Source organism: Stegostoma tigrinum, chromosome 28 (assembly GCF_030684315.1).
Source record: "Stegostoma tigrinum isolate sSteTig4 chromosome 28, sSteTig4.hap1, whole genome shotgun sequence".
Classification (NCBI taxonomy): Eukaryota; Metazoa; Chordata; class Chondrichthyes; order Orectolobiformes; family Stegostomatidae; genus Stegostoma; species Stegostoma tigrinum.
In genome coordinates this window covers 45,735,598-45,879,776 of record NC_081381.1, presented here as the reverse complement: position 1 = coordinate 45,879,776, position 144,179 = coordinate 45,735,598, and the positions used below count along the sequence as shown (strand labels likewise).

The window sequence follows — 144,179 nt, the reverse complement described above, 5'->3', positions numbered from 1 at the left end:
AAGTCTGTCCCTCAGAATGGCTTTCAAATGTGTCCCTACCATGCAGGGTTGGACTAACTGACTGGCCTGTAATTTCTTGGATCATACCATGATCCCTTTCCGAATATTGTTAAAATTTTAAATGCCATTCCCATTGGTCAAAAACACTGCAGGATTCTTAAGCCATTCATGGAATAATGATGGAATGCTCACTGTTGTGTAGTGGAGTTTCCGTTCTAATGGGCAATAAGGAATAACAAGGATTCAAAAACACAGTTTCCTGGAGAAACTCAGCAGGTATAGTAGCATCTATGGGGAGAAAGCAGAGCAAATGTTTTGAGTCCAGTGACCCTTCTTCGGAACCAATGGCAGGTACGAAAAGTTGGTATAAATGCTGAAGACTGAAGGGAGGCGGTGAGGTTAAAGGACTAAGCGAACAGATGGAGAGAAAGACAGACAAAGGAATAGCAACCCAGGAAGAATGAAGTGTTGATAATGGGGACCATGAGTTGGTGAAAATGGTTTGGCTGTGTTGAGACCAGCCTGTGTGATGACAGGGCCTGGGGTGTAGGAAGTGGGTAAAGGACATAGAAGTAAGTTTTAAAGCCCTAAAATTGTTGAATTCAGTATTGAGTCCTGAAAGTCACACAGTCCCCAAATGGAAAATGAGATGCTGTTCTTCCAGCTTGTATTGAGCTGGAGCACTGCAACAGACCTGAGACAGAGATGTTGGCCAGGGAACATGGTGATACGTTGAAGTAGCAGGCAACTAAAAACTCAGGGGTCAATAAGTCAGGTCAGATGCTAACAGATTGGCATCTTGATGGTTAATGAGGAAAGCCCTTTCACTGGGAGCTTGCTGTTTCTTTCCCCCCGAATATTCCGAAAGATTATTGAAGTCTTGCTGTGCAGTGCCATAGTCACAAACTGCAGTGAGAATGACCAAAAGCATGCTTTCCCGTTGTTATCGATGCAGTTTTACAGACTTTTAGTCTTCATCTGTGACCTGCACTGGTTGATGATTGGCTGACACTTACCATTAATTAATGCTGCACACTGTTGGACAATGAATTCCAGCATGTCCTTCCCTTGCTGTGCCATGAGGTGACCTTCCTGGGCCATAACACAAATGACATGAACCATGAGCTTTTCCTACTGATTGCTGCTCCTGTCCAGGAGTATTCACAGAATTCCTACAATGTGGCAGCAGGCCATCCGCCGCATTGAAACCATACTGACCTTCCAAAGAGCATCCCACCCAGACCTATCACATCCCTGTAACCCTGCATTTCCCATGGCTAATTCAAGTAGCCTGCACATCCCTGATGTTATGGACAATTTAGCACGGCATATTATTGGACTGTGGGAGGAAACACATACAAACATGGGGAGAATGTACAAACTCCACACAGTCACCCACGGGTAGAATCAAACCCAGGTCACTGCTACAGTGAGGTAGCAGTGTGAACCACTGAGTCACTGTACCACCATTGTTTGGATGAAAGCCACAATCTGATACTACATCCTCTGTTTGTGTGAGACACAAATAACATGAGGTGCCTCAGTGCACTAAATGTTCCTACCAAGCTATTGTTCAGTGCTATCCAACTGGAGTAGAAGGAATTTGATTAAGAGTTGGCATAATTTGTGCCCAGAACACTGAAGCAGCAAAGGATCTGGTGGCCACAGAGAGATCAGTATTGGAATCCACTGAAACATACACCTTCTAGTGAATACCTTTAGGCAATAAATAATTATTTATTATTGGAATAAATAATTGTTTTTATTCTAAGATACCTCATCTCTGTCACACCTCATACAGACAGACAGTATTCAGACATACAGGCAATCTACAATGGATAATGGGCGGCACAGTGGCTCAGTGGTTAGCACTGCAGCCTCACAGCGCCAGGGTCCCGGGTTCGATTCCAGCCTCGGTTAACTGTCTGTGCGGAGTTTGCACATTCTCCCTGTGTCTGTGCGGGTTTCCTCTGGGTGCTCCGGTTTCCTCCCACAGTCCAAAGATGTGCAGGTTAGGTGGATTGGCCATGTTAAATTGCCCATAGTGTTCGGGTTGTGTGTGTTATAGGAGGATGGGTCTGGGTGGGATGCTCCAAGGGGCGGTGTGGACTTGTTGGGCCGAAGGGCCTGTTTCCACACTGTAGGGAATCTAATCTAATAATTGTATAGTTCCTTGCAGAGAGATAGGAACTTGCAATTAACCCAGGCAGTTCTTCCTCCTTGAGAATTAGGGAGAGGGTATCACCCAAAGCTTCCACAATTAGAATGATCCATTCAGAGGGACTCCTTCTTAAGCCAGACTTTGAACAATACATTATAGATCTGTGGAAGGACTCTATTGTCACTCTAGGGTCTGTAGTTTTCTCACTATCTCCTAGATATGCATGGATTCTCTTGCTGAAATATCCTAGTGCTGAGGCAAATGCAGACCTTTGAATCCCACTGAGTGCTGGAAGTATGGTCTAATAGAGATTTTACTACAAGAATTATATGCATTTTCCACTCCCATTTCTGTTGATGCCTTCACCATGTACATATGCAGAAGATATTTTCATGTGTAGTTCTCTGTTATCGACTGGACAATTTCAGTTCTGAACCTAAAGCTCAGAGTAACCAGAAGATTGATGCCAGTTTCCTGACTGTCAGTCACTGGTCCTGTTAATGTTGTTATTTTCAGAGCAATCAGGGAAAGGTTGTTCAGCTATTACTGGGCTAATTTGATCGAGTTTCTTTGACAATCATCACCACGCTCAATACTTCTCTTCACAATCTGCAGCACTATCCACATGGTGGGTGAACAGATTTCAGCATCCGATGTTTCAATGTCTTAGTTTCAGTCTTGAGAAAGGGTCCTGATCTGAAATGTCGACTTTCCTGCTTCTCTGATGCTGCCTGACCTGCTATGTTCCTCTAGATCCACACTCTAATTTCTGACTGTTGAGATTTTGTCTTTTCTCCTTTTACAATATTACTTGATTAACTTTCCTTTCTGAGGTTGCAAGAAAATACAGAAAGTTATGTATATACCCAGACCAGCATGGAAGCCAACCTCCCATCCATGGGCCCCATTTACACTTCATGTTGCCATAGAAAGCTGCCAACATCAAAAACCCCTCCCACCCTGGCAATGCTCTCTTTGAACCTCTTCCATCAGGCACAAGATATAGAAGCTTGAACACGTACAGCAACAAGCTCAACAACAGCTTCTTCCCTGCTGTTATTAGACTGTTGACCGGACACTCTAATTTCAAAATAATGCTGATCTAGCTAATGTAGATCTTGCTTTGTGAACCTCCTGAGGAGCTATAACCTTGTATGCCTGGCTTTGTCTAAGCAGTTTATGATTTGTGTGTCCTTATTTGCTATGATCTGCCTGTACCGCTTGCAAAACAAAGCTTTTCACTGTTCTTAGATACATGTGACATAAGCAGAAAAAGAAATGGTACATAAATCAAATCAAACAATAAAGCAAATCAAATCTTTTTGATAATAGCACATTGTCTTGGTTCTATTCTTCAGTGATCTCACAAAATTGGAATAATTTGCTGAATGTATTTGACCTTAAACTCAGTTATTATCTCTGTAAGGCACAACTGCACATTTTGTACAACTAGGTTATGTTTTATCTACTCCTGTGGTTTTAGTGTTGTCATGGTTTTAATTGTGAAGCTAGGTTACATAACCCCTCAATTGTGCTGTGGCCCTGGGTTAAGCACTTATCTAGGTCTTGCCAGTTATTTGTGGCATTTTAAGATTGATGATGGGAATTAAGATCTAAAATCTACATCAAATAGACATGGAAATATTCGCAGCTTTTGGTAGGCATATTGATGGAGAGTTGTTTGTCACTAATAAAGAAACCAAACACCACAGTCTTTCAAAATATGCTTGACGAAGAGTGCAGAAGTGACAATATGATACAAATGAAATCAGTGGAATTATTTCTAAAGACTGTGATGAATATACAATCTGTATTTCCTCATCCACTCTAGTCAAGTGTAAATGTGATTTGTCCTGCTGTTTAGTCGCTATGTCTAATGACTGTGGACAAATATTTGCGGAAGGAGAGACAGCAAAAGTTAATTAATGAGGTCTGTGTTCTGCATTAACAGGAGAGATTGGTATAAAAGTGACTGATGCTTTGAGAATCATAGAACAGAAAGATATGGTACACTGGGAGGACAATCAGTCCTTCACATATGTGCTGATTCTTTCAATAGTCTTCCACTCTTAACCCATGATTTACCTAGCTCTCTTTTCAAATAAAAAAAAACTTTTTGCTAAGCTCTCTCACTCACTGCATTCCAGATCTTAATGACTTACTGCTGAAATATATGCTCTCATCTTGGGTCAGTTAACTTAGTTGGACGGATTGCTGGTTTATGGAGCAGTGTGATGCCAACAATTAGGGTTCAATTCCTGCACTAGCTGATGTTATCATGAAGGACTCTCCTTGCCTGAGTTGTGGTGACCTACAGGTTAAACCACCACCACCAGCTGCCTACCTCTAATGAGAGAGTGAGACTATAGTGAGTTTGTATCTCCTCACTAGGTGGTCTCTAGTTAACTACCATCTGTCACTAGAAACAGGCTTTGACAATGCCCTTATGCTTTAAACACCTTTGGCAAGCTCCTTTTAATATTCTTTGTTTAAAGAGGACAAAATGAGTCCTCCATTCTCTCCTCATAAATGAAGTGTTTCATTACTGTTACCATTCCAGTGAATCCCTCTGCATTCTTTGATGTAAGAGGATGTCAGAGAGTGTATAGAAAGTGCCTGAAGGGGCATCAGTTGTGGAGCGTGGTTGTAACAGGATGAGGAATTTTTGAGGGCTGAGGGACTGTCAGAGGGGGAATGATATAGGATTATGTGATGGGATACTTTTGACACATCTCACATTCACATTCAAAAGGTATCTGGGAAGACAGGAGAACGGAGTTGAGATCACAATCAACTAGTGATGATTTTATTAAACAATGGAGTAGATTTGAAGAGCCAAATGGCTCACTCCAGCTCCTAATTTGCATGTTCTGACAGTCTGCTGCCCAGAATTAGTCAGCCCCAGAGCCGGGGCCTAACCAATAACTTATGAAAATTTAACAAAATGTCTTTGCTTTTGTAAAGGATGCCAAAGCCCAGGATCACATATATCTTATTAGTTTTCCAAACTTGTTCTCCCTTCTATAACACTTTGTGTTCAAACACTTGCAGGCCTCTCCATCCTTAGGTCCCCTCTATAATTAGACCATTTGGTTTATATTGGTCTCCTGACATAAGCTAACAAAGAACATCATTTGACACTTCAGTTAATCAGAAATCTGCCCGCTTGACCCACCAGCCAGTTTCTGTCCTCCTGAAACCCCACTGGAGTAGTACATCAGGTGGATTTCTGTAGCCAGGGCTTCAGTAACAACATCAATATCAAAGAGTTAAATAAACGTACACATTTGTAAACCAATCATAAGAAATTAACCAAGCTTTGTACCCCAGCATAGCTTGAGGAAATGTGTAAATTTGAAAAGAAGCTGTGAGTTGAATGAATACTGGAACATGTTGTTCTCCGTCAGACACAGAAACATTGGGTTTACTTTGTGAACATGGTAATTAAGGAAGGGGCTGAACTGATCAGAAGACACAATGTTTCTTTGAAATTAATCGACTGTAGTGATGGACAGGTTATGAGAGATTTGCAGAAATCTCGATGCCCTTCCCAATTTAGGAATCATTTAGCTTTGGACAGGACAGTGTGTGAGAGCTTCAGCAGGAAATGAGCTGGGCAGGTGAGACATTGGACAATGTAATAGAGTTGAGGTTGTCCAGGAAATGGAGATAATAGATGACCAGAAGCTCAGCACAGAATTAAATAGAGTGGTCAAGTTTTAAAGAGCTATCTGTGAATTTGCATTCATAATTTAACTGAAAGAGATCTCTGCTTATCTTATGGTGGCTGTCAGCAAGGAACATAACAGACCAGAGACATTGGATTGAGTTCCAGTTCCAGGTATGACTGTCTGACTGCCTTAATGTTCAGATCTAACTATCCAGCACAAGGTGTCATATGATGTGATCTATGGAGTATGGAAGGTGTAACAGATTAGCTGGCTAATTTTGTCATAAAACATTACAACGAAAATGCTGGAAGTAACGATTGAAACAAAATGCTCTACTTCAATAAACCACAAGGTGGCATAAGGCACTCGGAAAAAGACTTTTCAACTCAATAACTTGTTTGAGCAAAGCCCTTGTTGAAGGGTTCTAAAACATGACTTCAATGCTGCTGATTCAGCTGTGACACTGCTGCCTTCAGTCTGCCAGGGTCAAGAATAGGTCGAGGTGACACCATACTGTTGTACAATAACAGATCAAGGTTCATTGTTATGTATTATTATTGCCAAAATCATGGCAAATGTTTAAACTATGATTCCAGAAGCACACAACTTGAATATATTTGGGTAATTCTTTCTCACATTTGCCTCATCCTATTTCTGTTTCTTTTACCTTTCAATCTGTTTCCCTAGTTACATGTCAGTGGAAAACAGATGGTCTTCAATTATTCCACCAATATCCTGTCTGAGCATAAATGTTTCTATCAATTGTTTTCACCTTCCCTGCTCTGAAAAAACTCGTTGCTCTAGTTTCTTGCTGCACATCTAGAGTTCTATATTCCTGGTGCCATTCTAAATTGCATCTGCATACACCCGACACATAGGAGTCATAGAGGTGTACCGCACAGAAACAGGCCCTGCGGTCCAATTCATCCATGCTGATCAGGATTCCAAAACGGAACTAGTCCCATTTGCCTGCATTTTGCCCATGTCCCTCAAAACGTTTTCTACCTATGTACCTGTCCAGATGTCTTTCCAAATGGCTTACTCCAGCTCCTAATTTGCATGTTCTGACAGTCTGCTGCCCAGAATTAGTCAGCCCCAGAGCCGGGGCCTAACCAATAACGTTGTAACTGTGCCTGCCTCTACCAGTTCTTCTGGCAGATCATTCCATAAATACAGCACCCTTTATGTGAAAAAGTTACCCCTGAGGTCCCTTTTAAATCTTTCCCTCCTCACTTTAAACCTATGCCCTCTTGGACTCCCCTATCCTGAAAAAGACCTTGGCTACTCACCTTATCTATGCCCCTCATGATTTTACAAAACCTCTAAGGTCAGCCCTCAGCTTCCTACACTCTAGGGACCAAAACTCCAGCCTATACCAGCCTCTGCTTACAACTCAAACCTTTCAGTGTCAGTAACATCTTTGTAAATTGTTTTTGCACCCTTTCCAGTTTAATATGAACCTTCCTTTAGCAGGCTGACCAGAATTGTATGCAGTACTTCAAAAGTGGCCTCACCAATATCCAGTAGAATGCAGACATAAGACCATAAGACCATAAAACATAGAAGTGGAAGTAAGGCCATTCAGCCCATCAAGTCCACTCCACCATTTAAATCATGGCTGATGGGCATTTCAACACCACTTCCCTGCACTCTCCCCAGAGCCCTTGATTCCTTTTGAGATCAAGAATTTGTCGATCTCTGCCTTGAAGGCATCCAACGTCCCGGCCTCCACTGCACTCTGCGGCAATGAATTCCACAAGCCCACCACTCTCTGCCTGAAGAAATTTCATCTCATTTCAGTTGGAAATTTACCCCCTCTAATTTTAAGGCTGTGACCACCGTTCCTAGTCTCCCCGCCTAACAGAAACAACTTCCTAGCGTCCACCACTTCTAAACCATACATTATCTTCTAAGTTTCTATTAGATCTCCCCTCAACCTTCTAAACTCTAATGAGTACAATCCCAGGATCCTTAGCCGTTCATCATACGTTAAACCTACCATTCCAGGGATCATCCGTGTGAATCTCCGCTGGACACGCTCCAGGGCTAGTATGTCCTTCCTGAGGTGTGGGGCCCAAAATTGGACACAGTATTCTAAATGGGGCCTAACTAGAGCCTTATAAAGCCTCAGAAGCACTTTGCTGCTTTTATATTCCAACCCTCTTGAGATAAACGACAACATTACATTCGCTTTCTTAATTACGGACTCTACCTGCAAGTTAACCTTTAGAGAATCCTGGACCAACACTCCCAGATCCCTTTGCACTTCTGATTTGTGAATTTTCTCACCATTTAGAAAATAGTCCATGCCTGTATTCTTTTATCCAAAGTGCAAAACCTCACATTTACTCACATTGAATTTCATCAGCCATTTCCTGGACCACTCTCCTAAACTGTCTAAATCTTTCTGCAGCTTCCCCACCTCCTCAGTACTACCTGCCTGTCCACCTATCTTCGTATCATCGGCAAACTTCGCCAGAATGCCCCCAATCCCTTCATCCAGATCATTAATATATAAGGTGAACAGCTGTGGCCCCAACACTGAACCCTGTGGGACACCGCTCGTCACCGGTTGCCATTCCGAAAAGAGCCTTTTATCCCAACTCTCTGCCTTCTGTCAGACAGCCAATCCCCAATCCAAGCCAGACATGACATCCCAATTCCTATACTCAATATTCTGACCAATGAAGGCGTGCATACCAAATGCCTTCTTCATCACCCTGTCTACCTGTGACTCCACTTTCAAAGAACAATGCACCAGCACTTCTAAGTCTCTTTGTTCAGCAACACCTCCCAGGGTTCTACTGTTAACTGTGTAAGTCCTAGAACATTGAACATACAGCATAGAATAGTACAGCACAGTACAGGCCCTTTGGCCCATGATACTGTGTGCTGACCTGTTATCCTACTAAGGTCAATCTACCCTGCATATCCTATATTTTACTATCCTCCATGTGCCTATCCAAGAATCGCTTAAAAGTCTCTAATGTATCTGACTCCACTACCACTGCTGGCAGCGCAATCCACATGCCCACCACAGTCTGTATGAAGAACCTACTTCTGGCATCTCCCCTATACCTTCCTCCAATCACCTTAAAATTATGGCCCTGCGTAATAGTCATTTCAACCCCGGGGAAAAAGTTTCTGACTATCCACTCTATCTATGTCTCTCATCATCTTGTACATATTTATCGTCACCTCTCTTCCTTCTTTACTCCAATGAAAAAAACCTAGCTCCCTCAACCTTTCCTCATAAGACCTGCCCTCTAGTCCAGATAGTATCCTGGTAAATCTATTCTGCGCCCTCTCTAAAGCATCCACACCTTTCCTATAATGAGGTGACCAGAACTGAACACAATATTCCAATTGTGATCCAACCAGAATTTTATAGAGTTGCAGCATAACTTCATGGCTCTTAAACTCAATTCTCTGCCAATGAAAGCCAACACACCATACACCTTCTTTACAACCCTATCAACTTGGGTAGCAACTTTGGGGAATCTATGGACATGGGCCCCAAGATCCCTCTGTTCCTCCACACTGCTGAGAATCCTGCCATTGTCCTTCTATTTTGCATTCAAATTCGACCTTCCAAAATGAATCACTCCACCACACTTTTCCAGGTTGAATTCCATCTGCCACTTCTTTGCCCAGCTCTGCATTCTGTCAGTGTCCTACAACAGCCCTCCACGCTAACCACAACTTCACCAACCTTCGCGTCATCAGCAAACTTACTAACCCACCCTTCCACTTCCTCATCCAAGTCATTATAAAGATCACAAAGAGCAGAGGTCCCAGAACAGATCCCTGCGGAACACCACTGGTCACTGAGCTCCAGGTTGAATACTCTCCACATACTACCACCCTCTGTCTTCTAATGGACAGGCAGTTTTGGATCCAAACAGCCAAATTTCCCTGAATCCCATGCCTCTTTATTTTCTGAATGAGCCTACCATGTGGAACCTTATCAAATGCCTTGCTAAAATCCATATACACCAGATCCACAGCTCTACCTTCATTGATGCGTTCTGTCACATCCTCAAAGAATTCAGTAAGGCTTGTGAGGCATGATCTGCTCCTCACAAAGCCATGCTGACTATTTCTAATCAAACAGTGCTTTTCCAAATAATCATTAATACCAGCTCTCAGAAACCTCTCCCCTAATTTGCCCACCACAGAAATAAGACTGTAATTTCTTATTTGTCTGTCTGTAATTTCCAGGATTATCCCCATTCCCTTTCTTGAACACGGGAATGACATTTACACCCTCCAATCTTCTGGTACTACTCCAGTGGGCAGTGAGGATGCAAAGATCATTGCCAAAGGGGCAGCAATCTCTTCCCTCGCATCCTATCTGGCCCAGGGGACTATCTATCCTCACATTTTTCAAAATTTCTAGTACATTATCCTTCCTAACATCAACCTGATCAAGCATATCTTCCTGTTTCATGCTGTCCTCACAAACATCAAGGTCCCTCTCACAGGTGAATACGGAAACCAGTTTTCTCATACTCCCTTTTAGCTCTCCTAAGTCCATTCTTCAGTTCCTTCCTGGCTACCTTGTAGACCTCTAGAGCCCTTCTGATCCTTGCTCCCTCAACCTTAAGTAAGCTTCCTTCTTCCTCTTGACTAGGTGTTCAGCATGTCTTGTCATCCAAGGTTCCTTCACCCTACCATCATTTGCTTGCCTCAGTAGGACAAACCTACCCAGTACTCGTAGCAACTGCTTCCTAAACAACCTCCATATTTCTATTGTGCATTTCCCTGAGAACATCTGATCCCAATTGGTGCTCCATAGTTCTTGCCTAATAGCATTGTGGTTCCCCCCCCAATTAAATACTTTCCCATACCGTCTGCTCCTATCCCTCTCCACGACTATACTAAATGTCAGCGAATTGTGATCACTATCGCCGAAACGCTCTCCCACCGAGAGATCTGACACCTGACCTGGTTTGTTGCCAAGAACCAAATCCAATATGGCCTCCCCTCCAGTTGGCCAATCTACATATTGGGTAAGAAATCCTTCCTGGATACACATGACAAAATCTGCTCCATCCAAACTATTTGCACTTAGGAGATTCCAGTCTATGTTAGGGAACTTGAAGTCGTCCATGACAACAACCCTATTATTTCTGCATTTTTTCCAAAATCTGTCTCCCAATCTGTTTCTCAGTGTCTCTGTTCCACTGGAGAAAACTCCCAATAAAGGGACTGGTCCTTTCCTGTTTCTGACTTCCACCCATACTGACTCAAGGAGAAACCCTCCTCCACGACCTTCCTTTCTGCAGCTGTGATACCATCCATGATTAGCAATGCCACTCCCCCACCTCTTTTACCTCCTTCCCTATTTCTTTTGAAAAATCTGTACCCCGGAACATCCAACAACAATTCCTGCCCCTGTGTTATCCAAGTCTTTGTGATGGTCATAACATTGTAGTTCCAAGTACTGAGCCATGCTCTTAATATGTCACCTTTATTCCTGACATTCTTGCATTGAATTAGACATACCTCAACCTGTTGCGCTGACTGCCACTTTGCCCTATCAAATGTTTATCCTTCCTCATAGATTCTCTGCTTGCTCTATCCGTCTGTAAACTAGCTACCCCATCCTCTGATCTGTAACTCCGGTTCCCACCCCACTGTCAAACTAGTTTAAACCCTCCTGAAGAGCTCTAGCAAATCTCCTGCCCAGGATAATGGTGCCCGTCCAGTTCAGGTGCAACCTGTCATTGATGTACAGGTCCCACCTTCCCCAGAAGGTATCCCAATGATCCACAAACCTGAAGCCCTCCTTCCCATACCAGCTCTGTAGACACGTGTTCAGGTGCGCTCTCTCTGTTTATAGACTCACTGGCCCATGGCGCTGGTAGTAATCTTGAGATTACTACTCTACTCATCCTGGCTTTCAGCTTACATCCTATCTCCCCATAACCACTTTTTAGGTCCTCATCCCGTTTCCTGTCTATGTCATTGATACCAATGTGTACCATGACTTCTGGCTGCTCTCCCTCTCCCTTAAGAATCCTGAAGACCTTATCCGAGACATCCCTGACCCTGGCACCCAGGAGGCAACATGCCATCCAAGAGTCTCGCTCAGTACCACAGAATCTCCTGTCTGTTCACCTAAGCAGTGAATCTCCTGTCACCATCGCTTTTCTATTCTCCCCACTTCCCTTCTCAGCCTCAGTGCCAGAGACCTGGCCACTGTGGCTTTCCCCTGGTAGTTTCCCCCTCCCCAACAGTATCCCAAACAGCATACTTATTATTAGGGGAACGGCCAGAGGGGATCCCCACACTGTGTGCCTCATCCCTTTCCCCCTCCTGACAGTCACCCAGGTACCTTTTTTCTGTACCTTGGGTGTGACCACCCCCTTATAACCCCTCTCTATCACCCCCTCATCTTCCTGAATGACCCGGGGTTCATGCAGTCCAACTCCAGTTCCCTAACACGGTTTGTGAGGAGCTGGAGACGGTGCATTTCTCGCAAGTGAATTCAGAAGGGATGCTAGAAGTGACCCTTATCTCCCACATCCGACAAGAAGAGGATGCAACTGCTGTAGCTTCCATTTACCTCTACTCTAGACTGCCAAAAGAATAAAGAAAAAGAAAACACAAATATAAAAGAAATAACAAGGTACGGAGCTGGATGAACGCAGCAGGTCAAACAGCATCTTACGAGCAGGAAAGCTGACGTTTTGGGCTGAGATCCTTCATCAGAAATGGGGGAGAGGAAGAGGGTTCTGAAATAAATAGGGAGAGAGGGGTAGGCAGATCGAAGATGGATAGAGGAGAAGATAGGTGGAGAGGAGACAGACAAGTTAAAGAGGCGGTGATGGAGCCAGTAAAGGTGAGTGTAGTTGGGAAGGTGGGGAGGAGATAGGTCAGTCCCAGGAGGACTGACCGGTCAAGGGGGCAGGATGAGGTTCGTCGGTAGGAAAGGGGGGTGGGGCTTGAGGTGGGAGGAGGGGATAGGAAGAACAGGTTAGGGAGGCGGGGGCAAGCTAGGCTGGTATTGGGATGTAGTAGGGGGAGGGTAGATGTTGAAGCTTGTGAAATCCACATTGATACCGTTGGGTGGCAGGGTTCCCAAATGGAATATGAGTTGCTGTTCCTGCAACCTTCGGGTGGCATCGTTGTGGCACTGCAGGAGGCCCAGGATGGACATGTTGTCTGAAGAATGGGAGGGAGAGTTGAAATGGTTTGCGACTGGGAGGTGCAGTTGTTTATTGCGAACCGAGCGTAGGTGTTCTGCAAAGCGGTCCCCAAGTCTCCGCTTGGTTTTCACCATGTAGAGGAGGCAACAATGGGAACAGTGGATGCAGTATACCACATTAGCAGACATGCAGGTGAGCATCTGCTTGATGTGGAAAGTCTTCTTGGGGCCTGGGATGGGGGTGAGGGAGGATGTGTGGGGGCAGGTGTAGCACTTCCTGCAGTTGCAAGGAAAAGTGCCTGGTGTGGTGGGGCTGGAGGGGAGTGTGGAGCAGACAAGGGAGTCATGGTCGTATTGCAGATGTTGGAAGTGTCAGACGATGATGCGTTGGATCCAGAGATTGATGGGGTGGTGTGTGAGGACGAGGGGTATTCTTTTTTTAGTTGTTATTGCAGGGACAGGGTGTGAGGGATGAGTTGCAGGAAATGCAGGGGACACGGTCGTACCACTGCTGGGGGGAAGTTACGGTCCGTGAAAAACGAGGACATCTGAGATGTATCAGAGTGGAATGCCTCATCCTGGGAGCAGATGCGGCTGAGGTGAAGGAATTGGGAATAGGGGATGGCATCTTTACAGGAAGGTGGGTGGGAGGAGGTGTATTCTAGGTAGCTATGGGAGTTGGTGGGCTTGAAATGGATATCGGTTTCCAGATGGTTACTAAAGATGGAGACAGAGAGGTCCAGAAAAGTGAGGGAGGTGTTAGAGATAGTCCAGGTGAACTTAAGGTTGGGGTGAAAGGTGTTGGTGATGTAGAGTGGGAGCACGAGGCAGGGCCGATACAGTCATCAATGTAACGGAGGAACAGGTGGGGTTTGAACACACAAATATAAAAGTTCACTTCTCGGGTCACGCTCTCACCACTCCTATCACTCGAATCAAGTAGGCCACTGACTCACAAGGTAAGCTTTTATAAGCAAAAACCTTACCTTCTCAGCTGCCCCCTGGTTCGCGCTCTCACCACTCCGGTAAGTGCCCCAGTTTGTCTTAAAAAATGCAACATCTTGCATTTCTCTGAATTTAACTAGACCTTAAAATTAGGTCTTTTCCCAATGGGATCAAACTCATAGCAAAAATGTTAAGATTCAGCCAATGTATCAATTTCATTGAGTTTCTTTCACTCAGTCATCTCAAACTCACCTCATTGACTATCTACCACATGCACATGATGTCCCTCTTGTCTGATGCTAGCTAAATTATATTGCTCACTGCATCCGGAAGAACTCACCTCTGCCATCATATCCCAAAACCAGCATCCCCAGTGCCTGGCCATTTTTAAAAGGTTGTTTATGCACACAGACAGGTGCTGTCAGTCCAGGCATGCCTTGCCCTGCCCTTACTGTGGCTAATAAGGGAAAACTGACACATTATTTTGTCATCAGGCATGAGAAGATTTTGATAAATGAGGTGGTACAGAGCACAGGTTTCTTTCTGCCTAAGACTAATAGATCATGCCACACCATCAGACACTGCCAGTCTTGACCAAGTCTGCCTCCTGGATCATTGCAGCCTCAGGAGTGGAGGAATGTCTGGCAGTGACAGAAGGTCACTGACTTCCCCTGCTTTGGCCATTGTTTTCTCTCGGCAATCTCACACTCATTCCATTTTTGCTGCACCCATTTCTCACCAAGGCTCATGCCCTGCCACTCTCATTGTTACATGGAACACCTTCATTCACTCTCACCAACGCCAACATCCCCCTCTCTCTCAACCCTGCATGGCCTTTGCACTGCTACCTACTCATTACGTTTACCCATCTACAACACCATTAAAGCTGTGCCACCCACTTACATCTCATTCAATCGCTTCCTATCTCACTCAAACGAAAAATGGCCTACAATAGGGCAGCCCAGCATTTGACTTGTATGGTGAGGTATCTGACCACCCCAAATGACCAACAGACCATTCGGAAGCCTCTTGTCTAACATCGAAAAGTACTGTTGCCTTCCTAAGCTGGGATTCCCTGACTGAATGCTGTCTCCTTTTGAATGATTGAGTACTGCCGACAAATCTGTAAGGGTTCTGGCTTTGTGCCAAATTTGCAAAATGGGTTGGAGGTTTTGAGCCATAGGGAGAGGCTGAATAGGCTGGGGCTATTTTCATTGGAGCATCAAAGGCTGAGGTGGGGGGTAACCTTAGTTAGGTTTATAAAATCATTAGGGGCATAGATAGGGTAAATAGGCAAGGTCTTTTCCCTAGCGTGGTGGAGTCAAAAATTAAAGGGCAGAGGTTTGAGGTGAGAGGGTAAAGATTTAAAAGAGACCTAAGGGACAACTTTTTCACACAGAGGATGGTGCAAATATGGAATGAGCTGCCAGAGGAAGTGGTGGAGGCTGGTACAATTGCAACATTTAAAAGGCATCTGGTTTGGGTACATGAATAGGAAGGGTTTAGAGGGAAATGGGCCACTGAAAGGACAGGGACAGGTCCTCAGTTCACAGATTGAACCAAACTCCATCTTTGGACTGTTTGCTTACCCTCCTGGAATCTAATCTAATCTTAAATCCTGGCAAATGGGACTAGATTTATCCAGGATATCTGATCAGTATGGATGAGTTAGGCCAAAGGGTCTGTATCCATGCTGGACATGTCTGTGGCTCTATGACTCTAAAGCTAATGTCAGCTTGGTAATTCTAGCAGCGGGCAAAGCAATGAAAAGAATGCCAAGGCAGAGATACTGGGAACATGAAGAAAGGCACAAGCACTAGGAGGGCAAGCAAACAGTCCAAAGATGGAGTTTGGTCCAATCTGTGAACTGAGGACCTGCCCCTGTCCTTGCAGTGGCATATCAATGCTCGCTATCAGTTCATCCTGGCTGGCATTTTTGCATGTTCAAGTCTAAAAAGGGATGTCACTCCAAAGCTGATAAAATTACACTTGTTAGGCCAACTGGTCTCTAATTTCCTACTTTGCATTTCTCTCATTGATCCTAGATGAATCCCCAGGAAGATACTTGATTTTATTGCCACTCCAATTGTTAGCTAAAGCAGCCTTTTCACAAGGAACAAATTAATCTGTAGAGGCTCAAAGGATGATTGATAAGGATAGGGTGGTAAATGTTGTCTATATGGATTTCAGCAAGGCCTTTGACAAGATTCCTGTGGCAGGGTGATGCAGAAGATGAAGTCACATGGGTTCTTCAGTGAGCTGGCAAGATGGATACAGAACTGGCTTAGACATTGAAGACAGAGTAACAGTGGAAAGGTGTTTTTCTGACTGGAGACCTGCAATTTGTGGAGTTCTGCAGGGCCCAGTGCTCGAACCCCTGTTGTTTGTAATATAGATAAATGGTTTTGAGCAGAGTGTATGTGACCTGATTAATAAGTTTGCACATGATTAGAAGACCTGTGCTGAGTGGGGAAGATTGCCAGAGGATACAGCAGGGTATCAATGGGCTGGAGACTTGTGTGAAGAAATGGCAGGTAGAATTTAATCTGGACAAATGAGAGGTGATCTAACATCGAAGGGAAATGTACAATAAATGACAGAATCCTTAAAAGTACTAACTTACAGAGGAATCTAGGTGTCCACAAGTCTGCAGTTTTCTGAGTAGATAAGATGGTCAAGGAGGCACATGGCATGCCTACCTCCATTGGTCAGGGCATGGAGCATAAAAATTGGCAAGTCATTTTGCAGCTGTAAAGAACTTTAGTTAGGCCACATTTGGAATATTGTGTACTATCTGAGTGCCACACTCCAGAAGGACGTGGAAGCTTTGGAAAGGGTACAGAAAAAGTTTATCAAGATGTTACCTAGATTGCAGGGTATTACACAAATTTGGTTGGTTTTCACTTGAACATAGGAGGCTGGAAGTTTTTTTTACAGAGAAGGTAAGTGTCTAGAATGCGTGGTCAGAAGAACAGCAACATTTAAGAGGCACCTTGGCAAATATGGGAACAGTCAGGGAATACAGTGATACAGACAGCATAGAGGCAAAAAGTTTTTTAAGTTTAGAAAGACATCATGTGTCTGTGCAGGATTGGTGGGCCAAAGGGCCCAGTGCTACACTATTCTTTGTTCTTTGATCACAATACCCAAACAAGTAGGTCACTGGGTACTCCTGAGAACCTCTAGCCAGTACAATAAAAGCTGCAATATGTAATAGAGTCATGGGATAATTCATAAAGGGCTTGTGCATATCGAGAATTATTGACTTACTACTGAGGAGATTCTTTAGAATCTGTGTATCAGTATGTTCCTTTGTGCAACAAGAGGATGAGCCGCACAACAAACTGTTGCCGTGGCTCAAAAAATTCTGCAATCAGACATAAACTCTCCTCAGAATCCTATCAGCCCCTGACTGTCTGCCATGAAATATTCTTCCATCAGGTTTTTAGAAATGTGACACATGTGACAACTATGGAGAGCTCCAAGTTTAAATCAGGCCTTCATCAAATAATCACTGCAACTCCCAGCAACGGTTTATTTTTGAGGGTAGGAAAATACCTCTGGGAAGGATGGCCCCTGCTGTAATTGTATCAAGGTCTGCCAGGTGGACCACATATAATATGAGTTCCCTGATTGGGGATGTTAAGAAGGCTCAATCAGGGAGCCCTGGCTGACAGATATAAGCGGATCAGTTATGGGTTGTTGAACTTATTTATTTCTGATGACAGGGGTACAGATTTTAAATTCTCCTTTAGGAAAACTGCTCTTGCAGTTGAGGTCTTCCAGTGAATGCTCAGCTACAATCTACAACAGGAGGGCCTTTTGGGGAGAGATGGCACGGGCTGTTGCTCTCAAGGAGAATACTTCAGACTCTTCAGTCAAATTCAATTTTTTTTTAACTACAAAATGGGTCATATGGTCTCTAACTGAAAATGTTGCAGACTTCACATCTCCATCCATGTAATTATGCCTTGCAAATGTACATTGTTGTTGCTACAGCCAGTGTCTTTGGTTCTGCAAAGTGTTCTTTACAAAAAGCACATTATATACAGGGAGCAACAGTGGCTCAGTGATTAGCCCTGTTGCTTTACAGTGCCAGTGACCTGGTTTCAATCCCACACTGAAGTGACTGTGTGTAGTTTGCACATTTTCCCTGTGTCAGCATGGGTTGCCCCAGGTATTCTTATTTCCTCCCACAGTCTGAAGATGTGCAGGTTAGGTGAATTAGGCATTCAAGATTGCCTTGTAGTGTGCAGGCTAGGTAGATTGGGGAGGCAATGGCCTAGTGGCATTATTGTTGGACTGTTAATCCAGAGACCCAGATAAAGTTCTGGGGAAACTGAGATAACATGGTGTGAAGCTCAATGAACTCAGCAGGCCAAGCAGCATCAGAGGAGCCGGAAAGTTTGACATTTCAGGTCTCGACCCAAAACGTCAAGCTCCTCTGATGCTGCTTGGCCTGCTGTGTTCATCCAGCTTCATACCTTGTTATCTCAGATTCTCCAGCATCAGCAGTTCCTACTATCTCTGTAGAGTTCTGGAGACCCAGGTTTGAATTCCACCATGGCTGATGGTGGAATTTGAATTCAATAAAATTTGTGGATTTAAGAATCTAATGATGAACACGTACACATTGTGAATTGTCAAAAAAAAACCATCTGGCCCACTGATGTCCTTTAGGGAAGGAAACTACTATCCTTATCTGGTTTGGCCTACTTGTGATTCTAGACTCACAGCAACGTGGTTGACTCTAAACTGCCCTCTGGGCAATTAGGGTGGGCAATAAATGTTCCCTGATCAGTGATGCCCTCAACCTGTGAATGTTTAATAAAAAGTTATCTGCAGTAAATATTGGTGGGATGCTTCTTACAAGGTCAGTGTGGACTCCACAGGTCATAGATTCATTCATACAGCACCGAAACAGGCCCTTCAGTCCAACTCATTCCTGCTGCACAGAAATCCCACTCTGACCTCGTCCCAATTGCCACTATTTGGCCCATATCCCTCTGAACACTTCTTATTCATATCCCCACCCAGGTGCCTTTTAACTCTTGTAACTGTACACAACTCTACCACCTCCACTGGCAGCTCATTGCATACATGCACCACACTCTGCATGAAAAAGTTACCCTTCAGGTCCTTTTTAAATCTTTCCATTCTCACCTCACACCAATGTCCTCTAGTTTTGGACTCCTTTAGCCCAGGGAAAAGAGCCTGGCTATTCACCTTAACTGTACCTCAGACTCTGGCATTCCAAGGAAAATAGCCGCAGCCTACTGAACGTTTTGAAAGCCCTCTTTCTGCACTGTAGGTATCCTATGATATGTAATAAATCTGTCCATTTAGTGTTAAACTAATATATTGGATGACACATCTTAATAACCATCTTTTTGAACAGCCACAATCATTAATGATGGACTTGAAATATCTACAAGAATAAATGATTAATCAAAAATATTTCCTACTGCCCTTCCACATAAACCTTGATTAAATGGATGTCTACTTTCATCCTGAAGTAATGGTCCTAGAAAAAAATACAAAATCTCAGATGCTGAAAACAAATGATGCTGGGTATACTCCAGGTCAGTCTGTATCTGTGGAGAGTTTGAGTCAATGACTTGAAACATTGAGTCAGTCTCTCTTGTAAAGAAAGGCATCTGATTTATAGAGAAAGAGAGAGGGAAACAGTTTGGATTTTAACTTGTTCGCATATGGAGTTAGTTACATTTCTAAAGGGTTTTAAAAAATAACGTGGTAAGACAATCATTTTGAACTCTGTCCTAATTCAGCATGTGGCAGTCCCCTGAAGAGTTAATGTAAGTTCTTTTACACAGCAATCTTTGTTTTAATTGGTACCTTATCAACCGGCACTCTCGATAAAACCACAAAAAATTAGATGCATCAAACAGCGCAATGTCAGAGCAATTATGTGTAAATAAAGTAGAACAGTCATGTGTATATCTCCTGCATTATTTTCCATTACTTACTGTGTATTTTTACATTGATTTTAGGAAGCGTGTTGACGTGTCTGCATAGATTTTTTTTCAGGGATGTTGATGCCTCGAATCTTCACTTGATCAGAGCTTATGCAGTTATGCGTACCTCCTGATTACCCCAAGTATTTAATCAGCCAGCTCAGACCTGATCCCGCAGGTGCTGATTAATAAAATGTTTGCTGTAATTGGTCATTTTTATTCTAAATAAAGCCAGGGTCAATTTAAAGAATAGTGCAGAAAAGGCAGAATTAAAAGCGCTTTAGCTGAATGCCTGTTGCATTTACTCCAAGATAGGCAAATTGATGGCACTAATAGAAATAAAAGGGTGTGGTTTACAGTTGTTCAGTTGTTAAGCAAACAAACAACCGAATCCATAACGCGAGCTACAAATTTTTGCTAAAACCTTAAAAAGGGTGTGATTTAATTTCCATTACAGAAACATGGCTGAAGGATGAAAAAAATTGGGAACTGAATGTTAAAGTATATTCAACATCTTGAAGGGACAGACATAAAGGAAAAGATGGTGATATGAGAGTGATAATAATTATGGGATCAGTATATTATTGACAGAGGATTCTATTTAGAAGAGCAGAATAAAGATTTTGTTTGGATGGAGCTAGGAAACAACCAAGGACAACAAACATTAAATAGGAGTGGCTTAAACACCAAACAGCAGAGGTAATGAACGACATAACAAATTTGCAATGCAGATAGCATGGGAAATATAGTAATCTTGGCTACCTTCAAATTAGGTGGCATGCTGGCTCAATGGTTAGCACTGCTGTCCTGCAGCACTAAAAATCTGGGTTCAATTCCACCCTTGGGCAACTGTCTGTGTGGAGTTTGCACATTGTCTGTGTGGGTTTCAAACCACAGTCCAAAGATGTGGAGGTTAGGTAGATTGGCCATAGGAATTATAGGGATAGGATAGGGGGAGGGTTCTGGGTGGGATGCTCTTCAGAGAGCTAGCGTGAACTCACTGGGTCAAATAACCTGCTTCCACAACATAGGGATTCTGTATATACTGTTGAGGAAGAATTCCTAGAACGTGTCAAGATAGCTTTCTGGAGAATACCTTGAGGACCCAACTAGAGCACAGGCTATTTTTCATCTAATATTACGAAATGGTGGAGGGATAATTAATAATGTAGCTGTTAAAGACTATTTCAAAAATAATGACCATAGAAAATAGAACTTTCTATTAAGTTTGAATAAAGTGAGGTTCTCAAAGCTGAACAAGGCCAATTACGAAATATGCAGAAGAGGTTGATTGCAATGGATTGGCAAAATATATTAAAAGGCTTATTAAAATCTATAATAAGATTTATTAAAATATATTAAACAACAGCAAATGCCAAGGTAAAACAAGAGAGGCATGGCTAACAAAGGAAACCTGAAGATTGTATTAGATAAAAAGTTTTAAGTTGCCAATAAAGAAGTTGTAAGCCTCAGAATTGGGAACATTTTAAAAATTAAGCACAGGAGGACCAAGAAGCCAATAATGAAAGGTGGGATAGGATATTATTGTAAAATAGCTTAAAGCAGTTAAATCACCAGATATGACCTCCGATGACTGTTCATTGAATTTTGCAACTTAATTGATTAAACAAAATGCAACAATGATGGCAGGGCCAGTGACTGTCGTCATCATGGCAAGTGGTAACTGGTAGACATCTGTTGGTCTTTAGCAACGACGACTGTTGTGTTTGCAGCTTGAGGAACTTTCATCCAGAGTTAATGAGGCTGAGTCTCAAGCTTGGCTACTGTGATGCATGAGAATGACAGGATATGGTGATGATCATTTAGAACTGAGATAGGAGAAATTTCTTCACTCACAGTGTTGTGAATTCTTATGTCTCTGTCCCAGAAAGCTGAATCTAGTTAAGGCTAAGAAGGACAGATATTTTATCTCTCATTGAATCAAGAGATACAGGAAGTGGACAGGAATGTGAAATTAAAGCCCAAGATCAGCCATGGTCATACTGATTTATAGAGCAGGCTCACAGGACCTTATGGTCTAATACTGTTGTGATGGAAGGTGTAAAATTTGCATATATTATTATGAGAATTTGAATTTCAAAATAGAGCCAGATGGGGTACGGGTTACTTATGAAAAGGGTTTACTCTTAAAACACAAGATCAATGAATGTTAAGTTCCAAGAAGAACCAGGAGGCCAAAGTATTAAACAGGAGGAGATTCAATAGGTGTTCATTCTACAGGAAACAAACTAAGCGCTTGCAAATAAGAATGGCCAATGATGACAATCATGATGTCATGTGATCTAATTCAAACTGATAGTCCAACATATTTACACAAATACTCCCTTCTCCTTTTTACATCAGAGAATACAATGAAAACATTCACAATATTTACAGTCATATACACCAGTCGATGGGTAAGATGTTCCAGAGAATGTCAATTTCTGCATGACTGCCGTAGCAATACAGGCGGTGTTTGCTTTAACCTGTGGTGTTTCAAGTGTACCAGGAATATCACTTGTCATTACCTTTCCCCGAGGCAACAAAATGTTTGGAGGTTTGCATAATGCTGTGGCATTCTTCATTAAGGTACTGTCTCCCTCAGATGGCCTGGTTATTGTTCTGTCTGCAGGTATATCCAGGTCTCTTTTGGTGCAGTTATTTGTGGATCTTCAATCAAGATTGACTGGCAGATTTGTTCTATTTGTCAGGAGTTGATTCTACATATTTTCTCCACACATCTTCTCCCATCTGTACAGTGCAGGAGACTGGTCCAGTCTGTGCCACAATGATGGTTGGTATCCACTTCTCACCTGTGGTGTAATTCCTCACCAACACTACCTGAAGCTGGTAATCTGTCAAGTAGGTTATGTTCCTGGAACAAAAACAAAGTTGCTGGAAAAGCCCAGCAGGTTACGTTCCTGCATGTTTTTTTTAAAAATGGCTCCATCTTTTGGTTAGTGATCCTTGTTCACGAGTCAGCTTGAAGGAATCTTTTATTGCCGAAACAATAAAAGATTCTTTCTTCCAATATAGGATAAAACAAAAACTGCAAATATTGGTGATCTCAAACAAAGATAACTGAACCTTGTGAAAATCTGATTTGATTTACTATTGTCACATGTACCTTGATTTTTTTTTAAAAAATCATTTACAGGATGTGAGCATCGCTGGCCAGAATTTAATGCCCATTCCTAATTGCCCACAGGGCAGTTAAGAGTCAAACCAACATTGCTGTGGGTCTGGAGTCACATGCAGGTCAGACCAGGTAAGGATGTCAATTTCCGACGTTAAAGGACATGGGTGAATCAGATGGGTTTTTCCCACAATCAACAATGGATTCATCAACAACATACAACACTTAATTCCAGATTATTTTTATTGAGTTCAAATTCCACTGTCTATCATGGCAGGATTCAAACCCAAGTCCCCAGAACAGGGCCTGTGTGTCTGGGTTAACAGTCCAGCACTAATACCACTTGGTCATTGCCTCCTACAGTGAAAAGTATTATTTTGCATGCTATAGAGACAAATCACGTAAGTACATAAATAGAACAGAATGCAGAATATACTGTTACAGTTACAGAGGTGTAGAAAAAGATCAACTCTAATATACGGGAAATCCGTTCATAAGTCTGATAACAGTGGGGAGGAAGCTGTTCATAAATCTGTTGGTACATGTTTTCAAACTTCTGTATCTTCTGCCTGATGGAAGGGGTAGAAAAGAATATAATTGGGGTGAGAGGGGTCTTTGATTATGTTGGCTGCTTTCCCGACGCAGTGGCAAGTGCAGACGGAGTCAATGGAAGGAAGGGTGGTTTGTGAAATGGACTGGGCTTGTGTTCACAACTTTCTGTAATTTCTTACGGTCTTGGGCAGAACTGTTGCTATACTAAGCTGCGATGCATCAGTATAAAATGCTTTCTACTATGCATCTATAGAAATTGGTAAGAGTCATTATAGCCATGCCAAATTTCCTTAGCCTCCTGAGGAGGTAGAGACATTGGCTTGCTTTCTTTACGGTAGTTTTAATGTGGATAGATCAGGATAGATCATTAGTGATATTTACTCCTAGGACCCTGCAGCTCTTAAGCACCTCTGCCTCAGCACCACTGATACAGACGAGGGCATGTCCTCCACTCTGCTTCTGAAGTTGATGACTAACTCCCTCATTTTTCTTACATCGAGGAAGTGATTGTTGTCTTTACATCATGCCACTGATCTATCTCTTTCCTGTACTCTGTTTCATTTTTGTTTGAGATCCCAACCGTCATTGTGGAATCAGCAGCAAATTTGTAAATAGAATTAGAGCTAAATTGGCTACACAGTTATGAATGCATAAGGAGTATAGTAAGGGACTGGGTATGCAGGCTTACTGACACCGGTGTTGAGAATTCTTATGGAGGTCGTGTTGTCACTTATCCTTACTGATTGCAGTCTGTGGATCAGTAAGTTAAGGATCCAGTCGCAGAGCGGGGAGCAGATTCCTGGGGCTCGGAGTTTGGAGATGACATTGTTTGGAATTATGGTGTTGCAGTCAGACTTCAGGTTGATAAATAAGAGACTGACATATATGTCCTCCAATATTTCAATAGTTTTTTCAAAAGATGTCATCTTCATGATTGCAACTTCAATCCATTTAGTATGCACACCAACACTATGAAAAACATTTGCCTTCCAAAAGGTGTAGTCAATATGGATTCTTTGCCATTCTGACCATTCCTATGGGTGTAATGGCACTAATGGATGTAGATTCATAGAATCATAGAATCCCTACAGTGTGGAGACAGGCCCGTTGGCCCAACAAGTCCACAGAGCATCCCATCCAGACCCATTCCCCTATAAACGCACCTCATCTACACATCCCTCAACACTACAGGTATTTTAACATGGCCAATTCACCCAGCCTGCACCTCTTTCAGCTGTGGGAGGAAACCCACACAGACACAGGGAGAATGTGCAAGCTCCACACAGACAGTCGCCCGAAGGTGGAATTGAACCTGGGTCCGTGGTTTTGTGAGGCAGCAGTGCTACCTACTGAGCCACCATGCCACCCCAAAAAGCTGAATGCTTGCACAAGCTGCAAATATTCCTGCCTTCTTCTTAATTTCACAGTTGAGCCCTGACTATCAAATATAGATTCTGGCTGTCTCCTTCATTCCAGCAAGGCCAAGGAGACCTTCATGTAGTTAATCGAAAACACTTTTCCTTTGCTGTGGTGTAATGACGACCTTCATTTCCCATAGGAAACATTCTGCTTGTACAGATGGTTCTACTATTCACGTGCCATATGGCTTCAATTCTGATATTGTTCCTGTGACCGTGCCATGAAGAACCATGTCCACACTAGTGTACTTCTTTTGTCCTGCCATTGCTATGGTGTTCTCTATTAGTTCAAAGCAGGAAAGTTCTACATACACATTTATCTTCTTTACTCTCCATCTTCGGTCCGCCTCCCCCTCTCTCCCTATTTATTCCAGTTCCCTCTCCCCATCCCCCTCTCTGATGAAGGGTCTAGGCCCGAAACGTCAGCTTTTGTGCTCCTGAGATGCTGCTTGGCCTGCTGTGTTCATCCAGCCTCACATTTTATTATCTTGGAATTCTCCAGCATCTGCAGTTCCCATTATCTCTGAAGTTCTACATACGGATTGTTTGTAGTGGGCTTATTTGGCAAAGGTAATCTTGAGAGCCCAACACATTTCTCATGTAGATTGTACTATTGATACAATAAGAGTGAGCAGATACCCACTCAATACAGAACGGATCCCTGTATGAGGCCCAAATATTGTGGTCTGTTGAGAGAGATCACGCTCAAAGAACCAGACGATCAGGATCAGTGAGCTGCGAAAATTGCCTCTTTATTGTACATTCACAGCAGCACAATGTAAGGTGAAATAGAATCCCAAATTTATAGGTCAAAAGCAGCCATTTTATACAGAATGCAAGAATACATTGACATTCTATCACTTGAATGTTAAGCAGTAGATACTGTACAAAAACTGTTTTACAGGAAATCGGAGATGGTTTAACCATGTGTTATATGTTACCAGTTATTGCTGAGTGTTAATGGTCATTTTAATGAGATTAGAGTGTCTGTCTGGTTTGTCCTTGCATATTCAAAAGGTGTTCGTCTTGTTATTTTCAAGGCTAGAATTTTAACGTTAGAAAAAGGCATTTTGTGTTTTTTAAATAAAAGTCTGAGTTCCCAACAGTTTTGATTGTCTGAGATAACAGAGTGTGAAGCTGGATGAACACAGCAGGCCAAGCAGCATCTTAGGAGCACAAAAGCTGACGTTTTGGGCCTAGACCCTTCATCAGAAAGGGGGATGGGGAGAGGGTTCTGAAATAAATAGGGAGACAGGGGGAGGTGGACTGAAGATGGATAGAGGAGAAGATGGGTGGAGAGGAGTATAGGTGAGGAGGTGGGGAGGGGATAGGTCAGTCCGGGGAGGACGGACAGGTCAAGGAGGCAGGATGAGGTTAGTAGGTGGGAAAGGGAGGTGCGGCTTGAGGTGGGAGAAGGGGATAGGTGAGAGGAAGAAGAGGTTAGGGAGGCGGGGACGAGTTAGGCTGGTTTTGGGATGCAGTGGGGGGAGGGGACGAGCTGGGCTGGTTTTAGGATGCAGTGGGGGAGGGGGTATTTTGAAGCTTGTGAAGTCCACATTGATACCATTGGGCTGCAGGGTTCCCAAGCGGAATATGAGTTGCTGTTCCTGTAACCTTCGGGTGGCATCATTGTGGCACTGCAGGAGGCCCATGATGGACATGTCGTCTAAGGAATGGGAGAGGGAGTTAAAATGGTTTGCGACTGGGAAGTGCAGTTGTTCATTGCGAACCGAGCAGAGGTGTTCTGCAAAGCGGTCCCCAAGGCTCCGCTTGGTTTCCCCAATGTAGAGGTAGTCACACCGGGCACAGTGGATACAGTATACTGCATTGGCAGATGTGCAGGTGAACATCTGCTTAATATGGGAAGTCATCTTGGGGCCTGGGATGGGGGTGAGGGAGGAGGTGTGGGGGCAAGTATAGCACTTTCTGCGGTTGCAGGGCAAGGTGCGGGGTGTGGTGGGGTTAGAGGGGAGTGTGGAGCAGACAAAGGAGTCACGGAGAGAGTGGTCTCTCCGGAAGGCAGACAAGGGTGGGGATAGAAAAATGTTTTGGGTGGTGGGGTCGGATTGTAGATGGTGGAAGTGTGTAGCAGGCAACCAGCTAGAAACTGATGTCCGTTTCAAGCCCACCGACTCCCACAGCTACCTAAAATACACCTCCTCCCACCCACCACACTGCAAAAATTCCATCCCCAACTCCCAATTCCTTCGCTTCCGCTGCATCTGCTCTCAGGATGAGGCATTCCAAACCGCACATCCTAGATGGCCGCGTTTTTCAAGGACCGCAACCTTCCCCCCCCCGACAGTGGTCGAGAACGCCCTTGACTGTGTCTCCCGCATTTCCCGCAACACATCCCTCACACCCCGCCCCCACAATAACAGCCCTAAGAGAATCCCCCTCGTCCTCGCATACCACCCCACCAACCTCCGGATACAACGCCTCATCCTCCGACACTTCCGCCATCTACAATCCAGCTTCATCCAGCTTCACACTTTGTTATCTTGGATTCTCCAGCATCTGCAGTTCCCATTATCACTCATCACAGTTTTGATTGTCTGTAGTCTTTATTTACTATCACTTGTTTAGTTAGTTTCATGGTTGCATCCATCTGTGGGTTCTATTTCCTATCATTCATTCATTCATGGTCACACCTGTTTATAATAGTGCTGTCAGTTTCATTCATTCTAGGTCATGCAGGTCTGGACATGGCACCATTAGTTTTATTAGTAGGTTAAAGGTTGCTTACGTGTACTATATAGCATTTGCGAGTTTTATTAGTGGGGTAAAGTTTTATACAAATGTTGATTAAAAACTTGGGACAAGTACCTGGTTATATACATAATATAAATGAAAAATCTGCAGGGCTCTTCAATTATCAACTTTGACTGTGGAGTTACTCCAGCTGGAAGGAGAAAAAAATCAACTTGGTGGTAGCAGCTATTCAGTTGGATCTTAATGTCAAATAACACTGTTTTGGTGTGGGGGTGCAAAAAGGTTCCATCTTGTACTGTCTGTGCAGTTTTGTTGGCCGTCATGCCTGACTGCACCTTTGAATAGAATGTGGATCTTCTTTACATGGGGTTGTCTACATAGGACAAATTGAAGTGCTTATAACCTGATGGGGTAGTGAGCTACTGTCTGTGTGAGTTTGCACATTCTCCTTGTGTCTGTTTGGGCTTCCTCCGGGTGTTCCAGTTTCCTCCCACAGTCCAAAGATGTGCAGGTTAGATGGATTGGCCATGCTAAATTGCACCATAGTATCCAGGGGTATGTAATAGGGGGATTGGTCTGGGTGGGACACTCCAAGTGTCAGTGTGGACTTGTTCGGCCAAAGGGCCTGTTTCCACATTGTAGGGAATTTATGGTTGAATAATGTTCAAGAAATACCCCTCCCTCTCCATGTGGTGATGCATCATACACTATTTGCAAAAGAATCTTTGGGTCACAACTTCTGACTTTAATAAAATTTTTTTGGCTTGTGTAAAGTGTCCTTCAAATTGATCTTCCAATTTCCAATTTTTTGCCAAATTAACCGGATAGAGTCAAGTTAACTGAAAACACATACTAGGTTTCAAAAACTAGCAAGAAACTTTCACAACTAAGTAGATTCTAGCAATAGTTAAACTATGAACAGCTTATATATAATAATACCAGTAATAATTCCAAGCCTCCTCTTCACCATCTCTATACACATACACAGACAGACACGAACAAATAAAAGATGTGTCAGGAGGTGGGCTCAGGAAAAATTACAGGATCGGTTCAAGAGCACCAGTCCTCAGGATTTGCTGAAGTGTTCCTTTTGCTTCCCAAGTCCTTCAGTCCTCCGGTCTTTCACTTCAGGTTTTCTTACTTCTTCATGGGACGCCCAAAGTGACGGATTCACATATGATAAAGTTTCAGAGTATTGCTTAAAAACAACTGCTACAGCCACTGGTAGGGGAAAATAAACCGGTTTTCTTCACACTCCAAGTATTTCACTGGAGAGAGACACACTATTGCCCTTTCAGCAATCCGAAGACTTCAACCAGTGTTGTTCACCCAGATGCAAATTGGATAGTTGACGCCAAAGCCTTTATCATCCACAACTGGTCACAACTCTGCAAACCAATCAACCACCTGTTGCTGGCTAAATCTCTCAGACCTCCAGAGCTTAAGGATCTATAAACATTTGACCCAACTGCTTAACAAAGCAGCAGTAAACACCACAAACAATGAGTGTCAGTAACTTGCTATTTTAGAAATAGAGTAATTCCTTCCTCTGTCCTTTGTTGTACACCAGTCCTTTCGGGTCACAATCAAAAGTAAAGTAAAATAAAAAGATACGGTCCTTATACAGCACAAAGAATGTTTAGCACTTTGCAGCTGTGCTCCTGAACTTGACTGGAACTGAATATTTAATTCCACTTTCTATAGTATTTAAATATTCTTTTATAGATCTTCTTTTCAACGATTCATCTAGTACCAATTATATCACTGCTGCCTCAAAGGCTACTTGTTCTGACTATGTGCTTAACAATATCACGGTTCTCCTGCTAATAATCCTGAATCCGGCATTACTGTTAACAATTCATGAAAAGAATTAGTCATATCTTATGTATGGGTAAAAATCTAACCTCAGAGGAATGGCTTAATTTAATTTGGCATTCAATCCTTTCCCCTAATTCGAATCATGTCCCAGAATAAGATAACTTGGCCAGAAACACAGTTGACTGAGCAGTGTAAAATGTGTAAATTACTGCAGTCTACTAATGAAACAATAAAGATTGTTATGATGTCCAAAGAAGGACTGCGCATTCAAAGTTTTTGATAAGATTTGTACCTCAGGTTGTTGACTTGCTCGCTGAGCTGGTAAATCTGTTTGCAGACATTTCGTCACCATACTAGGTAACATCATCAGTGCACCTCCGGTGAAACGTTGGTATTCAATCCTGCTTGTTACTTATGTGTCTCAGTTTGCTGGGGTGGGTGGCATCATTTCTGGGTTCATTTCTTAGTGGTTGGTATATGCTGTTGGCTCTACATGTTTGTTAGTGGAGTTCTGGTTTGAGTGCCAGGCCTCCAGGAATTCTCATGCATGTCTTTGGTTGGTTTGTCCTAGGTTGGCTATATTGTCCCAGTCAAACTGGTGTCCCTTTTTGTCCATGTGTATTGGAATGAGTGATAGTTGGTCATGTCCCTTGATAGCTCGTTGGTGTTCGTGAATCCTGATGGCTTGTTTATATGGGACAAAAATCCCTGAGTCCCTGCTGTGTTGCAAGTAATCTCTCACTCTGAATACTAGAAGTCAGCTTGCTAGCAGCTTACCAAAATGAAACAGGACAAAATAAGGGACTCTGTCTCACCCTGAATGCTGGAATTCAATCAAAGTTGTAAAGAGTCAGAATTTCAAACAATCTGCAAAATTAAGGATTGTGAATGTAAATGTTCAACTGCCAAAGCCAACACAGCCAGTATGTTCCACTGCAATGGTCACAATATCCAACTATCTGACCTTTACAAATAATTTAGAGAATGATCTGTATATCTTTATTTTTTAAACCCTTTTAGATTTGTCTCTTATTCCTAATTTGCATCTATTTATTTTGAATTACTAATGTGTGTTGCTTTTAGTAATTGCTAAACTCACTCTTTGTGAACTCAAGAAAGGCTGGTTAAATTGTCTCCATTTAAAATGTGGGTTCAGCTGAGTTTGGGAGAAAGGTGAGGTGAGAATTATAGCCCTTGACATCAAGGTTACATTTGACCAACTGTGGCATCATGGAGCCCTAGCAAACCTGTAATTAATGGCTATCATGGGACAAACTCTCTGCTGAGTCATATCTGGCTCATAGGAAGAGAATAGAATACAATACCCTTTATTGTCAAATGTACTCCAGTACAGAAGTACCAGAGTAGAGTGAAAAGTTTTTACAATGGCTGCCTTTGATGGCGACATCTTAAGTACCAGTACCTAGGTACAATCTTGGATACAAAACAGGAGTAAAAGAAAAAGTAGTAACATTACTTACAATGTCTAAAAGTAAGGTAGAAATAAGATGGTTATAAAACAGCTAAAGCATTGACATAACAGACCGGTATAGTATTTCAAATAGCAGCAGTTCAGCACATGGTCTGATCACCCACACCAGACCCCAGTCCAAGAGCTGTCCGGCTCTGCTCAAAACCTCCAGTCCGCTCTCCACCAGCACTCAGCTGCACCAAGGTAAGTTACGCCTCGTCAGGGCTCGCTTGCCCTCATACTGCTCTGGCACTTGTTTTCCGTGGCGCTGCTCTGAGACTCGGGTTTCCCCTCACACTGCTCCAGTGCTTGTGATGGTTGGAGGTCAATCATCTCAGCTCTATGACATCTCTACAGGAGTCCTTCAGGGTTGTGTCCTAGGTTCAACTATCTTCAATTGCTTATCAATGGCCTTCCCTCCATCATATGGCCAGAACTGGGAATGTTCACCAATGATTGTATAATGTTAGCACCATTTGTAACTCCTCAGACACTGAAGCAGTTCATGTTCAAAGTGCATCAAGATCTGTACAATATGGACCAGTAGCAAGTAACATTCGCACCACACAATCGCCAGGCAATAATCATCTCCAATAGGAGGAGACAATCTAACCGCTGCCCCTTGACATTCAATAGTGTTACCATCACTGAATACCCTACAGAGGGTTACCATTGATCAGAAACACAACTGGACTTTCCACATAAACACATTGGCTCCAAGAGCAAGTAAGAGGCTAAGAATATTGCAGCAAATAATTCACCTTCTGACTCTCCAAAGCCTGTCCATCATCTACTAGGCACAAGTCAGCACTGTGATAGAATACTCCCCACTTGCTAGATGGGTGCAGCTCCAAAAACACTCAAAACGTTTGACATCATCCAAGGCAAAACAGCCAAATTGATTGCCACCATATCCACAAACATCCACTCCCTCCACCACTGATGCTAAGGAGCAGAAGTGAATAGTATCTACAAGATGCACTGCTGAAATTCACGAAGTTCCTTGGACAGCACCTTCCAAACCCACAACCACTTCCACCTAGAAGGACAGGGACTGCAGATACATGGGAACACCCACCACCTTTAATTTCCTCTCCAAGCCACTCACCATCCTGACTTGGAAATATATTAACATTCTTTCACTGTCATTGGGTCAAAATCCTGGAATTCCCTCTCGAAGGGTATTGTGGGAGAACCTACAGCATATGGGCTGCAGCGGTTCAAGAATGCAGCTCACCAACACCTCCTAAAGGGCAACTAGGAATGGGCAACAAATGTTGACCAGACAGCAATGTCATGTCCAATCAGTGAATAAATGAATGAATGAAAGGCAGCAACAAGGAAAGGGATCATTTTAAAATTAACATTGCTGCAACCAACCGAGGGGGTCAGAAGAATAACAAAAGAAATTTAGCTCCTCATCCAGAACCTTAATTATTTTGGCATACCCAAATAATTAAGGAACCATAAGAAATAGGGGAAACTCACCCGGAGTCTGAGTGTGTATTACTACAGCATACTATTTAAATGATGAGAAGTTGCAGAATCCAGAGGATTAGAAGGATCAGTGTGTACTGTTACTGTTACATGAACTACAAAAGCTTAGTTTCAGCACAGCAAGCGATTCAGAACACAAATGGAATGTTATATTTTATGCAAGGCGAATAGAATGAAATTTTACTAAAGCGATGCATGGCCTTGATGAGAGCACATCTGGAGTACAATGTACTGTTTTAGTCACATTACTTGAAAAAGAAACAATTCAGGAAAGATTCATGTGACTCTTTTTGGGCAAAGGGCTTATCTTGTGAAGAATAGTTGAATAGGATGGACCTGTATCCATTGGTGTGTCTTATTAATATATATTAAGATCCTTAAGGAGACTTGGCAGTTAGATTCTGAAAGGGTGCTTCCTTTTGTAGGAGAGATTAGAATGAGAGGACACCATTTAGGAGTAAGAGGTCTTGCTTGTAAGAAAATGAGAACTTTTTTTCTTTCCCAGTAGGTTGTCAGGATGGACTTATCCTCCCCAGAAAACAGTAGACACTGGGTCGTTGTATTTATTCAAGGCTGGATTAGATAGGTTTTTGATAGGCAAGGGTTATGGAATACCGTGGAATTGAGACCTTAAAAGATCAGACAGGCTCAAAAGTCTAAGTGGACAATGCCTGCACATAAGTCCTTATTATTCTTTGTTAAGTACTTTCCATCTAATTGCAGTACATTTCATTTCTCATTGTTGTACCACTTACAAATCTCATTAAATTCATTCTAATATTTCTGTGCTAACTTGGCTTATTATCATCAATAATAATTTTCTCTGCTTTTTGATAGCATGACTCAGGAAAACTAAGCTTCAAATAGCCAGTGATGAGAACACTGTGAAGCATGACTGTAATTCCAATTCATTTGAGCATGATGTGCCAGTGTTTCTATGGTATCTACAATATTGGTAAGGCGTTCATGCCAAAACCTTGCTTACATTGCCACTACTTCCATCTTAATGCAACCACTAGATAGGTGCAATGTTTGGGGAACATCCCAAACTACTATAAAAGAACAAATGGAAACTTGGATCATTATGTTGCTCAAGTTGTGTCTATTCATCAGCTGAATTTAATTTTCACGAAGTTGAAGTCAAACTGCTTGGATCCATAATAAGTTCTCAACAAATTCATTGGTTCTGCATACACTAATTGGATCAAAATTAATTTGGATGCCACACAAAGAGTTTTCAAAACTGAGCAGCCCTAATTTTAACTTCTCACACATCACAAAAATTCAACAAGCAAACAGTTAAAATTATAGCAGTCCATTTCTCACAGACAACATCTTTTTAACGAGAGATTTTTGTCAGCAGATTGAGCCTCATTAATATGCTATAACTCGGTTCCAATTTCAGCACCAAATTGCATATGTTGTGCTGTACCTGCTTGAAAGCAGGTGGATAATCAAGAGACACTCAGCAAGGTAGCCGTTCTCCTTTGGATTTGTAACGGACATAAGGCCTCTTTTGAAGTAGATGCTACAACTCATTCTTGGAACACAACTCCCTTCCATCCCTCAAGTCATATAGCATGGAAACAGACCCTTCAGTCCAACTAGTCCACACTGACCATGTTCCCAAACCGAACTAGTCCCACTTGCCTGCGTTTGGCCCATTTCTCTGCAAACTCTTTCTATTCATGTCCACAAGTCTTTTAAATGTTGTAGTTGCACTTGCATCCACCTCTTCATTATAGAAGTCCTATAGAGTGGAAGCGGGCCATTCAGCCCACTGAGTCTGTAACAACTCTTCAAGGAGCAATCTGACGCAGACCCACACCCCTACCTTATCCTTATAAAGCTGCATTTCCCATGGCTAATCCACCTAGCCTGCACATCCCTGGACACTATGCGCAGTGCTAACCACTGAACCACCATGCCACCCATTGTTCATTCCATACATGAACCATTCACTCTGTAAAAAAAGTTGCCCCTCATGCCCTTTCTAAATCTTTCTCCCCTAACCTTAAAAACATGCTTCCTAGTTCTAGAGTCTCCCATTCTAGGGAAAAGACTCTTATTGTTCACCTTATCCTTCCCCTTTGTGGTTTTACAAAACTCCTTTTCCTTACTACAATCCCAGGGTCACCCTCAACAAACTCACCTGTTACACAACTCGTGCTTCCAGTAACTGGCCTTCTACCAGGTTTATGAAAGAGCTAAAGGACTGAATGTAGATATGCAGTTATTATGACTTTTCTCTTGGCCTCACTTCTTCCATTATGGGTGTTGCCATTGCCCTTGGAGAACACACCACACTTGTGTCATTCAATAAAATCAGGCTTTGTCTTTCTTCTACAGTGTTGTTTCTGATCTTTGTAAGCTTCAGGAATTCAAGAAACCTACAGCGTTTCCAATACCTCTTTTTACTTTGGAATAGCAAAATTTTGTTAAAAAGAGTAGCCTCCTAAAACTCCTGTTTTAATGATACCACTGTAAAGACAAGATTTAAGAAAAGCTTTCACTAAATACTGATTAGCTATAGGAAAGGAAGTGAAATTTGTCAAGTAAACTTCTACTGTCCCTGTAGATGACAGCATATTCATTTTGACTCTGCTGTTGCCACCTTTAAACCTCAGTTTGATAAGTAGACAAAAATCTGATAAATTTTGAGTAAAGTTTGCTCATTCACAGGAGGTTGGTAGTCCTCAAAGCAAATTTGGCAATTGGTTTAAAGGATCAGGAGTAAAGAATGAAGTTTTAAAAAGAAGCAAAAATCAACAGTCAATTTAATAAAACCAATTTTGAAAAATTCATGAGAAAATCTGAATCTGATGCACTAAGTACCGGGGAGACAAAAGTAAAAACTCAACTCTGAATTACCATTATTCATTTTATTTTAGTTTAATTACTTGTGTTTTGCATTGTATCCTCTACCCTGACATCTTATGTTCCTGGGATGCCCTGGGCTAATTTTGGGTGACTGTTGCTTGTCGCAAACAGAATGTATTATTTCTTTTTTATATGCCAATGATCAGTACGCTTGTTTGTACGGGTATGCTTTTTCAGCCTTTTGAGAGTTTTAAAATAAAGGTTATTTATTCGCTTTCTCTGAAAATACCAATGTTTCATACCTGTCTCACCTACACTGTCATACAGATACACAAATATTAGGTACCGATTAAGTTAACATATGGTTACAGCTTGTAAGCGTCTCCCTCTATTTCATGTCTGGCCTATAGTTTCTTGGATGAAGCTGAGGTTTTAAAATTAAAATGGAAGTCTGTAAAGTGAAGGATTCTTGAGATTTCTTGTTTTCAGAAAATTCAGAAAGCTGAGTCTCAAGTAAAGTTGATGTTGGTACATGTAGCAGATGGAGGGACTGGGAAGAGCCTGTTAGGAGATCACACTTAAAATATATTGCTGCTTATGACCCTGACAGCTTGATGACTTGCAATTAGTTTGATGGCTCCTTGTGGCAAACTTCTGACTTCAAGCAGTTTCCAGCTGATTTAACAACAGGCAACTAAAAATGGTTACCGCACCACGTGGTCTTCTACAAATTTAAAACGTGTGATAATCCCTACAAGGACCATGAGGAAACAATAATTAATTTCCCTTTGCAGTACAGTACAGGATCAAGGGTCTGTAAGGTTGTATTGCTTGCCTGGTGCCCTGGTTCAGAATATCTCATCTGGGATTCAGAGGAACTTGGACTGGGAGGGAAAAGATCCAGTTGCCATAGTCCACATCGGTAACTACAATATTGGTAGAAAGAGGAAAGAGATTTTGCTGAGGGAATATGAGCAGTTAATTTAAAAATAAGCACCAAAAAGATAATAATCTCTGGATTACTATCTGAGCCACAAGCAAATTGGCACAGAGTGAACAAGATTAAAGGGGTAAGCACATTGGTTCAAGATTGGTGTGGCAAAAACTGATTCAAAGTTCCACCCACCACCGACGTTGCTCCGCCCACCACTTTCACAGCCGCATTTCAAGACAAAACTGTAATAGAGCACTGCCGAGTCTTCACCATCCCCCCAGACCTTCCCCTTACTGAGGACCAACGTTCAGTCCTCAGTAAGGGTCTCACCTTTGTCCCCTTTCACGCACACATTGATGAATATAATTCTCGTCTGAATACTAAGCAGTTTTTCCACCGCCTCCACGCTTATTTCTTTAATCATGAAACTAACCCTCCCTCTACTGAACCCCTCTCCCGCCTCCAATACACCCACTCCTCCTGGACACCACCCCAAGGCCTCCTGCCCTCCCTCGACCTCTTCATCTCTAACTGTCGTCGAGGCATCGAACGCCTCAATCTCTCCACTCCTCTCACCCACTCCAAGCTCTCCCCCGCAGAACTTGCAGCCCTCCACTCCAATCCCGACTCATCATTAAACCCTCAGACAAGGGAGGTGCGGTTATAGCATGGCACACTGACCTCTACATTACTGAGGCCAGACACCAACTCTCCAACACCTCATCCTACCGTCCCCTGGATCATGACCCAACCCCCGAGCACCAAACCATTATCTCCCAAACCATCCACAACTTCATCACCTCAGGTGGCCTCCCACCCACCCCCCTAACCTCATCGATCCCCAACCCCGCACCGCCCACTTCTATCTCCTTCCCAAAATCCACAAACTTGACTGCCCTGGTTGACCCTTTGTCTCTACCTGCTCCTGCCCCACCGAACTCATCTCGACCTATCTGGATTCAATTTTCTCCCCCTTGGTCCAGGAACTCCCTAACCACGTCCATGACACCATCCACACTCTCCACCTGCTCCAGAACTTCCAATTCGCCGGTCCGCAACACCTCTTTATCACTCTGGACATCCAGTCCCTATACACCTGCATTCCCCATATCAATGGCCTAAAAGCCCTCCACATCTTCCTGTCCCACAGACCCGACCAGTCCCCCTCCATTGACCCCCACATCTGCTTGTCCAAACTTGTACTCACCCTCAACAACTTCTCCTTTATTTCCTCCCATTTCCTACAGACAAAGGGGGTGGCCATGGGGACCCGCATGGGCCCAAGCTATGCCTGCCTCTTTGTGGGGGACGTGGAATAATCCCTTTTCCAAAGCTACACTGGCCCTATCCCCATCTCTTCCTTCGTTACATTGATGACTATGTCAGCACTGCCTCGTGTTCCCACGAGGAGCTCGAACTGTTCAGCCACTTCACTAACACCTTCCACTCCAACTTTAAGTTTACCTGGACCATCTCTGGCACCTCTCTCTCCTTCCTGGACCTCTCTGTCTCCATCTCTGGCATCCACCTGGAAACCGATATCCATTTTAAGACTACTGACTCCCACAACTACCTAGAATATTCCTCCTCTCTCCCACCGTCCTGTAAAAATGCCATTCCCTATTCAAAATTCCTTCGCCTCCACTGCATCTGCTCCCGAGATGAGGCATTCCACTCTTGAACATCCCAGATGTCCCTTTTTTTTCAAAAACCACAACTTCTCCTCCAGTGATCAAAAATGCCCTTGACCGTGCCTGCTGCATTTCCCGCAACTCATCCCTCACGCCCGCATCCACAATAATAACCAAAACAGAAACCCCCTCGTCCTCACGTACCACCCACCAGCCTCCAAATCTAACGCAAATTCCTCCGACATTTCTGCCATCTGCAATCCAACCCCACCACCAAAGACATTTTTCCCTCCCTACCCTTATGTGCCTTCCAGAGGAAGCACTCTTTCCGTGACTCCCTTGACGCTCCACTCACCTCCAGCCCCACCACCCTTGGCACTTTTCCCTGCAACTGAAGCAAGTGCCCTGCCCTTATACCTCCCCTTCACCCCCATCCCAGGCCCTAGGAAGACTTTTTACATCAAACAGATGTTCACCTGCACATCTGTCAATGTGATATACTGTATCCGCTCTTTGCGTTGTGGCCTCCTCTACGTTGGGAAAACCAAACGGAGGCTTGGGGGCCGTTCTGCGGAACACCTACGCTCTGTTCACAACAAAACAACTACACCTCCCAGTTGTGAACCATTTCAATTCCGGCCCCTCCACTCCTCGGACGCCATGTCCATCCTGGGCCCCCTGCATTGCCACAATGACGCCACCCTAAAGATGCAGGAACAGCATCTCATATTTCGCTTGGGAACCCTGCAGCCCAAGGGTATCAATGTGGACTTCACAAGCTTCAAAAACGCCCCTTCCCTGAGCACATGCCAAAACCAGCCCAGCTAGTCCCCGTCTCCCTAACCATTCCCCCAACCTCAAGTCCCACCCCCAAACCCTACCCACTAACCTCATCCCGCCCCCCCGACCTGTCCGTCCTCCATGGACTGACCTATTCCCCCCCCAACTCCCCAACTTCATTCACGTTCACTGGCTTTTACCCCTGCTCTTTGAACTGTCTGTCTCCTCTCACCCTATCTTCTCCTTTACCCATCTTCTATCCACCTCCCCCGTCTCCCTATTTATTTCAGAATCCCCTTCCCCTCCCCAATTTCTGAAGAAGAGTCCCAGCCCGAAACATCAAGCTTTCCTGCTCGGCCTGCTATATTTATCCAGCCTCACTCTGTGTTGTCTCAAATTCAAGGGACATTGCCACCAATACAGAGGAAGGAGAGAACTGTTCTGATGGGACAGGCTCCACCTGAATCATGCTGAGACCAGATTCCTGGACAATCGCTTAACAAGGTTTGTGGATAGGGCTTTAAACTAAACTATTGGGGGTAAGGTCGGGCGGGTTCAACTGCATCAAAAATTATGGAGAATGTTAAAGGTGGGGGGTGGTCACCAGAGGTTATTATTTTTCAGCGCAAGTAAAAGGTTGGACAGTATGGAAAAGGTCAGGAATCTAACTTCAGGAACAGCAGATATGGGACAATGATGAGAAGGCAGCAGTACAGAAAGTAAATGAGCTTAATAACACAGACTGATTTTGGTATGTGCAATGTGGGTATCACACAGACATGGCTGCAAGGGCATCAGGGCTATGAACTAAGTATCTAAGAGTTCCTACCAAAACACCAGGCAGATGGGCAGAGGGATGGAGTTGTCTTTTAATAAGAAATGAAATTGACAGCAACATGTGATATAGACTCGGAAGGTGTCAAATCTGTGTGTGTAGAGTTGATAAATTGCAAAGGAATTGGGAGTTATGACACACCTCCTTGCAGTAGTCAGGATGTTTGGCAGAATAAAAATCTGGAGACAGAAAAGGCAAGTAAGAAAGAAACAACTACAATAATTATGGGGGGGCTACAACATCCAACTGGACTGGGAAAATCAGGTTGATATTGCATCCCAAGAAAAGGAATTTGTGGAATGTCTGCAGGATGTTTTTCGGAGCAGCTTCTAGTGTAGTCCACTAGGGAACAGGCAATTTTAGGTTTGGTGATGTGTAATGAGGCAGATGTGATTGGGGAGCTTAAGGAGAAGGAAGCCCTCAGAGGCAGTGACTATAAAATGATAAAATTCACCATGCAGTTTCAGAGGGAGAAGCTGACATTAAATTGAGTAAAAGTTAACCATGAAGACATAAAGGAGGAGTTGGCCAGAACTGATTGGAAAGGCAGCTGAGCAGAGAAGATGTTGGACAGCAATGGCAGGAGTTTCTTGGGATAATTCCTGAGGTACAGCAGAAATTGATCCTAAGGAACAAACATACTAAGAGAAGGACAAGACAACCATGACAAAACAAGGAAGTTCGGGACAGAAAAAAGGAAGAAAGAATATTAGTGGGAAGCCAGAGGATTGGGATGCCTTTAAAAGCCAGCAGAGCGTAACTAAAATGCAGCAATGCAGGAGAAGATGAAATATGAGGTTCAGCTAGCTGATATAACAGAAGATTGTATGAGTTTTTTTAGGATATATAAAATACAAGCTAGAGGCAAGAGTGGACATTGGACCACTGGAAGATGAGGCTGGAGAAGTACCAATGAGGAACAAACAAACGGCGGAGGAACAGAATAGGTACTTTACATCAGTCTTCATGGTGGCAGAAACCAGCAGTACTCCAGAACTTCAAGACAGTCAGGGCAGAGATGATATGAAGGCCATCACTAAGAAAAGGGTACTGAGAAGCTGAAAGATTTGAAGATGGATAAATCATTTCAAGAGGGTGGGAATACTAGAGCACAGATGTACTACTGAGGCTGCATAAGTCTGTGGTCAGATCGCATTTGGAATACTCTGAGCAGTTTTGGGCCCCGTATCTAAGGAAGGATGTGCTGGCATTGGAGACAGTCCAAAGAAGATGAACAACAATGATCCCAGGATGAAGGGCTTGTAATTTGAGGAATGGTCGAGACTCTGGGTCTAATCTCAATGGAGTTTAGAAGGATAAGAGGAAGCTCACTGAAACTCACAGAATACTGACAGGCCTGGATAGAGTAGATGCAGAGAAGATTCTTCCACTAGTAGGAGGGTCTAGGACCCAACGGCACAGCTTCAGAGTGAAGGGATGATCCTTCAGAACTGAGATGAGGAATTTCTTCAACCAGAGGGTGGTTAATCTGTGGAACAGAAGGCTATGGAGGTCAAGTCATTAAGTGTATTTAAGACAGGAATCTGTGTGACCCGAAATGTTCATCCACACTAAGCCTGTTTCCCTGTACTTAGCCCATATCCTTCTAAATCTTTCCTATCCATGCATTTGTCCAAATGCCTTTTAAATGTTGTTAATGTACTCGCCTCAACCATTTCCGCTGGCAGCTCATTCTGTATGCGTACTCTCTGTGCGTAAAAAAGCTGCCACTCAGGTTCCCATGTATTCTTTCCTGTCTTCCCTTAAACTGATGCCCTCTAGTCCTCAATTGCCGAACTCTGGGAAAAAGACAGAGTGCATTCACCCTATCCATGCCTCTCATGATTTTATACACTTCTTTAAGATCTTCCCTCTGTCTCCTACGCTCTAAAGAAAAAAGTCTTAGTTTGTCCAAATTCTCCCTGTAACTCAGGCCCTTGAGTTCTGGCAACATCCTTGTAAATTTCGTCTGCACTCCTTCCAGTTTAGTAACATCCTTCCTGTAGCAAAGTGACCAAAATTGAACACAATACTCTAAGTGCAGCCTCACCAACGTCATATACAACTGCATGATAATTTCCCAATTTCTATACTCAATACCCTGACTAATAAAGGCCAGTGTACCAAAAGTCTTCTTCGCAGCCCTGTCTACCTGTGACTCCAATTTCAGAGAACTGTGCACCTGAACTCCAAGGTTTCTCTCTTCTACTACAATCCTCAAGGCCCTACCATTCACCATGAAACTCCCACCTGGATTTGACTTCCCAAAATGCAACCCCTCACACTTATCTATTTTAAACTCCTTTTGCCATTTCGTGGCTTACTTCCCCAGCTGATCAAGATTCTGCTGCAATTTCTGATAACCTTCCTCACTGTCCACAATACCTCCTACTCGAGTGTCATACACAAGCTTATTAATGATGCCTTGCACATTTTCATCTAAATCATTCATATAGATAACAAACAGCAATGAGCCCAGCACCAAATCTTGAGACACACCACTAGTCACAGGTGTCCAGTCAGATAAACATCCTTCTAGTATTACCCTTCGCTTCCTACTATCAAGCCAACTGTCTAAGCAATTTGCCAGCTCTCCCTGGATTCAAAGTGATCTAATCTTCAAGAGCAGCCTACCCCGTGGAGCCTGATCAAAATATCTGCTGTTTCTTTCCAGTCAGGCTTCCTGAGTTTTTACATTGGCAATGACAGCAAGCTTTGGGTTTGCCTTTCAACGAAACCAGTAAGAATATGACGTTTTGGGATGCTACTGCAGCAAAAAAAAATCTGCCTGATTCTCTAAAATCAGTACTTGAAATCTATTTGAAGTCATTGGAAAATATCCCAAAATGTTCCAAGAAGGCCTTGGGAAGATAAAATGCAGCAGGGCCAAGAACTTTGCAGACCAAGAGACCTGACAAACACTTCAAGGCACGGCCAGTCCTCTATGCCCTATGTGCCAAAGTAGAAACCGAATTAGAACATGCAGAGCAATTTGGCATCATGCACCCAATGCAATTTGCTGAACAAGTCATTCTAGTAGTCCCAGTTGTTAAACCAATCAACTCAATCTGGGGATTATGAGTTGACAGTCAACGGAGTTTCCCGCTTAGACTGATACCTAATGACATGCACCGAAGACTTATATGAAAAGCTGGCTGGGGGAGATCACACATTTCATATATTCAATATGAGTCATACCAACCTGCAACTGGAGCCTGAAGGGGTCATCCAGGAAGTATGTTAATGTAAAAACTAATAAAGGGCTGTATCAGTACTTTCACTTGCCCTTTCGGGTATCTTTGACTTGTGCCATCTTTCAAAGGGTAATGCAGAATATCCGCCAAGAGGTGCCCAGATTGGCAGTTTATTGCGATGATCTCAGGAGCTACAAAAGGAACATACAGCACATTTACAGGAGGTCTTATGGTGCTTTTCTTAGGCTGGCATCTGGCTTAAAAAGGAAAATTGTGTGTTCCAGGTAAACAAGGTAACGTACCTCAGATGCAGTCAAGAATGAATTATAGCCTGTCAATGAGAAGATGAAAGCCATAACGAGGGGCTCAGATCCCAGGTCTCAAAATTTACTGGGGGGAGATATAGTCCATGTAACAAACTTTGGTGACAGCTCTCCAGGAATCCTGGGTGCTATCTTTACAAATAAATCTGGACAGTTATCAAACATGGTCAAAACTGGGGAGAAGGTCACAAAAAAAGATGACCACCACAGGTGGGAAGCCTCCAGACAGGCAACTGTTTCAGTGGAACACGAGCAAGGCTAAGCCCCATGCAGTGACTCTATAACACTTATCATGGAAGAGATAGAGTCACAGAGTCATTCAGCATGGAAACAGGCCCTTCGGTCTAACTAGTGCAGGCCAACCATTTTCCCAAACTAAACTAGCCCCATCTGCCTGCTTTTGGTCCGTATCTCTTCAAATCTTTCCTATTCACATACTTACCCAAATGTTCATTTAGACATTGTAATTGGACCTGTATCCGTCACTTCCTCTAGAAGTTCATTTCACACACTAACTACTCTGTGTAAAATATTAACTCTGCTTTTTCCCCATAGATGCTGCCAGACCTGTTGAGATTTTCCAGCAATTTCTGTTTTAGTTTTGGATCTTCAGCATCCGCAGTTCTTTGTTTTAAATAAAAGGTGTGTGCATGTTGATTCCAATATTCTATACTATTGTTTAACACCTTGATTATATATGACAGTCAGTGTCTTTGTTTTTAAACGGCCCATCCAATAGATAATATATTTTTGGATTCCTTCTGTTCCCTCTTGTATCAGGGAGCAGCTTCAATCACTAAACAAGTCAGGTGACACTTACCACTCATCTTTTTTCACCCCTTGTCGCAGTTTTTTTTAAATATACAATTATTTTGAAATTCAGAGCTGCATATTTCAGTTTTAGACATGACATGATCATAGGTAGACTTTTCCTACTTGCTGAATAATCTTCTATGTCTAGGTTATCAACAATTTCGAACAGATTTGAGGTTATGGTGAGAGGAGGGAGATACAAAAGTGTCCAGAGGGGCACGTTTTTCACACAGAGGCTGGTGAGTGTCTGGGATGGGCTGTCAGAGGCAGCTGTGGAAGCGAGTACAATTTTGTAATTTAAGAAACGTCTAGACAGGTGCATGGATGGAATAGGTATGGACGGATATGGACCACATGCAGACAAACGGGACTGGTTTTACTGTGAAAACTGGGCAGCGGGGGCAAGTTGGGCTGAAGGGCCTGTTTCCATGCTGTAGACTCTCTGATTCTATCACCCTAAGTACCATTTTACTGAATTAACAAGTTTGTTTATGATAAACTTTTAGTCCGCTTGCTGATTCTGTGGTTTCAATAATGCTGCCTCTTATTCTTTTTATTCATTCATAGAATGTGTGTGTCAATGGCTGGGACAGCATTTATTCCCTATGCCTACTTGCCTTTCAGAAGGTGGTGGTGAGCTGGCTTCTTGAACTGATGCAGTCCACATGCTGTCCCACAATACCATTCGGATGAAAATTTAGAGAATTGTGACCCAGCAACACTGAAAGTATGGTGATATAGTAAGGTTAGTGATTGGCTTAAAGGGGAACTTACAGTTGGTGGTGTTCCCATGTATCAGCTGCCCTTTCCCTTCGAGATAGAAGTGTTTGTGGACTTGGAAGGTGCTGCTTAAAGAGGCCTTGGTGAATTTTCGCAGTGTATCTTGTGGATGGCACACATCGCTGCGACTAAGTATCGCTGTTGGAGGTAATGGATATGATGCCAATCAAGCAGTCTGCTTTGTCCTTAATGGTGTTAAGTTTTTTGAGTGGTGCTACAGTTACGCGCATCCAGGCAAGTGGAGAGTACTCCATCAAGTACTGGCTTGTACCTTGTGGAACGGCTTTGGGGAGTCAGGAAATGAGTTACTCATTGCAATACCCCTAGCCTTTGACCTGCTGTTATAGCCACTATCTTTATATGTCAAGTCCAGTTAGGTTTCTGACCAATGTTAAGCCCCAACGATGCTGATACTGGTCAAAGAACCATAGAGTCAAACAGCACCGAAGTGGACTCTTTGGAGCCAACAGTCCATGCCAAACATTATCTCAAACTAAACTAATCCTACCTGCCGTTCCTGGCTCATATACCTCCAAACCTACCTTATTCATGTATCTATCTAAATGTCTTTTAAATGTTGTAACTGTACCCAGATCCACCACTTCTTCAGAAAATTCATTCCTCACTCAAACAATTTTACCTCTTATTTTTTTTAAAATCTCTCTCACCTTAAAAATGTGCCCGCAAGTCTTGAAAGCCCCCATCCCAGGGAAAGAACATCTACCATTAACTCTATCTATAACTCATTATTTTATAAACTTCTATCAGGTCACCTCTCGAACTCTTATGCTCCAGTAATTCAAACTTGCCGTATCCGGCAAGATCCTCTTCTGAATCTTCTCCAGCTTCATAATATCCTTCCTATAACTGGGCAATCAGAACTGGACACAGTATTCCAGAAAAGGCATCACCAATGTCTGTACAACCCCAATATGACTTACCAGCTCCTACACTCAAAGGATTGAGTCTTGAAGGCAAGCATGTCACATGTCTTTTCAACCAGCTTGTCTATATGTGACACAGACTTCAAATAATTATGAACCTGCATCTCTAGGTCCCCTAAAATTCAATACCTCACATTTATCCAGATTGAACTCCACTTGTCATTTTTGAGCACATTGACCTCTATGATCAAGAACCCTTTGCATTCTTAGTAAACCTTCTTCACTGTCTACTCTGCCACCAATTTTGGTGTCATCTACAAACTAACTAATCATGCTTTCTATATTCTCATCCAAATTATTTATATAAATAAAAAACAAAAGAGGATCCAGAACTGATCCCTGTGGAACACCGTTGGTCACTGTCCTCCGTTCTGAAAAGCAATGCTCCACTACTACGCTGTACCTACTGCCATTACCCAAGGAGGCATTCAATTTGCAAGCTCACTCCAAATCCCACATGATCTAACTTTACTAATTAGTTAGTTACCTAAATGCTGAACTTTAAATAAAGAATGTCTATTGCTCTTCCATGATCAATTAACACAAGGAACTACCACTTCAGATTTATAATCAAGTGACCATAAAAACTAAACTTTGGTGGGATCTTGTGGTGCAATGGAAGTGTCCCTACCATCAAGCCAGAAGGCTCAAGTTCAAATTCAACTTGTTACAATGGTGTAGGATAACATTTCCGAGCATTTCGGATCAACCACAATCCTACTGAGCAGCATAGAATAGGGAGGTGGCAGTCTAGTTAGTATCACTAATCTGTTAATTTGGAAACCCAGTTCTTTTGTGCTCCTGAGATGCTGCTGGCCCTGCTGTGTTCATCCAGCCTCACATTTTATTATCTTGGATTCTCCAGCATCTGCAGTTCCCATTCTCACAAATACTCCAGGGACCTGGGATCAAAACGCCATGACAGGTGGTGAAACATAAGTTCAATAAAAACCTGGATTTAAGGGTCTAATAATAATCATGAAGTGATTGTCAGGAAAAACCTACCTGGTTCACTAATGTCCTTTGGAAGAAAACTGCCATCTTTATTTGGTCTAGCCTATATGAGACTCCAGACCCACAGAATTGCAACTGCCCTCTGGGTAATTACGCATGGACAATAAATGCTGGCCTAGCTAATAATGGCTACAGCCCATGAATGAATTAAAACGAGTGGGGTTCAATGGGCTGAACAGCCTACTGGATTCTCCAGCATCTGCAGTTCCCATTATCACTACTTCTGTTCCTATTTCTCATGGTCTTCCACGTTGATCAGAAAATGTAAAACTAATGCTACAAAATAGTTGTATTGGTTGGAAGTTGTTTCTCACCAGGATAACCTTTAAAATTATTTTGAACTGACCAAAAGGAAGAAAATGAAATGCCACAATGTTTTACTTCCTGAAAAATATCTCAACAATAACTATTTGTATTTATAATGCACTTTAAATTTAGCAAAACTTCTCAAGATGCTGTTACAGTAGCATTAAAGCATGAATAATTGCTACATTTCTAAAAAGAATGTTGCTTACATCTTCATCAGGTAATGGTGCAAACTTGTAGTAGCTATTGGAAATTGGTTGATAGGGGACACTGAATAGTAATAGAGTTAATAAAACAAAGAATTGCAGGTGCTGGAGATCTGAAATGAAAACAGAAATTGCAAGAGAAACTCCTACACCTTCACAGATGCTGCCAGGCCTGGTGGCATAGCGTTAGTTTTTCAAGTTATGGAGCATGACAAGCAATAACTCCTTACTCAAGAGCAACTAAGGATAAGTAACAAATTCTGGTCTTGCAGAATCCTTCATATCTGAACAACAACCACTCAGAAAACACGGCTGTGAAGAAAACACACTGGTGGGATTGAGCTAATGAAATGGCTTTGATAAGTGGTTCAGTTCAATCATTGTGCCTTCACTGTGCCGGGTTATATAGGTTTATCCTTTTTCTTAAGTTTCTTGTGGTAGTAAATGAAGTTTGGCCCTTCAAAAAGGGGATAACTATGAAATGGAAGCAGAACTCTTAAATGGTCTCTCCTTCAAAGTGAAAATCAACCAACTTTATTCAGAAATCCACAATCTTTTGAGTAAAGCACTGCAGGAGAACTGGCAAATTGACAGCACAAGGTGTGTATCCACAAAATTACTAATTCTATGCAGCTGGTTATTTTTCAATTGCATGGGAGTGAGACTTGAGGTGGGTGGTGTGGGTCAGTGGTGTAATAACTTCAGAAAACACTATACTCAATATTCCTGAAGCTTTGTAGTTATAATAGTGTAGAAAGGCTAGGATTTTTTAAGGGTTAGCAGTGAAGATGTAAATTCGCCCTAATCGCGATTATTTTTGAAGATGATTGCAAATGTAGGGAAGATGTTTCAATCCTCTCTTTGCTGAATGTTGGGTGGTCTGATACCCAAATGATATGGTTCTGACGTCCAGGAGCTAAACAAACATTGGCCAACAAAAGAGCGGAGGTACCGATGCACCTTATAAACGTAGGATAATGTTTCGGTTCTTGGTTACGAATCTAAAATTAAATATATTTTTAAACCCGAAAACGCACAATCAATGATTTCCAAATCTTGAAGGGGACTCAGTTACTAGCTGCACGAGAGTTGAAGTGCCTCGACACAAAGCAGGTCGGCATATGGCTTATTAATTTGACCTATAGCGTGGGAGATCATTTTGCCCATCAAATCCACGCGAACCCAATGAAGAAGGAGCCAATTTGTCTCGATTCTGCCACACACTATCCCTGTGGCCCTGCAACTTCCTTCAAGTGTCCATCCAATTTGCCTTCGAAATCACTCGTGGTTCCGGCCTCCTACACCCTCAAAAGCCAAAAATCTCCTTCCACCTCCCTACCCATTTCCAATTAGGCTTTCCCCTCTCCCTTTGGGGTGCAGCCCTTCGACAAACAAAACACGTTGCACCGTTAACGAAAAGAAAAATCAGAACTAGAAAGAGGAATGACAGTCAAAGGCGTCGAAACGCTTACCTGCTGCCCTGTGCTTGGCGCCGGCGCACACCTGCTGCGCGTGCGGGCCACGCCCCCTCCCCCCGCGCCGAAGCCGGTGGCGACCCAACCGTTTTTATTGCGCTGCTGCCGGAACGACATCCAGTGCGGCGGGTGGAGGGCAGAGGGACGGGAGTGGTACGCTGTTGAGCTCGTCTTCAGATAACGGCGCCATCTGTGCATCATACAATCCTTAACTCGCCCTGTCATTTCTGAGGTAAGTCATCCAACTCACGCCTTCGTTCTCGCAAGCAATGCGAACGTTCCATTGTGCGCTGATTTTTTTTCGGAATGGTGACATTCGTGCTCTGCTGCTAAGATTGAACGGGTGTCATCCGCACAAAAATGAATGATTTCAGACTCGCCAAATTGACAGAAGCGCGTTTGAGGGTTGAATCGTGAGAAAATCGTCGTCTGTCGCCTTCGTTTTGTTTTGCTGGGGACTCTCTGATCTCCTCCACGTTTAGACCGGGTCGTCTCCGTATGTCCCCAGCCGGTCGTGTTTTTGTTTTGTGTGGGGGTTTAGAGTGGAAATTAATTCATCCATCCCCTTCCCAGGCTGGGCTCCCGTCTAAAAAGCCTTTAGTGTGCCGGCAGTTCTTTTTGGTCACTGCCTGGCAAGTCTTTGTAATTCGATCAGGCTGGTGTGTGGATGTACTTGATGCAGGGGAACCCCATGACCCGTTATATTCACCTGCAACTCTCTATCGGTTTCTTATGGTAGAACAGGTTTCACCCTGATGGTCTGAATGAACCTGGGAGAGAGCTAGTCAAGGTCAAAGTCCTAATCTTCAGAATGACGCCTTCCCTTGGGATAATTTAAAATATCGTCCCACTCCTTTGTCTTCTGTGTTGTATTTGAATGCATGTTTTTTTTAGCCATCAAATGACTCTCGGATCAATCACAGCTTACACTCAAAGTTCAACAATTTGAGGCTATTTCTCACTGCTGTGCGTGTCTGTATAAGATACTGTACATATGGTGTAGCCCTCTCTCCCTGAATTTGCCTCTTTTACTAAAAAGATTTAGCTCCACTCCTGTCAGAAAAGGAAAGTTTTATCATCGTGACTTTCATAAAGACATTTTTTTTTTCGTTTTTGATTGTGAACTGAAAAGGGAAAAGGGACTTTTGGGAAACCATGGGTTATGGAGGGATTGCAGCACTTTCTAAAAAAAAGCCAGCTGCCATAATTATTGTAAGTGCTGTTTGCACTGTTATCTGTTCAAGCAATGGGGATGGTTTGGTTGCTGAGGGACCAGAACCGGGGAGTATGTACCAAATGAGATTCGGCAGGCAACAAATGACTAATTGGTCAGTGAAATGATGATCAGATCTGGGTGATAACTGTTTGCCTGCCAACATCCATGTGATAATCTATAAAAGGGATTATTTCTGCAAACTCTGCATGGGGACTATTGAACAGTTTATTTTCCTCCACTTATATCTCCAATATTTTCTTGTCTGTCTGCATTGGTATGTGGGGGAACTTTATAAGAAGGTCAGAGTTTTAAGTAGTAGAGTTATATCACATTTCATAATTGTTCATCTGTAGCTTGAATCATTTATTTTAATGAATAGTAAACCTTGTTGAGTTCAGAAACCTGATCCATACTGCTGATCAACCTGGGTCTGAAAAGACAGTTGGGTAAATTGCAGACTTTTGGATACATTTATAAAATATTTAATTTTTACAATGATTCCAGGAATAGCAGAACTTGATTTCCAGTAGTTACCCTAGTGAGGTGTAACAATACTGTTTGTTTGAAAAGTTATTGCTCTGAAGCGGTTAATGTTACATTTGCTCCACCTATTCTACTGATGTCACATGCATTCTAGAGGTGTTCATCTTGGACCTTTGGAAGGAGCAGAACCTTAAGGTCCTGATTAGGTTTCACTGTATTTACTGCTATAAACCTTGCAATAAACCCTGTTATCCAAAAAAACAGTGCTTCTTCTGTAGAAACTCTATCGTGGTATTCCTCAATCTTTTTAAAAATCTTTTTCTATCTAGCGATTTAAAGAGGATTGGTGGCAGTGGATTACCTGAAACAACTCTGCCCAGTACTGCACAGTGGCAGCGGTGGCACATACTACAGAGTATCAGGGATGGTCGTAAAGATAGCTTGTTTCATAATTTATCTTGTTTCAAACCATATTAATGAAAAAAATAGAATTCTGATTTCTAGGCAATTTATCACAATAATTGAAGGACACTTTCTCAGTTTATTTTGCTTTTTGATTTAAATTATACTTAGTTGTCTTCTCATTGGGATTGAGAATCTTTTATTTCCAAATACATTTAGCTTATAGTTTAAAGAACTTTAAATGACAGTGGCTGTTAGCCCAACATGTCCTCTTTGGCTGCCAAAATGAATGTATGAATCCCACTGGATTTCATCTGCTCCCCAATCCTTTGCTCTACCATTGCTTCAAACACTTTTTATAAGGTTCTGCCTTAAACAAATCAATGGTACCTGCCTGAAAATACATATCATTTATACCATGTTCCATTAAAACCTGTGTAAGGAGCTTCTCTTCTGTTTGTCTGAATGACAGTTTTAAATGTTTTGTCATTACTGTCTTCCAACCAGACAGTGTACCCTTCTGTTAACTATCAATTTTCAGTAATTTAACAAAAAACCTCTTAGTACTTTCTTGTTCTGTTAAGTTCATCAGTTCTCACAGATTTGCCAATTTTAAGTATTTTCTGCTTAGGTGTTATTACACACCCTGAAGCAAATGGGACTTTAACCCAGGCCTGTTCCTGTTCTAATCCCTGACAGTTGAGTCCCATTGCTTAAGTCTCCTCGTCTATGGTCAGTGGCCCGTCATGTCACAGCGGTCGTGTTCCTACCCTTGCCCTGAGACACCTGGGTTCAAGTTCCACGTGCTTATCAATAAAATGGTCACTCAAGCACTCTGCTTCTGCTGCCTTTTGAGGATAGTAGTTCTAAAGATACGTTAACTCCAATGAGGGGAAAATATCCCTATTTTGCCTTAAATAGGTGATTCCCTTATCGCCTGTCATGTCTCAATTGTCTGCTGGCTCGAGTCGTATCTTTAGGCATCCAATTGTGCCTGGCCAACCCCTGAGTAGATTCTACCTTTCAAAAAAAAACTTCTTTCAGACCTTGCCTTTAATGTAGTTTTACAGCTGCCAGCCTGGTGGGCCTTGATCAACGTCACAGGCCTTCAGCTTTTACCTCATTGGCAAAATGTTCTTAATCTTTACATTCCCATTAACAGTAGTCTTTTTCACATTCATTTTTTGTACCTAGGTATTTGTTACTTTTATTGTGATCCTTTTTCAGTTGTGGCTACAGGTGACAGAGATATGCAGTTATTCCATCTTGTGCACATTAATACAGGAAATGAAACAGAAATAATCACTTATTAGCTTTTCTAGTCAGGATTGTAAATTCCCATGCTGGTTGCTTGGATCTTAATCTTGACCTGAGATCCCTCATTTACAGATGAAACCTGTTTGTTTACGGTATACTGTTGACCTCTAATACAAGCAAACAGTGCATGATTTATTATCTGTAACAAAAACCAAGCATTTTATGTGCAAGTATCTATAAGTAGTATCTATAAGATGCTGTTCTTTATTTTTGATGTAATTTCTAATAGTGCCATGGAACAATGCATACCGATCTATTCATGAACATTGGTTTCAGATTCCAGCAGTGATGCTCTTTGACAGACCTCATGGTAGCTTTGGATTGTGTCCAGGACAAGTGAGACTAACTATCCAATGCATTAAGGCAGCATTTTTTTTACTCATGGGACGAGGGCATCTCTGACCACAATAGCAAAGAGCCTTGTAAAACTAAGATCAGAAAATTCTCCTCTGACTGCAGTCCTACCTGACACAAATGAACATGGTTCAGTGACCCATTATTGCAGTCTGAAGCCATTGCTGTAAGTGTTCTTCAAGCAGAGTCATCTATCCAAAGCTTTTCTTCAACTGCTTCCTCCATGTTCTTCTATTGTGATCGGCCTGGAATGGGGCTGCTCACTGAATTTAATATTCCAATCTATTCATGCATTTACTAACCAGTGAAGTACCCATAATGGTCTACAAAAGAATTTGGATGTCATGCTCAATTAATTAAAGAACTTCGTGTAAACTAAAATAATTTAATTTTTAAGTAATGCAAAGATATCCCAAGGCAATTAAAATGAGCCAGAGGAAAATTATTTTTGAGCTGAATAGCGTGTAGGAGTGGTGACCAAATGCTTGGCAGAAAAAGGTGGATATTAATGTGAGCTTGAGGGAGGCGGAAGATTTGAAGGAGGGAAATGCAAGTGGTGAAGTTAGGCTGGCTGAAAACACAGCTTTAATGACTCATCAAAGGTGAACACTTCTGTATATAAGACACTTGAATCATAGAAATAGAAAAAAAGGAAAGGAAGTTGCAGATTTTAGATTGGGTAATAAATAGTAATATTTAAGAAGCCTGATGGTATAGTGGATGGATGGGAGCAGATGATATCCATGATTGCAGCTTTCACTGGAGGCTGACGCCCTCCTTGGGGTGGACTGAATATTCCTGCTGTACCTGGAAAATACTCTTGCTTGTAAAATAGCAACTTCCACTCATTTCCCATTGTCAAATTTCGTGAATATCAATGCCCTATCTTGTAAAATGTATTCAGAGTATAGTTATAAACTGTATTTGTGCAACTTCAATTTTAAAAAATCTACCACAATAATACTGAATAGTAACTGATTTCCGGAATGTTCGTTGCTTGCCCCAGTAATCTAATCAAAGTCAAAAATGTTTAGTTAAGCACCTGCCTCTGAGTTGGTTTTCATCCGTACTTGTGTTGGGAGTGTGACAGCATTTATTTGCAATCCCCAATTGCCTTTGAAATGAGTGGCTGGATAGGCCACATAAAAATCATTACTGTGCGTCTGAAGTTATATGCAGCACAAACTACAATAGGACAGCAGATTTTATCCTCAAAATAAATTTAGTAAACTAGATGAGATTTTATAACAATCTAACGGTTTCATCTTATCCCAGAATAATTAATTACACTTGAAATTTCTTCATCTATCCTGGCATGATTTGAACTTCTATTAGTGAATTAATATTAATGTTACCACTGTGTTGTCATCTGCTGTGTAGATTTTATAACACAAATTTTTAAGACTCAAAAGGAATGGGAACAGAAGCTACCTTCTGGTGCTATATAATCAAAATGCAACTTCTGCCCAGTTGATTATGTAGCCAATGCTAAGTGACCTTACTGGAGTCCATTTTGCCCATTGTAACTGGACTAGCCTTCTGCAAGAATTACCGCTGTCTCTTCCTGCTCTTTCTGTATTGATCGATGACACTTTTAAAAAATATTTATTACATCCTTCTCATTCCACTCCTCTTCCAGATCATAACACATTTTAAGGAGACATGATTGAGCAAGAACATAAGAATTAGGAGCAGGAGTAGGCCATCTAGCCCCTTGAGCCTGTCCCGCAACTTAATAAGATCATGGCTGATCTTTTTGAGACTCAGCTCCACTTACCCGCCTGCTCACCATAACCCCAAGGACATGATTAATTTGTAGATTGATGGAAGGAAATCTGATATTTTACTTTTTTCTGCAGATAAGCCCCTCAGAAACTGTGTTATTTTAATGTTTGGTTGTTTTGATAAGTTAAAGATGACTAGGAATTGGTTACAATTTAGTAAATGATCAAGGCCTGAATTATTGCTTGCTGAAGGATAAAGGCAATTTTGACTGTCATTCACTAAAATATCATAAAAACAGAATGTTCTGTACTCAAGCATGCTTATTAACTTGGAATGGTCATGAAGTCTCTTGATGGATACTATTTAAACTTCTTTGAAAGTCAAACAAGTCTGCTGACCTTTTGCTTTTAATGTGCCAGTATTGAAGCATTATTGCAAATAGATTTAAAAACCCATTTACCTAGCAATAAATATGTGATAGTAATCCCAAAGAGTAGATCTTTCCATTACTCTTTTTCAAGTCAAGAAAAGAAAATAAATGTTGAAAAGTGGTTTGTGGCACAATCTGTTCATGGACTACCAAGTTTGCCGCATCCACTACTAATGCATTAGATTTTGCCAAACAATTTTATTACTTTGGTGATAGTGTGTAAACTTGATATAAGCAAGTGCCATTAGTCTTGAGTGGCACGAAAGTTTTCACAAAAACGTGAACTGAGGCAGATCTAGAAATTTAAAGCTTAGATGATCTAGATCATTTAAAGAATTTTTGCTGTGAAGGAAGACTTTGGGTCCTTTCTGAGTAATCTCCAATGAGCGAAAGAAGCTTTCTCTTTTGTGGTCATAAAAGAAATCAAAATTAGCATTAACATGGAATATTTTGAGACTTCAGGGCATCCCAAAGCTCTTTACAGCCAGTAAAGTATTGTTGTAATATAGAAAATGCAGATGATTTTTTGCATGTTGCAATCTCTCGAACAACAGTGTGAATTGAATGGTGGCACTTGGTGGGTAAGAGTTTTAATCTTTTTTTTACAAATATAATTTTGTTTTGAATTAGAATTAGTTAACATTAAACTGAAATCTGTAGTTTGAATTTTTAAGTCCCCAGCCTTAAATAGGGCTTTTACATGGTGTCTGCTAGAAGAAACATTGAATGCTCTTAAATAAAAAATAACAGCTGTAACTGAGTCACATAACCAGCAGCATGCACAACTAGCCAACTTTGCACCTGAGTATGATTTGGATTTAGGTGATTAAGGGACTTATAGGTAGAAGGGAAAGAGGTGTCCTTTTACTTTTTCTTTTCTAATTAGTTTAGGATTTTTGTTCATTTCTTCAAGAAAAGAGGCTAGTTACTTGGTGAGTGTCTGTTATGTGATTTAAGGTTTACCCGTAATGGTTATCAACTCGTGGTAATTTTAGTAAAATGCATACTTGCTTTAGCTACAAAATTTTTCAGTTTTATATAAAAAATACTAATTAGAACAAATTAGGGATGGCAGGACAGATATGTGTCAGTTGCAGAATGTGGGAACTCCTGAGCTCTAATTTGGTCCAGGACAAAGAGTCTACGCTTAAGTGTTGACGTTCAAGCAATTTTGGCTCAGAATTTGACCTGGAGGTTGTACTACAAATGCTGATGCACTAGGTAGGTGAAAGGTTACTGAGATTCTTTGTGCCAGGAAGCAGTTGGCACTCCTTAGGATGGGGTCTTTTCATATGACCCGTGTCCAGGGATAGGTGAGTGTGACTGCATGTGAAGGAAGGGAAATCAGATGGCAGGAGCAATTTGCAATTGTCCTCCAGGTTCTTTAAATTTGTTTGGAAATATTGAGGCCTTCAGATTTCATCTTCTTTTTATCTGGTTTGAGGAGGAATTTTCAGAGCATTCCTAGCTGCCTTTTCCTCACCAAAACAAAAACAGTGAATGCTGGATAAACTCAGCAGGTCTGACAGCATCTGTGGAGTGAAAGTAGAGTTAATATTTCAAGTCCAGTGACCCTTCTCCAGAATTTCAGTTTTTGTTTCTGATTTTCAGCATCCACAGTTCTTTGAGCTTTTTTGGCCTTTCCTTACACAGGCTATTCACGTTGCTTTCACTCTCCCACCTTTTATCCTTTTCTGGTTTATGGGAGTGACATAACAAAAGGTTTCATTTTATGGATCAGCTCATAATTATTAGCCATATATGCTGCCTGTCCGGCTGCAGCCCTTTGGCCTTCTACATGAATTCTAATTACAAAATGTAATTTTATGGGTTTCTGAGATCCCTACCCCTCCAAAACCCAGTGAATATAGATTTAACTGATGCAGTCTCTGTTTATACATTAATCTTGCCATCCGAGGAATCAGTCTGGTAAACCTTTGTTGTACTTACTACATAGCCAGGACATCCAGCCTCTCATAAGGAGACACAACTGCACACAGTATTCCAGGTGTGGTCTCGCCAAAGCCCCGTACAATTACAGCAAGTCATCTCTGCTCTTGTCACAGCTCAGCAGGTCTGGCAGCATCTGAAAGTAAAAACGGAGTTGACATTTCTGGTCCAATAACCCTTCCTCAAATTCTGAGGAAGAATCACCGGACCTGAAACATTAACTCTGTTTTTTCCTTCACAGAGGTTGTGTTAGACAAGAATGAAGAATTAACAAGCAGTGCCCCTCGGTTTTCATAGCCAATTCTTGCCTCATACCATCATAGTTTCCTTTTTTTAAATTCAGAGTCTCGGAATCAACTACATCACTCTCAGAATTCTTTGTGAAGATCATTGTATTACAGCCACTCTTCCCCAAGGAGCCTTGCACAACTAGATTGCCAAATATTCTGTCCTTAATGCACAATACCCAGTCTAGGGTGACCTACCTGTTCTCTATTTTGGTTCCTGAATGTATTGATGCAGCAAACCATGTTGTACATACTCTAGGAATTCCTCCTCTAAGGAATTATCACTGATTTGATTTGTCCAAATCTATATGAAGATTGAAATTGCTCTAAATTACAGCTGTTTCTTTATTGATTTATTGCTCTATTGCTTTATCTAAATTCCTGTTACAGTGCTTTCTTCAACATTGCTTCTACATTTTGAGTTCTGTATACAACCTCCATTTTTTTTTACCCCTTGGTATCTCTAAGGTCTGCCCATAAGATTCCATTTCTCCAGAGTGAATATCCTTCCTCATGACTACATTGAGGTCCTCTTTAACTAGCAATATTACCTCGTATCCTTTTCCCCTTTTTTTGGTCTGCCCTGAAAACTGAATACCCGTGGATATTTAGTTCCTGTCCCTGGACCCTCTTCAGCCACTTCTCTGTAATCTCAGCTCTCATAACCACTTGTATCTACTTGTAAACTGATTCATTGATGTTATTCTAGATGCTCCTCATGTTAAGGCCCAAAGTGTTAAGGCTTAAATTTTTAATATTCTTCATCCTGTTCACATTATTTTGCACTGTGGATCTGTTTGATATTTGCCCTTGAATTCTTTACCAATAATTCTTATTACCTTACCTGTGTTTTGTTTTATTTTTCCCATGTTTCCCTGACTACTATCTCAAATAGATTTCATTTGACTGCCATTTTAGTTTAAACCCCCCAACCACACTAGCAACACTAGCAAATACTCCCTTTTGAACACCAGTTCCAGGTGTTAGCCAGGTACAACCATCCATCTTGTCACTGTTAACACCTCCCCCAGATCCAGTCCCAATATCCCAGGAATCTGAAACTCTTGTTCCCCTCTCGCCATCTCTGCAATCAAGATCTGACATTTCCTACTATTTTTACTCTGACGTGGACAATCTTTAGATCACTCTCTTTGAGAACCTACTCTTTAACTTACTTCCTAAGTCGCTACATTTGGCTTTTAGAATGTCATTTTTTTTATCTCTGTCATTGTCATTGGTACCAGTGTGTACCATAACCAGTGGATGTTCATTCTCTCCCACTCCAAAATCTCCTGTAGCCACTTTAAGACATCCTTGATACTAGCCCCAGCAAGCATTATACCAGGTTACCAAAATGTCTGTCTGTTCCGCTGATGATTAAATCTTCTAATACTATAACTTTCCTACCCTTATTTCTCCTCTCCAATGCAGCAGAGCAAACCATGGTGTAGCAAATTTGCTTGTTGCTACTTTCCACGATAACCATTCCTCCCAACAGTGTCTGAAGCTAAAATTATATATTAGATTCCCTGCAGTGTGGAAACAGACCCTTTGGTCCAACAAGTCCACACTGCCCCTTGAAGCATCCCACCCAGACCCATCCCCTTATAACCCACACACCCCTGAACACTATGGGCAATTTAGCATAGCTGATCCACCTAGCCCGCACATCTTTGGACTGTGGGAGGAAACCAGAGCAAACCCACGCAAACATGGGGAGAATGTGCAAACTCTGCACAGACAGTTGCTCATGGCTTGACTTGAACCTCGGTCCCTGGTGCTGTGAGGCTGCAGTGCTAACCACTGAACCACTGTGCCGCCCTATTTTGTATTACCATTTAATTGCATTAAATGACTGCCAGACTATTTCTTTATTTTTAAACATTCCCCTGCTTATCTATGGAACTAATTTGTCTGAACCTAGAATAATCTTTTATTTACTGTTGTAATCAATCAGAACTTCTTACGCGATGTGTAAACCTCATGTTCTCCCTGTCAACCTACATTGCATAAACAGCGCCCAGTTTTTGTTAAGCCATTTAATTTGTTTTGCTGCTTTTTCAAACATAATGAAGAATGCCTCTACACTCTTTTTAAAGTTTTGGTTGGGCATTTAAGCACCTCCTTCAATGAATTTTGAGTTGGTTGTGCATTTTGCAGATCGGGACTTTACTCTGCATCTGAGGTTTTTCAAACTCCAGCCTCTTAAGGCTGCAATCTTTTACTCCCCTGAAACTCTGCTACAGCCTTTTCAGCCCCATTTCCCTTTCCAAAACCAAAGCTTTATTGTTATTTGCAAATTCAAGTTTATTTTAAATTTCAGTTATCTTTTCTAGCTTGAGTTGCTTCATCTGCGACTGTATTCTTAAATGGGATGACTTGTCATTTAGTGTTCCTGTTCCCTTTTGTATCTCTAGCAAACCCCAATGCCGTGCTCAGACTTTGATCATATCTTCATTTCCTTTCTTATTTAACCTGTTTTTTCAATCAACCTGTTCAGAGATGTTCTTACACTCTTCTGAGTGGGACTTGAACCTAGGCCTCCTGGTACAAGGTTAGGGATCATAAGACCATAAAATCTTGTAAACCAATCAAGGGTACTTCTTCCCATGAGGGAAAATTTTAGCTGCTTCTCATGCCATTTTGTTTTATAATATGAGAAACCTGCTGGCTGTCCTTTTTTTAATCAATTAATATTACTCCAAATTCAATTTTACATTGACCATACCAAAGGTATATCATGACCATGACGGGAGAATTGTGCTGATAATGGGGCTCCACTACTCTTCCTGTCATTATTTATATAAGGTTGTTTAATTATCAAAATGGCCAAATGTTGCTATATTTATATTACTAGTCAAAATGAAAAATATTCACCAGGCAACTTTAAATGGGTGATTCTGGAGTACATTAATTATAAACAAAGATTATTTTTAAAGCACGCAGCAAACACTGGCTAACATCAAAGATAAAGATCTGGAATTAAAATCATATATATTCTCTTAATTCCATATGCACACACACTTAACACAAAAATCAAAGGCTCTGCAGTGATACTTATAAATACAAATGATAGAATGAAATGACTTCACATGCCCACTGAAAGTTCTATCAACAAAGCCAAATGGCTGACAGCTGTAGATTGATCCTAAATGTACAGTTCTGATCGCAGTCAACATGTTTAAATCTTTGGGAAGTAGTAATGGTCCACATCTTTGGATTTTACAAGGTAGACCGAAAGCTGGTAATTGGAAACTCACATTTTCAAGAATTTCAAGTAAGCAAGTGATTTTCGTTAGAGCTGTAACTCCTGAGAGATTTTTTTAAATTGACTCCTGGGTCTGTAAAACAGAAATCTAAGTCCAGAAAATATTAGCATCATAGTTATTTGGAGCAGAAACAGAGCCTTCAATCCAACCATTCCATGCTGAATGTTATCCCAAGCTAAACTAGACCCATCTACTTGGACCTGGCCCAAATCTTCCAAACGTTCCTTATTCATGTATTTATTGAAATGGCTTTTAAACGTTGTAACTGTACCTGCATTCACCACTTCTCTTTATTCCACACACGAACCACTGTGGAAATAAATAAATAATTGCTCTTCAGGCCTTTTCTAAATCTTTCTTTCTCCTCTCATCTTAAAAATATGTCCCCTAGTATTGAAATCTCCCATCTAAGAAAACAATACCTGCCATTCACCTTATCTAAACCCGTCATGATTTTATACACCTCTGTAAGGTCACCCACAGCCACCTATATTCCAGAGGAAAAAGTTCTAGCTTCTCAAACTCTCCACTTCTGGCAACATCCTGGCAAATCTCTTCTGAACCTCCTCCAGCATAATATTCTTCCTGTTAACAACAGCGTGACCAGAACTGCACACAGTACTCCAGAGGAGGCCTCACCAATGCTTTGTACAACCTCAACATAATGTCCCAACTCCTATAAACAAGGGACTGAACAATGAAGGCAAGCTTGCTAAACACTTTCTTAACCACCCTGTCTATGTGTGGTGCAAATGTCAAAGAATTGTGTCCCTGAATGCCTAGGTGTCTCTGCTCTGCAACACGACCGAGGTCCTGCTTTTAATTGTATAAGTCCTGCCCTTGTTGTTTGCAATACCTTGCATTTAGCCAAATTAAACTTCATCTTCTAATCTATTTCTTAAGAGAGGATATAAGGCAAAAGTGAAGAGCTGTCACTAAGAAAGTAAACCATTTGTGAGGCCTTGGGGCATTAAAAATTTTTAACGTTGGAATATTGGAAGTAGCTTGAGTATAGCCAGCTCTCTCAGGCCGGTGGATCTAGCTTTATGTTTTAGTTTTTGGGTTTAGTTTTAATCAGAAGCCATTGGAGTCGCAGAAGAGTTGGAAGCTTCAGTGAATGCCTTCTAGCTACTACTTTCTCTGAAATTTCTCTTGGTTTTTCTTTCCTCCTGGATTGGAGAACTGCATGTGAGAATCTGCATCAGAGTTTGCCTTTTTGTGGGATGCTACTGTATTGGAACAGGTAACTAGTAATAGGTATCTATAATTCAGTTGTTATTCTAAGTTCATCTTTTTTTTTGTCTGTATTTTAACTAATTCCAGGTTGGGCTTAGGTTTGCTGGATTCAAAGGCAACAAATGGTAGTTATTAGTGTCTTTTGATTGTTAAATTTGGTTTGTTTACATAGGGTGTGCCTTGTGTCATAATGGCTCCCTCAGTCACTTATAACCTTTTTGGGGGTGGAAGAAGTGACTCAGTGAGTTTTACAAAAATTGAGCAAGTCCATTCTTTCGGAATTGGCAAGCAAACTGGATTTGGGGTTGCCTGGGTCTGCTAGGAAAGGCAAGATAGTTGTGGCAATTGTGCAGCATTTAAAATTGCTGGAAATGTTATCAGAATCTTTGAAAATTGTTAAAATTCAGTTGCAAATGAAAAAGCTTGAATAGGAAAAGTAAATAAAACTCTTTGAATCATGATTTAAGGCATAAGAAAAAGAGAAAGGCAGAGTCAGACGTAAGACGCTCTTAGAGAGTCGATTATTTTGGAGGAGTTCAATAACTTGCTCCCTTAACGAGTGAGAACTCGGAAGAGCAGAGAGTTAAAAGTGCACATTAGCAGCTAAAATGGCAGATGATTGAATTGGTTCATAAATCAAAGTCTGTCTTACGACAAAAAATTCTATCTGTGAGGGATAAAACTTGGAGGAAAGGAGAAATCTTCAGGTAGAAAGAGAAAAGGAAATCTCATCAAAGATAGTTTACCACACTGTAAAAAAAGGCAACCTATGAGGTGGAAAGAAGAGTAAAAAAAACTCGTGTTTTCACTACATTGAAGTACGCCATTGAAGTCAGTGTTGGTGGTTTAGGAAAAGCACTAGGAAGACGGATGTGGGAAAACAGGATAAGTCAGTGACAACACAGTGTGCAACTGGAGGAAGAGAGCAGGCCACGCGGCAAGAGGAGCAGAAAGTTCATGTTTTGGGTTTAGACCCTTCTTCAGAAATGGGGAGGGAGAAGGGAGTGGATGTTCGTGAGTTGAATGCCCACCTTCAGATCCGAAGTGGTAGAGATGACTAGGAGATCATATCCTTGCAGGGTGAGAGGAGCTGTAGTCCAAGTAGCTGTGTGATTCGGTGTGCTGGAAATAGGTGTCAGATTCAGGGTGGTTACCAGAGATGGAGATGGAGATGGAGAGGTCCAGGAAGGAGGGAGGTATCAGAGATGGTCCAGGTGAATTTGAGGTTGGGGTAAAAGGCGTTAGTAAATTTGATGAACTGCTGAAGCTCCTCGTGGGAGCACGAGGCAGCGCTGATACAGTCATCAATGCAGCAGAGAAAGAGGTGGGGATAGTGCTAGTGTAGCAGCAGAAAAGGGACTGTTCCACGTATCCTACGAAGAGGCATGCATAGCTTGGGCCCATGTGGGTTCCCATGGCCAACCCCTTAGTCTGTAGGAAGTGGGAGGAGTTAAAGGAGAAGCTTTTCATGATAAGGACAAGTTCTGTAAGTGGATGAGGGTGTTGGTGGAGGGGGACTGGTTGAGTCTGCGGGAGAGAAAATAAGAGTGCTTTTAGGCCATCTGTGTGGGGGATACAAGTGTACAAGGATTGGATGTCCATAGTGAAGATGAGGTGTAGGGGGCCAGGGAAAGGATTGCAGCTTCCCCCTTCTGATGATCAAGGACCACAGTGTCCCCTCTCTGGTGATCAAAAATGCTCTCAACTGCAACTTTTGCATTTCCCTCACTCCTGCCTTCAAACACTCTCCCCACAACAAAAATGAAGACAGAATCCCTCTTGTCCTTACATATCACCCCAACCAAAGAGCTATTTCCATCCCCACACCCATCTGCCTTTCATGTGGACTGCTCACTCTGCAACTACCTTGTCTGCTCCACACTGACCCCATCATATCTGATGCCTGCCCCTACACCACCCCCGTCACCTCCACTCAATGCCCAAAAGAAAACCTTTCATATCAGATAAGGGTTCACCTGCACATCTGCCAACTTGGTCTACTGTACCCACTGCTCCTGATTGTGGCCTCCTCTACATTGATGAGACCAAGCATAGACTCAGAGAGCCTTTCATAGAGCATCTGCGCTGTGTATGCGACAAACTACAATACATTCCAGTTGCCAACCATTTGAACTCTCTTCTACACCCCCCACACCCGCATCCCCAGATTACATGTCCATCCTGGGCTGCCTCCAGTGTCACAATGACACCATCCGCAAACTGGAGGAGCAGCAATTCACATTCCACCTTGGGTGCCTATAGTCCGATGGCCGAAACTTATAATTCACCAGTTTTTTTTAAAATCTCCCCACCCCAGCCTCATCCCACGTCCTACCCTTCCTCTCACGCCCGTCTTCTTGACCTGACATAGCCTGTTCATTGTTTCTCCCACCTATCCACCCCACCTATCCTACTAGCAATCCCCACCTCTCCCTACCTGCACTCACCTATCATTATCCCACCTACTTTCCCCAGCCCCACCCCTCTTCTCTGTTCTTTTCCCAGCTCCCTTCCCCCTCCCCATTTCAGAAGAAGGGTCCCAACCTGAAACATAGACTTTCCTGCTCCTCTGAAGCAGCTTGGTCTGCAGTGTTCCTCCAGTGCAACACTGTGTAGTTCTGCCTCAAGCATCTGCAGTTCCTGCTATCTCTGAGGTTAAGCCAGTGAGTTTTGTTGAAGTGGTAAAGCAAAATATAGGCAAGTTATCAAGTTGTACCAGAATGTATAACCTGGCCAGGGATTGGTTTAGAAGAAAGTACTTGAACTTCTTAGACCATTTACTCGCGAAAGTAAGGTTTACTCACGTGTCAGGAGGAGTAGGTAAAGAAATTACAATTTTAAGAGATACGAGTGCATGTCAATCTTTGAGGAGATGTGTATTTCAGAATGACTGTTGCCAGAAAAAGTGGTAATATGTGAAATTCATGGTAGGGTGAGAAGTGCTCCATTAAGTGAGGCGAGGTTCGTGTTTCCAGTGAAAAGCGGAGAAGTGGTGATAAGAGTACTGGAGGAATTCTCAGCTCCAGGAATGCAAATTGTCCTTAGTAATGATATAGGTAGATCGCAGGTGGGATTGCTGCCTACTGTGGTTGAAAATCCAGTGGAAAATCAGGCAACTGAGGTATTACAGGAAGTCAATCCTGGGATTTTTCTTGAGTCATGACAAGGTCACAAAGCCACAAGCTGACACAGGAAAAGAAATCAAAGAATAAAGGTAAGGAATTTGAGGTATAATTATCAGAAATCATGTTTGATTAAATGGTTGAGAAAAAAAACAAATGGTAACAAAGTAATATTTTTAGTTCAGAGGAATTAACTGAATTACAACAAAGATGAAAAACTAAAGCAGTTATGTGAAAAAGCATACTCAGAAGAATCTGAATGTATCCAGAATGTTACTGTCTTAAAAATGATGTTTTGATGAGGAAATGGGGACTATTACTTTTCGGGCAGATGAGAAATGGCCAGGCGCTCATCAATCTGTTAAGAGTAGGTTTTAGAAAGGAGGTGTTGCAGGTAGCACATAAATTACCAGTAGAAGGTCATTTGAGAGTAAGGAGAACTCAAGCCAAAATACAAAAGGATGTGGTTGAATTTTGCCAGACATATCATACATATCAGGTAACTGGAAAACCTCAGGCAGTGATAAAACCAGCACCTTTTAAATACCCGTTCCTGCATGTGAGGAACCTTTTATGAGGGTCCTAATTGATTGTGTAGAACTCCTACCTAAAAAAGAAGTGGGCATTAGTATTTGATGATCATAACGGATGTGTCCACTAGATTTCCAAAGGCTATTCCATTACACAATATCACAGCTAGAAGAATTATAAAGGAGTTACTCAAATTTTTTTCACTAGATATGGGCTACCCAAAGAGAGACAATCAGATCAAGGATGAAATTTTACATTAAAATTATTCAGGGAAGTTATGGGTAGTTTAGGAATAAAACAATTCAAATCCACTGTATACCATCCAGAATCACAGGGAACATTGGAATTGTGGCCTCAAATTTTAAAGACTATGTTGGGGGCTTATAGTCATGACTATCCTGATGATTAGGGTATAGGAATTCCATCTGTACTTTTTGCAATTGAGGATGCACCTAATGAGTCTACCAAATTTAGTCCACCTGAATTAGTTTTTGGGTGTGACACCAGAGGACCACTGAAATTAATTCAGGAGAAATTGGTGAGGCAGAGTTCAGAGACCACACTTGAACTACATGTCAAATTTCAGGGAAGTTTAAATGGAGCAGGTGAGTTAGTTAGACAACATTTAAAAGTAGCATAGCATGTGATGAAACAGAAAGGAGACAAGAAATCAAAAATTCACCATTTCGCTAGTGGCGATAAAGCATTAGTGTTACTTCCAATGATAGTTGAACCTTTAAAAGCAACGTTTAGTCGACCTCATCAGATGGAAACGAGATAGAAGAAATTAACATCATGTGAATATGCTGCAAGGGTATTGTGATAGGGAAGGAAGGCAAAAGGAGAATGTGTTACTCGTTGCAACATGAGTAAAGAACCAAGTTCAGATTAGTCTGAAATGGACCTTGCATTGGACAATTTTGAAGAATGAGGAAGTTCTCAAGAATTGGGATAAATGGAATTATCTTCCAGAGGAAAATTGAAATGACCTGAAAGAGTTATTATACTCACATGGGGACATATGTGTGAATAAGCTGGGAAGCACTAATTTAATTACACATGATGGAGATACAGGAATTGTGGTTCTAATTAAGCAACATCCTTTATAGACCTAACCCTCAAGTGGTAGAGGCTCAAAAAGAGAGTGAACGTATGCTCAAAGACAACATAATCAAAGTGAGTTGCAGTGAATGGAGCTCACTCATAGTAATGGTGCCAAAACCAAAAAATTGTGTGGACTATTTCAAAGTCAGTGCAATTACAAACTCTGATTCATATCCTATTCCATATTTGGAAGACTGTATTGAGAATGTGGGACATGCAACTTGTATTTCCAAGTTGATCTTATTCGGGGTGCGCACAGGTACCTTTTATCCAAAAGAACAAAGACAATTTTAGCTTTCATGACACAAAATGGTCTGTACCAGTTTCAAATCATATAATTTGATATGAAAAATTCACCAGCCACATATCAAACACTAACCAATAAAGTCATTTTGGGATTACACAGTTGTGGCTAAGAGAGGACATGAGATATTGCTGGCAAACATGGTTAAGGAAAATCCCAAAGCCTTTTATTCATATATAAAGAGCAATAGGGTGACTAGAGAAAGGATTGGTCCACTTAAGGACAAAGAAGGAAAGTTATGCGCTGATTCAGAGAAAATGGGTGACATTTTTAATGAGTACTTTGCATCGGTATTCACCAAGGAGAGGAACATGATGGATGTTGAGGTTAGGGATAGATGTTTGCTTACTCTACGTCAAGTTGACATATGGAAGGAGGAAGTGTTAGGTATCCTAAAAGACATTAAGGTGGACAAGTCCCCAGGTCCGGATGGGATCTATCCCAGGTTGCTGAGGGAAGCGAGAGAGGAAATAGCCGGGGCCCTAACAGATATCTTTGCAGTGTCCTTAGACACGGGTGAGGTCCCAGAAGGCTGGAGACTTGCTAATGTTGTCCCCTTGTTTAAGAAGGGCAGCAAGGATAATCCAGGTAATTATCGACCGGTGAGCCTGACATCAGTGGTAGGGAAGCTACTGGAGAAGATACTGAGGGATAGGATCTATTCCCGTTTGGAAGAAAATGGGCTTATCAGTGATAGGCAACATGGTTTTGTGCAGGGAAGGTCATGTCTTACCAACTTAATAGAATTCTTTGAGGACGTGACAAAGTTGATTGATGAGGGAAAGGCTGTAGATGTCATATACATGAACTTCAGTAAGGCGTTTGATAAGGTTCCCCATGGCAGGTTAATGGAGAAAGTGAAGTCACATGGGGCCCAGGGTGTGCTAGCTAGATGAATAAAAAACTGGCTAGGCAACAGGAGACAGAGGGTAGTAGTAGAAGGGAGTTTCTCAAATTGGAGACCTGTGACTACTGGTGTTCCACAGGGATCTGTGCTGGGACCACTGTTGTTTGTGATATATGTAAATGATCTGGAGGAAGGTGTAGGTGGTCTGATCAACAAGTTTGCTGATGACACCAAGATTGGTGGAGTAGCTGATAGTGAAGGGGACTGTCAGAGATTACAGCAGAATATAGATAGACTGGAGAGTTGGGCAGATAAATGGCAGATGGAGTTCAATCCGGGCAAATGCGAGGTGATGCATTTTGGAAGATCAAATTCAAGGGCGAACTATACTGTAAATGGAAAAGTCCTAGGGAAATTTGATGAACAGAGAGATCTGGGTGTTCAGGTCCATTGTTCCCTAAAGGTGACAACGCAGGTCAATAGGGTGGTCAAGAAGGCATATGGCATGCTTTCCTTCATTGGGCAGGGCATTGAGTACAAGAGTTGGCAGGTCATGTTGCAGTTGTATAGGACTTTGGTTCGGCCACATTTGGAGTACTGTGTGCAGTTCTAGTCACCACATCACCAAAAGGATGTGGATGCTTTGGAGAGGGTGCAGAGGAGGTTCACCAGGATGTTGCCTGGTATGGAGGGTGCTAGCTATGAAGAAAGGTTGAGTAGATTAAGATTATTTTCATTAGAAAGACAGAGATTGAGGGGAGACCTGATTGAGGTCTACAAAATCATGAGGGGTATAGACAGGGTGGATAGCCAAAAGCTTTTTCCCAGAGTGGGGGACTCAATTACTAGGGGTCATGAATTCAAAATGAGAGAAGGAAAGTTTAAGGGAGATATGCGTGGAAAGTTCTTTACACAGAGGGTGGTGGGTGCTTGGAACACATTGCCAGCGGAGGTGGTAGATACAGACACGTTAGCATCTTTTAAGATATATTTGGACAGGTACATGCATGGGCAGGGAGCAAATGGATACAGACCGTTAGAAAATAGATGACAGGTTAGACAGAGGATCTTGATCAGCGCAGGCTTGGAGGGCCATAGCGCCTGTTCCTGTGCTGTAGGTTTCTTTGTTCTTTGTTCTTTGTGTGCTGTACATTGATGAACTTGTGATTTTTAATCACACATGGAAGGACCATTTGCAGCATCTATCACAATTGTTCAATCAACTTCGTCATGCAGGCTTGGTGATAAATCTGGCTAAGAGTGAATTTGCAAAAGCCGAAACCATATTCCTGAGCGATTTTATTGGATATGGATGGATGGCATGGCAGGATGTGAAAACAGAAGCTATTGGAGAGTTTCTCATACCATTGATGAAGAGGGCAATGCTACAATTCTTGGGATTGAGAGGATTTTATCGAAAGTTCAAACCAAATTTTAGCAGCTTGGTTGCTCCACTCACTCACCTATTGAAGAAGTGCAGAAGATTTCAGTGGACTGAAGACTGTCAGAAAGCATTTGACAGCCTGAAAGTTGTGTTAACCACTGTCCCAGCATTAGTCACATCTAATTACGCAAAGTCATTCAAGGTGGCTACTGATGAGAGCTATGTGAGTGTCGGGGCTCTACTGTTGCAAGAAAATAGTGAGAAGATAGAAGAGTCTATTGGGAATTGTTTCCAGAAAATTGAATAATCATTAACAGAAATATTCCATGATTGAGAAGGAGACCTTGAGCTTGGTGTTGGCATTACAACAATTCAACATTATAATGCCAGTAAGGTGTCTAAGGCAATTGTATATACTGATCATAACCCATTTAACCTTTTGGAGAAATTTAGGGACAAAAATTCCAGACTGTTTGAATGGGAGTTCATTATTGCACCCATTTAATTTGCAAATTATACACATGGCAGGATGAGAAAAATTAATTGCCAACGTGTTGTCACGACTTCAGACAGCATTCAGTGGCAGGAGTAAAGGGATTGAAATAATTTGTAGTAGTGAATGTTTGAATGCTTAAAGTCACTGTAATGTATATGTATTGTAGTGTACTAGTAGAGTAAGACCAAGGGTTTTAAAAATTAAGCCACCTTTATATATTGATGGTTTATTTTATCTAAGGGGAAGTGTGACGATGCTGTAACTTTAAGAGGTTATTTTGTCCTTTTTTCTGAAGAGATGTTAAAGCAGTTGTGATGAGCTGTCTCTAAGAAAGTAAACAGTTTGTGAGGCCTTGGGGATTTTTTTAAAGTTGGAATATTGGAAACACCCTGGGTGTGGCCTGAACTGTTAGACCAGGCTTTTTATTTTTAGCTTTTAGATTTATCCTTAAGCAGAAGCCGTTAGGGTCTCAAGTTGGAAGTTTCAGTGAATGTCTCCCAGCTGCTACTTTCTCTGATGTTTTCTCTTGATGCTTTTCCCTCTTTGATTAGAGAACTACATCTGAGAATCTGCATTCGAATTAACCCCACCACACCAGGTACTTTCCCCTGCAACTGCAGGAAGTGCTACAGTTGCCCCCACACCTCCTCCCTCATCCCCATCCCAGGCCCCAGGATGACTTTCCACATGAAGCAGATGTTCACCTGCACATCCGCCAATGTGGTATCATTCATCCGCTGTACACATCGTGGCTCCCTCTACATTGTGGAAACCACACGGAGGCTTGGGGACCGCTTTGCAGAACACCTACGCTCGGTTTGCAACAAACACTGCATCTCTGTCACGAACCATTTCGACTCCCCCTCCCATTCCTTGGACGACGTGTCCATCCTGGGCCTCCTGCAGTGGCACAGCGATGCCACCCGAAGGTTGCAGGAACAGCAACTTATATTCTGCTTAGGAACCCTGCAGCCCAATGGTATCAATATGGATTTCACAAGCTTCAAAATCTCCCCTCGCCCCCACTGCATCCCAAAACCAGCCCAGCTCGTTTCCGCCTCACTACCCTGTTCTTCTCCTCACCTATCCCCTCCTCCCACCTCAAGCTGCACCTCCATTTCCTACCTCCTAACCTCATCCCACCCCCTTGGCCTGTCCATCCTCCCCAGACTGACCTATCCCCTCCCTACCTCCCCACCTATATTCACCTCTACAGGCTCCATCCCCGCCCCTTTAACTTTTCTGTCTCCTCTCCACCTATCATCTCTATTCACCTTCAATCCACCTCCCCCTCTCTCCCTTTTTATTTCAGAACCCTGTCCCCATCCCCCTTTTCTGATGAAGGGTCTAGGCCCGAAATGTCAGCTTTTGTGCTCCTAAGATGCTGCTTGACCTGCTGTTGTTCATCCAGCTCCACACTTCGTTATCTCTGATAAAAAATCCAATTGGGCAAGACCTCTTTGGAAAGTCAGTCAGTCTATGGTAGCCTCTGAACCATGTTATAGCAGTAATTCCTCGAATGAGGGGAAAAAATGACATTTTCAAAGCACTAGTATGGAACTTCCCTTCTGCACCTTGATGAAGTATAATGTTAGATTTAATTTTTATTACAGGTTACAGCAAAACAGCACAAACAAAAGGGAAACAGGCATCTTAAACGAAACACTTACCACACAAGTCTCCATGACTTTCTGCAATTGATGCTCTTGCCAAACAGTAGTGTTAGATGTTTAATACTTACCCATGAATTCATCTCCCATTCTTTGACACTTGCCACTTGCACAGCATTTAAATTGAATGGATCATAAAATTCATCTGTCAGAGCTGCTTTATCAAGACAGAAGGTATCTAATCCTGTTCAGGCACCTTGGCCAGAAAATATGCCATCGGGACCATCTTGTCTCCTTGTCCCAGGTAACCACTAGCACTGATGCACCCCAGGCCTTTCAAAGCTAGTTTCCCTGTAGTTAGGGCAATAAACCTCAACTTTTGCCTTTTTTTTGAAAGCATTTCTTGGCTATTTTCTCAGACACTTGATTTGCAGTGAATTGGCCAACCATCAAGGCACAGATTTGAGCTGTCAGCTTCATTTTAATAAATCAGAAAAGATTTCATTGCAAAAACTGACAAAACAGCTCAGATCTTCCAGTTTTTCTTTATATATTGCTTAAATACAAATGTACTCTCCAAAAGATAGGTTAGGATACAGAATATTTTGCATGGTCAGTATGAGGAACTAGACACCAAATTCAAGAAACAAATCTCAAAGGCCCTTATCTCTGGATAATTAGCTGAATCTGGAAATTGGGCCAAGGAAAATCATATTGGAGATGAATACTTGTCTCGAATGTAATGGGAGAGGTGGAACAAAAACAGAAGTTACTGGAAAATCTCAGCATCTGTGAAGAAAAAATCAGTCAACATTTCGGATCTGGTGACCCTTCCTCAGAGAATAGGAGAAGGAGGAGGCGTTGCTATAGCTAATGATGGAATTAGCACAAATGGGAGGGATGACATGAATTCTGGAAACTAGAATGTGAAAATGGTTTGGAAAGGGGATAAAAGCAAGACATCATTTTTGAGAGTGGTGTACAGGCTGCCTAATAGAAACCACACAATAGAGTGGAGAGCAAAGGAGAAAGTGATGGAAGCTTGTCAGAATAGTTCAACAATAATGAGAAATTTTAATTAACATGTTGATATACAAAGATAGCATAGATGAGAAGTTCAAGAAAATTTGAAAAGTTTCTCAGCAGCATGTTCTCGAGCCAACCAGAGTGTAAGGCACTTGGATAAGTTCAAGGTAATCTGGTAGAGTCAATGGAAGTAATCTTTGAACAATCTGTTGGAGTTCTTTGAACATGTTATGGATAAAAGGGAACTGATAGATAAAGTATACTTAGATTTCCAGAAGGTATCTCATTGAAGTACCATGTCAGAGGTTATTGTGAAAATAAAAGCTCATGGTGCAGCTGGTTGCATGTTGTTATTTCAATGAGCACTGCAAAATTGTTCATGTTTTACTATTTCTCCATTTTCCTCTCCACCCCACCCGCAGCTGCTTTGAAACAGTGAAGTTCAGTGCCTTTGACTGCAGTTAGAACAGCGAAAATAGAATATTACAGCACAGGAATGGGCCCTTGGGCCCACGGTGTTGTGCCAAACATGATGCCAAATTAAACTAATCCCTTCTGTCTGCCCTTGGTCCTTACCCTCCATCCCTTGCATATTCATAAAAATATAAACAAAATGATAGATTTATAAGTATTGATTATTTAAATACTGTAATACCATTAACAGCTAAACTCTACATGTCTGAAAGGAACCTAAGTGAATTGAACAAACACTCCAATCTGAACGACAAGTACATATTGTTCAATTTTCAGAATGTTTTAAAAGTTAATCCTAGCTTGTTGATTCAGTCCACATTTGGGAAAAAAAATAATGTCAACGCAGTGTAGATCTGGAGGAACAGAGGAGGTCAGGCAGCATCAGAGATGGAGGAAAGTTGATGTTTTGGGTCGGGACCCTTCTTTTTCTGAAGGGTCCCAAACTGAAACATCAACTTTCCTGCTTCTCTGATGCTCCCTGACCTCCCGTGTTCCTCCAGCACTACACAGTGTTATCTCTGACTCCAGCATCTGAAGTTTTTGCTATCTGCCAATGTTGTATGTCAGTTTGTTGGTTGATTCCTAATGTTACTATCTACTTGTTTTATCTATCTTTCAGCAGAAGATTAATCACTTGCACAAGTTAAGACAAGATGTTTATACTGAGACCCCCTTCCAGTAAGTACATATTGCCAGTCACTTAAGTTGGGCAGTTGCTGAGTAATACTTGTCTCTGCTACAGTCTCTGAGCTTTCATTCCTGAATTCTCAGCTATTTTTGTTTAAGCTTTTCTGACACCTAAAACCTGTGTACACCCCAGTTTGAAACAGTATATGTTGCTTTCTGATATTAGAACATACAATAAGATCTATTTCTATGTGTAAGCAATGATGGATTGCTACAAAACAAAACACTACCTGCAGATATTGCTAATGAATTTTAGCTAAGTCAGCAATTGATACAGAGTGCTCAAAGAACTTGAAGTGATGGTATTTGGAGAGTAGGAGCAGCAACAGGAACAAATCAAATTCACATTTGAAGTATTGTTTCTGGTCATCACACTACAGAAAGGGGTATGGAGGCTTTGGAGATGTTGCAAAAAAGGCCTACCAGGACGATTCCTGGGTTGGCGTGTATTAGCTATAAGGGAGAATTTGGGCAAACATGCTTGGATTGATTTCACTAGAATGTCAGAGGCTGTGTGACAAACTGCTAGAAGAAGCATATAAAATTGAGGCATAGGTGGAGTAAATAGTCTGAGTCATTTTTCCAGAATGGAACCATTAAATACTAGTGTCTATAGGTTTAAGGTAAGAGGGAGAAAGTTTAAAGGAGATGTGAGAGGCAAGAGTTTTACTAACCAGAGGGTGGTAGATGCCTGGCACGTGCTGCCAGGGGAGGTAGTAGGAGCAGATACAATAGCAATGTTTAAGAGGCATTTAGGCAGATGCATGAACTGGCAAGGAATCGATGGATGTGGACTGTGTGCAGGCTGATGGGATTCGTTTAAAATGGCTTTGTGGCTAGCATGGACATGGTGGACTAAAGGGCCTTTCCTGTGCAGTACTATTATGTTCTGAGCATAGCAATAGTTTGACTGAACATACCCTGGATTGAACTTTTGCCCTTAACCAGTCAGTTCTTCTGGAGTAAAATGTGTTTTTTTTATTTTAGTTGCTTCATTTCAATGGTTCCAGAAAATATCCCATTCAATTTAAAACTGCATGTAGCACAGTATTTTTTGTTTGGTAGGAATCTGAAAAGCTAGTCAGAGTCTATGGAACATAAGCTAAAAAGCTTCCAACTGGGAGATACACTGATTGGAAGAAGCCTGGGCACTTCAGAGCATGTTTACCATGCAAGCTTTTTTCTGTTATAAAATGCAGTTGGAGTGAGTCCTTAAGGTCAAACAGCTATCTTTTGGTCCAAAAGTGAGGGATTCCATTTAAATAGAAATCTGATGAACTGAATCCCATTAGTGGAAGATGTGTTAATAACTATAGATAAGAAACCTTGCCTCTCATCTGCAATTTTGCTTTTGCTTAAGATGAGAAGCAGGACCTATGCTTCAGACTTGGATTTGTTGGAATATTGAAATGTTTGAATATGTTGACTATACAATGACAAGGTATAATAAAACTATAACTTGTAAAGCCACATAGTAAGCTGATAAATTATCCTATTGTGATGCTTCGTCGGTATAAGAAGAATGCAACAAAGCAAAGCTCAATAGTGTTGTGATTCTTACGTTTGCATAATGGCTTCTTCATTTGAAATGAAATGTAACTTGTTTAAAACTGGAAAAAAGTCTTTCAAATGACATGGGTGGCTGTACTAATATTTCTTCTCTCCCGACAACTGTTCACAAACAAGCACAAATGGAAAGATAATAAAATGAAACTATGTAAAAGTTATATAGATTTGATGTTCTAATGTCTGTTTAATATTTCTAGGGTTTTGTCACAGACTCTATTTACATATATTTCCATTTTTAAATAAACATATTCCTGTGTTGGCATTAATTGGTTGGAATATTTAGCAAGACCCAACAATGCCTATTTCCTAGTCTCAGGAAAAGGAGTGAATTTTTAAGCGTGACCATCATAATTTCCATCCCTTTCAAGAATTATTTTTACTTTGAAAAGCTAGAATCCATCATTCAACCAAATGTTCAGAGAAGCATTATTTTGTGTACATCTTTGTTAACTCAAAGTGGTGACAAAACGTTTTCCCATCAGTTTCTGTTCCTAATAATGAATGCTAGTAATAGTATATTAGAAATAACTGATAAATGAGTAGGGACAGAATTCCGAAGTTAATGACCATTGTTGCTGACGGAACGTTTGCAGTATTGCGTTCAGTAACACCCCAAGTCAATTCTTAGATTTTGAATGCTTGCTATTCAGCGAGTAGAGGAGAAATAGCATCATGTTAAGCCTATAGTTTGTTTTCAGGAGATGGAGGATTCATCTTTACCATTGCTTCGCCAGTATTAAACTGGTGTATCCATTTTTTAAGTTACCTCCTGGTCATTTTATGCAATGTTTTGCTTGAAAATGCATGACATTTAAGTGCTATGAATTCAATTTTTGCAGATCATGTGTCACTTTTAAATCAGAATATGACAAAGGACTAGAAAAGAGTCTCAGCAATAGATTCTGAGTACTGCTGTAAGAAATCAACTAGGCTGTAACCAATGTCTGCCTTCCTTACTGCTCCAGGCAGTAGAAACTTAGAAACTATTCTGTAATAATGTTGTTGCCAAATACTAGAAAAATAGTGCCACCAGTTAACATGCTTTTGCATTTGCATGGAAGAAGAAACATTGACTATCTTCCGAAGGTTTTTGAGTGAAAACTCACCATCAAATTATGTTCCCACTGAAGTCGTGCACGGTGACCCCTCTAACCTGAAATGCTTGACCAAGTCATTTCTGGATTTTAGAATTTTCTTGATTTATAAATGTCTAACCATAGATTGTGAAAGAAAATTCTGAAGATATAAATATTTACCAAGCCATAAGACCATCAGAAAACTGTAATAAAAGTTTGTATTGTTTTAGTTACCGAAAAACTATATCTTCTTGATTCTGTTCTGAGCCATCATGCATTAAAATGATGACCTGAGTTTCTAGTGTCTTCTCAAAATATTTCTTGACAGCTGTTCTTAATGATAGATTTCTGGATAGGAAAGGTTACATTGTTTAAAAGTACAAAAGGTGTTTTAGAGATGACTTCTTTCCATCTCTGGAAAGATGTGAACACATCTATTCTAATGTACAATGAAAAGCTTTGCATTGATGTACTGGATTTAATGGGGAGAAGAGGGTGGAAAAATATCTTAAAATTTTATTTTTAACAATAAATGTATTTCAGATGTATTAAGAGAACACAAATGTTTTTCAGCTACCCATTTTCAATGTTAAAGTTCTGATGGAGCATGAGAGAACATCTTAAAAGGAAATGTAATTTAATGAGATGCCCTCCTGATCTTGCATGATCCATTCTTGAATCTGCATTTGCCCTGCACAGCATCCTACTAACTGATGGGAAGGGCCTCCATTCTTAATAAATATGGAACCTGGAAGAGTTGGAGTGCTTCTCCCAACTGCCTGTTCAAAAAGGCCTATTTTCCAAGCCTCTACTTAGTCTTTGGAGACTTCCTCCTGTAAACAACTTAATGTCATCAAATATCAAGGCTTCCTCAAACCTCACCAGTCAGCCTCAGGAATCAGATCCTTTATCTTTCCAGCCTTTTCATGATCCACCCCTTATTTTGACCAAAAATCTACACACCTGTAGACCTTGTGTGAATTCAGGAAGGAAGATGAACTTAAAACCACAAAAAGTTGACAACTAAAACCCCTCCAAGTAAAGTCATTGTTGGAAACAGTGACATAATTTCAGTAAGAATATGCCCATCATATTGATTTTACTATCATTTGTTACAACCCTGTAGAGACTAATCTCTCAGAAGGGTCTCTCAAATGACTAACAGAAATAAGTGAACAAGATTTCATTTTAACATGTATTTGTACAGTAACAATTCTTTAAATTACTAGATCAGGTAATATATTGAACTGAAAAGATACTTTGCCTTAACCAATACAATCAAGATGCATCATTCAATCCTTTTTGCTGTTCAGCCTGGGAATGTATAGTGTTACCAGAATTGGTAGAAAGTTTCCTCCAGGTTCACTGCTTCGATTTTTTTTTTTAATCCATTCAACTCAATCCAGATATGACATTTTCTTGCAAAGTCCACCTCCAATTCTTTATTGCTTAAATCCCCAAAAGGTGCGTCCTTTCTATTCCCTTCAAGCAGAAAACCAACTCTAGAATAGTCATTGTCTGTTCATTACAGCAGTGGCGACCTTCATTCTCTGCATAGCGGTAGGTACACTCAATGTGGCTCAAAGTTCAGCTACCCTTTTACTGTAAATTGCTATGGAAATGTGGTACTGCCACTTTTTTTTCCAAGAAGTTTCTGTTTTGATTTTCATCTTCTGCACAAGTATGTTTATGAGTTGAGGTGTTTCTGGAATTTTCCGTTTTCCTTTGTTTCAAAGTATTTTCTTGAACTCATGTCTTGTAAAGCCCAGCATTCTTAACACCATAAACCTCAATTTTAATTCATTGAGCAATTTCCAGTATTAGTTCGAAGCCACCTCATTGAAGGAAATACTCAGTTACCAAGTATAGCATTGTAGCAGTTTGTGAAAAAACTGTGCCTTTAATTAAATTTGACCGTAAAAAGAATTAATGAATTTAAACTTTCAGAGAACTTGTTCATTCAAGCAGTACTGTGCCAAAAACATTGGTTCAAAAAGTATCTTGTAAGCGCAATTAAATAAATGCATTTATTTTGTCTGTTGTTGATAACATTGCTGTCTCTGGGCCAGCAGGTTGTGAATCAAGAAATAAGAGCAAGAGTAGACTATACAACCATTTTGAGCTTACACCATTACTCCATATAATCATAGCCAATCTTCTGCCTCGACTCCACTTTTCTCCTGCCCATTATCGTAGAGCCATACAGCATGGTAAGAGACCCTTCAGTCCAACACCAGTCCATGCCAAACACAACCCCAAACTAAAGTAGTCCCACTGCCAGCTCTATATTCCTCTATTCTTTCCCATTCGTGTACTTATCTAAGTGTCATTTAAATGTTGTAATTGTGCTAGTATCCACCACTTCCTCAGGAAGTTCATTCTACAGGTAAACCCCACTCTGCGTTTGAAAAGAAAATTGATTTTCTTTTTAAATCTCTCTCTTGTCACCTTTCAAGAAAAGAATCCCCCGAGTCTTAAAATCCCCCATCCTAGGGAAAAGATACCTGCCATTAACCATATCTATAGCTCTCTTAATTTTATAAACCTCTATAAGTTCACCTCTTAACCTCCTAGGTTTCAGTGAAAAAGGTTCCAGCCTTTCTGTATAACTCAAACTGTCCATACCTAGTAAATCTCTTCTGTACCCTCTTTAGCTTAATATCCTTCCTATAACAGGGCAAGTAGAACTGGTCCTGAACTCCAGAAGAGGCCTCACTAATGTCCTGTACAACCTCAACATGACTTCCCTACTTCTGTACTCAGAGTACTGAGCAACGAAGGTAAGCATGCTAACTATCTTTTTAACCATCTTGCCTATATGTGACACAAACTTCAAAGAATCATCTACCTCAACCCTTAGGTCCCTCTGTTCTACAACACTACTGAAGGCCCTATCATTAATTGCATAAGTTCTATCCTTGTTTGTTGTACCAAAATGCAATACCACGCATCTACCTAAATTGAACTCCATTTGCCATTTTTCAGCCCATTGACCCCTGTGATCAAAATTTCTTTTTGTAATCTTAGAAAAACTTCTTCACTCTCAACTATGCCACCAATTTTGGTGTCTTCTGCAAGCTTACTAGCCATGCCTTCTATATCCTCACCTAAATCATTTATATAAATGACAAACAAAAGAGGACCTAGAACTGATCCCTGTGGAACATGGGCTGGTCACACGCCTCTAGTCTGAAAAGCAACCCTCCAGCATTACTGTCTGTCACCTGCTATTAAACCAATTGTGTAGCCACTTGACAAGTTCACCCTGAATCCCATGTGACCTAACTGTACTAATTAGTCTAACATGCAGAACCTTGCCAAAGGCTTTACTAAAGCCCAAGTAAACAACGTATATTGTTCTTGATCCCTGACAGATAATCTAGCTCAACCTTTGAATATATTCAACAATAGAGGATCCACAAGCTTCTGAAAGAGGATGGCACGGTGGCTCATTGCTTAGCACTACTGCCTCACAGTACCAGGGATCTGGGTTCGATTCTACCCTCTGGCAACTGTCAGTGTGGAGTTTGCACATTCTCCCTGTGTCTGTGTGGGTTTCCTCCAGGTGCTCCAGTTTCCTCCCACAGTCCAAAAACATGCAGACTAGGTGGAGTGGTTGTGCTAAATTGCCTAAGTGTTCAGGGAGTGTATATTAGGTGGGCTGTAGGTCTTGGTGGGATGCTCTAAAGGTTGGTGTGGACTTTTCGGGCCAAAGGGCCTGTTTCCACACTGTGGGGATTCTATGATCTAAAAGATTCACAATCTCTTTAATGAAGAAATTTGGCCTTGGAAAATTTCTCAGTTGCTCAGAGATTGTATCTAACTAATTGTTTTATTTGTGATGATTTGACAAAAGTAGTTGGTGTGCTTTGCAATTAGATGTTACTTATATAGACTTCCAGAAGGCATTCAATAAAACCCCTCTTAAGGAAAATTGTTGGCCGAAGTTGAACTTCATGAAACTGAAGACAAATTATCGACCTGGTTGGAAATTGGCTGAGCAGGGGACATGTATGGTTAATAACCCATTCTCTAAGTTATAGGATGTAATCAGTCGTGTCCGAAAAGTATCTTAGGATCTGAACTATTCACTGAAATTATTAGCAACTTTGGAATTAAAAAGGCACATATCCAAATTTACTGATTACAGAAAGATGGGCACCATTGTAAGCACAATATTGCAAAGGGATATTGTTAGACAATGTGGATGAATACCACTCAGTTGCATTTCAGTGGCACAGTGATCATTCACTTTGGCCTTGCAAATGATAGAACAGGTAGAAGGTGAAAAACATTGGAGCTCCAAAGAGGCTTGGGGTCTAGGTATAGTTATCATGAATAGGTACAGATAAAAGATCAGATGCTAATGTAATTCTGGTCTTTACATCAAAAGACTAAGAACAATGGGAAGAAGCCCTCATACAGCTATACAAAACCATGAAGACAGTAAGGATTGCAGATGCTGGAAGCTAAATGTGGGGCTGAAAAAGCACAGCAAGTCAGACAGCATCTTAGGAGCAGGAAAGTCAATGTTTCGAGTCAAAACTCTTCATCAGGACTGGGAAGAGGAGCCAAAAAACAAATAGAGGGTGTGGAGTAAGTTGGGGGGAATGTGGGATGGAGCTAAGTGGATACAGGTAGGGGATTATTGTGGTTGGCCAGTGTAAAGAGTGGAGCAGGTAGTTGAGTAAGAAGATGGACAGGTTGGGGGGTTGAAGAGATTTTGAAGCTGGTGAAGCCAATATTCAGGTACTTGGACTGTAAGCTCCCAAGGTGAAACATCAGGTGTTGTTCCTCCAGTTTACATGTGGTCTCACTCTGACAGTCGAGAAGGCCAAGGATGAACATGTCACCAGGGGAGTGGGAGTGGGAGGTGGAGTTAAAGTGGATGGCAACCAGATGGTCGGCTTGGTTGGTGCTTGCAGAGGTTGGGTGCTCCGTGAACTGGTCCCAGAGCCTGCATTTCTTCTCCCCTATATGGAGGAGACCACATTGGGAGCAGCGGATACAGTAGAGGAGGTTAGATGAAGTGCTCCACACTTTGGGTGAAAATATTTATTACTTCTATCCCCTCTAAATATTTTGGCCCTTGCTTTAAATCTGTGCCCCATGGTTATTAATCTATTCACTGAGAGGTAGACAGGAAGAAACTCTTCCTATCTATGACCCTTACCTGAAGGACTCTGAGCTATCCTCATAAGTATGTACAGTATTGGCCTTGGATTGAATGATTGCTAGATCCAAGCGTTATTTATGAGGAGAGTTTGCACAAACTAGATGGAATTCCCAGGAAATTAGGAAGTTGAGAGATTTAATCAACGCTTTTGCAATTATAAAGTAACATTAATTTGAACCGAGGATTAGGAGATAGTCCTAGGCATTAGAATGGACTTTTCAGGAATGAAATTAGTAATATGGACCAGACCAAACATCTCGAAATATTCAGAAGATAAGGTAGTTGAGTCTAACTTTTTTTCTTATTTTAATGGTAAATGTACGGCATTGCATTCTAGTGCAATTCTATGTTAAACTGCTGTATTTAAAGCAAAAGACACTTTTTGTCCATTATAGTTAAAATACTACAAAAGAAAGAATTGGAATAACAACTCTATTGAAAAACTTGTCAGAATAATAGATCCTGTAACTATTACTAATTAACTGTTCCATTATAGCAACATCTTTAGGAAAAGGCATATTCAGAAAACAGATTGTTGCACATGCAACACCAGTGATAGGACAGCAACCCCAGGTTTTGGCTGCAACTGAGAGACAAAAAAATACTTGCCACTTCAAGACTCCAATAGCAACGGTTGAAAGCTAAAACTAAAAATGCTGCTTCTGTGGGAGCTTGACCACATCCATTCAAGTTGCATCTGTTCTAACTTTTTAAAAATAGTCCCCAAGGCCTCACAAGCTCTTTACACTAGTGGCTGTTGTAGACTGCTCATTGGCTCTGCCTTGAAACCTCCCATCGAAACAAAACTGGACAAATGTTCCTCTTAAAACCATGGTATCGTCACACCTCTTCCCCTTCTAGGAAAAAATAAGCCATCAATATACAAAGATGCCCTCATTTTCAAAACCCTTTGTCTTGTACTATTCATGCACATTACATATATATTACATTAACAGTAAGCATACAAACATTCACTACTGCAGTCTATTTCAGTTGTTTTTTCCCCTGCCACCAAATGCCTCAGTCCCTTCATCAAAGTCACAACTTCGCAAAGGCAATTACATTCTCTCATCCTGCCACATTTTTGTATCAATTTGAATGTGTTACACTCATAGGTCTTGTTTTGTAACCTCATCAGTGCAGTCTCTGATGAAACATCGGTGTGTTTTCCCACCTGGTTTTAAAACTGTGGAGTCCGTTGAGGAGGATCACATCACTTCTGATTTTTCTTCATAGTGGAGTGTATTTGGGGTTGAGTTCTATGTGTTTATTGACGGCTTTCTTCGTGGAGTACCAGGCTTCTAGAAATTCCCGTGCCTGCCTCTGATTAGCTTGTCCCAGGATTTTGGTGTTGTCCCAGTCGAATTGGTGGTTCTCCTTGTCCATGTGGATTGAGGTGAATGAGTGTTGGTCGTGTCTTTTTGTAGTCATTTGGTGTTCATGTACCCTTGTTGTTGGTTTCCTTCCTGTTTGTCCAATGTAGTGTTTCTCACAGTTTCTGCAGGGAATCTTATAGATTACATTTGTCCTGGCCATGGCAGAGAATGGGTCTTTAGTTTGGGTGAGCAGTTGTCGTAGGGTTGATGTGGGCTTGTGTGCCACTCTGATGCCCAGTGGTCGTAGGAGTCTTGTGGTGAGTTCCAATGTGTTCCTGATGTAGGGTAGTGTGATGTGTGTTGGGGCGTGTAGTATCTTCCTGATGTTGTTCATGTAGGCATCTTATGACCCAGTTTTTTGGATATCCATTATCCTTGAAAACCTGGAAGAGGTATTCTTCTTCCTCTGGGCATAGTTCTGTGTTGCTGCAGTGTGTTGTTGCCTGTTTAAATAGTGTTCGCACGCAGCTTCATTTGTGTGTGTTGGGATGGTTACTGTTGAAGTTCAGTACCTGGTCTGTGTGTGGCTTTTCAGTGTACTTTCATTTGCAGTTCCCCATTTGTCTTGTGCTCTACCATGACATCAGGAATGGGAGCTGTTTGTTCTTCAGTGAGGGTGTTGTTTATAGGTTTGTGTGTCTCCTTTAGTTTGATCTATTTAATGATGACAAAGGTGACATCCATGGAGCATATCCTGCCACGTGTATAATTTTCAAATTGAATGGCTGTGCTAAGTTCTGTCTAAGCATTCTGGAATTTTTGTCCTTCAATTTCTTCAAATGGTTCAGCTTTAATGGTTTATGATCCGTGTATACAATTGCCTCAGACACATTGTCCATAGAATCCCTACGGTGTGGACACAGGGCCTCCAGCCCAACAAGTGAACATCAACCCTCAGAGCATCCCAGACAGACCTATCCCCCTATAACCCACCTAATCTACACATCCCTGAACACTGTGGACAATCTAGCATGGCCAGTCCACCTGACCTGCACATCTTTGGACTGTGGGAGGAAGTCAAAGGAACCCACACAGACAGTTGCCTGAGGGGAAATCAAGCCCAGGACCCTGAAAAGTATACAATAGATCTTTCTGTCTTCTCATCATCTCCTTGCAAGAGTACAGCACCAACATCCATATTGTTCTCATCGATAGCCACCTTGAATGGCTTTGCGTAATTAGATGTGGCTAAAACTGGGGCAGTGGTTAACAGCTTTCAGGCTATCAGATGCCTTCTGATAGTCCACTGTCCACTGAAATTTCCTGCATTTCTTCAATAAGTCCGTCAGTAGAGCAACCGCACTGCCAAAATTCGGTACAAACTTCCGATAAAACCAACCTAATCTCAGGAATTTGTTTTCACATCCTGTAGGACCATTTGTCCATGTCCAAAGAGACAACCCAGGAACATGACTTGAGCTTTTGCAAACTCACTCTTAGCTAGGTCTATCACCAAGTCAGCCTCCTGAAGTTGATTAAATAATTCTGATGCTGCATATGTTCATTCCATGTGTGACTAAAAATTACAAGATCATTACTTTATTGGTTAGCCTAACAAATGTGGCTGGCACATTTTGTCATGCCAAATGATATGACTTTAAACGGGTACAGTCCATTCAGTGTCACGAAAGCTGTTTCAGATAAAGTTACCTGTCAGTATCCTCTGAGTAAGACCAACTTAGAAATATAAGTTGTTTGTTACACCTTGTCAATACAGTCCTCCAAAGGTGGAATACATTCACTTTGATAGTCCATACATAATTATTGGGTACCAAATGGTTTTGGCATTATTATGGATGAGCTATATACGCTGCAACACAATTCGATTTCTGAAGAAGGGTCCAGACCCAAAACGTCAGCTTTCCTGCTCCTGTGATGCTGCTTGGCCTGCTGTGTTCATCTAGCTCTACACCTTGTTATCACACTTCGATTATGTTGCCTTTGAGCAGACGTTCAATCTCATTTTGAACATGTGCCACCTTTAGAGGGCTAAGTCTACAAGAATATTACTTAAATGGAATAGCATTTCCTATATCTACATCATGCGTAATTAGATTAGTACTTCCCAGCTTATTCTACATATCTCCTGTAATAACTCTTTCAGGTCATGTCATTTTTTTTCTGGAATGTAATTTGGTAACTTATCCCAATTTTTGAGAACTTCCTCATTGTCCAATTTAATTTAATTTGAGGAATGTCCAATTCAGAATCATCTGAACTTAGTTCCTGACTTTGGGTTGTAACCAGTAACACATTCTCCTTTCGCTTTTCTTCACTATCAAAATACCTTTTCACATATACTCACATGACACTCTCTGATTTCTTTCTATCTGGGGCTCTTACCAAATAATTCACCTCACTCAATTTCCTTTTGATTTTATAAGGCCCATTAAACCTTGCTTTTAAAGGTTCACCTATCACTGCAAATAACACTAACACTTCATATTCACTTGCAAAAATTTTTAATTTTGTTTTGTCTTCCTGCTTCATCACATGCAGTGTTACTTTTAAATGCTGTCTAGCCAACTTACCTACTCCATTTAAACTTCCCTGAAATTTGACACAGAATCCAAATATCTTATCTCTGGACTCTGACTCACCAATTTCGTAGATCCATTAGATGGATCCCTAATTGCAAAAAGTACAAATGGAATTCCTTTATCCCAATCCTCAATAGTTTTGACTACAAACTCTCAACATGCCCTTTAAAGTTTAATGCTACCATTCTAATGTTCCCTGCAATTCTGTATGCTATGCAGTGGATTTAAATTGTTTTATTCCCAAGCTATCCATAAATTCCTTGAATAATTCTGATTGTATCTCTGGGTAGTCTGTATCTAATAAAACATTTTGAGTAACTCTTCCACAGTCCTTTTAGTCATGATACTGTGTAATGAAATGGCTGCTGGAAATCTAGTGGGCACAGTGATATGGTCAGCAATTACTGTTTCCCACCTTTTCTATTTTAGGTAAAGATCCTGCCCAATCAATTAAGACAAAAGGTTCCTCAAATATGGGAATGTGTATTATGGGTGATGGTTTTATCCCAAGGCTTTCCAATTACGTGACACATATGACATGTCTAGCAAGATTCAACCACATCCTTATGCAGTCTGGGCTAATAAAAACATTTTTGTATTTTGGCTTGCGTTTTCCTTACTCCCAAATGACCTGCTGGAAATTCATGTACTACCTGAAATATGTCCTTTCTATAACTCACTGGTATTACAATTTGATGAGCTTCTGCCTATTTCTTATCCACCTGAATAGGTGATTTTCTCCATTTCCTCATCAAGACTTTGTTTTAGCATAGTAACAGTCTGGGATACACTTAAATTCTTCTTCTGTGTACATTGTTTGTTACAACTGCTTTAGTTTTTCATCTTTCTATTATAATTCAGTTAATTTCTCAGAATTAAAGAAATATGCCTTGTCCTCCACCTGCTCATTTTTTTTTTTCGCTCGACCATTTGATCAAACCTCGTCTCTGACAGCTGAACTTCAATTTCCTTGTCTTTATTCTTTGACTTCTCCTACTTCAACCTGTGGCCCTGTGACCTTGTTACCACACAGACAGGAAGAATCACAGGATACACTTCCCGTAACACCTCAGTTGCCTGATTTTCCATTGGCTTTTCAATCACAGCAGGCATCGCTCCCACCTGTGATCCAGCTTTATCATTACCAAGGACAAGTTGTATTCCTGGAACCAAGAATTTCTCCATTACTCCTACCACTGCTGTACCACTTTTCACTGGAGTCTCCAACATCCCATTATATAATGGAACTGCTGTTCTCACCATGAATTCCACATATTACCACCTTTTCTGGCAATACTCCTTCTGAATTACATAGTTCCTCATTTCTCACCATCAGAAATTGGCTTGGTCCCATATCTATTGAAACTTTAACTCTCTTACCAGCTCCTCCTGATATACATGAGTAAACATACCCTTGCAGGTAAATTCCTTAGGGATCTGGCATTTTGTTCTCAACCAACCCCTGATCATGTTGTACATTCTAGTATAGCTTTTTAGCTTCCACTGTGCTTTCCTTTGCCACTTCAACTAAATTGACTGGCTTATCCTGTTTTCTCACATCCGTGTTTCTAGCACTTTTCTAAACCACCAATATTGCAACTTCATGTTGCCTATTTTATTGCTGTGAAAACATCTGAGCCTTTTTATTTATTTCCCCCTTACGGATTTCTTTTTACCCTGTGGCAAACTATCTTTACTATCTTCATTGAGATCTCCTTTTCTCATCACCTGACGATTAAGACTCAAATTGATTTTGGAAGCCAAACTTTGATCAGTGAACCATTTCATAATCACCTGGCATTTCTGCTGCGAATCTTGCAACTTTAACTGTCTGCTCTTCCACATGAGTCCTCACTATTTCAGGAAGTGAATTTTTGAACCCCTCCAAAATAATCATCTCTCTAAAAGCATCATATGTTTGATTTATTTTCAATGCCCTTATGCACCTACCAAAATTTCTTTGTTTGATCCTTTCAAACTCAATGTACATTTGATCAGGGTCCCTCCTTAGATTCCTGAAACGTTGTCTGTAAGTTCTGATATGTGCTCATATGTGCTTAAGCTCGAATGTACTCATTATACTCTTAGAATAGCTCTTGTGATAGTGAAGCAAATATCTCACTAGCTCTACCTACCAACTTTGTTTGGATCAACAATACCTACATGGCCACCAGCAATTTCACTTGTTTAGCCATTTTCTCTAATGATATACAGAAAAAGCTTCTACATCCTTATTGAAGTTAGACAAAGTTTGGACATATTTAAACAGATTCCCACTAGGCCTTTGGCTATGATGGGTTTGCTTACCATCACTATCCTCCTCACTAAGCCTACCTTCTACCTTCACATCTGTCCTTCTAAGTTGACTTTCCTCTCAAAATGCCAACTTCAGAAGTTCAAACTCTCTCTTTTTAATTGTGATTAAAATGTTCCATTTCCTTTTAACGTTCAAACTGCTTCATCTTCAACTGAATTTTGGCTATTTCCGAACATTCCTGGCAATTGTAAATGCTGCACAATTGCCACAACCAGCTTTCCTTTCCTCTCAGACTCAGGCAACCTGAACTCTAGCTTGTTTGCCAATTCTGAAAGCCAAGCCTTACTCACTTTCTGTAAAACTCCCAAAATGACCTCTTCAACCACCAAAAAACTCATAGTGACTGAAAAAGCCATTACTACATAAGGCACACCCTGTTTAGACCAACTGAATCCTACACCAGAAAAGACACTAACAACTACCGATTTCCACCTTTGAGTCCAACAACCCTAAACACAACCGGGAATTAGAAATTTGGATCCTGACAAAAAACCCCCAAATTGTTATTGACCAGACCAAACTCTTTCAAAGTATTCAGAAGATAATCTAGTTGCTATTTTTTTTCCAATTTTAAAGGTAAATGCAATTTGTTTGGTCAAATTACCAGATTTAAAAGGGCAAAACATGCTTTAAACTATGTTTAAAATGCAACAAAAGACAGGAGGAATTGGAATAACTTAGTACAATTGGAAAACTTAACAGAATAATAGATACACTAACAATTACTGATTAACTGTTCAAATTTAGCAACATCCCATAAACATACCCTTGGCAAAAGGCAAATTCAGAAAACAGATTTTCACACATGCAACACCAGTAGCAGGAAGAGAACCACCCCCAGCTTTTGACTATAACCAAGAGAAGGAAAAAATAATCTCAATTTCTTCAAAACCCTAGCAGCTACTGCTGAAAGCTAAAATTTAAAATTCTGGTTATGTCGAAACTTGACCACACTCATTCTGACCACTTCTAATGTTCCAAACTTTTCAAAAAAACCCTAGGCCTCACAAGCTGTTTACTCCAACAGCTCTTGTGCACTGCTCAGCACCTCTGCCTTAAGACCTCTCTTCAAAAAAAAGGACAAAATACACCTCTTAAAACCACAATATTGTCACGTTAGGAAAACACCCGGACTGAAAAGGCGGTAGAAGTTTGGAACAGTTCCAATTGTTAACTGTAAATAGGAGTTTGATGTTAACCAAGCTATAGAAGTATATGGAGGAAAAATGCAGATCAGCCTTTGAATAACATGGGAGGCATAAAAGGTTAAATTGGCTACTACTGTTGCTTTGGTCTTTGTAGTTATGGATTGAGTACAAAGGACCGAGGATACAAAGTTGAATGTGTTATCTTTATTGTACTTGTCTTCATTCCCATGACTAGATCATTGCTATACCGGACTTAATTATCACAAATTTTCCTCATCCACCTTGAAGGACCATGTTCCCTGTCTTAAAGAAGGTAATAATTGTTTCACTCTGTTTACTTTTTATCAGTAAATCATGACTATTTCGCAGTTGCTATTTTCATTTCAGACCAGGTGTGGTGTCATGATCAACTGGATTAAGTTTTCATTATTAAAAACATTAAATATGATTGGGGAGGTCTTAATGCTGTATTTTGTAACAAGATTGTTTTTTGCCAATTAAACCATATGTTGAATGGCATAATCAGACATTACAGTACCATAATGCTTCTGGCATTCTCTAACTGGAGCTATTGACTTCAATGTCTTTGTCCTTTTACCTGAATCTTTCTAGAAATTGTTTTTTTCAAATAATTGTTCACATTTTTTATGATATGGAATTTAGAAGATTTCCATGCAAACACTTTTTCGAACTACTCCCTCCACTTTCTAGCAATGGTCTTGCAGATTTGGAAAATCAACAGGAAACAATTTTTAATTTTACACTATTTCAAAAATCCCTTCCAGTGAAGGTGAGAAAAGCCTAGTTTTTTGAACCTCCAAGATCTCCCTTGCCTAGCATCATGACTGTATATCGTTACTGTGTCTTTCCCAAACCTTTATTGTCTAATAGTGAAGTCTGCTAATTCCTTAACTCTCCTAACTGTGACCTATCCACTGCAAAATCACTTGCCTTTGCACACAGTACCTTCTCTATCTCTACCCTGCCTTTTCATAGTACTTTTTATTTTCACACCCACCATTTAAAGATCGAAGACTTTTGTGATCCTTCACTCATAAGGACCTTTTTTTATACTCAATCACTTTCATTGCCCATCATCCTGAAATTACAACTCCACCATCCTTTGTGCTGATTAGTATCCTTCAATGGCCTTCTACAGTTTTCCATGCCCCTTTTTGGCCAACGCCAAACATTGATGTCTTCCCAATAATCTTCTATAAATGGAAATCAGATGATTTTTTTACACAGATCCCAGATGCTGATCAATATCCATAACTCATTTATTTTACGAAGTTGCCTTTCTCTGCTTTCTGGTCCTATGGCTAACTCTGCATCAAACTCTCATCAAACACCCTCCTCCACTTATCCAAACTCGTCCTCACACTCAAAGGACATCCAGTCCCTATACACCTGCATTCCCCATGCCAATGGCCTAAAATCCCTCCACTTCTTCCTGTCCCGCAGACCCGACCAGTCCCCCTCCACTGACACCCTCATCCACTTATCCAAACTCATCCTCACTCTCAACACTTCTCCTTTAATTCCTCCCACTTCCTACAGATGAAGTGGGTGGCCATGGGGACCCACATGGGCCCAAGCTATGCCTGCCTCTTTGTAGGGTACGTGGAACAATCCCTCTTCCAAAGCTAAACTGGCCTGATCCCCCATCTCTTCCTCCATTACATTGATGACTGTTTCGGCACTGCCTGGTGTTCCCACGAGGAGTTCGAACAGTTCAGCCACTTCACTAACACCTTCCACCCCAACCTAAAGTTTACCTGGACCATCTCTGACACCTCTCTCTCCATCCTGGACCTGTCTGTCTCCATCTCTGGCATCCACCTGGAAACCGATATCCATTTTAAGCCTACCAACTCCTACAACTACCTAGAATATTCCTCCTCTCACCCACCTTCCTGTAAAAATGCCATCCCCTATTCCCAATTCCTTGGCCCCTGCATCTGCTCCTGAGATGAAGCATTCCACTCCCGAACATCCCAAATGTCCTCTTTTTTCAAAAACCGCAACTTCCCCTCCACAGTGATCAGAAATGCCCTTGACTGTGTCTCCCACATTTCCCGCAATTCATCCCTCACACCCCCTATCCGCAATAATAACCAAAACAGAATCCCCCTTCTCCTCACATACCACCCCACCAACCTCCAAATCCAGTGCATCATCCTCCAACATTTCCGCCTTCTGAAATCTCACCCCACCACCATGGATATTTTTCCCTCTCCACCTTTATGTGCCTCCCGGACGGACCGCTCTCTCTGTGACCCCCTTATCCGCTCCACACTCCCCTCCAGCCCCACCACCCCCAGCACTTCTCCCTGCAAACAAAGCAAGTGCTACACCTGCCCCTATACCACCAATCTCACCCCCCATCCCAGTCCCTAGGAAGACTTTTCACATCAAACAAATGTTCACCTGCACATCTGTCAATGTGATATACTGTATCTGCTGTTCCCATTGTGGCTTCCTCTACATTGGGGAAACCAAGCGGAGGCTTGGGGACCGCTTTGCGGAACACCTATGCTCTGTTCACAACAAACAACTACACCTCCCAGTTGCAAACCATTTCAATTCCAACCCCCACTCCTCGGACGACATGTCCATCCTGGGCCTCTTGTGTTGCCACAGTGAAGCCACCCGAATATATGCAGGAACAGCATCTCATATTTCGCTTGGGAACCGTGCAGCCCAAGGGTATCAATGTGGACTTCACAAGCTTCAAAATCTCCCCTCCCCTGACCACATGCCAAAACCAGCCCAGCTAGTTCCCTCCTCCCTAACCATTCCTCCCACCTCAAGCCCCACCCCCGTACCCTACCCACTAACCTCATCCCGCCCTTCCCAACTTGTCCATCCTCCCTGGACTGACCTCTTCCTCCCTAACTCCCCACCTACGCTCACCTTCACTGGCTGTAACCCCGCCTCTTTGACCTGTCTGTCTCCTCTCACCCTATCTTCTCCTTTATCCATCTTGTATCCGCCTCCCCTGTCTCCCTATTTATTTCAGAATCCTCTTCCCTTCCCCCATTTCTGATGAAGGGTCCTGACCCGAAACATCGAGCTTTCCTGCTCCTCTGATGTTGCTTGACCTGCTGTGTTCATCCAGCCTGACACCATGTTATCCTGCATTTGGTTATGTTTCTTTTAGTATCATGTGGCATAATGTTATGAGCCTGGATCAGAACCCTGAAGTACTAAGAACCCTGAAGTACTAAGAACCCATTTTTGTTTAAATTTATAATTCCAAAAATGTTGGTATTTCTCAAAAGAAATAGCCAAAATTGGCTGTAGAATTAACAGCTATCTGGAGAGAAATCTCATTGTATCTTTGGTTCAAACACTGATTTGAGTTGATTGTACCAGAGGTGCTCAGAATTAGACAATACTATATATGAAGTTTAAATACTGTTGTTACAAAATAACATTATAACTGGCTTGCTTTTGTTCTGTATGCTTCTATTTGTAACCCCAGGATCGCGTATGCCTTTTTAACTGCTTTCAAACCTACCGTGTTATCTTCACCAACAATATGTGCATCTATCACTTGTCTGTCCTTTCACTAGCCCATGTATGGCCTCTTAAAATTTATACTGTCCTCCACATTATACTTTAACTTTGTCATCTTCAAGTTCTAAAATTGTACCTCGTACATCCAAGTCCAATTCATTCATTAAGGTTGCCAGTAGCTTTAGTACTGATCCCTGTGGAACATCGCATTCCCCCAGTCTAAAACACAACTGTGTTTTCTTTATTTTCTTCTCAGTTAGCCATTTTTTGTAAACAACCTGCCACTGTCTGTGTTTTTATTTCACGGATTTCAACAGTGTTAGCAATGCTGCTATTTTGCATTAAGACTCACTTCAGATCACAACAAGTGAACAAACTTTGTCCATCCTTGAGTGTTTGCACCTTCTCCACAAATTTGCTGTTCCCAGATTGTGGTTAAAGCCCTTGGAACAGCAAAAATGGCATCTGTTTTGAACTCTTGCACAAATTTTAACTGACCCTGTTTTTTGCTTGGGTATCCCATTTGCAAGATTCATGCCCAGCTTCCTTCCTCTGCCAGAAAATAATGGGATTAGTTGGAAATGGTGCAGGATTTCTGAAACTGGGCTTTATTTTTAGTGATAAGTATAACAGTTTTTTTTTCCTTTTTTTTCTCAAGCTTGAGAGCTAACTATTATTGCGGCGCTTGATGACCATGAGCTCAAATTGAGGTGAAATCCCTGCCCACTTCTTTCCCCACCACAGAGAAAAAGTGAGAACTTGCACACTGTATCTTTCTGGCCCACATGCAGCTTCCAAGTAGTTATCAGGCCTGAATAGGATCAAGACCAGCCTTCTGTCCTTTTCCGATGAGGACATCCCACCTCCAAAACATTTCACCTGATAGATCTCTGGCTCTCTGGCCCCAGCACTACCAGTCAGAATGTTAGCCACTGTTTGGACTTCATCCAAATCCCAACAGCAGTTGTTGAGTGAGTCAGATTCCAAGATAAAGATTGAGGATTGAGGGGTGGTTAAGGGGCTATGAGATCAAGGGGTTATGGATGTCCAGACTGAACAGTGCAGAGAGGTAAGAAAACTCAAGGGTGAGAAGACCTTGATGAGGTGGTGTTTCTCCAGTGGGCACAAAACAAGTTTTTGTTTCCCTTGCCTGGCCACCAACCAAAACCATGAGAAGTACAAGACTTTATTCTAAGGTGAAGACCTCTTTGGGCATCGTTTATATCTCAGTGCTGGCAGAAGGAAGCCCTGATATTACCACTGTTCATTGGGTAGTAACTTGGATTTAATGATTGAGTATAGTACTACAAAATGCCAAATTTGGCCAGCGGGCAGGCCTCCTGACTTTTCTGCTCCGGTGGTAGGGGTGAAATGGTGCCCATAGCATGAAGCCCAATTTCACACACTGTCAATTGCAGCCTTATTCTTTGACGGTCTGAAAAATCCATCCCTGTACATGGAACATTTTTGGAAACTGTATCACTTTTAACTGTGTTTAAATTATACAGTAGAACACTTTTATTAGCGATATCTGGCTTGGCATCTTTTTTTCACTGTTACATGAGTTTGATATTCAAAGTAAGCTGATTAAAATATGCTGGGTGAATAAAACAGAGGACCTCAGTTAAGCCAATGACATTGGTGTTTATTCACTATGAGTGGGTCCCACCGTCAACTTTAGTTCAATAAAATTGAAATTGCTGTCGTGATTTGGAAAAGTTTTGGAATTGTCTGTTCAATATTGAATATATTTTAAACATGTTTGTTGCTGAGCAGAGAGATGGTGCATCCCAACAGACAGCTGTTAGTGAACAAGGAGATGCCCCAGGTCACTTGCACAGCTCCTAGCGGACACCAACAATAACAATGAGCATCTTTGGTGGATGCCAGTGAACAATAGCACATCTGCTGACCACAGTGGTGCCAAGGGAGCTTGAAAGGAAGAAAGGACAGTCTTGTTTGTGAGTCCATGTGTAATGACCTACAATTCTAGGCCTGTTTGACAAGTCAGCTTGAGAGAGATTCAGTAAAATGTGTCACTTGTTCTGACATGCTTTGTAATAGTAATTTATTTCTCAATCTTTGCATGAACTTGGACATGTTGAATCCTTTCATTAACTAAAAACTATATTTTGGTAGATTAATGTTTTTAGTTTCTCAAATAGTTTTATGTTTCAGGAATGCTCAGTATCCCTATCAACCCCAGTTCTGGAGATTCTGTTAACCTGATATATACTTCGTTGCACATAATGGTTTAAATACAACCAAGACCAATGTGCAGATTTTAGTTAATCTTACTGATTTGATTGTGGTGATATTTTTCTAACATTTGATTAATCATACATTCAGCTCACTTTGTGAACCATTAGAAATTGCAGGTCTCTGTCTGTAATGTTATGTTCTAGAACATCATAAATGCAGTGACAGAAAGTTGTCCAAGCTTTGCCCAAAATTTCTCCAATTAACTTTGACTCCTCAAAGAGCTGAGTTGTGGTTGAGCTTTCTTTACTCCTTTCCTCAAGCTCACTTTATATCATTAGCTTCTTTACATTTAGCCCCTGACCACGTGAGTACAATTTTCTCTTTTTCACCACGTGCTTCCCTGAGACTTAGTATTTTTCACCTTGTCCACCGCAATAGTTGCAGACTTCTCTTAACTAAAAGAATTTTTTACATACTTGGCTGCGCATCTCTCCCAATGTACTCCCTGAAGTGCCCATTGAAAGTGAATTGTTTCCCATCCTCAGTTCAATGAGATCCCCTACTTGATTAGCATTAGGAACTGTACCAGTGTCTCCTAGAGAGTTAAGGGAGCAGCAGTTTGAAGCAAATAGAGTTCCTCACTGGAAAACCATTTGGAATGCATTAGCATGTCATGCACACTCAATTCAAAATCAGTTTATCAGATTAAGTAAAACCATTGCAATTAACTCTGCAGTAAATGAAAAACATGTGGATTCAGATTTGCATTAACGGTGAGGTACTGCAGGAACTGCATCTTCCTGGATGGTTTTCAACTGTGGAGCTGTTTAACTTTCATGGAACACTTTGTTTGACCACAGGAGAGGAAGCATTAATGCATTGAGGTTAGCTGGCCACAGTGCATGGGGATCGGCACATAACTGAATGATGGAGAGAAGGAGACAGTGTGAGAGGATATCAGAACATGGCTTGTTGAGAGTGTGTTGTGGTGTACCTACAGTTTGTGGGAGACAGCTGCTTATAGGCCAGGAAAAGAGTGCTTTCTTCAGTACCAACAGACTGTCCCAGTGACTATCTCATTCCAGCACAAAACTCACCTCCAGGCTAAATACTAGGCTTGCATTTCTTATTGTGTTTAATAAAACCCTGCCTTTTAGTCATTTATTTTTATTTTCGTGCTTTGCAATTTTGGTGACTAAGTAGGGAACCAAGGTGGAACAACAGTCTAATTGCCACTAGTTCTCTAGGCAAAATAAATAGAACAACGATCTAATTAGATACAGAAGTAGACTTCAAGAATAGACTAGTCTACCCTGATTCTTGCCTTCCTAAACAAAGGCACATTACTTCCCACCCTACACCTTACCTTTGAACTGTTCAATCTTTGGCCTTATCCCATTTGTCTTCAAATTACCACTCCCTCGATGTAATCTGAAGAGACATCAAATACCACATGTACAATGAATGTTCACAACTCAATCTCACCATCAATTCTCTCAACCTTTCTATGCCCTCCCATTGTCAAACTGCTTGTCAGATATCCAGTTTTGATGAATGAAGATTTCTTCCAGTTAATCATGGTGACGAAGTCATTGTCTTCAGCCACTGTCCCAAACTTCATTCTGTGGACACTAGTTCTTGTCCCTGACTGACACCGTTTTCAGGATTAAAACTAATTGTTCACAACAAGACATCATCTTCAATCCTCAGCAAGATTCATAACATTCATTCTCTGCATCACAAAGACTGCCTGTGTCTACCTACTGCCCAACTTCAGTCCACGTGCTGCTGGAACGTTCGGCTCTGCCTTAACTCCAGACCAAATAATTCTGAATACTCGGCTCTCCAGTCACTCATGTTCCACTATCTAGAAATTTGAACCCTTTCAAAGCCCATATCCTGTATGCACTACATCTTTTTTTCTGCTGATCATGCATTCTGTATGTTGGCTCCAAGTCAATCAATGAATTTATTTCAAATTTCTCATCTTGCTGGACCTCGCTCCCAGTGTCACAGTTGTCAGTCTTCAGCCAAGTCAGTTCACACCATGTGATATCAAGAAATGGCTGAAAATACTAGATAGTGCAAAAGCTATGGGCCCTGAGATCATTCAACAAAATTACTGAAGACTGTGCTCCAGAACTAATTGCCAGGGTATGTCCTGTCCATAAAATGTAGGATATATCTAACTTGGCCAACTGTGCTCCATTAGCCTACTATCAATGATCAGGAAAGTGATTTGTTATGGTCCAGACCAAACGCCCTCAAAATATATTCAGAAAATAGTCTAGAACCTAAAAGTAAATGTAAAGTGCTGTGTTCAAATGCAATTCAGTTGGTCATTCCACTCAACGTTAAGCAAAGCACGATAGTTACAAGACAACAAAAGAAACGAGAATTTAGAATAACAATTCTATTGGAAAACTTAAAACTATTCTAATATAGTAACATCCCACAATCACACCCTTGGCAAAAAGGCAAATTCAGAAAACATATTGTCTTACACACAGTTCTGCAATCTAGGAGGAAAGAACATCATGACACGGTAGCTCAGTGGTTAGCACTGCAACCTCACAGCACCAGGGACCGGGGTTCAATTCCAGCCTCGGGCAACTGTCTGTGCGGAGTTTGCACATTCTCCCCGTGTCTGTGTTGGTTTTCTCCAGGTGCTCTGGTTTCCTCCCACAGTCCAAAGATGTGCAGGCGAGGTGGATCGGCCATGCTAAATTGCCCGTAGTGTTCAGGGTTATAGGGGGATGGGCTTGGGTGCACTGCTCCAAGGGGCAGTGTGGACTTATTGGGCCGAAGGGCCTGTTTCCGCACTGTAGGGAATCTAATCTAATTTCTGAGAGAAGGAATTTAGCCGCTAGGAGAAATCCACTGTCTTCCAACCTGCTGACACCCCAGCAACAACTGCTGAAAGCTAACTAAAAACATCCTGGATCTATGAGAGCTTGACCACAGCCACTCAGGCTGCTTCTATTGTTCCAACTTAAAGAAAACCCAAAGCCTTACAAGTTATTTAACTTCTCAAAGACTGCTTGACACCTGTCCTCCGCTCTCTTACTGAAGAAATCCAGACAAAACATACCTCCTAAGTCACAGCATTGTCATCAATGAAAGGGGACATTCACAGCAGTTTCAAGCATCTCTCACTCAGCAGTAATCTGCGCAGTGGCACTCTGTTTAGGTTCTGCCAGGACTGCTCAGTTTCTGACCTCATTACAGATTAGTCCAAATATGGACCAAAGAGCTGAACTCAAGAGGTGAGTTGAAATTGACTACCCTCAACATCCAGGCATTGTTTGACTGACTACAGCTTTGTTGTGGCTCCGCATTGCTCGAGTTAATGGGAATCTGGAAAAGCTCTACTAGTTGGAATCATACCTAGCATAAAGGAAAATAGTTTTGTTGTTCAAGATTCATCATTTCAATCCCAGGGCATTTACTGCAGATGTTCCTCAGGATATTTCTTGTATCTAACTGTTTTCACCTGTTTCATCAATGACCTTTACTTCATAATAAACTCAGACATGAGGATGTTGCTGTCACTTGCACAATATTCTTCATGACTCCTTTGATACTTCAACAGCCCATTTCCAAGCTCAAGAAGAAAGCATACAAGGCTCTGGGCCAAGTGTTGACAAATTTGATTAGTTAGGTGCTTGTTTTTGACCGGTGCCGACTTGATGGGCCATAGGGTCATTTGTGTGCGTTAGCTATGTATTACAAAATTCAGGCTTAGGCTAACAAGTGGCAAGTAGCATTTCCAGCACACACATGCTAGGAAATGATGATCTCCAAAAGAAAATCAAACCATCTGCTTTTGACATTCTGCGGCATTACTGTCACTGAAACTTGCACTATCAAGATTCCAAGGGTTACTTTGACCAAAAATTGAATTAGATCAGTTATATAAATATTGCAGCTATGAGAGCAGGACAGATGCTAGGATTTCCTTTCAATTCATTCATGGAATGTGGATGCCATTCCCTGGGCAGCCTTTTATTGCCCATTCTTACTTGCCCTTGAGAAGATAGTGGTGTGCCCTCTTCTTGAACCAGTGAAGTCCATTCTCTGTAAGTTGACCCACAGTACCATGAGTGCAAGTGTTCCAGGATTTTGACCCATGAGCCTATAAGAAACAGCAAAAAATCTCTGACTCAAGATGGTGTGCACCCCAGTGGGGAACTTGTAGCATAGTGTTCTTATCTGCTGCCCTCTCCTTTTAGATTGTAGTCTTGGTGGATTTCTGCAGTGTATTTTGAGCATCTACTCTTCTACTGAGCATTAGTGGTGAAGAGAGTGAATGTTTTCTGGATGTGTTGCCAATCAAGCAGGGTGCCTTGTCCTGGATGGTGTCAAGCTTGTTGAGTGTTACTGGATCTGCTGTCATCCATACCGGTGGAAATATCCCATCACACCCCTGACTTTGTGTTTTGTAGATAGTGGACAGATTCAGGGCAACTTGGAGGAGATTTACTTATTCTTCTAGTCACAGCCATAGCTAGTCTAGTTCAGTTTCTGGCCAATGGATGTGGTTAGTGGAGGATTCAGTGACTGTAATGCCCAAGAATGTCAAGAGGCAAAGTTTAGACCCATTCTTGTTGTAGATGGTCATCGCCTGGCATTTATGTGATGTGAAAGTTACTTTCCACTTGTTAACCCAAATATGTTTATTGTCCAGGTCTTGTTGCATTTGGGCATGAACTGCTTCAGTATCTGAGGTGTTGCAAATGGTGCTGAACAGAAGACCATAAGATTTTGGAGGAGAACTGGGTCATTCAGCCCATCAAGTCTGCACTGCTTTTGATAAGCACCTTCCAAGCCACCACCTCTGACACCAAGAAGGACTAAAGCAACAGTTGTTGGGAGCACCACCTCTTTCAACTTTCCCTTCAAGCCATACGCTATCCCACTTGGAACTACTTTATAGCTCCTGTGAAGGAACGACATTGAAATCCTAGAGATCCTTTCCTAGACATATCAGCGAGAGTGCTTCACCACACCACCACCTTAAAGGGCATTTAGGAATGGGCAATAAATTCTAGCCTAGCAAACAATACCCGTATCATATGAATGCATAAACAACGAAAATAAATCATTTCCCCATCTGTACAGCGCTCTAAGAAGGTGACATCTTTGCCAGCTTTGTCATCTTAACACTTGTTGTTTTAAACTTGTCACTTTTTGAACATGCTGTCTTGCTGGTCCTTGTAAATGTTACTCTTCCGCTAACTTATCCTGCTCCATTCCTACTGCTATAGCCTTGAATCCCTTCCTAAAATTTTAGGGTACAAAATCATCGTCCTAACTTGTTTGTGCCTCACAATAAACTCCTTAAGTTTGGTTTCCACCATGTCCACAGTCTTGAGGCTCCTGCTTCAATACATGCTTCACTTATGAGGCAGAATAAACATTTGTTACCAATGAGAGATCTCCCCTCCCACTCTAGCATTGGCAGAGCTGGTCATCACCTTGCCCATCCCTATATCATCATTATATCGCCACCTATATTCTAATTTCTTTTTAAACTCTGCGACCATTAATATGGTGGGGAGGTGATGATCTAGTATTATTATTGCCAGGCTGCTAATCCACAGACCCAGATAATGCTCTGGGGATCTGAGTTCAAATCCTGCCAACGCAGATGGTGGAATTTAAACTCAATAAATATCTGGAATTAAGAGTCTAATGATGACTGTGAATCCATTGTTGATTGTTGGAAAAACCCATCTGGTTCACTAATGTCCTTTAGGGAAGGAAACTACCATCCTTAACTGGCCTGGCCTACAGTGACTCTAAATCCACAGCAATGTGGTTGACTCTAGTGATGGGAGATAAGGAAATAACTGAAGAACTCAATAAGTACTTTGCGTCAGTCTTCACAGTAGAAGACATGAGTAATATCCCAACAATTAGGGAGAGTCAGGGGGCAGAGTTGAGTATGGTAGGCATTACAAAGGAGAAAGTGCTAGAAAAGCTAAAAGGTCTAAAAATTGTTAAATCTCCTGGCCCCGATGGGCTACATCGTAGAGCTCTGAGGGAGGTGGCTGAGAAAATAGCAGAGACTTTGGTTGTGATCTTTCAAAAGTCATTGGAGTCTGGGAAAGCCCCAGATGATTGGAAAATCGCTGTTGTAACCCCCTTGTTTAAGAAACGATCAAGACAAAAGATGGAAAATTATAGGTCGATTAGCCTAACCTCAGTAGTTGGTAAAATTCTAGAATCCATTGTCAGGGATGAGATTTCTAAATTCTTGGAATTGCAGGGTTGGATTAAAACAAGTCAGCATGAATTTAGTAAGGGGAGGTCGTGTCTGACAAACCTGTTAGAATTCTTTGAAGAGGTGACAAGTAGGTTAGACCGGGGAAACCCCAATGGATGTTATCTATATAGACTTCCAAAAGGCCTTTGATAAGGTGCTTCACGGGAGGCTGCTGAGTAAGGTGAGGGCCCATGGTGTTCAAAGTGAGCTACTAGCTTGCATTGAGGATTGGCTGTCTGACAGAAGGCAGAGAGTTGGGATAAAAGGCTCTTTTTCGGAATGGCACCCGGTGACGAGTGGTGTCCTGCTGTGTTCAGTGTTGTGGCCGCAGCTGTTCACTTTATATATTAATGATCTGGATGAAGGGACTGGGGGCATTCTGGCGAAGTTTGCCGATAATACAAAGATAGGTGGATAGGCAGGTAGTACTGAGGAGGTGGGGAGGCTGCAGAAAGTTGAGACAGTTTAGGAGAGTGGTCCAGGAAATGGCTGATGAAATTCAACGTGAGCAAATGTGAGGTCTTGCACTTTGGAAAAAAGAATACAGGCATGGACTATTTTCTAAACGGTGAGAAAATTCGTAATGCAGAAGTACAAAGGGATCTGGGAGTGTCGGTCCAGGATTCTCTAAAGGTTAACTTGCAGGTAGAGTCCATGATTAGGAAAGCGAGTGTAATGTTGTCGTTTATCTCAAGAGGGTTGGAATATAAAAGCAGCAATGTGCTTCTGAGACTTTATAAAGCTCTAGTTAGGTCCCATTTAGAATACTGTGTCCAATTTTGGGCCCCACACCTCAGGAAGAACATACTAGCCCTGGAGCGTGTCCAGCGGAGATTCACACGGATGATCCCTGGATTGGTAGGTTTAATGTACGATGAACGGTTGAGGATCCTGGGATTGCATTCATTAGAGTTTAGAAGGTTGAGGGGAGATCTAATAGAAACTTAGAAGATAATGTATGGCTTAGAATGGGTGAATGCTGGGAAGTTGTTTCCGTTAGGCGGGGAGACTAGGACCCGCGGGCACAGCCTTAGAATTAGAGGGGGCAAATTTAAAATGGAAATGAGGAAACATTTCTTCAGCCAGAGAGTGGTGGGCCTGTGGAATTCATTACCACGGAGCGCAATGGAGGCCGGGACATTTAATGTCTTCAAGGCAGAGATTGATAAATTCTTGATCTCAAAAGGAATTAAGCGCTATAGGGAGAGTGCAGGGAAGTGGAGTTGAAATGCCCATCAACCATGACTAAATGGCGGCGTGGACTCGATGGGCCGAATGGCCTTACTTCCACTCCTATGTCTTATGGACTCTGAACTGCCCTCTGGACAATTAGGGATGGACAATAAATGCTGCCTCGCTAGCGGTACCCTCATCCTGTGAATGAATAAAGAAAAAAAAATTTAATTTTCCATACCCTATCTCATTCCTACTACCACCAGTATCCTTTTAAAATGCCTTGCTTCAACATGGTTTAGCGGCGTAAGATAGGTTTTTTTAATCAACCTGCTCAGAGATACTATTACAAACTATTGACTTGAACCTGGTCCTCCTGGCTCATTGGTAGAGACACTATCACTGTGTAACAGGAGCCTCAATCCATTCTCCTTTATCAAGTTCATTCATTTTCAATTGAGTCATGATTTAAGTTGAGTGGTAGCTTATTCAACTCTCATTTTGGGTATTGTTGCATTAATGAACATCACTTTTTAGAAAGGATGTGAAGTCTTTTGAGATTATGCAGAAAAGACTTACAAGCATGTCTTTCGGGATAAGACTTTATTTATGTGGGTAGATTGGCAAGGATGAGGCTATTCCCTTTAGAGAAATGAAAATTGAGAATGATTTCATTGCAGTTAAGTGGCTGATGACCATATCTAAAGTAGGTACTCAAATAGGCAGGATATGACCAGTGGTGTCCCTGAAGGATTTGTATTAGGGCCTCAATTCTCATTTATTAATGGCTTGGGCAACAGAATAGAAAGTCATGTACCCAAGTTTGCTGATGACACCAAGTTGGGCAGCATTGTAAACAGTGATAGTATATCAATATGCTTTTGTAATTTTATGCTAAGTGCAAGGGCAGAACTGTATCAGGTGGAGTTCAATAGAAGCAAGAGTGAGGTTATTCATTTTGGATGCAAAAGGTATGTAGTTGAATACATTGGATGTAAAAAGAGACTTGGGCGTTCAGGTACACAGATCTTTAAAATGTCATGAACAGTACACAAAATAGTCAAGAAAGCTAATGAAATGCTGGCCTTTATAAATAGAATAAATATAATGTAGGTTTGTGAAAATAAAACCTGGATTCAGGATATGAGGAAATTTAATTTTCAAAAGGCATGACTTTTTCAAAAATAATAATACAAGGAGTTCAAAGGAAATGTATTTGTCACATCTAATACCCACACAGTGCAATGGCAAACTGAACATTCTCAGCCTTCATTCATACATAATAGGCCTGGATTCATGAAATAATGCCCATAGTCACTACAAGGAAATTCAAGGTTTTCGACTCCGTTTCTTCAGCTGAACCAATCAATAAGCATACAAATAACTTGAAGCAAGTAGCTTGACTGCATTGAACACGCATGTTCTGCTAATGTTGGATTTATTGAGATTAGACATGTTCTTAAAGTAGGGATGTCTTGAAAGTTGCAGATGCTGATATCTGCTTGTGTATGTCCAACGAATAATTTATCTTCTCCAACGTGCAAATTATTCATCTCATGGCCAATTGTAATCCTGGCATATCAAAGAGGCCAATGACGCAATTGACTTTTTAAAAATTATTGGGACAAATGTTTTAAGAAAGATGTTCTAAATTCCAGTGTTGTTAGTAAGTTATTATGGATTGTTCCTTGTGGTGTCTTGCAATGCTGATATTGATTTTGTTTTTTTAAAAATTAACATTATCAAGGTGTTAATTCATATCATGACATCCCTACTGAATTGTTTCCTCTGCACCTAATTTTGGTCCAGTATTTCAGAACAAATATCTGATAATAAAAATGATATCATAGCACTTTTCTGATCCAAAGTAGTATTTAAAAAGTTCCCCTTTGGCTATGTATCTTCATAACAAGTTTTTTATTTATTTGTTCATCTTAACTAGCTGATTGGTTTTACCACAATAATGAACTTCATTATTCCTATTAATGGACTGAACAGCAGTTCTTAAAATCATTAGAATTATACGGTACAGAAGAAGCCTTTTGGCCCATCAAGTCTGTACTGCTAAGATTATACAAATTGGACTCTTTTCTTTAGAATTTTGAACATTAAGGAGTCACAGGCCAGATTTCCTTCTATTAGGGGCTGTTGTGAATTTTAAATCAGTCCAGTGGTTTCATGATCACTACTACTGTTACAAGCTTTTCAGTTCCAAATTTAATTAAATGAATTGAAATTATAGTCACCAGCTTTGTTGTCAAAATCCAAACGCATGTCTGCGGAGGCCTAGTCCAGGTTTCTGGATTACTAGCCAATTTACATAAGCAGAGACTGCTGTACTTCAGTCATGTGTTTACCAAGCAATGCAACTAGTTAATTTTTGATGTGTTCCAAATGACTATAGTATTAAACTACAATTCCAGTTCAGTTTTCTATCACTTTGCTGGTATTTATTTTTATGTGGAGAAACAATTGCATTACATGTTAAGTGACCACCCATTAGATTTGTCACTTTCATTCTTTGTTTCTGGTGGCTGAATTGCTGCCCCATGTGCTGTTCTTTTTCTTGATCTTAATTTTTCCTGATAGAGCCTGATTTTTTTTTTCTCTTTTGTGTGGTGTTATCTGTGTACTTTTGCTACATTAACTAACTGCCACATATTTCTAAAGATGAGGCATAACATGAGAATAAAATCATAAGTGCAGTTTATGAAGAACTGCATGGCCACACAAGTACTTCTAATCGTTAAAATTTTAAAGGGGTCAATGTTTAGATTGCATTTTTATATGAAGTTTTGAAACCATATTCAAATCACAAGGTGATACCTACGGTAGGTAATTCAAATTCAACGTTCTTTTCATAATTGTGTACAAATTTGAGTTTGTGTCATCTAATTAGCTTAATGTCTCATGATACTTTTGCCGCTTAGGTGAATTGCAGTGAGGTTTTTCTCCACAGCCAATCGTTACTTTTTTTATATTTGGGAAGTATTTACTGAATTTAAAGGAAATATGATTTGAACAGATGCCATTCATATGAAGGATTTTTTAAGCTCTAATTTTTTGAGCGGGGCTCTCTGTACAATCTGATATAGCAGATATCTGTTGGCTTCTGTGTTGCTCTGATGTGCTGTTTTTTTTCAGATCGAAAAAGACTTGAACTTGGCTGGCTTTGGAAAACACGTGTGAAGTGCAGGGTGCAAAACACAATAGTAGGACTTGAACCTTAAGCCTTTCTCCCACGTAAAGCTTAGCATTTAGGTATTTAAAAAGCACGCACATTTGAAAGTTGGGTTATGTGGGAAAGCAGCATGATATCATTGTCTATTGGTTGGAATGGGCAACACAAGAGGGATCAAGAAAAGTCTTTAACCCGTTTCTTAGTATATGGTTCGTAAACTTGGGGAAATAGTTAAAATTTCAATGTGGTAAGTTGATTTATGAAAGAGAAAAGCACGTTTTAAACTCAATGTGAGTGGTTTAACCCTTGTTCCATTCATGTAACTAATTTCAAAAATATAATCAGATTATGTTTTTGTTTTATTTTAGAAAAATAAACACACGTATTTTTCTCAATCACTTACTAGTTAGTGATCATGAGAAAAGAGTTTGGCTCGCTTAATAAAGAACTTCCAGGCTCTCTCAACTTGCGAATGATCCTCCACTATCTTCTTCCTACTAATTCATTTTTAATTTTTTATTCACATAATTAGATTTATCATAGACTTTGTAATCCATGATGAGTGAAGGTGGGCATCATCAAATCCTACCTTACTGAAATGCTTAGGGATATAGATGTATTATAATTTAGAAGTGCCAATGTTTATTTGACTTTAGCAGAATAAAGCAATTATTACCAATAGAGAAAATCTATTTTAACACAACCTTAATTAGGTCTTGACTTACTCAAAATAAGTTTTTCTTACTTTTTTGAAATTTTTAGAACATGTCAAAAGTGAAAGTCATTTATCCATGTTGCAGCAGCAAGATCTGTTTAGCAGATCATTACATTGTAATTTGTGTTTTTACTTGAAGTAAATTATTCCACATGCACTGGTCAAAATTTTACAAAATGCCTTAGATCCTGGAAAGGTCCATACAGACTAAAAACTAGCCAATATAGCACCTCTATTCCAGAAAGGAAGGAGATAGAAAGTGTGAAACTACAGTCCAGTTAGCCTAACGTCTGTTGAACAGTCAGGATAAATGGTTCTTCTTTTTTAGTTTGGTATGTTACTGATAGAGTGTCACAGGAATTGGTGTTGGTTGTTAACTATTTACAATCTAATTAAAAATACACCTACGATTTAAAAGAAAATCTTTGATATAAATACAGAGACGAAATGAATATTTGCTGAATTTGCCAATGAGATCCAGATCGGTAGGAAAGTGAGTTGTTGAGCAGAAGTAGAGAGAAAAGAAAGGGACAGATAAGTTGAGTGAATGGGTAGAGATTTGGCAGATGGAGTATAAGATGAGCAAAAGGAAACTTTTCCACTTTGGCAGAAAGAATAGACAAGTAGAATAATATTTAAATCGAGAGTAATTGCAGAACTCAAGATGTACAGAGGGATCTGGGTATTCTAGTACATGAACCCAAAAGGTTAGTTTGCCTGTGGGTAAAGCAAGCAATTAAGAATGCAAATAGAGTGTTGGCATTCATTGTAGAATGCAAGAGTAGGGAAATTTTACTTAGGGTAATTGTACACGGCCTAGGTGAGACTAAATCTGCAATAAAAGGAAAAGTTTGGTATTCTTACATGAAAATCCATAATTGCCTTGGAAACAAGGTTTTAGAGTAGATTTGTAGCTCGGGTTGTAATGTTGTGGGTTGGCTCGCCGAGCAGGTTTGTTGCTCCGCAGACATTTCATTATCCTGCTAGGTAACATCTTCGTGGGTCGTGCTCTATCATTTGGCGTAGTTCTCCCATTTTCGTACCAGTTTGAGCATGCTTCGCCCGTAGGCCTCTAAGGGTAATGAGATATCTGTGGAATAATGTGCCTTGGAAGCAGTTCAGAGAAAGTTTCCATGACTCATTAAGCAATTAAGAGATTATTTTCAGGAAACATGGGACAGGCTGAGCTTATATCCATTGGAGTTTAGAAGATACAGGTGATTTTAGCGGAACACGTAAGAACCTGATAGGACATGTCACAGTGACATGTTGAAAAGATGCTTCCTATTGTCAGGGAAGCTAGAAGTAGGGGAATAAGAGATTTTTCTTTTAAGACAAAAATGCAATTTTTTCTGAGTTTAGATTTAGTGGTGTTCTTTCACCAGAAGGTAGAGGAGACTGGGCCATTGCATTTATTCAAGATGAAGTGAGATATATCTGTTTATTGACCAATGAGGTGAGAATAATGAAGAGCAGACAAGAAATTGTGCGGTTGAGATGGGCCGCTGCTCCTAAATCCTATGTACTTATGCTGCACTAATTGCCTGAAGCAGAACACAGTTGCTTGGAGTCTTGATTCCAAAGTGGCAAGGCTTATAATGCTTGATTTAGAAAATAAAATTTATCTAAGCTCAAATAAGAAAACGTTAATAATGTAGTGATTTTTTAGTTAAAACACACAATGTTTTAATCTTTAAAACAAATACTAATGTTTCAATTATAGTGTATTTACCTGATTTCTTGAAACCTCTGGCAGTACATGCCATGCAGCAATACATGGCATATAAAAGATGGTGATTCATCCATCAGTTGATGGAAACTAGAAGGTGAGACATGCATTTTGCAAAATTTTACTGCTTAATTGGAATTAATAAAAATAAATTTGACCTAGGAACCAGATATTGGAGAAAAACTAAACATGAAACATTAAGTTGTTTGGAGCCGGGAGTTTTTCTTTTTATAAGTTGTGCTAAACAATGATAAATACAACATGAGGAGAAGATTTCAGAATTGTTTATAATTTTCAATATAAAATACATTTAATTAGGACTCTACAGATGTTATTGAGATGAAAATGGAATGGAAGAAGGTTAAACATCTGAATTGCAGTAAATGAAGAATAACCCTAATGATTGTAAATTAGTGCAGTAATTCCTGAAGTTTTTGAGATGTCCTTGTTCTGCTTAGAATTTGAGCCCTGAATATTTTTTTGCTGTGCTCTGTAATATTTGCTATTTTAGCTCATTAAGCACCTTAATTATTGGAAGAGTCTGGCTATATTATTCCCACCTATAACTAAAACTTAATTTTCAAAAGGCATGACTTTTTCAAAAATAATAATACAAGGAGTTCAAAGGAAATGTATTTATCACATCTAATACCCACACAGTGCAATGGCAAACTGAACATTCTCAGCCTTCATTCGTACATAATAGGCCTGGATTCATGAATTAATGCCCATAGTCACTACAAAAAAATTCAAGGTTTTCGACTCCGTTTCTTCAGCTGAACCAATCAATAAGCATACAAATAACTTGAAGCAAATAGCTTGACTGCATTGAACACGCATGTTCTGCTAATGTTGGATTTATTGAGATTAGACATGTTCTTAAAGTAGGGATGTCTTGAAAGTTGCAGATGCTGATATCTGCTTGTGTATGTCCAACGAATAATTTATCTTCTCCAACGTGCAAATTATTCATCTCATGGCCAATTGTAATCCTGGCATATCAAAGAGGCCAATGTCGCAATCGACTTTTTAAAAATTATTGGGACAAATGTTTTAAGAAAGATGTTCTAAATTCCAGTGTTGTTAGTAAGTTATTATGGATTGTTCCTTGTGGTGTCTTGCAATGCTGATATTGATTTTGTTTTTTTAAAAATTAACATTATCAAAGTGTTAATTCATATCATGACATCCCTACTGAATTGTTTCCTCTGCACCCAATCTTGGTCCAGTGTTTCAGAACAAATATCTGATAATAAAAATGATATCATAGCACTTTTCTGATCCAAAGTAGTATTTAAAAAGTTCCCCTTTGGCTATGTATCTTCATAACAAGTTTTTTATTTATTTGTTCATCTTAACTAGCTGATTGGTTTTACCACAATAATTAACTTCATTATTGCTATTAATGGACTGAACAGCAGTTCTTAGAATCATTAGAATTATACGGTACAGAAGAAGCCCTTTGGCCCATCAAGTCTGTACTGCTAAAAATGTACCACTACCTAGATTGGTCACACTTTTTCACACTAGACCAGTAGCCTTGAATGTTATGACACTTAGTGCTCACCCAAATACTTTTAAAGGTTGTGAAGATTCCCACCTCAACTACATTCCAAGTAGTGCAATGTGGAACATACCACCTTCTGAGTGAAAAGGCTTTTCCTCAAATCCCCTCTAAACCTCCTGCCTTCTACTTTAAAACTATTCCCCCTTGTTATTGACCCTTCAGCTAAAAAGGAAAAGCTCCTTTCTATTCATCCTGTCCAGACACCACTGCCAGGCCCTTCTCAACTTCTCTACTCCAGAGAAAACAACTTGAGCTTATCCAGCCTCTCTTCGTAGCTAAAATATTCCATCCTGGACAACATCCTTGTGATTTTCTGAAGAAGGATCTAGGCCCGAAATGTCAGCTTCTCTGCTCCTCAGATGCTGCTTGGCCTGCTGTGTTCATCTACCTCCATACCTTATCATCTAACATCCTCGTGAATCTCCTTTTGCAATCACTGCAGTCACATCCTTGTTATACTGTGGTGACCAGAATGCACACAGTACTCCAGCTGTGGCCTAATCAAAGGTATATACAGCTCCAATATGACTTCTCTGCTCTAAGGAAGTGAGGAATATCTACATTGATCCAAAATCCAGAAATGCATTGTTTGCTAATACTGTTTCAGATACATCAAGTTACACTCTGCCTGAGCAAACCTGTACTTTTTCTTATCTAAGAAAATTCCAGCAGTGTCGTATTTTGCTCATGTTTCTTCTGGATGTTGCTGTTAAAATTAACAGTGTAATTATCTAATTGACTCTATTTTTGGTTTTAGGTATTTTCCAGTATGCTAAGAAGTTGTTTCTTAGTGAGCAGGTAGGCCGGATCCACCTTCAAGAACTGGCACGTCAGAATGTTGCTAATGCGCTATCTCTTACAAACCTCGTGATGGGACTGTCTTCAATTCTGTGTAGCTTAAATGAGTAAGTACTTCAAACTGAAAAACCAAAGGACGTGGCAAGGAACAAAAGGTTAACAGCAATTAACATAGGACAAAGCAGAAGGGTTCTGCAGGAGACTTATTGTGAATAATCCTGGGAATGTAGGATTTGTCATACGAGAAGCACTTGAGGACTCTGAGTCTGTACTCAGTGGAATTTAAAAGGATGAGGGGATATGTTACTGAAACTTAGTTTACAGAGAGGCCTGGATAGAGTGAATATGAAGATGTCTCCACTAGTAGGAGAAGCTAGGACCCAAGACACAGCCTCAGAGTGAAGGGATGATATTTTAGAACTAAAATAAGGAGGAATTTCTTCAGCATGGTGAATCTGTGGAACTCATTGCCAGTGGAGCAAGTGGAAGCTAAATCATTGAGATAATTTAAAACAGAGATAGGTTCTTGATTGGTAAGGGGAGCAAAGCTTATGGGGTTATGGGCGAAGGCCTTACAAATTTGAATTCTTTGAGGAAGTGACAAAAAGGATCAGAGAGGGTAGTACAGTAGATGTTATCTGTATGGACTTTATAAAGGAATTTCTCAAGATCCCATATGGTAGATTGGTCAAAAAAGTAAAAGCTGTTTGGATACAGGATAATGTGTCCATTTGGATCCAAAGTTGGCTTAATAACAGGAAACAAAGGGAATGATTGATGGCTGCCCTTGTAAATGGAAAGCTGTTTCACATGGTGTACCACAGGTCTCAGTGTTGGGACCCCAGCTGTGTGTTTTATACACTAATGGTTCAGACTTTAGGGTGACACAGGGTCGCTCAGTGGTTAGCACTGCTGCCTCATTGCGCCAAGGGCCTGGGTTTAATTCCGCCCTCGTCGGGCAACTGTCGGTATGGAGTTTGCACAATCTCCCTGTGTCTGTGTGGGTTTCCTCCAGGTGTTCCAGTTTCAGTTCTGGTCACCACATTACAGGAAGGACATAATTGCTCTGGAGAGAATGCGGAGACTATTTACTAGAATGTTGCCAGGACTGGAGTAAATAGCAGCAAATAGGGACTAATAATACAGGTGTGGAAAAAAGTTAGTCCATCAGACTGCTCCCCCAAATGACATTCACTAACCTGTCACAGTTTGTGAATTGAATTTAAATTGAGTAGAAAAGAGCAACTGCCATAAGAAGTGGGGCCGGGGGTGGGGGGTGGGGGGGTGGTGTGGATTGCCCATTCTGTTTAGTCTGATCACTAATAAAATATTAATGTAAAGACAATAATATATTGTTCATTAAAATTGTTCGACACCCTCAAAAGATTCTTTGAACTTTAGACATGTTTTTGTATTAACGATGATATTATCATAAGCTACTTTAATAGCAGTATTTTATTTAATAATTTCTCTAATTATTCTATAGGCACTACTACTGTGCTTGCTGGTTTCTCTATTTTGGGTTTCTGCTTGACCTGGCTGATGGAGCTGTTGCAAGACAACTTAATGCATGCTCTGTTCTTGGTAAGTTCAGACTTCAATAGACTTGCAGACATTTCAGTTACAAAACCTCCATAAAAACTTGGGTGCCTTACATTGTAATAATTTTGGAGGAAAAGCTTACCTTAGACCAAGTTGAAGAGTTAAGCATTATTTCTGCTCATTAATAATATCTTATTTTTAGTAGTTAAGTTACCTTTTTAAAATGGTGTTCTTCTACCTTGTCTGATACTACCAGCAAGCTTTCAAGCAAAAGGAAACATAAATGGCAGATGAGGCATCTACAGTTTTGACAATAAAGCTAAAAATGGCCTTTCAATACTCAAGAAAAATGTCTAAATACAGAAAATATGAGAAATTCTCATACCAAATTCATTTCCCTTCCTTTGAATCACAACCAATTATCACTTCTTTAAAATCATTTGTAGACACCCTACTATATAGCAAAAAGCATTGCAGAATACATATACTAATAGAAATTAGCTGAAAGTTATTTCCATAATTTGATTTGACATTCTTTTAAGCCTACCAATTAATGTCTTAATTTATAACTCTTTATAATAGCTCAGTGGTTAGCACTGCTGCCTCATAGGGCCATTGACCTGGGTTTAATTCCACCCTTAGGCAACTGCTTGTGTGGAGTTTGCACATTCTCCCCATGCCTGTGTATGTTTCCTCCGGCTGCTCCAGTTTCCTCCCACAATCCAAAGATGTGCAAGCTAGGTGGATTGGTCATGCTAAATGGCCCGTAGTGTCTGGAGTTGGGTCTGGTTGGGATGCTCTGAAGGTTGGTGTGGACGTGCTGGGCTGAAGGGCTGTTTCCATACTGTAGGGATTCTATGATTTTACAATTAGTTCTCACAGTTAATGATAATGACTGGGAAATTCCTTGAAGCTGTTTTCACTACATAACTTGGTCAGACATGCAATGCAAGTTCCATTTGCATGCTTCCAGCACAGATGTCAAGGCCAAAAAAAAGACAAAAATTAGGCGTACTTAAAATTAAGTTTGATGCTCAAACATGTTTCAGTGGGGCTCATTTTAAACACCAAAGACATGAGTTCATGTCAGGTGGGATGTAAAATTTTAAGATCTCTAAACCTTGTCACAACTTCTAATTTTAAAGATACTATGGTGAGTTTTGTAAGTGGGGATTAACTCCATTCTAACTCAGACAGTGGTCATCCATATCTCACAGACAAAAGGGAATGGAATGAATTTAAATTGATTTTGTTTCTCTTCTCCTAAGCCTGAGATTGTGACATGTTGTTTGCTTTACTCCTATCCCTTATTGAGGATGTTCCCCAAACCCTGGTCTTTGGATTCTAATTTTCTAATATAAACCCATTTCGTAAACCTGACAATAAAATGAAAAGACATAACAAGGTGTAGAGCTGGATGAACACAGCAGGCCAAGCAGCATCAGAGGAGCAGGAAAGCTGACATTTTTTGGCCTAGACCCTTCCTGAAGGGTCTGCAATTCCTACTATCAATAAAACATAAAGTAGGATTTATTCACAAAGCCAAACATTCAATTTATTCACTACTTCACTTACACCAATAAAGCACTCAGAAAATGATGGAGGACGAGAGAGAAGATGGGTTATAAATTAAAAGTTTTTGGAAATTCAGAGCTGCTAAAAATCAGTTCATGTGAGCAGCCTGTGTGCAATAACATTTCCTCAGTTAGCAGAGTTCACTCATTTTCCTTCTTGCAGGCGAAGTGTAAGCTTCTTTCCAGTCCACAACATGGGGGTCTGAGACAGGATGCTACTCAACCAGAATGCTTCCATGACATGTGGAGGTCAAACAGCAAGGAATGTAGAAATCCTGAGTTATACAATTAAGTATACAACAAGCTTAGAGCATGGAAACAAATCCCACAGTCCAACTCATCCATGCCAACCAGGTATCCTAAATAAACCTAGTCCTATTTGCCGGTATTTTGACAGAGACAGGTATTTCAGGTGCTAAAGACCCATCTTGATGTGCTAATTGCAAGAGTGGTGAGCTAATTGTTCCCCCACTAGAGTTTCTATTGTGAGACAAGAATGTAACTTTTGAATACATTCATGAGGTGTGGGTGTTGCTAGCTATGCCAGTGTGCATTGCCCAACCAGTTAACTTGGCCTCATTATTGTGGATTTGGAAGCTAGACCAGTTAAGGATGGTGGCTGTTCTTCCCTAAAGGACATTAATGAATCAGATAACACACTGTGGAGCTGGGGCAACACAGCAGGTGGAATTATGAGGTGCTACTCCTCCACTCACAAACTGAAGGAGCAGCAGCTCATATTCTGCCTTGGCAGCCTACAGCCCAATGGCCTAAGTAGATTTTTCCAGTTTCAAAATCTCCCCTGCCACAGCCTCATCCCATTACCAACCCTCCCTCTTATTCCCTCCTCCTAGACCTGACACAACCTATCCATCTTCTCTCCCACCCAACCGCCCCTCCCAACTCACTGACCAATCACCATCACTCCCAATCTGCACACACTTATCACCACCCCACCTACCTTCCCCAACCCCACCCCTCCTCTCTATTTCTGAGCTTGCTTCCCCCTCTCCATTTCTGAAGAAGGGTCCTGACCTGAAACGTCAATTTTCCTGCTCCTCTGATGTTGCCTGGCCTGCTGTGTTCCTCCAGCTCTACACTGTTAGCTCTAACTCCGTGCATCTGCAGTTCTTACTATCTCTTAATGAATGAGATAACTTTTTGCAGCAATTGACAGTGATTACATGGTTTCTATTAGGCTCGTTTTTAGCTTTAATTTCAGATTTTATCAAAGTCAACTTCCACAATTTGCCTAAGTGGGATTTGAACCAATGTCCTCAAAACCTTAGTATGGGTTACTGGATTAATAGTGCATTACCATATCACCACCTCACCCAGCATTACTTCTCATCTTGGAATAATGTGCCTTGATGTTTTTCTTTGTCCAGAACTGGCTGGAAGTAAGCAGCTCATCTCCAAGTCCTTTGTCAGCTTTTGTTGGTATGTCAATTCAATGTAGACGGTTCAGAAGCTTCTGAAAATACAATTGTGGGATCAGCCAAGTCCATGTTATAATTCCAGCAAGATTTTCCATTTTTAAAAGCAAAACAATTTAAACACAGATATATAGAAGAATGCTTTTCTTTGGGATTTCTCGTCATGCCCTCTGGCTGTGACATTATTTTGAGGCTACTTGCTTCAGATTTAAAAACCGAAAGAACTGTGGATGCTGCAAATCAGAGACAAAACTGGAAATTGCTGAAAAAGCTCAGCTGGTCTGGCAGCATCCTAAGGAAGGGTTACTGAACCCAAAATTCTAGTTCTGACTTCTCTCCACAGATGCTGCCAAGCTTTTCCAGCAATTTCTATTTTTGTCTCTATTTCAGGTTTAACCTGTCTATAAGCCTTTTCAGAGCATTGCTGTGACAGTGAAAGTAAAGTCAACAACTTCATGGGCAAAAATTGTATTTTGTGACACTGTTTCCTACAGTTTTAAAAACTGACAGCAGCTTCCAACAGGATTCTAGCACTTCAATATTCAGCCAGTAGCCAGCAGTAGAGAAGGCTGTTTCGTCAGTTTATCTCAATAGACTGCACACCTCCACTTCAACAAAATTGTATAACTCACTCAGTTCACACACTCATATTGAGAATTATGTTTTCTGCATCAACATCAAGGTTTCTGTGTTTGCAAAATATGAGCCAGATAATTGGCCACAATAATGTCCTCTTCTTTCGGATTCTCTTCAGTCACAATTGCTTCTGACATTTCCTGGCTTCCACTATAGAAATCCGAAAGTAACTGCTAGAACTTCTTCACAGAATTGAAATATCTCAAAACTGTGGGAAAACATTTTATTGCATCATTGTTTCAGGGACCAGTTTTGGAAGGAAATGAAACACTCGCTTGTTTTAATGTTGGTAGCAACAGCAGTTGGATGAAATCAAGGATGACATCTGTTAAGCTAGATGATTCCTCAGATCACTGAGAAACCCAATTTTTGATCCACATATTTTTCCACGGAGGTGGCCTTGTTTCAAGGGCAAATGGAATTCACATCCCTGAATTGACTCCCTTTACCATTGCACCTCATAGTCAAGTCGTTATGCCTCAATATGATTGTTGCCTGGATGGATCAGAGATGCTGTGCTAAACGGTCAGCAACTTTCACCTCCTTGTTGGTGGTGTCAATGCCTCAGTGCTTTAGAATGACTTTGTGTATTCTTTTACCGTTTTCCTATAGCTGCCCTTTGAGCATTGGTCAACTGAGAGGTGGGAGAAGAGGACCGACAGAGGCAATGTGGTTTTCTGAATGCAATAGCCAGTCAATTGGGTTCATTTTTGTAATGTGGTTTGTTCTGGGCACTATGCTTCAGGATGTAAAGGCATTATAGACTGTGCAGCAAAGATTCACCAGGATGATTCCAGGGATGAGGAACATCAGTAATGTGGCTAGATTGGAGAAGTTAGAGCTGTACTTCTTAGCGAAGAATGAGGAAATGGTCAAATGAGGAAAATTGCTTATTAGGAATGCACTTCCTGAGGATGTGGTAGAAGCAAGTTCAGTCAAGGCTTTGAAAAGAGCATTGGATAATAAGATGAGGACAGAAAATTTGCACGCCTACAGGAAAAAGGGCAGGAGGCTCGGAATAGGAGTCGCTCTTACATAGCTAGAGAATACTTTATTTTAATTAATTCATAGGAAGTGCACATTGCTGAGTGGACAAGCATTTATAGTATATTCCTAATTACTCTTGAGAAAATGGTGGTGAGCTGCTACAGTCCATTTACTGTTTTTAGATCCCAGTGATGTTGGAGAGAGATTCCAGGATTTTAAGTCAGTGACATTGAAGCAACAGGAACATATTTCCAAGTTAGGATGGTGAGTCACTTGGAGGGAAACATGCAGGTGATGGTGCTTCTGCTGCCCTTGTCCTTCTATGGTGTAGTTGTGATGGTTTTCAGGCTTTAAAGAACCTTGATGAATTTCTACAGTGCACCTTGTAAATTGTATATACTGCTGTTACTAAACAGTATGAAAGGAAAGTGTGAATGTTTGTGGATTTGTGCCAATCAGGCTTTGTTTATTTTCTCCCTGAATGATGTCAAGTTTCTTGAAAGTTGTTGGAGCTGCATTGATCCAGACAGGTAGGGAGTATTCCATCACACTCTTAACTTGCTTTGAACATACCAGACAGGCTTTGAAGAGGGAAAGCAAGTTATTTGCTGCAGGATTCCTTGCCCCTAACCTGCTCTTGAAACCACAGTATTTATATTTGTGCCTAGGCTAATTCAGAGTCTGGTTGATGGTAACCCCAGATGTTGATAGTAGGGAAATTCAATGAAGGTAATGCCATTGAATATCAAGGGACATGGTTAGACTCTCCTTGATGATCAATGCCTAGCACTTCTCAGGCACAAATACTATTTGCCACCTCTCAGCCCAAGCCTGGATATTTTCCAGGTCTTGGTGCACAAGGACCCAGGCTGCTTTCATATCTGAGGAATCGTGAATGACCCTGTATAGTGTGAGTGAATCCCTCCCCTTCTGAACTTATGATGGATGTAAGGTCATTGATGAAAAAAACAGAGATAGTTGCTGCTAGGACATTACCCTGAATGGCTCTTATAGTGCATTGATATATCCCTATCTCAGGGCCAGGAGTCCTGAGTCCAAGATCCACCTGCTGCAGATAATGCGTAATGACATCTCTGAATAGATTGATTGGGTGGGGGAGTGGTGGTGGTGAAACCTACCCTACAGAGAGATGCTGGAACTGTCATTACTGGTCTCACAATAACCACAACGTTTCCTTCATTTTTTTTATAACACAGAATCCCTACAGTGTGGAAATAGGCACTTTAGCCCAACAAGTCCACACCAACCCTTGGAGCATCCCACCCAGACCCTTCCCCTTATAACCCACCCATGCTATGCATCCCTGAACACTGCAGGCACTTTAGCATGGCCAATCCACCTAACTAGCACATCTTTGGACTGTGGGAGGAAACCGGAGTACCCAGAGGAAATCCACGCAGACACGGAGAGAATGTGCAAACTCCACACAGACTGTCACCCAAGGGTGGGATTGAACCCAGGTCCCTGGAGCTGTGAGGCAGCAGTGCTAACCACTGAGCTAACTTCCTTTAAAATTTAGCATCCCATTAGCTTTTTTATAAGGCAGTATCTACATGAGATGCTACTTTAATGTCTTGTAAATCTATACTTAAATCTCACTGTTCCACATCTCCATTAAGTTTGTTTTTCAGTCCATCTGCACATGGTCATCAAGCATCTCATCCTATTATTAATACTGGTGAGCAGCAGCCCCAGATTTTTCATACAGACAATTTAGTTAGAGTAGTGTACACAGTAGGTGAAGCACACTGTGTGTATAAGCCCTGTTGAGTAAGGAGAAAGCAGCTGGTGGAGGGTCTCTTGTGTCCATCATTAGTTAATGATGGCAAGGAACCTGTTGTTCCTAAGAACATAGGAATATCGATATATGACAAACCATAGTCCATCCTGTAACAGTGCAGTAGTTATATAATGCATATAATTAGTTTATTGCTTAATCACAGTAGCCAATCTCTATTAATTAGTTTCCAAAAAATAAAGATATGAGATGAGGAAACAAATTTCTAGCAGCAGAGATTAGGGAACTATAGGTCTACAATCAACAGACATGCTACAGTTACTCCGGGCTGGATTTTCATCCCCAACTAGGGATAGGATTAGGAGTTGGAGGGTACTAAAGCTAGCCCCATTAGACTGTGTGCTAGCTGTCTGGCTTTAAACCTCCTTAGGACATTTCTTTTGCCAACTCAAGATACTGGACCAGACACAGTAGCTAACCAACCAACTTCAATAAGAGACTTTGGCTTCGCTGTTCCCACAAGTGGCAGGTCCAGTTTTATGCCTGGAAATTCAGAGTCATGCCCTAGGATTCTTTTACTTGGGTGTGGGTGGGAGGGGGTTGTGTTTAAGGAGGATTTAAGGAGCACCCAGGATCAAAGATTACCATGGACGAGGAACAGGCAATAAGCAAAAATGACCCTTTCCATGGCCCACTGCCTAGACCAAGCCAGGCCAGGTCCAGGAGGAGATCTTCTGACTTGCCAGCATAGGACTTCTACCTCCATGGTAAGGTCCTAGGGAACGTTGCCAAACAAAGACCTTGAGGTGCAGGATTATAGTCCCTTGAAAGCAGAGTCACAGGTAGATAGAATAGTGAAGAAGCATTTGGTACACTTGCCTTTATTGGTAAGTGCATGGAGTATAGGAGTTGGGAAGTCATGTAGCAGCTGTCCAGGATATCAGTTAGCTACATTTGGAATACTGCATTCGATTCTGGTCTCCTTGCATTAGTAAAGGTGTAGTGAAGATTTCCAAGAACATTGCCAGGGTTAGAGGATTTGAGCCATAGGGAGAGGCTGAATAGGCTGGGGATACTTCCCCTGGTGTATCAGAGGGTGAGGGGTGACCTAATTGCAGTTTATAAAATCATGAGGAGCATGGATAGGGACCTAAGGGGCAACTTTCGCACTCAGGGGGTGGTGCATGAATGGAATGAGACGTGAGAGGAGACTGTGGAGGCCAGTACAATTTAAACGTCATCTGGATGGTACAAGAATGGGAAACGTTTAGGAGGAATATAAGCCAAATGCTGGCAAATGGGACGTAATTAATTTAGGATATTAGGTCAGCATGGATGAATTGGACCGAAGGGTCTGTTTCCATGCTGTACACCTCTATAACTAAATATAAAAATATGAAATTTGCTGCATGAGTGTGCAAATAACAAATTCATTCCAATATCAATGTGATTTTATTGAGAGAGAAATGTTAGTAATTAAATGAGTTTAAGTATGTTAAAGGCACGAAAGGATCTAAGAGTACATATTAACAAATTATTTAAAATAGCACCATATCAGCACATCCTTAAAAATACCAGTAAAGCTCTAGGATTCATTCCTAAAGGGAAAAAATCAAATGCAGGGAAGCTGTGCTCAACAGTAACCTTAATTATGATTCACATCCTTTGTGCATTAGGGAGGAAAGGACTGTGATAAAACTGGATAAAGGGCAAAAAGGAGGTGTATAAACTATCAGAAAGGAATGACCAGGCTCAGACTCATTACTCTAGAAAAGAGAAGCATGAGTGGTGTTCTTATAGAAGAATTTAACATTATGACTGCGTCCAATGAGGTAGACAGAGGTTTTCATCGATGAGTTATTCCAAAATTCAGGGCCATAACTATAAAATAGTCAATAATAATTTCATCAAGAACAGTCCAAAGATCATAAATCAAAGAATCCCTACTGTGTGGAAACAAGCCCTTTGGGCCCACAAGTCCATACTGACCCTCAGATCCTCCCACCCAGACCCATCCCTAAACACTGTGGTAATTTAGCATGGCTAATCCACCTAGCCTGCACGTCTTTGGACTGTGGGAGGAAACCAGAGCATGCAGAGGAAACCCAAGCAGACACAGGGAGAACATGCAAACCCCACACACAGTCACCAGAGGGTAGAAGCGAACCTGGGTTAATTGTGCAGGTCAGTTGGATAGGCTGTGCTAATTTGTCACAGAGTGTCCAGGGATGTACAAGCTGGGGGGGATTAGCCATGGGAAATAGGGGGTTACAGGAAAAGGGTAGCGGTTGGGTCTGGGTGGAATGCTCTTCGGAGAGTTGGTACAGACTCAGTGGGTCAAATGGTCTCTATCTGTGCTGTAGGGCTTTTTATGGTTCAAAATCATGATGAGTTTTTTTTACTCCTAATGATGAGAATAGGTGCAGTAGTGTAAGTGACCAACATAAATTCATTTAAAAGAAACAAATAGAAGGATATCTTGCTGGATAAATTGATATTAATGTAGGAAGAGATTTACATGTTGCATAAGCACAGGCATAGCATGTCATGCAGTCCAATGGCTCTATGTTGTGAAGATTTATGGTCCACGTATGTATGTGATTTTTAAAACATTACGGGAACCCATAAAAACACATATTGAATTTTTTATGCAAAGGACATTTTTGCTAAGGAAAAAGTGCTGGGTACAGCTGCAACAATGTTGCACTTACAGGGAGCTTTGGAGGAGCCTGGGAACCCTCAAGAGAATGATCACATGGTCCAACGAGAGAGTGTGATGAGACTTCAATTTTTGAACTCTGACTGGTACTTTGAGATTTGTCAAAGAGGCAACAGCCCATTGCTCTTTCTTTTTACTTTGCTGAGAGAAGTTGCAAAGTGTTTGAGCTGACAGCATACTAAATGTAAACTTGAACACCCCAAGTTCCTGAAGATGATTTTCCATTTGAAGCAAGGGGAATTCAGTCAATGACAAGTTCCAGAATGACTTCCCTCCCTTTAGTGGCAGCAGCTTGTGTATACAGAATCTCTTTTGAATCAGGACACCATTTAGGGCAAACCATGACTTGACTCTCTATCATGAATATATTCATTACTTGGGACCTAACGTGGTTTAATGAAAGGACTGCAGACTATTTTTCACCCAATGCTGTGTATGTACTGTTTAAAAAAAACTGTAGGAATGTATGTTTGCATAATCCAAATTATTGCTGTGAGTTGCATATTTTTGTTCATGTAAATTTTTTTTGGTATAAGATTAGTTATTTATTGTTGACCAAAGAAACTGGCTGACTTGTTTTTAAGTAGTGAATCTGACAGACCAAGCTGTGTATAATTGGTCATATCACCAGCCAGGTTAAATATAAAACTTCTTGTGACCAATGGAGGGGTGGTACTAGCAAAGGAAATAATGCATCCCTCCAAGCTCTGCCATAATAGCTGTAATGTAAAAACAATGATGTCCCTTATCTATAGTGCCTGGGTAACTTCTGCTACATTTTATCTGAGAAATTGCTCTTCTGCTCCTTTCTGATCCCTAGGTACCTTGGCAGTATTCTTAGCGTGTCTTGGAAGATCTGCATTTCGTCCAATGTTTCCCTCAATTTTCCAAATGCTTTGTATCCATCTCATACAATTGTTTTGACTTAAATGTTGTACAGTTAATGTGAAAAGTATGAAAAATTTACTTTGCAGCTTTTTATATTTTCTTTATACGTCAAAAAAAGACTTGACTCCCCTCTCTTACATACTGAATAAAGAAAATGTTTGCAACAGCTTTGTAAACTACGTGCCTCAGTTGTCATGCCATCACACAATCTTACTTTCAATGATCTTATTTTATTTGGTTTTTGCATTATTAAAACTCCTTTTTAATTTTGTTATCTATCACTTGTTTCGTCATATTCAATTTATAATTTTTCTGTACCTTTTGCTGCCTGTTTCACAATGCAGGCAAATCTTTTGGCATTGAATGCACCCAAGACAAATGCATTTTCTGGTTTTAAACATATTTTATTCTTAGAGTTGCTTGGTAGTCCTGTTCTATAAAGGCGGCTTCTGTTGGTGCATTGCAGATAAATGGAATTGTTAGTGGATCTGCCCACCATAAACTACGTGTGGAATATTTTTTAAAAAGCATAAAATGGAGGCATTGCATTCTGCCTTAGTGCTTGGTTCCCCAAGGGATATCTACATACCAACTTTCATAGCAGGGACTGTAATGCCAATCTGAATTCTCATCAACAGGCACAATGAACTTGTTGCCACATATTTGTGGACTGCACGGATCGATAGTGCACCAGCACAAGTTCCTTCAGTCAGCTAATGGATCATGAAAACATTTAAGCCACATGCTCGAGTTGATAGTCTATGTAATGGTACCACAGAAAAGGGAGGTCAAACAGGAGCAACATGAGAGATCATACAGCGTATTCCTAATGATCTCTTCTGGCATCTTTCCTACAACTGACATCAAGCTAATGGAGCATACCAGTTCTGTCTTCCTTTGTTTGTAAATTATAGTATTAGCTTCTCTCCGGTCATCTGAATGAACCCAGATTTAGCATGTTATCAAATTTATAAGAAAGCAGCTCATGTAGAAAGTTGCCATGTTTTCAACTAACTTCAAACAAATATCACCTTAGGCAGCAGCATGGCCTGATTTGAAACCCCTTTAATTCCTCAAATGTAGTTATACTTCTATTTTGACATTTGCAATGTGTCAACTGCAACATGTATACATAAAAATTAAAGTGTACAGGAATAAACATGAATGAATAAATTTATTGTCACATATACTCAATAAGTACATTGAGTCATCACTTACAGTGCCTTGTAAGGTACAAAGGTGCCTAGGGATAGCTTCTTTAGTTAAAAATCTAAAAAAGTAGAGAATTAAAATGTTGCGCATTGCCGAAATAAAAGTCCAGAACAGCAGTCTTCCAACCCATACCTCGCTGGCACCTAGCCTCCAGTCCATACTGGTCCCTGCCTCCAGATCTTGCCAGGCTTCATCTTGAGGATTGAGAGACTGGAGATTGCTCCAGATTACCACATTGGCGACAATTCCTGACCCAGAGGCCAGGAGAGGAGAAGGAGGAGAAGACGAAGAAGATGAAGACGAAAAAGAAAACACCAAGAGGAGGAAAGAAGAACGAGCAAAGCAGACCGAGGTCCAGCTGAAGCGGCCTGCTCTGCCACCATCTTTGTTGGAATAAAAACATTGATGCAAAACACTGGTTAAACTATGGAACAGAAACAGAAGTTGCTGGAAAAGCTCAGCAGTTCTGACAACACCTGTGAAGAAAAATCGGAGTTCTGATTTACAGCATTCACAATTCTTTCGGTTTTTATTTACTGGCTAAAATATCCCTTACATTTTAGGAGCTTACCTGAAGCTTGGAATTCTTCCATGGTCTAATGCAGCTAACATAAATAAAATGTTATAAAATTCTTTTTCATCCATACAATAAAAACCAGTGGCTTTGTCATCTGCTGGCACTCTTAAAAACAGTCCCGTTTGTAAGAAGTTTACTTTGTTGGCTTTTATCTACAGGCAGGCTTTAGGCCTGGACCCCACCTGATGCAATAAAGGTAAAGGCCTCATAGTTCCATGGGACCGCGCTCTCATGAGAAAGAGACAATAGATATTGGCTTAACTGAAGGCTCACTACATGTCAGGTGTGGGGAGAGGTTGAGAAGAGAAGAGAAGTCCTTCATGGTACAGGAATTGTACCCTTTGCTAACTCCCTATGTAATGAAATACAGAAAAGCAAAATGGGGAGACAGTGCACCCTTCCGTCTAGGGTCAGAATTCTGATTCTCCGAACACTTCCAGATCATGACATTGTGTTACATCCACATCAATGACACATTCATAGAGCCTAAACTCACCCGGGAGATGTTGGAGATAGAACATAGAAACAGAAGAACTTTCGAAAAAGTCATTGACTGTCATGACTGAGCTTGCTATTCACTGAAAAGGTGGCAGAGAAAATTCAGAGGGCCATTATTGATTTAGTGTGGGCTTCCTCAATGTTGTAGGTGCCTTCCTTGAGATGGCAGTCACAGAGACAAAGGAACTCTCCCCAGATTCTGACAGAAGAAATCAAACTACACTTAACAAAAAGGACTGTGATGGAGATTGGTTACTGAGTTCATCAGTCAAGTGAGGAGAACAACATGGTCCAATGCTGAAGAAAACCATGATCAGATAACAAAAACAAAACAAAGAATTATGGATGCAGGAAGTCTGAAACAAAAATGTAGAGTGCTAGAAAATGTCAGCAGGTCCAGCACCGTTTGTAGACAAATAAACAATGTTAGTGTTTCAAGTCCAGTGACCGTTTGACCTGATAAGAACTGAGACGCTCGGGTGATAGGGTTTTAATTCTGCAACATGTACGAGAGCCAAGCGGACTGTCTCCATAGCTCCCCTTAAACGTGCCAGACCAAGTGACTAACTGCATCACTAAGATGTCAGCCACCTGTCCACATGGGGCAAAATTGAGAAGGAAGCAGCACTAAGGATCACAGCTTTATCATGGAGAAGTAAATGAGGAAAGCCAGCCTTCCCATGCATCATTTCTTTGTGCTATGCGGAAAGAGGGGTCACAACAGTTGGGAGATATAACAAACAGCTGGTGGTGTGGCAGGCCTGCATAATCCGACACAAATAAAAACCAAAAAGAACTGCAGATGTTGTAAATCAGGAACGAAAACAAAGTTGCTGGGAAAGCTCAGCAGGTCTGGCAGCATCTGTGAAGAATAAAAATCAGAGTTAACTTTTCAGATCCAGTGACCCTTCTTCAGAACTGAGGAGTGTTAACTCGGATTTTTTTTCTTCACAGATGCTGCCAGACCCGCTGAGCTTTCCCAGCAACTTTGTTTTTGTAATCCAACATGAAGGTGGCGCTGAGTGTTGAGAAAGTGCAATTACACAGCCTGTAGTATGATGAGATGGTAAGTTTGGAAAAAATAGCATTATTCGACCTATTTTCATGTATATGAAATCAAGGAAATGCCTGTCTAGTGTAGGTTGTGGCTTTTCAATATTGAGTTCAGAGATTTCAGCTGAACACGTGGCTGCAGGGAGGGTTTCAGGGATACGGACAATTAGGGCTCATTCTGGAGAAGGTGGGACCTCTACAAACGGGATGGTCTCCACTTGAACCAGAGGGGTACTAATATCCTGGGTTGGAAATTTGCTTGTGCTATTCAGGTGAATTTAAACTAGCCCAGCAGGGGAATGGGAAACTGTAGTGTAGTTCCAGTACACAGGAGGATGAGAGTAGGGAGGACATGGACAAGATTTCACTGTCACAGGAGTGTGCTGGCAGACAGCAAGCTGGTTTGAAGTGTGTCTACTTCAACACCAGGAGTATCCAGAATAAGGTGGGTGAGCTTGCAGCATGGATAGGTACCTGGGACTTTGATATTGTGGCCATTTCGGAGACATGGATAGAGCAGGGTCAGGAATGGATGTTGCAGGTTCCAAGGTTTAGATCTTTCATTAAGATCAGGGAAGGTGGTAAAAAAAGGGGGAGGTGTGGCTTTGTTATTCAAGTACAGTATAACGGTGGCGAAAGAACTTTTGACGAGGACTCGTCTACTGAGGTGGTAATGGGCTGAGGTCAGAAACAGGAGAGAAGATGTCACACTGCTGGGAGTTTTTTTATAGCCCCCGCAAAGTTCCAGGGATGTGGAGGAGAGGATTGGCAAAACGATTCTGGGTAGTAGTGAAAGGAGCAGCGTGGTCATTATGGGAGACTTTAACTTCCCCAACATTGACTGGAAATGCTATAACTCTAGTACATCAGATAGATCAGTTTTTTGTCCAGTGTGTGCAGGAGGGTTTCCTGACACAGTATATCGAAGGTCCGACAAGGGGGGAGGCCACAGTGGATCTGCTACTTGGTAATAAACCAGGCCAGCTGATTGATTTCGTGGTAGGTGAGCACTTTGGAGAGTGTGACCATAATTCAGTTACGTTTTGTTTAGCGATGGAAAAGGATAGGAAGATGCCACAGGGCAAGAGTTATAGATGGGGGAAGGGCAATTATAATGTGATTAGGCAAGACTTAGGAGGCATAGAATGGTGTAGCAAAATGCAGGGGATGGGGACAATCAAAATGTGGAGCTGGTTTAAGGAACAGATATTGCGTGCCCTTGATAGGTATGTCCCTGTCAGGCAGGGAGGAAGTGATAAGGTAAGGGAACCGTGATTTACTAAAGAAATTGTATCTCTTGTTAAGCGGAAGAGGGAGGCTTATGTGACGTTGAGACAAGATAGTTTAGATGAGGCGATGGAGAGTTACAGATTAGCTAGGAAGGATTTAAAGAGAGCGTTAAGAGCAGCAAGGAGGGGACACGAGCAAACATTAACAGGTAGAATAAAGGAGAACCCTAAAGCTTTCTATAAGTATGTGAGGAGTAAGATGACGACTAGGGTAGGAATAGGGCCAGTCAAAGACGGAATGGGAAGTTGTGTGTGGACCCTGTGGACATCAGAAAGGTGCTAAATGAATATTTATCATCTGCTTTCAATCAGGAATAGGAGAATATTGTAGAGGAGAAGACTGAGTTACAGGCTACTAGAATTGAAAGGATTGAGGTTAGTAAGGAGGTGTTATCAATTCTAGAAGGTGTGAAGGTAGATAAATCCCCTGGGCCAGATGGGATTTTTTCCGAGGATTCTCTGGGAAGCTAGGGAGGAGATGGTGGAGCCTTTTGCCTTAATATCTTTGAGTCATCATTGTCTACAGGTTTAATACCAGAGGACTGGAGGGTTGCAAACGTTGTGCCCTTATTCAAGAAGGGCAGTAGAGATGACCCAGGTAGTTATGGACCAGTGAGCCTTACGTCTGTTGTAGGAAGAGTTTTGGAAAGGATTATAAGAGATAGGATTTATAATCATCTAGCAAGCAACAATTTGATTGGAGATAGTCAACATGGATTCATCAAGGGCAGGTCGTCTCACAAAACTGAGTTTTTTGAGAAGATGACCAATTATGTGGATGAGGGTAGGGCAGTTGACGTGGTGTACATGGACTTCAGTAAAGCCTTTGATAAGGTTCCACATGGTAGGCTGTTGGAGAAAATGCAGAGACATGGGATTGAGGGAGATCTAGCAGTTTGGATTAGAAATTGGCTTTCTGTAAGAAGGCAACAAGTAGCGGTTGATGGAAAATATTCAGCCTGGAATCTGGTTACTAGTGGTGTGCCTCAAGGATCTCTTTTGGGACCACTTCTGTTCGTCATTTTTGTAAATGACTTGGATGCAGGCATAGGTGGATGGATTAGTAAGTTTGCAGATGACACTAAAGTCAAGAGTGATGGACAATGTGGAAGAATGTTGCAGGGAGACTTGGATAAACTGCAGAATTGGGCTGAAAGGTGGCAAATGGAGTTCAATGCAGATAAATGTGAGGTGATTCACTTTGGGAAGAATAATAGGAAGGCAGAATACTGGGTCATTGGAAAGATTCTTGGTAGTGTGGATGTGCAGAAGTGCCCATGTACATAGATCCCTGAAAGTTGCCACCCAGATTGATAGTGCTGTTAAGAAGGCATACGGTGTGTTAGGTTTTATTGGTAGAGGGATTGAGTTCTAGAGCCGTGATGTCATGCTGCAACTGTACAAAACACTAGTGGAGCCTCACTTGGAATATTGCGTGCAGTTCTGGTCGCACCATTACAGGAAGGATGTGGAAGCATTGGAAAAGGTGCAGAGGAGATTTACCAGGATGTTGCCTGTTCTGGAGCGAAGGTCTTATGAAGAAAGGCTGAGGGACTTGGGTCTGTTCTCATTGGAGAGAAGGCGGCTAAGAGGGGATTTAATAGAGACATACAAGATGATCAAGGGATTAGATAGGGTGGACAGTGAGTCTTTTTCCTAGGATGATAATGTCAACTAGTACGAGGGGACATAGCTACAAATTGAGGGGTGATAGATTTAAGACAGATGTCAGAAGCAGGTTCTTTACTCAGAGTGGTAAGGGCGTGGAATGCATTTAAACAGCCCTTGGATAAGCATATGGATGATAATGAGATAGTGTAGGGGGGTGGGCTTAGATTAATTCACAGGCCAGGGCAAAATCGAGGGCCGAAGGGCCTGTTCTGCACCCTATTGTTCTATGTTCTATGTTCAATGTGGTTGTCTTCCAACAAGCCAAATTGGCTTCTAGAAGTTGAACCACCTTGTTCAGTGGTTGGCAGCTATACAAGGACATTCCTCGTTGGTTGGGACTGGAAGACACTTGTGCAGTCCTCTAGCACAGGCATACAGACCTTGGTTGGAATTAAGTGAATATTAGAACAGAGAAACCGGTGATTAGCACACCAAAGTGAGCAGCAGGCAGAGTGAGGCATACAACAAAGCATGGAGCTGGATGAACACAGCAGGCCAAACAGCATCTTAGGAGCACAAAAGCTGACGTTACGGACCTAGACCCTTCATTACGTCAGCTTTTGTGCTCCTCAGATGCTGCTTGGCCTGTTGTGTTCATCCAGCTCCACCCTTTGTTATCTTGGATTCTCCAGCATCAGCAGTTCCTACTATCATCTGTGAACAGTTCTATTGCTTGATGATTGCACAAAGAGGCTTGAAACTGGATTTGGAGCATCACTGTTCCTCAGAAGTGGACAGAAAGGTACAAGAAAAAATAGAAAGAGGATTATGTATGGGCACTGCAGAGGTGTCTCCATACTAGAGGAGATACTGAGGCCATCCCAGGATTCATGATGATTGACAGGCTAATATGACAGAAGGGCCCACACTAATTTAGTATCATTTCACCACTAATGATGATCTGTAATTCATCTTCCATCATAAAGTAATAACAAAGAAGTGCAAAACTCAGATTGAGAATGGCACCTCCAGTGGGGATGACGTACAAGGTCACTGGACTAGCAGTTCAAAGGCCCAGGTTGATTCTCTGGGGACATAAGCTCAAATCTCACTGCAGTGGCTGCTAGAATTTTGACTCAATTAATAGATATGTAATAGAAAGCTAGTTTCACTAATACAATAAATGTTTGCAAGTCCGCCATCTTTTGCAGGACTGAGCCATTAGAAGCAGCTGCACAGTAATATACAGTCAAGAAAGAATTGCCCTCGAAATTTTCAACATTGAAATTAGACCCCAATGAGGTCCCATGGCATCAGGTCAAAAATGTGAAGGATACCTCCTCCTGATCACTCACACCATCCCTCAACCACTTCTGTTGATAGAAAAGTGCTGATCTGGATTGAAAGCTACTTGGAAACAGCACAGTAGATACAAAGTGCATAGATCATATTCTGGCAATAATTTTTTTACTACCAGTCACCAGGAGTGACTCTACCATCACTTTGCCTAGGTGGTTTGAACACTGAAGCACATAGGTTTCTGACTCTACATTCAGCAGGTGATGAGGGAACCAACAGGAGGGAAAATATACTGACTTACTTGACCTCACCCTCAATCTACCTATTAAAAGATACATCTGTCCATGTCGGTGTTATTAGGAGTGACAACTGCACCTCATGGAAGCAGAGGCCCTTCACAGTGAGGATACCATCCATAATGTTGTGTGGCATTACCACTCCACTAAATCTAATTGATCAAGAAAGGTCAAAATTGAGCATCTGTCAGGCCACAAAATTGTCTTTAATTCCAATCCAGCCAACCAATCCCTCACCCTACAATGACCATAACGCAGAAGGATTAACCTTCAAATGAAAAGTGCAGAAGAGCACACCTAAACCCGAGTTACCAACCTGGTGAAGCTACAACACAGGACGAGATGCATGCCAAATCAGGGAAGCAATTTGCAATAAACAGAGCTAAAAATTCCACAATCAATAAATCAGATCAGCAGCTCTGCCACATTAAATCATTGATTGTGCTGGTGAAAGAGGAGACGACTCCATACATATTCCCATCCACACTGATCAGGGCACCCAAGACATAGATGCAGAAGTTAAATCTGAAGCATCTGTATCCAGAAGTACCAAGTGCATGACCCTATGAAGTAGGAGCAGTAGACCACTTTGCCTCTTTGAACCTGCATTTAATGAGATCACAGCTGATCAAAATGTGACGTCAATTTAACTTTTGAGCCTGTACCCTCGACTCCCTTGTGAACATAAAATCTGCATGTAATTGGCCAATTAGAGGATTTAAATTGGTTCCTTGGAGAAAAGTTCATCCTCGACATTTCTTGCTGCTGACTGGATTGAATGGAGTCAGAAAGGTGACCAACACCCAACATACCCCTTTTCCCTCTTCAGGAGAGATAGAAATGTGATGGGTTTTATGCAGTTGTTGAAGGAGGACTGTGGACAGGTGTTGCAGGAAATCGGGAGGAATTAAGTCCCAAAGAATTCATGAATCAAAAAGTAAAAAAGGAATGGTGACAGAAGTGGTAAACAAAGAAAGTATTCATCTAGATGATGTGTTCATAGCAGAATAAAAGTCAGTTATCTGAAAATGAAAAGATGGGGACAAGATAATAACTGGCACTTAAGACAAAATCAAAAGATAGTTCAGAGCCTAAAGACATAGACCTTCATTTTGATATTAAAACATTAATAAATGTTAATATTTTTGACTGTTGCACAGGAACGTTTGCTCAGGTGTGTCTTTGTGAGTGACGGGAAATGGCCTGCAACGTGGAACAAACATTGATCAACTGTATGAGGCAGATGAAAATCTCTTACCATTGTTGTATAATTAGTTGATTTTGCACCACAATATCCAAGTCCAATTAGGCAAGAGTTAAATTCGGCAGTCTCTCTCTCTGTCTCTCTCTAGGATCTCAGGAGTTCAAGTAAAGCCTGGCCATAAAGTAGAGACAACGCATTTATTCCTGTTGTGCACTGTATTTGTTTTTACACATTGTGTGCAGTTAAAAATTGAATGATGCATAACCACAGATGATTTGTCCAAATTTACTTCATATTTTCAGCTGCAAACAGTCTTAAAGATGTTTGGAATAATATAATTCAAGGTTTTTGATATCAAAGATTGGTTTTACAAAAATCAAAACACTAATTCATATTTATGTTCCTTAAGTAATTGAGATGATCCAGGACATGCCACATTCACACTGTGCAAGTAACTCTGTTATAGTAGCACCTACGCAATGCTGTTAAGTGTTTTGAGACATCCGGGGTGCTCTGTCTTAAGTAAATACTGTATACAGTTTTTGATAGCAAATTCCAAACGTGGCTACCATTTCTGCACATTGCAGATAAAGGAAAAATTTTACCAGATGTTGAGATGATCATTTAACCCACAAAGCACATTTCTGAAACCTGACCAAAATTTCTGAAGTTCAATTCTGTATTCAGGACAGAAAACAATAGGAACTCAGTTAAGAGAAAAGTATACTTCCCCCATGACAATAGATCTGTCTAAAGCGGCTGCTTTGGTTTAATGAACAGAGAAAATTTGGCTTTTGTATGACGTTTATAAATGAAGACTTTTTATAATGTCATACTTTACATTAACTCTATTTTGGAGGGGCTTTTTTGGAATAGCCACTGCACTTATGTTTGTTAGGAAAATTTGTTCAAATTCATAGATCAAATGAATCACATACCAAAATCTGGCAATTGCAGTCTGCATGATGAAGCTGCCACATCCAAACTGCTGTACTTTATTAATATATTAATTCTATTAATTTGGATTTCATTTGATTACAGGAGCTAAACTGGATGACTTTGCAGATTTTACAACATTTGGAATTGCAACCTCACTCTTGCTGCAGGCCCATGGCATTCTAGATGGTGTGATTGTCATCTGCTACGTTATGGCTGTGTTTACGCGCCTCTGCTTCTTTTCTAGTGGTAAGAACCTGCTTTCTTGGCTCTATAAATACGCTTAAAACTCAGAGTTTATTTAACTATTAGAACATTAGTACATGATATAAGCTGTAGTATCGTGCCATTAATTAAGCAATAGACATTAACTTTCCACTATGCAGAGCTCCCAGCAGTGTATCCCATTTAGGGAAAGTTGTTGCATAACATTGACTGATACTTTCTTCTAAGAATCTGAGTAAAGAGTCGTAGAAGCCATGTCCTCTGTGTAAGTTTCTGATTTGGTAGCAAGAGATTAATATTTTATTGTTGTTGCATTGATCAAGTTTTTTTTTGCTGCCACAACTTGCATTAGCACAAAGCAAAAAAAAGTGGCGAAGTGAGCCAAAATATTTGTAATCATAAAATAAATAGGAAGGAGTCTTTACAACTGTCGCCTAAATGTGCATGTATCGTAATCAAGAAAATGCCTTTTAATTGCCCCAGGTACATTTTGCTTTTCCTAAAATTGCCAGATAAAATTAGTGAATTTGTAAGCTCCTATTATTTAATCTGAATGATCAAGCCATCTGGCACAGAATTCTGACCATTGTTGTCTGTGATTCCCAGGATAATATTAATTTTTTGGCATGATTTTTGTGTCAGGAATCCCATTTGTTTACCGTGGCCTACCATGTCCTTATGCCTCAGCCATCGTAGCTTGTACCTTTTTATTGGCCGGAGGAAATCGCTTTCTCCTGTATATTGCTGCAGTGGTGATGATCCTCTTCATGACTGACCAAGGCAACTACCCCCATGACAGGGTCCTTGAGTCACAAGTCTGGAAAAAAGTAGTTTACATTGGAGGTGAGTAGGACTGTTAAAATTCAGTCAGGTTGAGTACGTGCTGAGGGAGTGTATTTTCATTTCATTTAAGTTTCATCCACTTTTCATTGATTTCAGTGAAAATGACAAACAGTGTGAGGAAATTTGCAATAGAAAGAGATTCTGCAATGCTTTTGTTCATTACATGAATAGTTGCTTTCATCACCATACATCTTACATACTCAAATGAGATTGAATGGTTTAAATAGTTCCCTTTCTGTTTCGAAGAGGTTGTTTGGCATTGTGATAACCATTGTCACAGAATTAAAAGTATTCTTTGGCTGTTCAACTCACTGCAATGAGCTAGTCATAGAACTTCATAATAATTAACATGTAGACCCAGTGACAACTTAAACATAGAGGCCAGCTTATACCATTTGTTCCATACTTGTGATAGCATAAGTTGATCAGCAAGTTCCAGAAATTCAGACTGTGCATTGACTAGGATTTTGGGTTGGGACCCAGACATTGGAGTCAGTGGTGTTTGAGTTGGCACTGTATCATGGTAAAATAGTGACCAGAGGCCACTGTTACCATCCGATTAAGGATGGTAGGTGAGCTTTCAAAGCTAGAGGGTCATTTGGATGCCCTTCAGCATAGAAAGAGCTGCAGCCTGCCATTCAAAGATGACATCTCTATCTTGATGCAACATCTCAAAGAAAGTGTCTACTCAAACCTCAATGAGTAACAGCTGTCTTAAGGTTTATGGGTGCAATTGCTATGCACTCTTCAAAGGAATGATTGATTTAATTAGAAATCAACCAGATTTATTATCTTTGAAAGTTTAATTGCTTTTAGCAAACAGGAACAAAACATCTCTCACAGATTAACTATTAAATGAAGGACTGTTGAGGCTGAAATGTATGTCACTTTCACCTAGTTGTAATATAAGGTCACAGATCTTAAAATTTAACTGTTATTCTCCACTGATGAACCTGTTCAGTATTTCCAGCATTTTCTGTTTTTATTATACATATATGCACACTAAATAATGAGTGTATTCATTATTGAATTTTTAAATACCATTTTAATTTGTACCATATTTTGTAACATGATGCACAAGGTTTTCCCTACAAGGTGTATGATTTCGAGCATATAACATACCAAAAGGATAGCATATGCTATTCAGATAATAATGTAGCAAATCACAAGCTCAAGTGGTGTTCTGAATTTTCAAAAGTATTGCTGCCTTCAATATACAGGAAGACAGTGCACAAACTGTAATGATGATGCATATATGCTGTATAGATGAAACTATATTATTTAATCAATATTATTTATGTCAAAGTAGTAGTTATTGCATTAAATAACAAGAAAAATTAAGTTCTATCAATGTTTTAAAATCAATTTGCCTTAAGCAAGTACTTTGTTTATTGGCAAACGTATTTGGAATGAAGTAGAGCTGCATTGAATATTTTAAAACATTTTTTCTGTTTTATAGGTCTGATGGTTCTATTTTGCTGTCCGCTACAGCTGGCCTGCATATACTTCCTGATTTGGTGTTTCTCCTACACACTCTTCCCATCTACTCTGTGGAGTTGCAAACGTTAAATCCCTGTTTCACACTTTCCCTTCATAGGGACAAGTCTGGTGCTGCAGTTCAGCAACTAGAGCCTAGAAGTCATTTGCGTTGAATGACAATAGATATCTTCATTATGAAATCTGAGGAAGGATTGATCATATGACTTAGGTACAGGGTGGACATCTTTATTTGGTCAATTTTTTTTGAAAACTTTGCTTTAGGATTTGTTTTACATTCCGTAATAGTTTTCCTCAATCACAAACATTTTCTTTTGAATATAAATTCTCTTTCTAATATTAATATTCACAATTCCCCAAAAAACAGGCAGAGTACATATTATTCCTCTCAATTGAGAGTTCTGGAGAATGAAGTTGCTGCAATGAAATTGCTCATTAAAAGTTGAGCACTTTTTAAAAATATTTAGACAAATATTAATATATTCAAAATATGAAATTGCTTAATTCCAAACATTTCACTTGAAATAAAGTGAAACAACTCGTTCAACCTTATTTGCCACGATATTTGGTAACTAGAATAAGCCCAAGAAAGTAATTGGAGAATTGTGAGATCAATAACAACGTAAGTCCAAGGAGCATAGGAGCAATGGTGCTTAGTTAACCTTGTGTTGCAGACAAACATGCCTTGTTTAGTCATTCTTTTTCATCCTTCCCTTCCATACGTATTGCAGATTTATTCTGCAGCTCATTTGAAGTGGTAACAGCTTCATATCATTTACAGATTTACTTTCTGTATTGATTAGAACAAAGCCAGCCAAGTGGATCTCATAAAATAGGATTCCCCTGATTTGACCAGGTTAACAGCCTCAGTCAGGGAGCCCCGGCTGACATATCAACAGGAGTGTCAGAGGTTCTGTTCAATCTGAGAGCTAACACTGAGGAAGCTACACTAGTGTCAAGTACTTTGCATGCCTATATAAAGAGTGACTTGGTGATGGGATACCAACCTCTGTGGCAATGAGAGGAAAAAAATACACTCCTGAAGAAATTCGCTCACAATAGTCATCTTTGAGTTGGGGTAAGCATTTCTCATAATGCCTTTATTTGAGAAGCTTGACCCTTCAATCTTGCCATGAAAGACTGGGGCCAGTACGTGGAAATAATGAGTTGTGTGTTACAGACAAACAACATTGAGGCAGACTTAAAAAAAAAGACTAATTTTCCTGACAGTTTGTGGACTGCAGCTTTTTTGGTAATTAGGAACCTAACATTTCCTGAAGCACCAGTTACTAAAACATTTCAGGAATGACAGATTTAGTTAAGGAATATTATGACCCCAAGCCTCCTCTAATTCTGAGATGTAATCAGTTTTACTTAGCAGTTCAAGGACAAGGGGAATTAGTTTCGGGATTAAAACACCTGGTAGAGGCCCGTGGTTTTGGATTTACCCTTCGTGGGATGCTGGATCACAGGCTTCAAAACAGGAAGTACAGCTGGCTTTGAAATTAGAAAATGTGGCAATTGGAGCATGAGTTACAGGGTTGTGGACACTTTTACCTGGCTGACTAAGCTTAAGGGACACCACTTGAGTGAATACCATTGCAAAGCCTCATTCAGGACATATCCTGAACAGAGGGACTCTAGGTCCGCCACAGTAAAAAAACAATATTTTCTTCACGATCCAGGCCAGTAATCCATTGTAGTTGCTGCCAGTATGCAGACTGAAGACAGTAAGAGTCCAAATAAGCCTGAATTGAGTCAGAGAACTCAAAAGCCAGTGTCCAGGAGAGTGCACACCCTGGAAAGTGCACCTGCATCTGTCTGGGAATCGTTAAATTGCTTAACAACATCCAAATCAGAACCAATCAAAATAAACATTTAGTTAAAATGGTCAACTGGTTCTAATGGAAATTGATATCAGCATGGCAGTATCAGTGATTGCAGAACCAATCTTTAACAAAATTCACTCTGGACTCCAACCCTTAAATTTGTGCAAGATCTCTACTAGACTGGGAACCGAGACCAGGGAACCTTTACAGATTAAGAGTACAATTTGGGTTCCGGTATCGTACAAGATGCAGCTAGTTCAGTTATCACTGATTGTAGTAAAAGTCTCAGGCCCAAGCTTGATGGGGCGAAATTGTTTGAGAAAGATTCCCTTCAATTGGCTGAACACTTCTAGTTTAAAACATGGCTACCTGAGCAAAGTCGCAATTAAATACTCGGATATTTTTCAGGAAGGTCTAGGGACTATCAAAACTGCCAAAGACACTTTGCATGTTCACCAGAAAACAATTCCATGATTCTGCAAGACCTGTCCAGTGCCATGTGCCTTGCATGCAAAAGTAGAGGCAGAAAGGTGAAGGAATTATCACACCAATACAGTTTGCTGAATGGCTTGCACTGGATATACCAATCGTGAATTCCAATCAGTTCACCTTTGTGGGAATTTTAAACAAACGATAAACTGCTTCCCACAATTAGACAAATACCCAATCCCTCACTCAGAGGATTTGTAGGCAAAACTAGCATCAGGAAACTGTCCTTCACGAAGATAGACATAAGCATGCATACCTGCAATTGCAGCCAGATGAGGATACCCAGGAGTATGCTACCATTAATACCCATAAGAGTTTGGACCGAAGTACAAGACTGCCATTTTGGGTATCATCAGCCAATGCTATTAGATTAGAATCCCTACAGTGTGGAAACAGGCTCTTCGGCCCAACAAGTCCACACCGCCCCTTGGAGCATCCCATCCCCCTATAACCCACATACCCCTGAACACTATGGCAATTTAGCATGGCCAATCCACCTAGCCTGCACATCTTTGGACTGTGGGAGCAAACTGGAGCACCTGGAGGAAACCCATGCAGACACGGGGAGAACGTGCAAACTCCACACAGACAGTTGCCCGAGGCTGGAATTGAATCCAGGTGCCTGGTGCTATGAGGCTGCAGTGCTAACCACTGAGCTGTCCCCTGTTAATCAGTGGGCAATGGAGAATATTTCACAAGATCTACCCAAGGTCACCATTTATCTGAATGACAGTGCCAGCAACAGGCAAGAGTACTTAGAGAACTTGGACGTAGTCTTTGCACATTTCTCCAAGGCAGACATCTACCTTAGAAGGCAAAAATGTGTGTTCCAGGTATGCCAGTGGGCCACAGGGTCAACAAGACTGCGTTACACCCATTGGAAGCTAAAGTGAGAACCATCAAATATGCCCCAAATCCCTCTTCTGTACTGAGCTGAGGTCCTTCCTTGGATTCAAGTTCATTCATAACCTAGCGTCCATCCTGACACCCTTACATCTGCTATAGGAAAAGGGTCAGCCTTAGCAATGGTCTCATTTCCAAGCAAAGTGAAGAAGCAGCTATCATCGTCTAAGATGTTGACACAATAGGATCCCAAGCGAGATCTAGTGCTGATACACAATGCTTCCCTGTATGATAGCAGAGTAGTGTTGGCTCACAGATGGCCTAATGGAGAGGAACTCCCAATAGTGTATGCTTCCCAGACTTTGGCTGCTGCAAGGCATGAATACACCCAAATAGAGAAGAAGGGTTTGGAGGTCATCTTTGGCATGAAAAGTTCCACCAATACCTTTTACAAATTTACATCCATATAGTAACAGACCACAAACCCTGGCTAGGTCTACTCAGACAAGGCCGTTCCGTCTATTGTTTCCAGTTAAAATGAGAATGCATGTCTGAATTTAAGTACATACAGTTACAAGTTTTGGAACACTGACCAGGAAGTCAAGAAGCAAATGTGGATGCCTGGAGCTGCCTCCCGCCTGCAGATACACAGATGGTGCCACTGCTGGAAGAATCCGTTCTGGACACCTTTTCCAATGGCTGACAATAACAGACTGTGGACACAAAAAAGTCCATTCATTGCAAAACCAAAACAGCTGGTGGTGATGGAAGAAACAAAACAGGCCATCACAACCAGAATTCAGAACCTGACAACAGCAGATCACCGTAGAGGATGGCATTTTATTATGGGGAGCAAGAGATTTTCCCAAGCAAATGTCACCGCCAAATCCTGGCAAAACCCTACCAGGGTCATCCAGATGTGTCCAAAGTGAAAACTTTGGCAAGAAATCATATCTGATGGCCAGGATTGGATGACGACACAGCCTGCATTGATGGAGCAGTACACAGAGTGCTAAGGAGGACAGAAATTACCACCAGTAGGTCTCCCATATTCATGGAATTGGCTGGGTAAACCTGGGTATCAGTTACCCATCGACTATACCAGCTGTTACACAGGCTGAACTTCCTTAGTCATTGTGGATGCCCACTCAAAGTTGTTGGACATACTTAAGAGTTAATTTTGTCAGACACGGACGACAGTAGAAAAGTTGCGATACACAGGCTGCTGGAAGTGTTGATCACATACAACAGGCCATCATTTACCAGCAGGGAAATAAGAGTGTTTCCTAAAGTCGAATGGCATTCAGCATATAAGGAAACTTCAGACCATCCATTTCCAGGATTTGGCGGTGACATCTGCTTGGGAAAATCTCTTGCTCCCCATAATCTGGCAGAAGGAGCAGTCCAAACTTTGAAGGCAAACTTAAAGAAATAGTCTACGCCTTCACTCAATACCAAACTGTGCCTATTCCTATTTGATCATTGGACCATTCCTCATGCAACTATAGGGATAGCTCCAGCACAGTTTGCTAATGGGAGAGGTTTCCACACCAGGTTAAATCTGATCTTCCAGGACCTGTGGTGGGGTTGGGGGTGGGAGTGGGAGGTTGGTGAGGGCAGGCAGCATCAGGAATGTCAGAGCTGGACATAAGACTACTAAGTAGGAGAGACAGTTTACTTCAGGGGATGGAGTTTGGTGCCAAAACCACAGGAATGGCCCTGCCTGGGAGTAAGAGGCATTATCAACCTGAGGTCAGATCCTGTGGCAAACAAACTTCGGTTGGGTGAGGCAGTCTTGAGCGAGCAAGCAAGCATGTTGATCACATGAAAGCTGTAAACTCTCAAATGGGCAAGAGCAAACCATACCAGGCCCCTTAGAATAGCCAGAAAGACTGTTGGAACCTGTGGATTCTCCCCTTCTATCTAGCATTGAAGAAACCTCAGAGACTGGACACAACGCATGTTGTAGCCTTGACACCTTTACCACCTGAAGATGATGAATCCCTTCAAAACATAGCAAGTGGGCTACAGTCCGATACATGCTGCCCATGTCAGAGGTTGAGTTGGAGGAACCAGACATGATGCGACAATATCCCAGGAGAAACTATAAGAAAAAGAAGAGGCCTTTGTCTCCAGCCTTAGAGGGAGCAGGATGTAGTGATTGTAATGAAGTCAGCCAGGTGGACCTCATAGAATACAAGTTCTCTGATTGGACTTGTTAACCTGGTCCAATGAGGGAGCCCTGGCTGATTGATATAAACAGGAGTCTGCTCACGCAGAGCTGGCTCTGAAGAGATTGGACCAATGTCAAGTACTATGTATGTTTAAATAAATAGTGATTTTGTGACGAGATACCAGCCTCTGTGGAGTTATTTCACTTTCAATGCTTCAGTTTTTTAAAAAAAAAAATCAAAGAATGAATGGAGAGAAAAATACCTTGCTGTGTAAAATCCCAATTTTTTCTTTCTATCCTATACAGCTGCCTGTATGGCAACACCTGCTTAGTGATCAACTAATCAAATTTTGGTACAGCATTGGACATATTGCTGTTCATCTACACAAGGGCCACTGGGAAATCCTGACACTGACTGAACCTTCAGCTGAAAGTGAGTTAAATCTCAAATATTATTAGCCCTTGAGAAAGACAAATGAAATCCTCACAATACTAAGTGGGTAGCACTACTGCCTCAGTGCCAGGGACCTGGGTTTGATTCTAGCCTGAAGTGACTGTGTAATTTGCACATTCTTCCTGGGTCTGAGAGTGTTTCCTCCTGGTGCTCCTGTTTCCTCCCACAGTCCAAACGTGTGCAGATTAGGTTGATTGACCATGATAAATTTCCATAGTGTCCAGGGATGTGCAAGCTAGATGGGTTAGCCATGGTGCTTGTGGGAATAAGGTGAGTCTGGGTCTGGGTGGGTGATCAGAGGATCAGTGTGGACTCGAGAGCTGAGTGCCCTCTTTATTCTATGACTCTATCATTGCTTTTCTGTACCAAATCAATTTGCCAGTTCCAAATCAGAATGCATAACCTCAACTTGCACTAACTAGTTTTAATTGACTTCCTATTACACTTGATCACCTTCAAAAAGGCAGAAACGGACCTCAGATCTCATCTTTTTGTGCTGGTTGATTTTTCAATGTCAACTGCTTTAATCATTAAAAAGAAGCCATGCCTCACCCAGGCAGATCAGCTGCAGGCTGGAATTGGCTTACACTCAGCAAATGTTAAACCAATCAAAAACTACTATTACAGTCTTCCATGGTTTATCTGTCAACCATTCTTAAATGCCTAGTGAAGTGAAGGGTATTATTTGATATAAAAGTGATGGTTTTGCATGATTCCCATTCTCTGATACACCCTTTCTAATTTTCTCATCCACACTGCTCCAGTGAACCAAAGGCTAGGGATCCCAAGCCTTTGATACAATCCCGCAAATCTCAATCAACTTAAATGCAAGAGAGTTCTACTTTTCTATGCACTAGCTAGCAGCGCAGGACACAGAATTCTATGCTTATTTCCATCCCAAGTCAGCTTTGAATACTCATTTCTGGACATGTAAAAGTGGTAGGTGGTAGATAAATCTCTATTTTACATCCATGAGTGATTTTTTAACCCAGCCTCTGGTATAAACAAATGTCACATGCCACGTCCAGCATACTTTGGATGTGTTTTTCCATGCTTAATTGTCATTGGAGTGAGGTAGTCTGTTTCTGTGTCTAAAAAAATGTAAATTTTTCAACTTGGGATTGATGCCTTAGGCCCAGGGCATGAAATAGACACGCATGTCAGTACTAGGTGCGCCAAATAGATTTTCTTCTACATTCTACAGTTAGCACACTTTTGCTACCTCAAATTTAAAAATCTCAGATAAGTGTGCTATTTGAAGTATTAGAAATAGTTGCTAAAACTACAAATATTTGTGCCTTTACAGTGAATGGATCTGACAGAAATCTTGGGAATCTTTATACTGGTGAATCCCTATTTGATATAAAATGTCATATAACATTATTTTTGAAAATTCAAAGTCATTCCTGCACCCATACACATACTGAGGCATTATCAATACTTTCTTTTAAACTATAATGGCAGCCTTAGATCCTTAGAGTAACAATAACTTCAAAAATCTATCCATCAGTGCACTGACTCCTAAATTAAGACAGCACCGAAAAAAAATCAGAAAAATGAACTAATTCCTTTTAAGTTATCTCTATAGAACATAGCTGACGTTTTCTAATTTGTCCTCTGAAGTTCCGATATCCAACCAATGATTAAATTTGAACTATATCAGTTCAAATGATCCTTCATATTTCACATTGGAGGAATAATTGAGAGAAGCAACCATCAGCACCAACCAGAGAATGGAGTTTAAACAATGTCACTGCATTATTTTACCCCAAACACAGTGAAGGAAGGAGACTGATCACATTTCTTGTATCTGTAAATCAGGCACATTATGACATACCTGATTTTTGACCTGTGACATTTCAGCAAACTGATCAACATGCAAATTTTCAAGATATCATTGTATCCTACCCAGATAAAATGTTCATGGGAGAATACAGACCACCTGAAGGTGGTAACATTTCCCAATCAACCAGCGTGAATATCTAAAGTTCTTTCATCCATCACAATGATTTTAACTCGCAGCTCGCTTCACCAAATATTAACAATTTTTCCAGCCTGCCACTTTGGTGTCATGTAAAAACTTTAAGATCCCTGACAATGATTTGTTCCATATTCTTGTTTTGTTATTTAGACCCATTTTAGCCACAAAGGTAAAATTTGGAACACAACACTATCAGAACACAAATTCTGAACTCACCCTCGTGACTGAGTTGTTCTCTGGTGAAAGCAAGTTGCTTTCAGGATGACTAAGCCTAGAAATAACCTATTTTAACCAGTATTAGACTATGGATTCAGGAGGAATCATCATGGCATATTTACAAACTAAAGTGTGTGATGCTTTACAGGGGTGTTTGATCTCACCACCTGCTTCAACTACTAATGCAAAATTAATTTGCTATGGGTTTACAACTGTTTAGGATCCTTGTCCTGCATAAGTAAGATTTAATTTGAGACAAATGCAGAAGGAAAGAGTATCCATGGTGTTTCAGAGGTAGTAGGAACTGCAGTTGCTGGAGAATCTGAAATAACAAGCTGCAGAGCTAGATGAATACAGCAGGCCAAGCAGCATCAGAGGAGCAGGAAGTTTTGGGCCTCGAACCTTCTTTAGAAACGTCAGTCTTCCGGCTCCTCTGATGTTGCTTGGTCTGCTGTGTTGATCCAGCTCTGCACCTTGTTATCTAAGTATCCATGGTGTATTCAGTTATATAACAAACATTTTTAATTACATAACTTAATGTTTTACATATTGTTTGTAATTCATGTCACGTGATAACATCACAATTGAGAACAATTTACACAGATTGTTGTTGGTACCACTAGTGACTAAGTAAGAAAAGCACTTGAAGCTTCAGATAATTTCATGAATGTTTCAGAGGTTCTATACAGTTTGTAATCAGGCCACTCTATCAATTGCTGTGAAATACAACCTGTTCATTTCCTACAATGGAGATTTGACTAATGTTTAGGAGTTATTGTGAGAACTACCACATTTTTTCCTCAAACGTTAAACCTATTATTTCTAATCAGTGTAGAATCCATTAATCCTTTTGAATTGTACTTGAATTTAAAAAACTAATACACCTTTTATTGTTTCTATGAGAAAATAAAAACTCAAATATATAATGAACATCTTTAGGATACTATTTACATTGAAATCTCAGCTGCTAAATATAGTTCTTATGGCTAAGGGGATCAAAGAGTACAGGATTCAAGTGAAAACATACAGTACTAAGTTGGGTGATCAGTCATAGAGAACAGAAATAGATCCTTCAATCCAACTGTTTCCAAGCTATATGACTCTTTAGTTGATCATCAAACTCAATACTCTGTGTTCCCACTTTCACTCTATATTCTTTGATCCCGTTAGTCCCAAGGGCTATATCAAACCATGACCATAATGAATGGCAGAGCAGGTTCAAAGAGCTGAATGGCTTACCCATATTTTCTGTGTCTATGTTCTATGTTTGTTATAATGGTGAAATATGATAAGTCAAATCCCAGAATGAAACCTGGTTAATAGATCATTTGTTTTATTTTGTATTTAGGTAATAGGATGGCTTGTCACTTAGATTTATTCATATGTGTCTGCATAATTTAATTAAACAGAAGGAATTCATGGAAAACAAGCTCTCTTAATACAGGAAATATTTGGCAAGATCTATATCAGAGCAAACTAAAGTTCAGAGATAATGGGAACTGCAGATGCTGGAGATTCCAAGATAATAAAATGTGAGGCTGGATGAACACAGCAGGCCAAGCAGCATCTCAGGAGCACAAAAGCTGACGTTTCGGGCCTAGACCCTTCATCAGAGAGGGGGATGGGGGGAGGGAACTGGAATAAATAGGGAGAGAGGGGGAGGCGGACCGAAGATGGAGAGTAAAGAAGATAGGTGGAGAGGGTGTAGGTGGGGAGGTAGGGAGGGGATAGGTCAGTCCAGGGAAGACGGACAGGTCAAGGAGGTGGGATGAGGTTAGTAGGTAGCTGGGGGTGCGGCTTGGGGTGGGAGGAAGGGATGGGTGAGAGGAAGAACCGGTTAGGGAGGCAGAGACAGGTTGGACTGGTTTTGGGATGCAGTGGGTGGGGGGGGAAGAGCTGGGCTGGTTGTGTGGTGCAGTGGGGGGAGGGGATGAACTGGGCTGGTTTAGGGATGCAGTGGGGATTCCATCACCATTCATTACAGAGAAATTATTTTTCTCTCTCAACAATTTTGGGACCCTACTTAACTAACTACAGTTCAAGGGCAAAGAAATTGTCAGGTGAGACAATTAAGTGAGTCCTTTCTAAATCTTCACCTGAAACCTTCATAGTTCTAGTATCTTGCAGATTTCTGACCAAACTTTCGATTTGGAAGCTTTGCCATCCTATCTGCTGAAGTTATTTCTTCCCTGAATCCTTCTAGGACAGAAACCAAATTTGTTTCTAAACTCAACACTGATGTTTTCTGAACTGATTTTAAAAAAAAACAGTTCAAACCATGATTACATGTTTACCCTACATGTTGTAAACTGAACTGTATAAACGTTTTTCCTTGAACACTACAAGAGTCTGTAGTCTGGCGAAATTCTAGACGTAATGACAGTTCTGGAAGGATTCGCTGGCCTTTTTGAAAGCAAAGTAACCAACACCCATCATTTACTATCTTGAACTCAAAATTCCAAAAAAAGTATGTTTTTATAAAGGATACATTTTTCATCACAATGTCCTGTACCTGGTTTGTAACTGATCGTATGGCGTTGTGACTCAGCTGTTATGACGTATTAGACATTTTAGTTCAACTTAGCTTAAGATCACAAAAGTTCCAAATCCATATTAACAGCAGTGACCACAACATCCCATCACAGTATGAATTCATTAAACAGTCAAATTAATATTCAGAACAAAAAAACTTAAAACTTGGTGTGCTTGATAACAAGGTCACATGATTTGATGATTTTGAATTGTCTGATTATAACTGTTGACTAATTCTGTGCGAGGAATTCTGTAACACGTACATGGTGCTACAAGTGTAAAAAATACATTCACATTTGCATTCTTTATATCAACACATTTGCAGAAATGTCACACTCCAGTGCAAGGTCCTAAATTGGACATAGTACTGCATGTGCTCCTAGGCCAAATATTTTTCTAGGCTATT

At 41.1% G+C, this 144,179-nt stretch overlaps 1 protein-coding gene across 4 annotated transcripts; it reads left to right on the top strand.

Moving 5' to 3' along the window:
• The first annotated feature begins 48,594 nt into the window (after positions 1 to 48,594).
• tmem269 (transmembrane protein 269) lies at positions 48,595 to 138,769 on the top strand. Of its 4 annotated transcripts, none has more exons than XM_048561592.2 (8): positions 48,595 to 48,796; positions 72,754 to 72,809; positions 88,256 to 88,333; positions 109,135 to 109,282; positions 110,662 to 110,759; positions 130,797 to 130,940; positions 131,559 to 131,759; positions 133,219 to 138,769. In XM_048561592.2, the coding sequence occupies exons 2-8, from the start codon at positions 72,785 to 72,787 to the stop codon at positions 133,326 to 133,328; spliced, it is 804 nt and encodes a 267-aa protein (XP_048417549.1). In that variant the 5' UTR covers positions 48,595 to 48,796; positions 72,754 to 72,784; the 3' UTR covers positions 133,329 to 138,769. The 4 variants fall into 4 exon arrangements, with proteins under 4 accessions (XP_048417549.1, XP_048417548.1, XP_048417551.1 ...); XM_048561591.2 differs by having other exon boundaries at positions 72,751 to 72,809; XM_048561594.2 differs by lacking the exon at positions 88,256 to 88,333.
• The last annotated feature ends 5,410 nt before the right edge of the window (positions 138,770 to 144,179 follow it).

Excerpts from the sequence above, each read along its gene's own strand:
- tmem269 (XM_048561592.2), top strand. The coding sequence starts at position 72,785 with ATGTTTATACTGAGACCCCCTTCCA. Across the intron at positions 109,283-110,661 it reads ATTCTGTGTAGCTTAAATGA|GCACTACTACTGTGCTTGCT; the intron begins GTAAGTACTTCA and ends ATTATTCTATAG. Across the intron at positions 131,760-133,218 it reads AAAAGTAGTTTACATTGGAG|GTCTGATGGTTCTATTTTGC; the intron begins GTGAGTAGGACT and ends TCTGTTTTATAG.